The 144,179-nt window shown below is 45.6% G+C and overlaps 1 protein-coding gene across 1 annotated transcript; it reads right to left on the bottom strand.

Moving 5' to 3' along the window:
* Positions 1-62,790: 62,790 nt before the first annotated feature.
* LOC138676250 (protein kinase C delta type-like) lies at positions 62,791-122,978 on the bottom strand. The gene is made up of 8 exons (XM_069765359.1): positions 122,563-122,978; positions 89,854-89,968; positions 70,257-70,531; positions 70,027-70,118; positions 69,314-69,376; positions 68,489-68,627; positions 64,482-64,607; positions 62,791-63,724 (listed from the first exon to the last, which is right to left on the bottom strand). The coding sequence occupies exons 3-8, from the start codon at positions 70,422-70,424 to the stop codon at positions 63,602-63,604; spliced, it is 711 nt and encodes a 236-aa protein (XP_069621460.1). The 5' UTR covers positions 70,425-70,531; positions 89,854-89,968; positions 122,563-122,978; the 3' UTR covers positions 62,791-63,601.
* Positions 122,979-144,179: the final 21,201 nt, after the last annotated feature.

The raw sequence follows: 144,179 nt of genomic DNA, 5'->3' as shown, positions 1-144,179 counted from the left end.
AGCTGGACACGGGGGCAGAAGGCAGCTGGACACAGAGGGGGCAGAAGGCAGCTGGACACGGGGGCAGAAGGCAGCTGGACACAGAGGGGGCAGAAGGCAGCTGGACACAGGGGGGCAGAAGGCAGCTGGACACGGGGGCAGAAGGCAGCTGGACACAGAGGGGGCAGAAGGCAGCTGGACACAGAGGGGGCAGAAGGCAGCTGGACACAGAGGGGGCAGAAGGCAGCTGGACACAGAGGGGGCAGAAGGCAGCTGGACACAGAGGGGCAGAAGGCAGCTGGACACAGAGGGGCAGAAGGCAGCTGGACACAGGGGGGCAGAAGGCAGCTGGACACAGAGGGGGCAGAAGGCAGCTGGACACAGAGGGGCAGAAGGCAGCTGGACACAGAGGGGGCAGAAGGCAGCTGGACACAGAGGGGGCAGAAGGCAGCTGGACACAGATGGGGCAGAAGGCAGCTGGACACGGGGGCAGAAGGCAGCTGGACACAGAGGGGGCAGAAGGCAGCTGGACACGGGGCAGAAGGCAGCTGGACACAGGGGGGCAGAAGGCAGCTGGACACAGAGGGGGCAGAAGGCAGCTGGACACAGGGGGCAGAAGGCAGCTGGACACAGAGGGGGCAGAAGGCAGCTGGACACAGGGGGGCAGAAGGCAGCTGGACACAGAGGGGGCAGAAGGCAGCTGGACACGGGGGCAGAAGGCAGCTGGACACAGAGGGGGCAGAAGGCAGCTGGACACAGAGGGGGCAGAAGGCAGCTGGACACAGAGGGGGCAGAAGGCAGCTGGACACAGAGGGGCAGAAGGCAGCTGGACACAGAGGGGCAGAAGGCAGCTGGACACAGAGGGGGCAGAAGGCAGCTGGACACAGAGGGGGCAGAAGGCAGCTGGACACAGAGGGGCAGAAGGCAGCTGGACACAGAGGGGGCAGAAGGCAGCTGGACACAGAGGGGCAGAAGGCAGCTGGACACAGTGGGGCAGAAGGCAGCTGGACACAGAGGGGGCAGAAGGCAGCTGGACACGGGGGCAGAAGGCAGCTGGACACAGGGGGGCAGAAGGCAGCTGGACACAGAGGGGGCAGAAGGCAGCTGGACACGGGGGGCAGAAGGCTGGACACAGGGGGGCAGAAGGCTGGACACAGAGGGGGCAGTAAAGCTGGACACAGGGGGCAGTAAAGCTGGACACGGGGCAGTAAATCTGGACACAGAGGGGGCAGTAAATCTGGACACAGAGGGGGCAGTAAATCTGGACACAGAGGGGGCAGTAAATCTGGACACAGAGGGGGCAGTAAATCTGGACACAGAGGGGGCAGTAAATCTGGACACAGAGGGGGCAGTAAAGCTGGACACGGGGGGGGGGGGCAGTAAAGCTGGACACGGGGGGGGGGCAGAATGCTGGACACGGGGGGGGGGGGGCAGAAAGCTGGACAGGGGGGGGCGGGGCAGAAAGCTGGACACGGGGGGGGCAGAAAGCTGGACACATGGGGGGCAGAAAGCTGGACACGGGGCAGAGTGCTGGACAGAGATGGGGCAGAGTGCTGGACAGAGATGGGGCAGAGTGCTGGACAGAGATGGGGCAGAGTGCTGGACAGAGATGGGGCAGAGTGCTGGACAGAGATGGGGCAGAGTGCTGGGCAGAGTGCTGGACAGAGATGGGGCAGAGTGCTGGACAGAGATGGGGCAGAGTGCTGGACAGAGATGGGGCAGAGTGCTGGGCAGAGTGCTGGACAGAGATGGGGCAGAGTGCTGGACAGAGATGGGGCAGAGTGCTGGACAGAGATGGGGCAGAGTGCTGGACAGAGATGGGGCAGAGTGCTGGACAGAGATGGGGCAGAGTGCTGGACAGAGATGGTGCAGGATTGGAAACAGATGGGGCAGGATGGATACGATGGAGACAGATGGGGCAGGATGGGGAGATCATATGGGGTAGAATGGATACTCATGAGGGCAGGATGAGAGAACATATGGCTGGAGCCTGAAATGAGACACACGGTGGCCAGGATGGCGAATATTACCATAGGGGCTAATTAAGGGATATTATTATTGCAGTGATGTATTTATTTTATTTTTTGAGTATACTGTTTTAAATGGGGGGGCGGTCCTGTTACTGTGTAGAGTGATACTATGTTGCCTTCTTCATGTGGTGTAATGTAGAAGTTGGGAAAATTAAGTAATGTGTTCTACAAGCGGAACTCGAGATAACTGTTTTATTTCCTGCAGAGACGAGTCCTGGCTGGATAAAGTGATGGCGTTCTGTGCTGGATGAAAGATGAAGGACTTCACCTAGAGACGTCACTGGTGAGTCAGTGTTACTTATACACTTACACTATACACTGTATACTATATACAGAGGTCCTGTGTACAATGTCACCAGTGATCACTGTATTATCTATACATTATATACAGAGCTCCTGTGTGTAATGTCACCAGTGATCACTGTATTACCTGTACACAGACACTGCTTACTAATTACAGATCTCCTGTGCATAATGGCACTGATGGTGATAGTATTGTGGGTTTTTTTTGTATTACTGATCAGTATTGTAGTATTCAGTCATTGTTGGTAATATGTGGTCTGGTCATGATGTGGAGGTAATATGCGGTCTGGTCATGGTGTAGCGGTATTTGTTCCTTGTATTTTATATTATTCGATCACTGTGGTGGTAATATGTCATCTGGTCATAGTGCTGTGGTATTTGTTCCTTGTATGTAGTATTATAGGTCATTTTAAAAATTGAAAAATAAATAAAAATATACCTAAATTGTATTGCATATTTTAACAAATATTTAGTAGGTTACAGTAGAGTAGGGCCCGGCCAAAAGTGTCTACCTTGTTGTGGTGGCGGCTTAAAAAATCTTTTGGCCAAAACAAAAGCTGCCTGCTATATGTGTGATCTGGTGATGGGAACTGTTAATGTGTGATAGGTGAGAAGTGGAGATTTTCCAAGAGAGAGTGGTGGGACTGTGGACAGTTCGTGGGGTGGAGCCTGGAGGCGGGGCTGGGGTGGAGCCTGGGCGGAGTTTCAAGGGGGCCCCGAAAATTTTGCCAGTATGGGGCCCCGAAATTTCTAGTGGCAGCCCTGCGGCTGGTCATACATCACTGCATTATTCTGCCTGTATAATCTACAAACCTTGAATAGACCTACATAATAGCAATTGATTTTGCTGGGAAGGATTACATTGCATCACTTACCTATGTCCTGCAATGTCCATTAGGGATTCTTTAAATATTTGTTCTGAGTATATTTATTGTAGTATTGCAATACCATAATCATTGACACTTGATTCATATGTCCGGTTCCTAGGGGGTTCTACCTCTCTATGGGGTTGTTTGTTTATTGTTTTTAATGTTTTTAATGTATTGTTGTTGTGTATTTTTTTGGACTCTAATAAATTATTCTAATAAATAATACACTTTGTATTGAGGGTGTTCCTCAGTTTATGGTATGTCTCTTTTCCCCTTACCTTAACTCAGTATTGGCATACTTTGGGCAGATCCGCTATTGTTTTGTCGTATTGTTGATGGTGCCCTCCACCCCTGTTCTGTATTTTATTTGGTGATATACAGTACAGACCAAAAGTTTGGACACACCTTCTCATTCAAAGATTTTTCTGTATTTTCATGATTATGAAAATTGTACATTCACACTGAAGGCATCAAAACTATGAATTAACACATGTGGAATTATATACTTAACAAAAAAGTGTGAAACAACTGAAAATATGTATTATATTCTAGGTTCTTCAAAGTAGCCACCTTTTGCTTTGATGACTGCTTTGCACACTCTTGGCATTCTCTTGATGAGCTTCAAGAGGTAGTCACCAGGAATGGTCTTCCAACAATCTTGAAGGAGTTCCCAGAGATGCTTAGCACTTGTTGGCCCTTTTGCCTTCACTCTGCGGTCCAGCTCACCCCAAACCATCTCGATTGGGTTCAGGTCTGGTGACTGTGGAGGCCAGGTCATCTGGCGTAGCACCCCATCACTCTCCTTCTTGGTCAAATAGCCCTTACACAGCCTGGAGGTGTGTTTGGGGTCATTGTCCTGTTGAAAAATAAATGATGGTCCAACTAAGCGCAAACCGGATGCAGGGCCGCCATCAGGGCATTACAGCCGTGACTGGCGTATGGGGCCCGGTAAGCAGAGGGGGCCCGCATCGGGCCCCCTCTTACCTGCTCACCGGGCCCCTACCGGCAGCCGCAGGCTGAACCGGGCCCTTAGCGGCGGCCGGCGCTACAGCTGTACGCTATTGACGTGCGGGCCCGCACGTCAATAGTTAACAGCCGCCAGCCGCAGCGTGCAGGTCACCGGCGTCTGACGTCATTGTCAGTCGCCGGCGAGTGCACGGTGCAGCTGCGTGGAGAGAGGAGCGCGGCAGGTAAGTAGAACTTTTTTTTTTTTTTGAGAGCGGCGATGCGGGGTGGGGGGGGGGGGGGCCAGGGCAGTAAAGCTGGACACAGGGTGGGGGCCGGGGGGCAGTAAAGCTGGACACAGGGTGGGGGCCCGGGGGCAGTAAAGCTGGACACAGGGTGGGGGCCGGGGGGCAGTAAAGCTGGACACAGGGTGGGGGCCCGGGGGCAGTAAAGCTGGACACAGGGTGGGGGCCCGGGGGCAGTAAAGCTGGACACAGGGTGGGGGCCGGGGGACAGTAAAGCTGGACACAGGGTGGGGGCCGGGGGGCAGTAAAGCTGGACACAGGGTGGGGGCCCGGGGGCAGTAAAGCTGGACACAGGGTGGGGGCCGGGGGGCAGTAAAGCTGGACACAGGGTGGGGGCCGGGGGGCAGTAAAGCTGGACACAGGGTGGGGGCCGGGGGGCAGTAAAGCTGGACACAGGGTGGGGGCCGGGGGGCAGTAAAGCTGGACACAGGGTGGGGGCCCGGGGGCAGTAAAGCTGGACACAGGGTGGGGGCCGGGGGGCAGTAAAGCTGGACACAGGGTGGGGGCCGGGGGGCAGTAAAGCTGGACACAGGTTGGGGGCCGGGGGGCAGTAAAGCTGGACACAGGGTGGGGGCCCGGGGGCAGTAAAGCTGGACACAGGGTGGGGGCCGGGGGGCAGTAAAGCTGGACACAGGGTGGGGGCCGGGGCGCAGTAAAGCTGGACACAGGGTGGGGGCCGGGGCGCAGTAAAGCTGGACACAGGGTGGGGGCCCGGGGGCAGTAAAGCTGGACACAGGGTGGGGGCCGGGGGGCAGTAAAGCTGGACACAGGGTGGGGGCCCGGGGGCAGTAAAGCTGGACACAGGGTGGGGGCCCGGGGGCAGTAAAGCTGGACACAGGGTGGGGGCCCGGGGGCAGTAAAGCTGGACACAGGGTGGGGGCCGGGGGGCAGTAAAGCTGGACACAGGGTGGGGGGCGGGGGGCAGTAAAGCTGGACACAGGGTGGGGGCCGGGGGCAGTAAAGCTGGACACAGGGTGGGGGCCCGGGGGCAGTAAAGCTGGACACAGGGTGGGGGCCGGGGGGCAGTAAAGCTGGACACAGGGTGGGGGCCGGGGGGCAGTAAAGCTGGACACAGGGTGGGGGCCGGGGGGCAGTAAAGCTAAACACAGGGTGGGGGCCGGGGGGCAGTAAAGCTGGACACAGGGTGGGGGCCGGGGGGCAGTAAAGCTGGACACAGGGTGGGGGCCCGGGGGCAGTAAAGCTGGACACAGGGTGGGGGCCGGGGGGCAGTAAAGCTGGACACAGGGTGGGGGCCGGGGGGCAGTAAAGCTGGACACAGGGTGGGGGCCGGGGGGCAGTAAAGCTGGACACAGGGTGGGGGCCCGGGGGCAGTAAAGCTGGACACAGGGTGGGGGCCGGGGGGCAGTAAAGCTGGACACAGGGTGGGGGCCGGGGGGCAGTAAAGCTGGACACAGGGTGGGGGCAGTAAAGCTGGACACTGGGGGGGCAGAGTGCTGGACAGAGATGGGGCAGAGTGCTGGACAGAGATGGGGCAGAGTGCTGGACAGAGATGGGGCAGAGTGCTGGACAGAGATGGGGCAGAGTGCTGGACAGAGATGGGGCAGAGTGCTGGACAGAGATGGGGCAGAGTGCTGGACAGAGATGGGGCAGAGTGCTGGACACTGATGGGGCAGAGTGCTGGACAGAGATGGGGCAGAGTGCTGGACAGAGATGGGGCAGAGTGCTGGACAGAGATGGGGCAGAGTGCTGGACAGAGATGGGGCAGAGTGCTGGACAGAGATGGGGCAGAGTGCAGGACAGAGATGGGGCAAAGTGCAGGACAGAGATGGGGCAGAGTGCAGGACAGAGATGGGGCAGAGTGCAGGACAGAGATGGGGCAGAGTGCAGGACAGAGATGGGGCAGAGTGCAGGACAGAGATGGGGCAGAGTGCTGGACAGAGATGGGGCAGAGTGCTGGACAGAGATGGGGCAGAGTGCTGGACAGAGATGGGGCAGAGTGCTGGACAGAGATGGGGCAGAGTGCTGGGCAGAGATGGGGCAGAGTGCTGGGCAGAGATGGGGCAGAGTGCTGGGCAGAGATGGGGCAGAGTGCTGGGCAGAGATGGGGCAGAGTGCTGGACAGAGATGGGGCAGAGTGCTGGACAGAGATGGGGCAGAGTGCTGGACAGAGATGGGGCAGAGTGCTGGGCAGAGTGCTGGACAGAGATGGGGCAGAGTGCTGGACAGAGATGGGGCAGAGTGCTGGACAGAGATGGGGCAGAGTGCTGGACAGAGATGGGGCAGAGTGCTGGACACTGGTGGGGCAGAGTGCTGGACACTGATGGGGCAGAGTGCTGGACAGAGATGGGGCAGAGTGCTGGACAGAGATGGGGCAGAGTGCTGGACAGAGATGGGGCAGAGTGCTGGACAGAGATGGGGCAGGATTGGAAACAGATGGGGCAGAGTGCTGGACACAGATGGGGCAGGATTGCACACAGACTGGGCAGAGTGCTGGACACAGATGGGGCAGGATTGGACACAGATGGGGCAGAGTGCTGGACACAGATGGGGCAGGATTGGAAACAGATGGGGCAGAATGGAGACAGATGGGGCAAGATTGGAGACAGATGGGGCAGGATGGATACGATGGAGACAGATGGGGCAGGATGGGGAGATCATATGGGGCAGAATGGATACTCATGAAGGCAGGATGGGAGAACATATGGCTGGAGCCTGGAATGAGACACACGGGGGCTAGGATGGCGAATATTACCATAGGGGCTAATTAAAGGATATTATTATTGCAGTGATGTATTTATTTTATTGTTTGAGTATACTGTTTTAAATGGGGGGGAGGTCCTGTTACTGTGTAGAGTGATACTATGTTGCCTTCTTCATGTGGTGTAATGTAGAAGTTGGGAAAATTAAGTAATGTGTTCTACAAGCGGAACTCGAAATAACTGTTTTATTTCCTGCAGAGACGAGTCCTGGCAGGATGAAGTGATGGCGGTCTGTGCTGGATGAAAGATGAAGGACTTCACCTAGAGACGTCACTGGTGAGTCAGTGTTACCTATACACTGACACTATACACTGTATACTATATACAGAGGTCCTGTGTACAATGTCACCAGTGATCACTGTATTACCTATACATTATATACAGAGCTCCTGTGTATAATGTCACCGGTGATCACTGTATTACCTGTACACAGACACTGCTTACTAATTACAGATCTCCTGTGTATAATGGCACTGATGGTGATAGTATTGTGGTTTTTTTTTATTACTGATCAGTATTGTAGTATTCAGTCATTTGTGGTTATATGCGGTCTGGTCATGGTGTAGCGGTATTTGTTCCTTGTATTTTATATTATTCGATCACTGTGGTGGTAATATGTCATCTGGTCATAGTGCTGTGGTATTTGTTCCTTGTATGTGATATTATAGGTCATTTTAAAAATTGAAAAATAAATAAAAATATACCTAAATTGTATTGCATATTTTAACAAATATTTAGTAGGTTACAGTAGAGTAGGGCCCGGCCAAAAGTGTCTACCGTGTTATGGTGGCGGCTTAAAAAATCTTTTGGCCAAAACAAAAGCTGCCGGCTATATGTGTGATCTGGTGATGGGAACTGTCAATGTGTGATAGGTGAGAAGTGGAGGTTTTCCAAGAGAGAGCGGTGGGACTGTGGACAGTTCGTGGGGTGGAGCCTGGAGGCGGGGCTGGGGTGGAGCCTGGGTGGAGTTTCAAGGGGGCCCCGAAAATTTTGCCAGTATGGGGCCCCAAAATTTCTAGTGGCAGCCCTGGTCAGCCTTTTTGCCGTCCACTTTCGCACTCTAGCATCTGAGCTGGAGTGGACGGATAAAGCCCTTATCCCTATATTTTGGAGGGGGCTGGCTGGCACGTTAAGGACGCCCTGGCCACTAGGGAGATTCCCGCCACACTGGAGGAATTAATAACTGTATCTACTCGTATTGACCTCCGTTTTCACGAGCGGAGGTTAGAGCGAGCCCAGTGTAGGCAGAGGTTTCGGCTGGCTCCCAACTTCGCCAAACCTTTAGAATTTCCAGTCCAGGCTCCTGAGTCCCATGAAGCTAAGGTGGTGTCACGAGCGGGATCTAAGTCCCGGACCGCCCGTGCACTCCAGGTTTGCCATGTATGCCAACAGTCAGGACATCTTGCCACCAGATGTCATCAGCGGTCGAGGAAACGTCAGCGTCTAGTGGTAGTAGGTGGAGGTGCACTAGACACTGCGACGTTTGCCTCCAAATTGTCTTTCAAGGGGACAATTACTTTTGGCTCATCCTCCCACTCGGTAGAGCTCTGCGTGGATTCTGGGGCGGAGGGCAATTTTATGTCTTCTGCCTTCGCCCAACGTCACGCAATACCCCTGGTTATGCTATCTCAACCAGTAACGGTACGAGTGGTGAATGGGTCGACACTCCCCGCACAGATAACACATCAGACCATCCCTTTTACTCTGTCCATGTCACCATCCCATCAGGAGATTATATCTCTGCTCGTCATTCCTGAGGGGATTGATGAGGTCCTGTTGGGGATACCTTGGTTACGGTACCACTCTCCTCACATCGAGTGGTCCTCTGGCAGAATTCTGGGATGGGGTGAATCATGTGGGGGTAGGTGTCACCGAGAGTGCGTTCAGGTTGCTACTACAGAGGTACCCGCAGATCTATCCTCTCTCCCCAAGCAATATTGGTCTTATGCAGACGTGTTCTCAAAAAAGGCGGCGGAGACCCTTCCGCCCCATCGCCCCTATGACTGTCCTATCGATCTCTTGCCTGGTGCGGAGCCTCCCCGGGGTCGAGTTTATCCATTATCTCTCCCGGAGACGGAGGCCATGTCTCAGTACATTCAAGAGAATCTGGCGAGAGGGTTCATCAGGAAGTCAGTGTCACCTGCTGGGGCAGGGTTCTTCTTCGTGCAGAAGAATGGGGAACTACGTCCATGCATAGACTACAGGGGTCTTAACGCTATCACCGTTAAGAACAAGTATCCTTTGCCCTTAATATCCGAGCTCTTCGATAGGCTTCGGGGAGCTAGAGTGTTTACTAAATTAGATCTGCGGGGTGCTTATAACCTGATTCGCATCCGTGAGGGGGATGAATGGAAAACGGCATTTAACACCAGAGATGGGCACTATGAGTATCTGGTGATGCCCTTCGGGCTCTGTAATGCTCCAGCCGTTTTCCAAGACTTTGTCAACGACATCTTCCGGGATATGCTTTCCACCTCAGTTGTAGTCTATCTGGATGATATTCTCATCTTTTCTCCAGATATGGACTCCCACCGGAGAGATGTTGGCAGAGTCTTCGACCTCCTACGGGCAAACTCTCTCTATGCGAAATTGGAGAAGTGTATGTTTGAGCAGGAGTCCTTACCTTTCCTGGGCTACATCATCTCCGCCCAGGGATTGGCTATGGATCCTGCCAAACTACAGGCTGTGATGGACTGGCAAGAGCCCCATTCTCTTAAAGCGGTGCAGCGCTTTATGGGGTTCATTAACTATTACCGCCAGTTCATTCCCCACTTCTCAACTCTGGTAGCTCCCTTGGTAGCCCTCACCAAGAAGGGAGCGAATCCCAAATTGTGGTCGGAAGAGGTCTCCAAGGCCTTCACTTCTATTAAGTCCCACTTTGCTAGCGCTCCCATCTTACGTCGCCCCGATGTTGATAAGCCATTCCTAATGGAGGTGGATGCCTCATCCGTTGGTGCTGGAGCAGTCCTCTATCAAAAGGATGCTCAAGGTCGGAAGCATCCATGCTTCTTTTTCTCAAAGACCTTTACATCAGCGGAGAGAAATTACTCCATCGGGGATAGGGAGTTGCTAGCGATGAAGTTGGCCTTTTCGGAGTGGAGACATCTTCTGGAGGGTGCACGGTTTCCTTTCCAGGTCTTCACGGACCACAAAAATTTGGTGTATTTACACACAGCCCAGCGGCTGAATTCTCGTCAGGCCAGATGGTCCTTATTTTTCTCCCGGTTCCATTTTACTCTTCACTATCTCGCCGGGGAGAAGAATATTCGTGCCGACGCTCTCTCTCGCTCCCTTATGTCAACTGAGGAGGAGGAAGAGGAGCCTCGGCTTATTGTCCCTGCTGAGAGCCTGAGAACCGTAGCGCCGGTTTCACTGGAGTCTGTGCCTCCGGGCAAGACTTTTGTGCCCATTAATTTGCGACCGGAGGTTCTCTCTTGGGCTCATTCGTCCAGGGTGGGTGGACACTTTGGGACAAAAAGGACATCTGAGCTACTGGCGAGGACGTACTGGTGGCCGCATATGGTCCGGGATGTCAGGGATTATATTCTGGCATGTGTCTCCTGCGCCAAAAATAAATCTCCGCGTCAAAGGCCAGCTGGGTTGCTCTATCCCTTGCCGGTGGCAGATAGGCCCTGGGAGATGGTCGGGATGGACTTTGTCGTGGGTTTACCCAAATCTCGCGGCTGTACCATCATTTGGGTCATCACCGATCATTTCTCAAAAATGGTGCATTTGGTGCCGTTACCACGGTTACCTTCTGCACGAGCCTTGGCAGCATTGTTCATAAAACACATCTTCCGCCTACATGGTATGCCTGACAAAATTGTCAGTGACCGAGGTCCCCAGTTTGCGTCTCGGTTCTGGAGAGAGCTTTGTCGTCTACTCAGTATTGAGTTGAATCTCTCTTCCGCTTATCATCCCGAGACGAATGGGTTGGTAGAGAGGGCCAATCAGACCTTGGTCACATACCTGCGACATTTTGTTTCAGCCAGGCAGGATGACTGGGCATTCTTGCTATCATGGGCAGAGTTTGCGCTGAACAACGCCGTAGCTGACTCCACTGGACAAACCCCATTCCTCCTCAACTATGGTCAGCATCCACGGGTACCTGTGCCTATGCCCGTGTCCTCCGCAGACTCCAGGGTGGCAGACTGGGCTGTGGAGGCACGGGATATTTGGGACCGCACTCAGGATGCCATTCGGGCCTCTAAGGAGAGAATGAGGTCCTCCGCCGATGCTCATCGGCGCCCCGCTCCGACCTTTGCTCCTGGCGACTTGGTGTGGCTCTCCGCCCGTAACATCAGGCTGCGAGTTGAGTCCACTAAATTTGCTCCTCGCTACTTGGGTCCCTTCAAGGTCCTCGAACAGGTTAATCCTGTGGTCTACCGTCTGGCTCTTCCTCCACGCCTTGGTATCACCGACACCTTTCATGTGTCCCTCCTTATGCCCGTATACATGTCCTGGTTTTCTGAGTCATCTGCCGAGACATCGGGTTCGTCTACGGACGATTTCGAGGTGAACGCTATCTTGGGGTGCAAGGTGGTACGTGGCAAAAAATATTTTTTGGTGGACTGGAAGGGTTACGGCCCTGAGGACAGGTCCTGGGAGCCTGCTGAGCACATTCGGGCTCCGCAGCTTATTGCTGCCTTCGAACGTAGCGAGGCCCAAGGAGGAGGGGGGGGGGCCTTAGGAGGGGGGATAATGTTAGAGGTCGAGTTCCCGCTTCTGCACAGGGGGAATCTTGAGCCATCTCCACTGCGGTCTCCCATTCTGTTCCAGCCGCAGTGGAGTCTGCTCAGCAAAGACGTTTGTCCCAGCGTATTGCTCAATCTCACTCTGTTCTAAGAGTTACTGCTGCTTCTCCAGCTCCTGCCATTAAAGCCAGTACTGGTCAGCAGCAAGCGGACTTCTCTGGGACTAAGTCCTTGTCTGCACATACTGAGCATGCCCAGGGCAAGATCTCCCGTTGGAGATCGAGGGTCAGGTGCTCAGGCTCTGCGGCACATTCCATTGGTCCTCTTGGCAGGTCTTGGAAGGGCAAAAGTTCTGTAGCCACTTCCTGTGCTGCAACTATATAAACTGCGCATGACCGCACGGCCATGCGCTAGTATGGTCTCATAATGATATATGTGTGTGTGTAGATGGATGTATGTCGATGGATGAAAGCTCCTAAATATCCTTCCCTAGAGTTGTTGTCTGCTCGCGGATGTTGGTAGCTATCTAGCGCCCGACTAACCATCTGCACGATACACACATTACAGCGTCCTCTTGCTGTGTTCGCCTGTACGGCGCCGTGCGCTTGCCTTGCGCTTTCCATACACAAGCCTGTATGGTTGGTGGCGTCCGACAGTGCGGCATTGCACGCACTCCTGTGCATTTATATATCTCCAATTAGTTTCCTTACACACCCAGTTGTGGTGTAGTGCCAGCAAGGGTCTAATCGGACTTCAATCCCTGTTGGGGTTAAGTACGCTGACTGCTTGCTCGCACTTTAGGTGCGGTACCGCGGTCCTGTGACGCAACAGGATTGCTTCCTTCACGCTGGGTGAGGTTGAACCCACGTGTGTTTACTTTAGTGTACCGCCAGATAGTCTGCAATTTACTAGCAGCGGGTTTTCACCTGCACGGTGGACCTCGGACTGCGAATGCATCTAAATCATCTTTCTGGGTGCGTTCCGCCAGTCCTAACACCATGTGTCCGTTTGAAAAACACGGAGACATGTCAGTGTTCGTGGGAGCGCACGTATTACATGAACCCATTAAAGTCAATGGGTCCGTGTAAAACACGTACTGCACACGGATGCTGTCCGTGTGCAGTCCGTGTGCCGTGCAGGAGACAGCGCTACAGTAAGTGCTGTCCCCCCAGCGTGGTGCTGAAGCCGCCATTCATTTCTTCTCTCCAGCAGCGTTCGCTGGAGAGAAGATGTTTATAATGACGCTATATAATATGAGATTATCTTTTTGTATTGAAGAACTGAAATAAATTAAGTTTATGGTGATATTCTAATTTAGTGAGAAGCACTTTTATATAAAAAGAAAAGGTTACTACACTCTGATATGGTCACATCTCCCTGGAGTCCCTCAAAACCAGATAGAAGCAAACAGAAACCCAGAAGGATGCCTTATTATTTAGTCTCTGAAGGCAGTCAGGAATAATCTCTGAAAAATATTCTAGAATTCTGAGATGTAAACTTTCAGTATTTTCCTTGTGGTAAATTAAAAAATGCCTGGACAAGCTGTGGTCTGTTATTCCATTTTTTCTGTTATATCTATGTTTATTCATTGTGCTGTGAACCGGTGGGATAGTATGTTCCACATGTTGGATCTTTATATTAGCTACCTTGTGCCCTGAACATAGAGGTAAGAGCAAGTATAGAGGTGAATTACCTGATGATAGACCTTTGACGAGTAGTGAGATGATGATCCTCAGCAAAGGGTTATCATGGCCAGAGATTTAAAAAGACTCCTGTGCTGTAATTTGTGTAATTGAGTAACCGCCTCCTGATGTGCCCACCAAAGGACTGCAAGGCAGGTGCTGGTTAATAAAGAGTGATACAAACACCTGACCCAAGACCAACCCAGCACCAGAGGAAAAAGACCAGCAGCCAGAAGACCACAAGAAAATGGTGGATAGTCACAAACTAAACAGATTCTAACAGTACCTCTCCTTTAACGAGGATCCCCTGGATTCTCTAGGCCGGGCCTTAATCGGAAATCTCCTGTGAAAAGCCTTAATTAACCTTGAGGCTGAGACGTCCACAGCTTTCACTCAGGAATTGTCCTCGGGACCGAAACCCTTCCGGGACACAAGATACTGTAACCCTCCTCTGTGCCACCTGGAATCAAGAATGAGCGAAATCTCAAACTCGCAGTCAACTGGAGGAGCAGATTGCATAGCCACTTTATCTGGAGTGTCAACTTTCTTCAGCAAAGATACATGTATAACAGAATTAATTTTCCAGGATGAAGGAATGTCTAATCTCACTGCTGCCAAGTTGACAATCTGAACCACTTTGAAGGGTCCTACAAACTTAGGCCCCAACTTTTTAGAAGGGATCTTCAAACGCAGATTCCTAGAGGACAACCAAACCATGTCCCCAACAACAAACCTCGCCTCCCTTCTTCTTTTATCAAAAGATTTCTTAGACCTCCTATTAGCCTGCTTCAGATTATGGCGCACACTGGTCCAAACCCAAATTTCCAAATTTCAAGAAAAACTCTCCTCTTCAGGCACCGCCGCCCCAATCCTAGAAAAAGGACTGAAAGATGGATGCTTCCCAGTACAACTAAAGAAAGGAGAACACCCAGCCGGTGAAGATGTATGATTATTGAGAGCAAACTCAGCTAATGGCAGATATTCCGACCACATCTCCTGATTGTCCGCTACAAAACATCTCAAAAACTGCTCAGCGTCCTGGTTCTTCCTCTCAGTCTGTCCATTGGACCGTGGATGATAACCTGACGAAAATGACAAATGAACCTTAAGTCTGTCACAAAAGGCACGCCAAAAGCGAGCCACAAACTGTGGACCCCTATCGGAGACAATGTCGGTGGGAACACCATGGAGTCTGACAATCTCTTTCACAAATGCCCTGGCAAGTGGTAATTTATTGAATGGAACCAGATGACACATATTATTAAACCAGTCCACAACCACCCAGATGAAAGAAAAACCCTCAGAGACCGGCAGGTCGATGATAAAATCCATTGCAAGATGCATCCATGGAGAACTAGGAACCTCTAACGGGCAAAGCAACCCTGCCGAAGGAGCATAAGAAGCCTTCAACATAGCGCACATGGAACACTGATGCACCCACTTGACAATTTCTCTTAGCCACCCTGGCCACCAGAAACACCGACTGATCGACTTTCTTGTTTTGACAATCCCTGGATGACCCGCCAAACAAGACTCATGACATTCAGTAAACAAAGCTCTCCTCAGGGCTTTAGGCACAAATAATTTCCCATACGGAGTGTTAGTTGGTGCCACATCCTGGGCTTTATGAATGTTATTTTCCAACTCAGAACCTAATACTGCCACCACCACCCCTCTATGCAGAATAGATTCCTCCCTTTCAGTATTAACAGCTGGAGAAAAACTTCGAAACAAAGCATCAGCTTTAACATTCTTTGTCCCAGGGATATACAGTATGTCACAGAGAAATGGAACCGGGCAAACAAAAATGTTCACTTGGCTTGACGGGCATTCAAACGTTTAGCAGCATCCAGATAGAACAGATTCTTATGATTAGTAAAGACTTGTATAGGATGTCTAGCGCCTTCCAAAAATGTCGCCAATGCTCAAACGCAAGCTTAATAGCCAGCAATTCTCGGCTCCCAACATCGTAGTTGAGCTCCGCCTCTGAAAATTTCTTAGAAAAGAACGCACAGGGATGCACCCCATCCTCTCCTTCCTGAGACAGAACAGCCCCCACTCCTACTGATGAGGCATCCCTCTCTTCCAGTAATGGCTTAGTCTCATCCGTCTGGATCAAAACAGAAGCAGAGCCAAACCTCTCCTTGAGATGCTCAAAAGCCTTAACAGCCTCAGGGGACCATTGGACAGTATTGGAACCCTTCTTAGTAAGATCAGTAAGGGGTTTTGCGATAACAGAAAAATTATTTATGAATTTTCTTTAATAATTAGCAAACCCCAAGAATCTCTGAATCGACTTCAAGCATTCAGGTCTAGGCCACTCCAATACCACCTGAACCTTCACCGGGTCCATCTCAAAACCATCACTGGAAACAAAGTACCCCAAAAAACTAAATTTCTGTACCGCAAATTCGCATTTCTCCAGTATGGCAAAGAGTGTGTTTTCTCTCAGAATCTGCAGAACCTCGCGGACTCTCTGCCAATGTGACTCCAGATCGGGCGAATAAATCAAAATATCATCCAAATAAACAATAACACTCCTACCAATCAACGACCTCAGAATGTCATTAATGAAATTTTGAAAGAACGCCGGAGCATTTGTAAGGCCAAAAGGCATTACCAGACTCTCAAAATTACCTTCCGGGGTATTAAAGGCTGTCTTCCATTCATCGCCTTCTTTTACCAGCAGCAAATTATATGCCCCACGAAGATTGATCTTAGAGAATCACTTGGCTCCAACTAATTGATTAAACAAATCTGGAAGTAGCAGCAAGGGGTAAGGATTGTGCACAGTGATCTTATTCATCTCCCTGACATCCAGACACGGCCTAAGACCCCGATCTTTTTTTTACAAAAAAGAATCCCACAGTCACAGGAGACTTAGAGGGTCTTATATGACCTGCAGCAAGTCTAGGTTGCAGGTATTCCTTTAAGGCCTCCCTCTCGGGAATCGTCAGATTAAATAAACGACTCTTAGGGAGAGTGGCACCGGGGACAAACTCAACAGCGCAATCGTAATCTCTATGAGGTGATAGAACTTGTGACTCAACTTCTGAAAATACTTTCCAGAATTCTTGAATGGCTTCAGGTAACTCACATTTCACAACAACAGCAATGTGTACATCACAACATTTCCTGTTGTGAATTCTGTTATCGAACTCCCTCCTGTGGTCATGAATGGTACTTCGGCGAGTTCTGTCCATGGACTCCATCTGGTGGCTGTGAGTGGAGCTGCTGGTTCTGAGGTTCCTTCCACAGGTGACCTAGTTTAGTTTTAGGCTGGCTGCTCTATTTAACTCCACTCTGATCGTTACTCCATGCCAGCTGTCAATGTTCTTGTACTGGTTCAGTTCGCTCTTGGATCTTTCTGGTGACCTGTCTACTCCAGCAGAAGCTAAGTCCCTGCTAGTTATTATTTGTTCATTGTTTCCTTGTCCAGCTAGCTATTATGATTTTGCCTTGCTAGCTGGAAGCTCTGGGATGCAGAGTGGCACCTCCGCACCGTGAGTCGGTGCGGAGGTCTTTTTGCACACTCTGCGTGGTCTTTTTGTAGTTTTTTGTGCTGACTGCAAAGTTACCTTTCCTATCCTCAGTCTGTTTAGTAAGTCTGGCCTCCCTTTGCTGAAACCTGTTTCATTTCTGTGTTTGTGACTTTCATCTTTACTCACAGTCAATATATGTGGGGGGCTGCCTTTTCCTTTGGGGAATTTCTCTGAGGCAAGGTAGGCTTTATTTTCTATCTCTAGGGCTAGTTAGCTCTTAGGCTGTGAAGAGGCGTCTAGGTAGAGTTAGGTACGCTCCACGGCTATTTCTAGTTGTGTGATAGGATTAGGGGTTGCGGTCAGCAGAGTTCCCACTTCCCAGAGCTTGTCCTGTGTGAGTTTACCCATCAGGTCGTTCCCGGTGCTCCTAACCACCAGGTCCATAACAGTACAGCTGGCCCAAAGTATTAATGCATCTCAATAGAGGGATAAGAGAAGTTCTGAGACCATTTTTTTTTTCTCTGCAGTGTGTTTTGTCTTTCTTTTCCCCTTAACCTCTGGGTGGTTCAGGACACCGGTGTGGATATGGACATTCAAGGTCTGTCCTCTTGTGTGGATCATCTCACTGCAAGGGTACAAAACATTCAAGATTTTGTGGTTCAGAATCCGATGTTAGAGCCTAGAATTCCAATTCCTGATTTGTTTTCTGGAGATAGATCTAAGTTTCTGAATTTCAAAAATAATTGTAAACTGTTTCTAGCTTTGAAACCCCGCTCCTCTGGTGACCCCGTTCAACAAGTAAAAATCATTATTTCTTTATTGCGTGGTGACCCTCAAGAATGGGCATTTTCCCTTGCGCCAGGAGATCCTGCATTGCGTGATGTAGATGCGTTTTTTTCTGGCGCTTGGATTGCTTTATGATGAACCGAATTCAGTGGATCAGGCAGAGAAAATCTTGCTGGCTTTGTGTCAGGGTCAGGATGAGATAGAGATTTATTGTCAGAAGTTTAGAAAGTGGTCTGTGCTTACTCAGTGGAATGAGTGTGCCCTGGCGGCAATTTTCAGAAAAGGTCTTTCTGAAGCCCTTAAGGATGTCATGGTGGGATTTCCCACGCCTGCTGGTCTGAATGAGTCTATGTCCTTGGCCATTCAGATCGATCGGCGCTTGCGTGAGCGCAAAGCTGTGCACCATTTGGCGGTATTCTCTGAGCATAGGCCTGAGCCTATGCAATGTGATAGGACTTTGACCAGAGCTGAACGGCAAGAACACAGACGTCGGAATGGACTGTATTTTTACTGTGGTGATCCCACTCATGCTATCTCCGATTGTCCTAAGCGCACTAAGCGGTTCGCTAGGTCTGCCACCATTGGTACGGTACAGTCTAAATTTCTTTTGTCCATTACTCTGATTTGCTCTTTGTCATCCTATTCTGTTATGGCATTTGTGGATTCAGTCGCTGCCCTGAATTTGATGGACTTGGAGTTTGCCAGGCGCTGTGATTTTTTCTTGGAGCCCTTGCAGTATCCTATTCCATTGAGAGGAATTGATGCTACGCCTTTGGCCAAGAATAAGCCTCAGTACTGGACTCAATTGACCATGTGCATGGCTCCTGCACATCAGGAAGATATTAGCTTTTTGGTGTTGCATAATTTGCATGATGTGGTCGTTTTGGGGTTGCCATGGCTACAGGTCCATAATCCAGTATTGGATTGGAAATCTATGTCTGTGTCCGGCTGGGGTTGTCAGGGGGTACTGTTATGGACCTGGTGGTTAGGAGCACCCGGAAAGACCTTATGGTTAAACTCACAGGACAAGCTCTGGGAAGTGGGAACTCTGCTGACCGCAATCCCTAATCCTATCACACACACTAGAAATAGCCGTGGAGCGTACCTTACAGGCCTAGACGCCTCGACACAGCCTAAGGGCTAGATACCCCTAGAGATAGAAAGTAAAGCCTACCTTGCCTCAGAGAAATTCCCCAAAGGAAAAGGCAGCCCCCCACAAATAATGACTGAGTTAAGATGAAATACACAAACACAGGAATGAAAGAGGTTTCAGCAAAGGGAGGCCAGACTACCTAAACAGACAGAGGATAGAAAAGGTAACTTTGCGGTCAGCACAAAAAACTACAAAAGACCACGCAGAGTGTGCAAAAAGACCCCCGCACCGACTCACGGTGCGGAGGTTGCCACTCTGCCTTCCATAGCTTCCAGCTAGCCAGACAGAATCATATTAGCAAGATGGACAAGAACAACAAAATAAACTAGCAGGGACTTAGCTTCTGCTGGAGTAGACAGGTCACCAGAAAGATCCAAGAGCGAACTGAACCAGTACTGGAACATTGACAGGTGGCATGGAGAAACGATCAGGATGGAGTTAAATAGAACAGCCAGCCTAAGAATAACCCAGGTCTCCTGTGAAAGGAACCTCAGAACCAGCAGCTCCACTCACAGCCACCAGAGGGAGTCCATGGACAGAACTCGCCGAAGTACCATTCATGACCACAGGAGGGAGTTCCAAAACAGAATTCACAACAGTACCCCCCCCTTGAGGAGGGGTCACCGAACCCTCACCAGAACCCCCAGGCCGATCAGGACGAGCCAAATGAAAGGCACGAACCAGATCAGCAGCATGAACATCAGAGGCAACAACCCAGGAATTATCTTCCTGACCATAACCCTTCCACTTGACCAGGTACTGGAGATTCCGTCTCGAAATACGAGAATCTAAAATCTTCTCCACCACATACTCCAACTCCCCCTCGACCAACACCGGGGCAGGAGGGTCAACGGAGGGAACCATAGGCGCCACGTATCTCCGCAACAACGACCTATGGAACACATTATGGATGGCAAAAGAAGCTGGAAGGGCCAAACAAAATGACACAGGATTAAGAACTTCCGAAATCTTTTAAGGAACAATGAAACGAGGCTTAAACTTAGGAGAGGAAACCTTCATAGGAACATAACGAGACGACAACCAAACCAAATCCCCAACACGAAGTCGGGGACCAACACAGCGACGGCGGTTAGCGAAACGTTGAGCCTTCTCCTGGGACAATGTCAAATTGTCCACTACGTGAGTCCAAATTTGCTGCAACCTGTCCACCACAGAATCCACACCAGGACAGTCCGAAGGCTCAACCTGCCCTGAAGAAAAACGAGGATGGAAACCAGAATTACAGAAAAAAGGCGAAACCAAAGTAGCCGAGCTGGCCCGATTATTAAGGGCGAACTCAGCCAAAGGCAAGAAAGACACCCACTCATCCTGATCAGCAGAAACAAAGCATCTCAGATAAGCTTCCAAAGTCTGATTGGTTCGTTCGGTTTGGCCATTTGTCTGAGGATGGAAAGCCGAAGAAAAAGACAAATCAATGCCCATCTTAGCACAAAAGGACCGCCAAAACCTCGAAACAAACTGGGAACCTCTGTCCGAGACGATGTTCTCCGGAATGCCATGCAAACGAACCACATGCTGGAAAAACAATGGCACCAAATCAGAGGAGGAAGGCAATTTAGACAAGGGTACCAAATGGACCATCTTAGAGAAGCGATCACAAACCACCCATATGACCGACATCCTTTGAGAGCTAGGGAGGTCTGAAATAAAATCCATGGAAATATGCGTCCAGGGCCTCTTCGGGATCGGCAAGGGCAAAAGCAACCCACTGGCACGAGAACAGCAGTGCTTAGCCCGAGCACAAGTCCCACAGGACTGTACAAAAGAACGCACATCCCGTGACAAGGAAGGCCACCAAAAGGATCTAGCCACCAAATCTCTGGTACCAAAGATTCCGGGATGACCAGCTAACACCGAACAATGAACCTCAGAGATAACTCTACTAGTCCATCTATCAGGGACAAACAGCTTCTTCGCTGGACAACGGTCAGGTCTATCAGCCTGAAACTTCTGCAGCACCCGCCGCAAATCAGGGGAGATGGCAGACAAAATTACCCCCTCCTTGAGAATACCATCCTGCTCAGGAACATCCGGAGAGTCAGGCACCAAACTCCTTGAAAGGGCATCAGCCTTCACATTCTTAGAGCCCAGAAGGTAAGAAACCACAAAATCGAAACGGGAGAAAAACAGCGACCATCGAGCCTGTCTAGGATTCAACCGTTTGGCAGACTCGAGATAAGTCAAATTCTTGTGATCCGTCAAGACCACCACGCGATGCTTGGCTCCTTCAAGCCAATGTCGCCACTCCTCGAATGCCCACTTCATAGCCAACAACTCTCGGTTGCCAACATCATAATTACGCTCGGCAGGCGAAAACTTTCTAGAAAAGAAAGCACATGGTTTCATCACCGAGCCATCAGAACTTCTCTGAGACAAAACAGCCCCTGCTCCAATCTCAGAAGCATCAACCTCGACCTGAAAAGGGAGCGAAACATCTGGCTGGCACAGCACAGGGGCAGAACAAAAACGACGCTTCAATTCCTGAAAAGCCTCAACGGCCGCAGAAGACCAATTGACCACATCAGCACCTTTCTTGGTCAAATCAGTCAACGGTTTAACAACACTAGAAAAATTAGCTATGAAGCGACGGTAAAAATTAGCAAAACCCAGGAACTTCTGCAGACTCTTCACAGATGTAGGCTGAGTCCAATCATAAATGGCCTGAACTTTAACAGGGTCCATCTCGATAGTAGAAGGGGAAAAAATGAAACCCAAAAATGAAACCTTCTGAACTCCAAAGAGACATTTAGACCCCTTCACAAACAAGGAATTTGCACGAAGGACCTGGAACACCATTCTGACCTGCTTCACATGAGACTCCCAATCATCCGAAAAGACCAAAATATCATCCAAATATACAATCATGAATCTATCCAGATACTCTCGGAAGATGTCATGCATAAAGGACTGAAACACAGATGGAGCATTAGAAAGCCGGAATGGCATCACCAGGTACTCAAAATGGCCCTTGGGCGTATTAAATGCTGTTTTCCATTCATCGCCCCGTTTAATACGCACAAGATTATACGCCCCTCGAAGATCTATCTTGGTGAACCAACTAGCCCCCTTAATCCGAGCAAACAAATCAGACAGTAGCGGCAAAGGGTACTGAAATTTGACCGTGATCTTATTAAGAAGGCGGTAATCGATACAAGGTCTCAAAGAACCATCCTTCTTGGCCACAAAAAAGAAGCCTGCTCCAAACGGTGACGACGACGGGCGAATATGCCCTTTCTCCAAGGACTCCTTTATATAACTCCGCATAGCGGCGTGTTCTGGCACAGATAAATTGAACAGTCGGCCCTTAGGAAACTTACTACCAGGAATCAAATCAATAGCACAATCACAATCCCTATGAGGAGGTAGGGCACCGGACTTGGGCTCATCAAATACATCCTGGTAATCCGACAAAAACTCAGGAACTTCAGAAGGAGTGGAAGACGAAATTGACAGCAATGGAACATCACCATGTACCCCTTGACAACCCCAGCTGGACACACACATAGATTTCCAATCCAATACTGGATTATGGACCTGTAGCCATGGCAACCCCAAAACGACCACATCATGCAGATTATGTAACACCAAAAAGCGAATATCCTCCTGATGTGCAGGAGCCATGCACATGGTCAATTGAGTCCAGTACTGAGGTTTATTCTTGGCCAAAGACGTAGCATCAATTCCTCTCAATGGAATAGGACACTGCAAGGGCTCCAAGAAAAAACCACAGCGCCTGGCAAACTCCAAGTCCATCAAATTCAGGGCACCGCCCGAATCCACAAACGCCATAACAGAATAGGACGACAAAGAGCAAATCAGAGTAATGGACAAAATAAATTTAGGCTGTACAGTACCAATGGTGGCAGACCTAGCGAACCGCTTAGTGCGCTTAGGACAATCAGAGATAGCATGAGTGGAGTCACCACAGTAAAAACACAGCCCATTCTGACATCTGTGTTCTTGCCGTTTAGCTCTGGTCAAAGTCCTATCACACTGCATAGGCTCAGACCTATGCTCAGAGAATACCGCCAAATGGTGCACAGCTTTACGCTCACGCAAGCGCCGATCGATCTGAATGGCCAAGGAGATAGACTCATTCAGACCAGCAGGCGTGGGAAATCCCACCATAGCATCCTTAAGGGCTTCAGAAAGACCTTTTCTGAAAATTGCCGCCAGGGCACACTCGTTCCACTGAGTAAGCACAGACCACTTTCTAAACTTCTGACAATATACCTCCGCTTCATCCTGACCCTGACACAAAGCCAGCAAGTTTTTCTCGGCCTGATCCACTAATTTTGGTTCATCATAAAGCAATCCAAGCGCCAGAAAAAACGCATCTACATCACGCAATGCAGGATATCCTGGCGCAAGGGAAAATGCCCAGTCTTGAGGATCACCACGTAACAAAGAAATAACGATTTTTACTTGTTGAACTGGGTCACCAGAGGAGCGGGGTTTCAAAGCAAGAAACAGTTTACAATTATTTTTGAAATTCAGAAACTTAGATCTATCCCCAGAAAACAAATCAGGAATTGGAATTCTAGGCTCTAACATTGGATTCCGAACTACAAAATCTTGAATGCTTTGTACCTTTGTAGTGAGATGATCCACACAAGAGGACAGACCTTGAATGTCCATATCTACACCTGTGTCCTGAACCACCCAGAGGTAAAGGGGAAAAGAAAGACAAAACACACTGCAGAGAAAAAAAAATGGTCTCAGAACTTCTCTTATCCCTCTATTGAGATGCATTAACACTTTGGGCCACCTGTACTGTTATGGACCTGGTGGTTAGGAGCACCCGGAAAGACCTGATGGTTAAACTCACAGGACAAGCTCTGGGAAGTGGGAACTCTGCTGACCGCAATCCCTAATCCTATCACACACACTAGAAATAGCCGTGGAGCGTACCTAACAGGCCTAGATGCCTCGACACAGCCTAAGGGCTAGCTACCCCTAGAGATAGAAAGTAAAGCCTACCTTGCCTCAGAGAAATTCCCCAAAGGAAAAGGCAGCCCCCCACAAATAATGACTGTGAGTTAAGATGAAATACACAAACACAGGAATGAAAGAGGTTTCAGCAAAGGGAGGCCAGACTACCTAAACAGACAGAGGATAGAAAAGGTAACTTTGCGGTCAGCACAAAAAACTACAAAAGACCACGCAGAGTGTGCAAAAAGACCCCCGCACCGACTCACGGTGCGGAGGTTGCCACTCTGCCTCCCAGAGCTTCCAGCTAGCCAGACAGAATCATATTAGCAAGCTGGACAAGAACAACAAAATAAACTAGCAGGGACTTAGCTTCTGCTGGAGTAGACAGGTCACCAGAAAGATCCAAGAGCGAACTGAACCAGTACTGGAACATTGACAGGTGGCATGGAGAAACGATCAGGGTGGAGTTAAATAGAACAGCCAGCCTAAGAATAAACCAGGTCACCTGTGAAAGGAACCTCAGAACCAGCAGCTCCACTCACAGCCACCAGAGGGAGTCCATGGACAGAACTCGCCGAAGTACCATTCATGACCACAGGAGGGAGTTCCAAAACAGAATTCACAACAGGGTACATGGTGCTGTTCCATTGCTGTCAATTTCGCCTTCCACTCCTTCTGAAGTCCCTGAGTTTTTGTCAGATGACCAGGATGTATTTGATGAGCCCAAATCCAGTGCCCTACCTCCTCATAGGGACTGCGATTGTGCTATTAATTTGATTCCTGGTAGTAAGTTTCCTAAGGGCCGACTGTTTAATTTATCTGTACCAGAGCACGCCGCTATGCGGAGTTATATAAAGGAATCCTTGGACAAAGGTCATATTCGCCCGTCGTCATCACCGTTGGGAGCAGGGTTCTTTTTTGTGGCCAAGAAGGATGGTTCTTTGAGACCTTGTATTGATTACCGCCTTCTTAATAAGATCACAGTCAAATTTCAGTACCCTTTGCCGCTGCTGTCTGATTTATTTGCTCGGATTAAGGGGGCTAGTTGGTTCACCAAGATAGATCTTCGAGGGGCGTATAATCTTGTGCGAATTAAACAGGGCGACAAATGGAAAACAGCATTTAATATGCCCGAGGGCCATTTTGAGTACCTGGTTATGCCATTCGGGCTTTCTAATGCTCCATCTGTGTTTCAGTCCTTTATGCATGACATCTTCCGAGAGTACCTGGATAGATTCATAATTGTATATTTGGATGATATTTTGGTCTTTTCGGATGATTGGGAGTCTCATGTGAAGCAGGTCAGAATGGTGTTCCAGGTCCTTCGTGCAAATTCCTTGTTTGTGAAGGGGTCTAAATGTCTCTTTGGAGTTCAGAAGGTTTCATTTTTGGGTTTCATTTTTTCCCCTTCTACTATCGAGATGGACCCTGTTAAGGTTCAGGCCATTTATGATTGGACTCAGCCGACATCTGTGAAGAGCCTGCAGAAGTTCCTGGGCTTTGCTAATTTTTACAGTCGCTTCATTGCTAATTTTTCTAGTGTTGCTAAACCGTTGACTGATTTGACCAAGAAAGGTGCTGATGTGGTCAATTGGTCCTCTGCGGCTGTAGAGGCTTTTCAGGAGTTGAAGCGTTGTTTTTCTTCTGCCCCTGTGTTGTGCCAGCCAGATGTTTCGCTCCCGTTTCAGGTCGAGGTTGATGCTTCTGAGATTGGAGCAGGGGCTGTTTTGTCGCAAAGAAGTTCTGATGGCTCGGTGATGAAACCATGTGCCTTCTTTTCTAGTAAATTCTCGCCTGCTGAGCGCAATTATGATGTTGGCAATCGAGAATTGTTGGCTATGAAGTGGGCATTCGAGGAGTGGCGACATTGGCTTGAAGGAGCCAAGCATCGCGTGGTGGTCTTGACGGATCACAAGAATCTGACTTATCTCGAGTCTGCCAAACAGTTAAATCCTAGACAGGCTCGATGGTCGCTGTTTTTCTCCCGTTTTGATTTTGTGGTTTCATACCTTCCGGGCTCTAAGAATGTGAAGGCTGATGCCCTGTCAAGGAGTTTTGTGCCTGACTCTCCGGGTGTTCCTGAGCCGGCGGGTATTCTCAAAGAGGGGGTAATTTTGTCTGCTATCTCCCCTGATTTGCGGCGGGTGCTGCAGAAGTTTCAGGCTGATAGACCTGACCGTTGTCCAGCGGAGAAACTGTTTGTCCCTGATAGATGGACTAGTAGAGTTATCTCTGAGGTTCATTGTTCGGTGTTGGCTGGTCATCCTGGAATCTTTGGTACCAGAGATTTGGTGGCTAGATCCTTTTGGTGGCCTTCTTTGTCACGGGATGTGCGTTCTTTTGTGCAGTCCTGTGGGACTTGTGCTCGGGCTAAGCCCTGCTGTTCTCGTGCCAGTGGGTTGCTTTTGCCCTTGCCGATCCCGAAGAGGCCCTGGACGCATATTTCCATGGATTTTATTTCAGATCTCCCTGTCTCTCAAAGGATGTCGGTCATTTGGGTGGTTTGTGATCGCTTCTTTAAGATGGTCCATTTGGTACCCTTGTCTAAATTGCCTTCCTCCTCTGATTTGGTGCCATTGTTTTTCCAGCATGTGGTTCGTTTGCATGGCATTCCGGAGAACATCGTCTCGGACAGAGGTTCCCAGTTTGTTTTGAGGTTTTGGCGGTCCTTTTGTGCTAAGATGGGCATTGATTTGTCTTTTTCCTCGGCTTTCAATCCTCAGACAAATGGCCAAACCGAACGAACTAACCAGACTTTGGAAACATATCTGAGATGCTTTGTTTCTGCTGATCAGGATGATTGGGTGTCCTTCTTGCCTTTGGCTGAGTTCGCCCTTAATAATCGGGCCAGCTCGGCTACTTTGGTTTCGCCTTTTTTTCTGTAATTCCGATTTCCATCCTCGTTTTTCTTCAGGGCAGGTTGAGCCTTCGGACTGTCCTGGTGTGGATACTGTGGTGGACAGGTTGCAGCAGATTTGGACTCATGTGGTGGACAATTTGACATTGTCCCAGGAGAATGCTCAACGTTTCGCTAACCGCCGGCGCTGTGTTGGTCCCCGACTTCGTGTTGGGGATTTGGTTTGGTTGTCGTCTCGTTATGTTCCTATGAAGGTTTCCTCTCCTAAGTTTAAGCCTCGTTTTATTGGTCCATATAAGATTTCTGAAGTTCTCAATCCTGTGTCATTTTGTTTGTCCTTTCCAGCTTCTTTTGCCATCCATAATGTGTTCCATAAGTCGTTATTGCGGAGATACGTGGCGCCTATGGTTCCCTCCATTGACCCTCCTGCCCCGGTGTTGGTTGAGGGGGAGTTGGAGTATGTGGTGGAGAAGATTTTAGATTCTCGTATTTCGAGACGGAATCTCCAGTACCTGGTCAAGTGGAAGGGTTATGGTCAGGAAGATAATTCCTGGGTTGTTGCCTCTGATGTTCATGCTGCCGATCTGGTTCGTGTCTTTCATTTGGCTCGTCCTGATCGGCCTGGGGATTCTGGTGAGGGTTCAGTGACCCCTCCTCAAGGGGGGGTACTGTTGTGAATTCTGTTATCGAACTCCCTCCTGTGGTCATGAATGGGACTTCGGCGAGTTCTGTCCATGGACTCCCTCTGGTGGCTGTGAGTGGAGCTGCTGGTTCTGAGGTTCCTTCCACAGGTGACCTAGTTTAGTTTTAGGCTGGCTGCTCTATTTAACTCCACTCTGATCATTACTCCATGCCAGCTGTCAATGTACTTGTACTGGTTCAGTTCGCTCTTGGATCTTTCTGGTGACCTGTCTACTCCAGCAGAAGCTAAGTCCCTACTAGTTATTATTGGTTCATTGTTTCCTTGTCCAGCTGGCTATTATGATTTTGCCTTGCTAGCTGGAAGCTCTGGGATGCAGAGTGGCACCTGTTATGAAAGGCAATTCAGTGCTACAATGAACATAGCGGTCAGAGCACATACAGTGATCTGACAATAACCCAAAATCATAGAACGAGCTCTGAGACGTGGGAACTCTGCAGACCGCAATCCCTAATCCTCTCCAAACAACACTAGAGGCAGCCGTGGATTGCGCCTAACTCTGCCTATGCAACTCGGCACAGCCTGAGAAACTAACTAGCCTGAAGATAGAAAATAAGCCTACCTTGCCTCAGAGAAATACCCCAAAGGAAAAGGCAGCCCCCCACATATAATGACTGTGAGTTAAGATGAAAAGACAAACGTAGAGATGAAATAGATTCAGCAAAGTGAAGCCCGACTTTCTTAACAGATCGAGGATAGAAAAGGTAACTTTGCGGTCTACACAAAACCCTAAAGAAAACCACGCAAAGGGGGCAAAAAGACCCTCCGTACCGAACTAACGGCACGGAGGTACACCCTTTGCGTCCCAGAGCTTCCAGCAACAAATTAGACAAGCTGGACAGAAAAAATAGCAAACAAATAGCAAAGAAGAACTTAGCTATGCAGAGCAGCTGGCCACAGGAATGATCCAGGGAAAAGCAAGTCCAACACTGGAACATTGACAGGAAGCCAGGATCAAAGCATTAGGTGGAGTTAAGTAGAGAAGCACCTAACGACCTCACCAGATCACCTGAGGGAGGAAACTCAGAAGCCGCAGTACCACTTCCCTCCACCAACAGAAGCTCACAGAGAGAATCAGCCGAAGTACCACTTGTGACCACAGGAGGGAGCTCTGCCACAGAATTCACAACAGGCACCTCCGCACCATGAGTCGGTGCGGAGGTCTTTTTGCACACTCTGCGTGGTCTTTTTGTAGTATTTTGTGCTGACCGCAAAGTTACCTTTCCTATCCTCAGTCTGTTTAGTAAGTCTGGCCTCCCTTTGCTGAAACCTGTTTCATTTCTGTGTTTGTGACTTTCATCTTTACTCACAGTCAATATATGTGGGGGGCTGCCTTTTCCTTTGGGGAATTTCTCTGAGGCAAGGTAGGCTTTATTTTCTATCTCTAGGGCTAGTTAGCTCTTAGGCTGTGAAGAGGCGTCTAGGTAGAGTTAGGTACACTCCACGGCTATTTCTAGTTGTGTGATAGGATTAGGGGTTGCGGTCAGCAGAGTTCCCACTTCCCAGAGCTTGTCCTGTGTGAGTTTACCCATCAGGTCGTTCCCGGTGCTCCTAACCACCAGGTCCATAACAATTTCCCATAACACTCCTGACACAGGATCTTATCGTACTTGACGACCAGTCCAGTACAGGATTGTGCATTTTTAACCAGGATAACCCCAGGACAACTGGAAAAGGCAATTTATCAAGTACAAACAAATCTAAAGATTCCTTGTCTTCCATATTCACAGTGAGAGGAAAACCAGTAATCTTTCGAGAAATGCACCCATGCTCTAGAGGAGTATTATCAATCGCCACTACAGGAAAAGGGCATGTTAAAGGTACAGAATCTATCTTATACTTGTCTAGAAATTGTTAATCAATCAAATTAAGTGCAGAACCACAGTCCACCATCACTTGAAAATGCGGACCGTAAACATGCAATGCGAACTGGAGGGTTACTCAGATTGACCTTTTTTTTTCTCTTTTCCTTGCGTATGCGTCCTTCACATTGCTTAATAAAATGGTAAGCCTTACCACAATAAAGGCATAGCCCCTCAGAGAACCTTCTTTCCCTTTTCTGGGAACGAGAGGACATTGCCCCAAGTTGCATTGGTTCCCCATAGTCAACGGGACTCTCCTGAGAGACTGGATCCAGCAAAATTGAAAACGTCTCCTTATTCTGTCTATCGCTCAATCGCTCAATCTTCTATCCACCCAGATAGCTAACTGCATAGCAGCCTCAAGCGTAGCAGGTGCAGGATATGCAATGAGTAAATCTTTAACCCTGTCATTCAAACATGCTAAAACCTGACTCTTGAGTGCTGAATCATTCCAGCTGACTCCTGCAGACCATCATCTGAACTGGTACAATATCTCTCAGTGTCACTGGAACCCTGTTTCAGCCGACTGAGTTCTGCCTCAGCTGTAGTGACCCGATCAGGATCATCATATAATACCCCCATAGCAGAAAAAAATGCTTCTACTGACATTAAACAAGGGTCATCCGGACGCAATGAAAATGCCCAAACTTGCGATTCACCTCGCAATAATGACATAATAATCCCCACAATTCAGCCCCTGAAGACCTGGGTTCTAAACCAAAAATAAAGTAAACATGCAATTTTAAAAGAAAAAAATTCCTGTCCTTTACCAGAAAAACATTCAGGCAAACCAACCTTAGGTTCTTCAGAGCGGATTCCAGGGCAATTAAACACGTGCTGTTGTAAGCTGGCAACTTCCAAAGTTAACCCTTGCAGACGTTGAGCAAGATCTTGAATGCTGTTCATATTACAGAAATCCGGGAGGGATTTTTTTTTATACTTCTTTCTGGCTGGACAAATTGTTATGGAACTGCAACACAGGACTAGGGTAGAAGAGGGAAAACTGACCCTGCACTATGACTAGGCTGATACCCTACGATGGAGTGGGCGACCCATTCCTAGCGAATAGACCCACCGACGATCCTAGGTTAATCTCAAGCGAAGACCTATTCATAGGGGGAAGGGGATCCCGGAAAAATAGAAGGACTGGGTACAAAAACGGGTCACCTCCTAATAGAAAACACAGAGAAGGCTGCAGAAACTGAAAACAAAAACTAGACTAGCAGAACCAGAGGTCCCAGAACTGCACAAATTATACAGACGGAAGACAAAGCAAGGCACCAAGCTAGGACTTAAGCAGATTAACACTGTTGTCCAGCAAGGACTGGGAGGCAGGTGCTGGTTAATAAAGAGTGATACCAACACCTGACCCAAGACCAACCCAGCACCAGAGGAAAAAGACCAGCAGCCTGAACACCACAAGAAAATGGCGGATAGTCACAAACTAAACAGATTCTAACAGATAGTATGTATAGGTATCCCTAAATCACCTATGATACCCCGAAAGCAAAGGAGTGTTTAAATAGGGCAGTTTCCTAATAATCAATGCGTTATATGTATATTGATAGTTAGATTTCCAATGAGATCACTGGGTCCCTGGAATACCTTTTCAGTAATATTTTAAAAATAAAATACCGTAGGTACTGTAATAATTGTCAGTGCGATAGTGCAATATCCTGGTTGAATGCTGTCATGGTACATATTTATGCTTTGATTTATCATTCTGACAATTTATATATCTTTGATAATTTAATATTAGCTTTATAAGTGTTATTCATAAAACCAATAACACAGGGTATTGTCTCTGATATAGAGGTTAAGTTTTTTTTGTTACAGAAGGCATAGGAAACTGGACAGAAGTTCCAGGGACCTCTGTCTGGAGAATACATAATTTATGACCTTGTTATTCCCAATTAAAATACTTTCTTTCCTAGGTAATGTACATTGCCATTCCCCTTTCTTCTTGGGGTGTAATAAAATACTTGTTGCTTGGGATCTAAAGGCAGACAAGAATTGTACACTGACAGAAACTGTCTGTGTGTATTTTCTTGTCTCCTTATTTATTTTATTTCATTTTAATTTGGTCCAATAAAGGCAGAGATATTGAAGGTCGTCTGCATCTCAACCCAAATTAGCTCTCCTTGGACGGGGCTACCTCAACATTACATGGTGCTGAAAACTGGGAGGGTTAACTGGGCCTTTCAGTGACCAGACTACGTGGATCTTTCTATAAATCAGTGAAAAAAAAAACAAACCACTGGTAAGTAGCCATTTGTGTTACAAAGTTTCAGTTCTTTCTGGTGTTCCAAGACGGGTATGTATTGGTCCTACAAGACCATTCTTATCAAACCTCTGCCATTGTTTGGATTTTGTGTGTATGATTGAATTTATAGAGTTATAAAATAATTTGTTGTCTATTACACATGTGGTCAAAATTGTTGTTACCCCTCGTTTAATGAAGAAAAACCCGCAATGGTCACAGAAATAACTTGTATCTAACAAAAGTGATAATGAATAAAAAATCTATAAAAATGAACAAATGAAAGTCAGACATTGCTTTTCAACCATGCTTCTAATGAATTAAAAAAAAAATAAAATGAAACTCATGAAATAGGCCTGGACAGAAATGATGGTACCCTTAACTTAATATTTTGTTGTAACTGTCAATGAGACTTCTGCACCTCTCAACAGGTATTTTGGCCCACTCCTCAAGAGCAAACTGCTCCAGCTGTCTCGTGTTTGAAGGTTGCCTTTTCCAGATGGCATGTTACCGCTCTTTCCAAAGATGCTCAATAGGATTTAGGTCAGGGCTCATAGAAGGCCACTTCAGAATAGTCCAATGTTTTCCTCTTAGTCATTCTTGGGTGTTTTTAGCTGTGTGTGTTTTGGGTCATTATCCTGTTGCAAGACCCATGACCTGCGACTGAGACCAAGCATTCTGACACTGGGCAGCACATTTCTCTCTAGAATGCCTTGATAGTCTTGAGATTTCATTGTACCCTGCACAGATTCTAGACACCCTGTGTCAGATGCAGCAAAGCAGCCCCAGAATATAACAGAGCCTCCTCCATGTTTCACAGTAGGGACAGTGTTCTTTTGTTGATATGCTTCATTTTTCCATCTGTGAACATAGAGCTGATGTGCCTTGCCAAAAAGTTCAATTTGTGACTCATCTGTCCATAGGTCATTCTCCCAGAAGCTTTGTGACTTGTCAATATGTAGTTTGGCAAATTCCAGTCTGGCTTTTTATGATTTTTTTTCTACAATATTGTCCTCCTTGGTCATCTCCCATGAAGTCCACTTTGGCTCATACAACGATGGATGGTGCGATCTGACACTGATGTTCCTTGAACTTGAAATTCACCTTTAATCTGTTTAGAAGTTTTTCTGGGCTCTTTTGTTACCATTCATATTATCCATCTCTTTGATTTGTCATCAATTTTCCTCCTGCGGCCACGTCCAGGGAGGTTGGCTACAGTCCCATGGATCTTAAATTTCTGAATAATATGTGCAAATGTAGTCACAGGAACATTAAGCTGCTTGGTGATAGTCTTATAACTTTTACCTTTAACATGTTTGTCTATAATTTTCTTTCTAATCTCCTGAGACAACTCTTTTGTTCGCTTCCTCTGGTCCATGTTGAGTGTGATACACACCATGTCACCAAACAGCACAGTGAGTATCTGTAGCCCTATATACAGGCCCACTCACTGACTCCAAGATTGTAGACACTTGTGATGCTAGTTAGTGGACACACCTTGATTTAACATGTCCCTTTTGTCACATTATTTTCAGTGGTACCATCATTTCTGTCCAGGCCTATTTCATGAGTTTTATTTTGTTTTTAAATTCTGTGGAAGCATGGATGAAAAGCAATGTCTGACTTTCGTTTGTTCATTTTCATTTTCATAGATCTTTTATTTATTATTACTTTTGTCAGATTCAAGTTATTTCTGTGACCATTGCGGGTTTTTCTGTCATTAAACGAGGGGTAACAACAATTTTGACCATGTGTCTATATGCTTCAATGTGTCTTTAGATGTATAACTAACAATTGTTGAATGAAATTGGATGAATTGACAAGTATAATATTTCAGGAGTTGAATGAGTGTTATATGCTGTCTTCATTGTCTATATTACTGTCATGGCTGGAATGATATTGCTGTAAACTATGAGGATCCTTGGATGTTGGACTGAATGATTTTTGAGTGGTCAATAACGGCACTGTGCAGTGTGGATTGAGTGACTGACATGTTGTGAACTAGTTCTGATGATTCATCGTCTTTGGTGTCTGTGCTGTGTGAACTCAAGAGAGGAAATCTCATGATATGAGTAGTAGTGTCTATTGAGCCAGTATATCCAGAGTGCAAAACAATAGCCATAGAGGGGAGACATATGTAATTGCTAATCTATGCCCCCTGCAGGATTTTGAAGGGAACTAATTGTTGGAGTAGTTAAAACCTGCCATTATGCTCTGATCTAGGTAAACCCTCCTCTTTTGTGCTCTTTTGTAATCTTTTTGAATCTTTGAATCAGATTAGGTAGGTAAAGGTTTTGTAGGAAAAAGAACGTATTCTCCCATGACCTGTTATTTTGGCTAATGGAAGTAATTGCAATAACTATTGGTAATATAGTGTTTTGGATAAATATTTTGTTGGTTGTGTGTCAAAGTTGCACAAGTACAAAAGGTTGGTTACCTGATGTTGATATTTCCTAGAAATTCTTCTCTTGCGAGAACAGTGGTTCTGGGAGTTGAAGTACTTCTCTTGCGAGCAATTGAGAATGTTGGGAGAAGAGTAGAGTCTTCCGCGGTTAAGACACTATCAGCCCATTCAGTTCTTCGGATAATTGCGGGCATTAAAGTTGCAGTCATGAGGATTGGCCACTGCAAGGAAATAAGCAACCTCAGCGGTACCACCCTTGTCCCTGTGTCACACCCAGTCCGGTCTCTGTACCTTCGTAGGGTCCCCGTCGGGACTTCCGCTCTGTGCCGCCTCCACGCTTTCAGGATACAGCCTTTGCCTCCCCTTCCTCCTCTGCTTCCTGGTGCGCGGCCAGCAGGTTCTCGGGCAGAGTGCTTAGGTGGCGCGCGCGCTCGCTCCCGGTCTCTTAAAGAGACAGCGCGCATTTTTCAAAAAGTGCTTCTGGCTAATGGCGTGTTGATGATGACTATTTCTAGCTCCTCCACCATAGGGAGGGCACCGGAGCAATGAGTATCCACTGTTGCTTCTTCCGGTTCCTGCTAGCATGTGCTTTTGTTTCTGAAGTCCCCTGCCAGTGCAACGCTTATACTGTCTGTCTCCACAGATCATCAGCTACCTGTTGCCCGGCTATCCTGGACGACGTCCGCTCTGTCTATGCCAGTTCCGTCTCGTCCCGCCAATCTGCCATCCTCATCTCTGGACAACGCCAGTACCGCCGGTACCAACTCCTACCCGTACACCCGGTATCATCTGGTTAGCTCCACGTCTCCTGCTAACCCTGTTTGTTCGTTTGTCCCGCTGGGGCAGCTGCCACGAGTCCGGGGTCTAACTGGAGGTAGCACCCGTGTCCCCCAGGCATTCCATTCAGACCCTATTCGAGGGGACTTACCACGGGTGTCTGGGGCTCACGTAGTCACGCCCCCTTCAGAGCCCCCCGAATCGTGGTCACGAGGTTCCACGTTAAATCATAATAAATAGGAATGTGATCTTCAACATCTGTGCCTCCATTTCCATTCGTTACACTCTGCATGTGATATAATAGAAAGACTAAGAGGGAATGGAAGAAGTGTATTTTAAATTGGGAAGGATGGCTGAAAGATAAATGAGAACAGACTTGAGCTGGCTAGGATGTGGTTAGAAGTAGGCAAAGCATCTCTCAATGTGTGAAAGTAAATTAGAGGAAATAAACATAGAACTGTGTATGTAATCTATGGTAGTATGAAAACGCAGAGACCCCTGTAGTCTCAGTACTTGATGTAAAACTTGCATCCTTTTTGATATCCCTGCCTTATGCAGCAATGATAGGATGAGACTGCAGATATTGTGGCCAGCAGAATCTCCTTGGGGTTAATTTCTGTGTCCTGGGGGTCCCCATGCCATGGATGTGGATCGCCCCCCCCCCCTGTGTAGGGCAGTGGGGTACTCGGAGCCGGGCCCTTCGGTTCTCGTTGGGGATGTCATGTTGGCTGACCCGGTCCGTGGCTCTAGGGGACGTCCGTTGATAAAATGGGGGAAAGGTCTTTAAAGGGATAATGTTCGTGACGCCACCTGTGGTATTCGGTCTGGGTGACCGACGCTGCTTAGGGGTCCGCTGGGGTGATGTTATGGCAGCTAGATGGTATACCTTCCCACAGGTGAAGTGTATCCCCAGGGCTTCCCAGAGTGTAGATGGTGGATGGTGGATGATGTAAGGCGCGGTGAATAACGAGGACACAAGGTTGCAGTCAATTTACCTTTACTGAAGGCTTCAGTGTCCACAGTCCAGAGCACCAGACCACAGGGTAGGCAGAGTCCGGCCAGTCTGAAGGCAAATCCAGAGTCCCCCTTATCCAGGTGGAAATCAGTAGCCTTCCTCTAGCGCCTGAGTGTTGTAGTCCCTCCCTGCTGAGCTTCTCGGTGAGGTTCTCACAACTGTTGCTAATGTTCTAGATGTTATTTCTCTTTCTCTCTGTCCCCCTGATGGATAGGATAGGACAAACCCGTATGACTGATGGCCTGAGGCTTTTTACAGGGACTCTAGAGACGCCCCGGCCCCCACAAGTTGCCACCGTGCCTCCTGGGTATATGGTTGGGCAACCAACGTGGAATCAACTGTCCTGCCAGTCTCTGAAGTAATGCATAGAGATCCTTACTCCCTCAGTGTTCTGGCTACCGGATTCTGCGCCTTAGAAGGAGGCAGCCAATTGCAGGGCAGAACTCCTTCTGGATTCCTCTCCTTGTGCTATGACTACGTTTCTCACTCACTGCAGCACAATTCCTTTCAATATCTCTTTCTTTGGATGCTGCCACACGTGGGGCAGGTGCAGCTCCGTGACCCTCGTCCTCTGCAAAACTCAGTCTGCCGCTGGCTCTCTCCCTCTCCAGCCAGCTTCTCGCCTCTCCTTCTCTAACTGTTCTAACTTTCTGTCCAGACTACCAGTTTTACCTAATTGTGAGGAGTGCCCTAGTAGATAGAAGCATAGCTCCCCCTGGCGGGCTGGAGTGTGAAGTGTGGTATGTGATACCTGGTAAGGTGATCTCCTTTATTACCATCAGACGCAAAATCACTCCCCCTAGTGGAAGAACAACATTACTGCAACGACCAGGACTCTGGGGTGCTGCAGATGCCCAAGGTGCCTCTGCTCCCTATGATGACCACTAGTCATGTACACTTTCTATCTCCTGGGATAGAAAATAACCTGCTGGTACATGATTCACCACAGGTGTAGCCAATAGCATAACAATTGGCCCTGATCCCCCAGTGAGTTCATTGCTCTCCTTACCCAGCTCCCTGACCCCTACCATTTAAAATGCATCTCCAGAGTGTTGAGAAGACATTTCGGGCCACATGGGATGATCTAGTCTCAGTCATATTACACTGATCACTTACTATTGCTGCAGTGTTTCATCAATGACCTTAGGCCTATAGTCCGGACCACAGTATGTACTAGTCGCCCGGAGTGGCGCAATATGCAATGGGCTGATATGAAGGAAATAGCCCAGGGTGCTGAACTGGAAAGCATATAAAATAGAGTTCATTAGGACCCATGCAGCCAGAAAGGAAAGAGGGAGAAGTAATCATCAAAGAAAAAATAGAGACTTCAGCAAAGTAAATGTTGGTTTTGTGGGCAAAAAGGAATTTTTTTTCAAATGTTCTACAAAATCAATAGCTACTATCCTGAACCCCGCCTATAGAAAACTGACAATCCAGATGTCTCCCTGTGCCCTGTTGTCACCCCCCAGGCACCCACACTCACTATCCCCATTTTCCCAGGGGAAAATGTTTTGTTCATGATAGACACTGGAGCAGCCTGTACAGTATTAATGCAGGAATACATCGCAGAGGACATACTGTCCCCTCTATATGTAACTTGTGAAGGGGTAGAGGGGCAACCTAATAAATTACCATGATCTCCTCTGAAAGAATTTGCATGATTCAATTTAATTGTGACCCAGGTTTTAGTTTCCCGTGTTGCATTTTTTAATTTGTTAGCGACAGACGTTTTGCAGACGCCCGCGTCTCCTGCAACAAAAATAAAATAATAAACCACCATATACTCCCTCTCCGCCATAGTCCAGGTAATCCAGATTGTTCTACGAAGATCTCACGTGTAGAACAGTCACATCGGGAGATGTGACCGCTCTACCGGGCCTCCGGCGATACACTGACAGAACATGATCCTCCCGCAGTGTATCACTGCGCCGCCATGAGAGTTCACCGGAGTTCGTGCTGTCACTTGCGGCACCTCTGTGTGAGAAAATTCCCTTTATATATATAATATTCACTTATATTTGTTTTGTGTGTGTAAACATTATATTTGAACATGGTATGTAATGATATTATGGTCTTCGATGGAGAATGTAAAAGAAGAGGTTGGACAAGGAAATGACATCACATTTCTTTTTTTTGTTAAATAATATAGCTGTATTTAGCTTGCAAAACCACTTCAAATCTGCATCAAAACCGCATAAAAAAGGCACGGATTTTCAATTGCGTTTTCTGCCAAGAGAGGAAAAATCCACACAGAATTTTACAACAACAAATCCACAATTTATGCACATAGCCTAAGGCTTCGTTCACACTTCCATCTTCTGCTGTGCATCGTTGTGCAGTAAAATGACGTATCGACGGACGTCACGAAAATAGTGAAAAACGTGTGTGACGCATCCAGTGTAATTACGGATACGTCGTTTATGTTGTTGCCACAATGTCAATGGAGAAATTTCCGGGAATCATATGTCCAGGGACGAGAGAGAGAGAGATCTGAAAATCCTTCCAGGCATTCTCAGAGGGGAAAAACGTGATACGTCGCTGGATTTCTGTGTGCCACGGTCAGCGACGGATCCTGCGCCCATAGGCTTCCATTATAGCCGTCGACGGACAGCACAGGACCCGTTGCTGACCGATTTTCCGACGTGCAGAAAAAACGTTCCTCTGAATGTTTTCTCCGCACGGCGGACCACTATTTTTTGTCGGATCCAGTGCACGACGAATGAAACGGATGGCCATCTGTCAAAATCCGTCGCTAATACAAGTCTATGGGAAAATGCAGGATCCTGCACATTTTTTGCAGGATCCTGCATTCTCAAAAAACGACGGATTGTGACGGGAGCTGAAAGACGAAAGTGTGAAAAAGGCCTTATACAGTTGGGGTCTTGGATCGAGGAAAGAACACGATTATGAGAAACAATCAGATGTTTGTGCAACTCCAAGACATTATCAGCAAGGGAACTGTAGGAGGTCTGCAGCTGCTGTAAGCGGCACACACACACACTGGCACCAGGAGACTGGGTTGTGGTCAAGAGACACATGAGGAGACCACTGGAACCCAGATACAGTGAGCCATTTCAAATACTACTGACCACTGTCACTTTTGTCAAGTGTCATGTTACAGTCACAAACGTAAAGGGAATTTTTGTGCAGGTTTTTGCTATTTAACCTGAGAGTACCACAAAATAGGGCAAGTGGGCTTGATTCCAACAATGTATCACATCATTTACAGTGAATACAGCAGTTGTGACACAGAGTTTTAGATGCAGCATGAAGCATAGCTGAGAAAGCTATCCCCACCCACACCACAGCTTTCTACAGTGTATGTACATTATCTATTGACAGTGAGGTGCTTATCAGAGGAAGGGTGTGGTCAGTCTAGCAGTCAAAAGAGAGACCTAGTCCAACAGTGATAATCTCCTAGTTCTAAAACATCTATAATGGGTTTACTGCAACTGAGAGAAGTCAGAAGATCTCAGCTACTCCTGCACTGATTAGAAGCTCTTCACCTTCATATTGGAAAATGGAAAAATGCAAAAAAAATAAAAAATGCAAAGTACTTCATCTGGGCAATAAAAATGAGAAAAGCATATAAAGAATGGGAGGAATAGAGCTAAGTAACACCACATGTGAAAAAGACTTGGGTATACTAATAGATCATAAACTGAACATGAGTCAACAGTGTGATGCAGCAGCAAAAAAGGCAAATGCAATTCTTGGATGTATTAACAGAAGCATGCAGTCTAGATCATGTGAAGTCATTACTGCCCTCTACTCCTCTTTGCTCAGACCTCATCTGGAATGCTGTATCCAGTTTTGGGCACCACATTTTAAAAAAGACATCAACAAACTCGAGCAAGTTCAGAGAAGAGCGACCAGAATGGTGACCGGTCTTCAAAGCATGTCCTATGAGTTACAGGATTTGGGAATGTTTAGCATGCGAAAAAAGAAGCCTGAGAGGAGACTTAATAGCTGTCTACAAATATTTCAAGGGCTGTCACATTGTAGAAGGATCATCTTTATTCTTATATGCACAAGGAAAGACTAGAAGCAATGGGATGAAACTGAATGGGAGGAAACACAGATTAGATATTAGAAAATTTTTTTGTCAGTTAAGGTGATCAATGAGTGGAACAGGCTGCCAAGAGAGGTGGCGAGTTCTCCTTCCATGGAAGTCTTCAAACAGTGGCTGGACAGACATCTGTCTGGGATGATTTAGTGAATACTGCTTTGGGCAGGGGGTTGGACCAGATGACCTTGGAGGTCAATTCCAAATCTACCATTCTATGATTCTATGATATTAAACGGTCCAGGTTTCCTTTAGCAGTGCAGGAGTTATTCTGCTCAATTGAAAGCTCTTGGAAGCTTTCCTGCATTAAGACTCTCAGCTGTTCACAGTTAGCCACTGCAATCTCCTATTTAATCTAGACCCTGGCTAGCACTCATTGCGTGAGTAGCTTATGCTGCATGGTTGAAGATGGTGGTTTGTGGTGGTTGTTTCAGAAGTGTTTGGTGGATTTATCTGAGACTGATGCTAGGTTTTGGGTGTGTGCTAATCCCCTTCTTCTCCTACTTTGTTCCCCCCTCCTCCACTCCTCGGTGTTTACCTCTGTTGTTTGTGTAAGTTTAGTGCCTTGCGAAAATATTCGGCTCACTGGAACTTTTCAACCTTTTCCCACATATCATGCTTCAAACATAAGGATATCAAATGTAAATTTTTGGCAAAGAATCAACAACAAGTGGAACACAATTGTGAAGTTGAACGAAAGCATGATATGTGGGAAAAGGTTGAAAAGTTCCAGGGAGCCGAATACTTTCGCACTGTATATTTGTATGATTGGTATTTTCCTTTTTCCCTGTTTGTGCTACCTTGTTAGGCTGGTTGGTGTATTAAGGTAAACTACTACTCCCCTCTTGCCTGGCTGGGGGAAGGGTACATACTGAGGGCGAATTCAGCAGCTAAGGCAAGGTACGGGATACCCGACACCAGAGTCGTGACACCTTCATTGTAAGTAAACAACAGCACACGGACAAAAAACTGACAAATCATTGAATTCTGTGTCTCAGCTCCTATCTCATGCTTTCCTCAGATTATTTAGCTAAATCCTGCTGACAGATTCCCTTTACATGTATTTTATTGGAATTATATGCAATATACCAACATAAAATAGCAAGTATTTGTGAAGTGTAAAGGAAATGTTACATGGTTTTCTTAAGTTACAGTCTTATAAAGAAACGGCGTCTTGTTGTGGCTGGTGGGCTCGCATAAATTGGAAAAGTTGTGCATTAAATACCTAATTTTTATAAGTATTATTGCTGCTTAAAATTATTACATTTAGTGCTTGCATATATATTAGTGCACACAGTGTGCTGCTGTATTCTTTGGTTCATTGGTTTGTATATACTACAGTCATAGCAGCTTGCACCTGTTCATTTTTGCCACACTCTGTCAAGAGGTGCTGGGAAATCTTTGTTTTTTGTATTTGTATATATGGATTTCTGACTTGATTTTAGGTGATTTAGATGAGCCCAAACCAAGAAATACAGAATTCAAGAGTCTAGGATGGTATTTCATAACTTACCGTATATACTCGAGTATAAGCTGAGAATTTCAGCCCATTTTTTTAGGCTGAAATTGCCCCTCTCGGCTTAAACTCGAGTAATACCCAGGGGTCGGCAGGGTAGGGGGAGCAGCAGCTGTGTAATAATTCTCACCTGCTCCTGGCACGGTCCCTGGTTCCCCTGGCACTGCAGCTTATTCCTTATTCACATGGTACTGCTCATTACAGTAAAGAATATGGACTCCCATAGGTGGAGCTGCATATTCATTACTGTAATGAGCGGTACCATATGACCGCTCACTACAGGAAGAAGCTGCGGTGCCGGGGGTTATCAGGGACCATGCCAGGAGCAGGTGAGTATAACGCAGTGCGCGATATTCACCTGCTCCTCGTTCCACCGCTGCGGCCAGCCGCCGCGTCTTCCCCGTCCTCTGTACTGACGCTCAGGTCAGAGGGCGCGGTGACACGATTAGTGTGCGCCCTCTGCCTGATCGTCAGTGCAGCAGATGGAAAACAGAGCAGCAACAGCATATGGGGCAAATGACTGTATGGAACGTCTTATGGGGCCATAATCAACGTTTGTGGAGCATTATACGGGGCAAATGACTGTATAGAGCATCTTATGGGGCCATAAGCAACGTTTGTGGAGCATTATACGGTGCAAATGACTGTATATAGCATTTTTGGGGGCCATAAGCAACGTTTGTGGAGCATTATATGGGACAAATGACTGTATAGAGCATCTTATGGGGCCATAATCAACGATTGTGGAGCATTACATGGGGCAAATATCTTTATGGAGCATCTTATGGGGCCATAATCAGCATTTGTGCAGCATTATATGGGGCAAATGTCTGTATGGAGCATCTTATGGGGCCATAATCAACGTTTGTGGAGCTTTATATGGGGCTAATATCTTTATGGAGCATCTTATGGGGTCATAATCAGCATTTGTGCAGCATTATATGGGACATATTTTAATATGGAGCATCTTATGGAGCCCATCATAAACTGTATGGAGCATTATATGGGGCTCCTAATTCAATATGGATATTCAAAACCACTTAACCTACTGATATCTCAATTAATTTGACTTTTATTGGTATCTATTTGTATTTTTGACATTTACCGGTAGCTACTGCATTTTCCACCCTAGGCTTATACTCGAGTCATTAAGTTTTCCCATTTTTTTTGTTGCAAAATTAGGGGTCTCGGCTTATACTCGGGTTGGCTTATACTCAACTTTATACGGTAATTTCCTTAAACCCTGGTTAGAGTGGTTGAACAGGATTTAAAAAATGGCTGCTTTCTTCTTAAAACAGTGCCAAGACCTGTCATCACGTTGTGCATGTTAATACATATCAACTGTATTCACTTCAAGGAGCTGACCTGCAATACCTGGAGCAACTCATTGATTGCGGAGGCGCTGTTTGAAGAAGAAAGCAACCATTTTCTTCTATGTATGGACAACTCTTTCAACTCATACATTTTTAGAGTAGGGGTGGGATAATTTTCCACGATGGAAAGTTTGAGAATTACTAGCTAGGTTGAAATCACTTGATACATGGTGCATAGAAAATATTCAGAGAGATCATGATTCAGATTGTCACATGCCGTGACCATTTGATGTGTAACATCAGAACACTTACACCCAGTTACTTCAGATTATTCAAATTAGATCTAAAAGTTTACAACCACAGTTTGCGCCGCTGTCATCTGTGAAATCAATGTGCATTGCATATAAGTCACACAGGTTTTGGCAACTATACAACAAGCAACTTGGAGGTGCTCCTCGGAATGTTCGGGCATGACTTTACTGTTAAAGAGATTAACTCTGACAAGGAAAAAAATAAGACCGCCAGTTCTGACATCGAGATATGAATTGTGGCAATGGGATTTTGACAAGGAACCTCAGTGTCTCGATGAAGTACATGTTGACAGGCAGATGGAAAGATATCTGCTAGAAGTGGTTTCTTAACCTTCCAGGGATTCTTGCATGCAGGATTAAAGACTAAAAGGAAGCCAAATTTTCAATAGCGTTATTGAATAAAAAAAAAAAATTTCAACACTCAAGCGTTCAAGATAGAAAAAAAAGAGTAAATTTTCTAATATCGAAAGGAACAGTTTTTTGGTCCTTTGTTTCTCAGAATGATCAGACTACTGGAGAAAAGAAGCGTAATTTTTATGGAGGTTTGATGAGGGAAAGAAAGTGAGTAATACCATGCCTGTCTGCACTGGAATTGAAAGAGCAAACAGCCTCATGTTCTCAAGTTCAGGAACAGATGCCTGTCCACAATGAAATCTTCATACACCTGAATTTATTCTGTTCCCCTTGTCTCCAGCTGTCAGTCACTGCCACAGGCCAATCAGAACTTGTCAGCTCAATGGCAGGACGAGAAAAAGAATCTCGTCTTCACAGAAAGAAAACTGACGTGAAATACTAATACTTGGTCACAGAGAAATTTAATTTAAGCGTATACTTTTCACAAAGTGATTCTCAATTCTAAAGACATGAGTATTTTTAAAGGGCTACTATCTTTAAAGGGATATTGTCTTGTACATTTACAGCATATCCACAGGATACGCCATTAATGAATTATAGATGTAGTTCCCACCAATAAGATGCGCATATTTGGGCCCCGGATGCATGCTGCTGTCAATTAGTTTGTGTAGGAATTCCAACAAATTTTCCCCTGGCACCAGTATGACCGTGAAGCTACATGAGGATTTATTATTCATTTAATGGAACTTGTCACCTGATTCCGGCGGCATGAATTAGTGCGTGGCGTGCAGGTATGTATTAGGCTACTTTCACACTAGCGTTTTTTTCAATACGTCGCAATGCGTCGTTTAGGGGAAAAAACGCATCCTGCAAAGTTGTTTGCAGGATGCGTTTTTGCCCCATAGACTAACATTAGCGACGCATTGTGACGCATTGACACACGTCGCAACCGTCGTGCGATGGTTGTGCCGTGTTGTGGCGGACCGTCGGGAGCAAAAAAAGTTATATGTAACATTTTTTGCTTCCAACGGTCCACAATTTCCGACCGCGCATGCGCGGCCGGAACTCCTCCCCCACCTCCTGGATAAGTTGGAAACTTGGGCTGAAAGGTGGCAGATGAGGTTTAACAATGATAAATGTAAGGTTATACACATGGGAAGAAGGAATCAATATCACCATTACACACTGAATGGGAAACCACTGGGTAAATCTGACAGGGAGAAGGACTTGGGGATCCTAGTTAATGATAAACTTACCTGGAGCAGCCAGTGCCAGGCAGCAGCTGCCAAGGCAAACAGGATCATGGGGTGCATTAAAAGAGGTCTGGATACACATGATGAGAGCATTATACTGCCTCTGTACAAATCCCTAGTTAGACCGCACATGGAGTACTGTGTACAGTTTTGGGCACCGGTGCTCAGGAAGGATATAATGGAACTAGAGAGAGTACAAAGGAGGGCAACAAAATTAATAAAGGGGATGGGAGAACTACAATACCCAGATAGATTAGCGAAATTAGGATTATTTAGTCTAGAAAAAAGACGACTGAGGGGCGATCTAATAACCATGTATAAGTATATAAGGGGACAATACAAATATATCGCTGAGGATCTGTTTATACGAAGGAAGGTGACGGGCACAAGGGGGCATTCTTTGCGTCTGGAGGAGAGAAGGTTTTTCCACCAACATAGAAGAGGATTCTTTACTGTTAGGGCAGTGAGAATCTGGAATTGCTTGCCTGAGGAGGTGGTGATGGCGAACTCAGTCGAGGGGTTCAAGAGAGGCCTGGATGTCTTCCTGGAGCAGAACAATATTGTATCATACAATTATTAGGTTCTGTAGAAGGACGTAGATCTGGGGATTTATGATGGAATATAGGCTGAACTGGATGGACAAATGTCTTTTTTCGGCCTTACTAACTATGTTACTATGTATGTTACCTCCCCGCACCTCACAATGGGGCAGCGGATGCGCTGGAAAAATGCATCCGCTGCCCCCGTTGTGCGGCACATTCACTGCTAGCGTCGGTACGACGCTAGTGTGAAAGTAGCCTTACTCGGTAGCACTCTGGCATTTCAGAGACTGTGCATTTTAAAGGTACAGCTAACTATGACTGACAGGTATGTCGCTATTATGCTATAGGAGAGACCTGTTAGTTACTTGCAGCATTGCTGAGAACAGTCACCAAAGGTCCCCACCGAACTAGTCTAGTCTCTGGCTATGGTCCCAGATCTTTAACATATATTTTCTTTAAAGAAGAATGGGCAAAAATTTTAGCCTCTATACAGTTAGGTCCATATATATTTGGACAGAGACAACATTTTTCTAATTTTGGTTATAGACATCACCACAATGAATTTTAAACAAAACAATTCAGATGCAGTTGAAGTTCAGACTTTTAGCTTTCATTTGAGGGTATCCACATTAAAATTGAATGAAGGGTTTAGGAGTTTCAGCTCCTTAACATGTGCCACCCTGTTTTTAAAGGGACCAAAAGTAATTGGACAGATTCAATAATTTTAGATAAAATGTTCATTTCTAGTACTTGGTTGAAAACCCTTTGTTGGCAATGACTGCCTGAAGTCTTGAACACAAGGACATCACCAGACGCTGTGTTTCCTCCTTTTTGATGCTCTGCCAGGCCTTCACTGCGGTGGTTTTCAGTTGCTGCTTGTTTGTGGGCCTTTCTGTATGAAGTTTAGTCTTTAACAAGTGAAATGCATGCTCAATTTGGTTGAGATCAGGTGACTGACTTGGCCATTCAAGAATATTCCACTTCTTTGCTTTAATAAACTCCTGGGTTGCTTTGGCTTTATGTTTTGGGTCATTGTCCTTCTGTAATATGAAACGACGACCAATCAGTTTGGCTGCATTTGGCTGGATCTGAGCACACAGTATGTCTCTGAATACCTCAGAATTAATTTGGCTGCTTCTGTCCTGTGTCACATCATCAATAAATATTAGTGACCCAGTGCCACTGGCAGCCATGCATGCCCAAGCCATCACACTGCCTCCGCCGTGTTTTACAGATGATGTGGTATGCTTTGGATCATGAGCTGTACCACGCCTTCCCCATACTTTTCTCTTTCCATCATTCTGGTAGAGGTTGATCTTGGTTTCATCTGTCCAAAGAATGTTCTTCCAGAACTGTGCTGGCTTTTTTAGATGTTTTTTAGCAAAGTCCAGTCTAGCCTTTTTATTCTTGATGCTTATGAGTGGCTTGCACCGTGCAGTGAACCCTCTGTAGTTACTTTCATGCAGTCTTCTCTTCATAATTATTATTATTATGGTAGATTTGGATATTGATACACCTACCTCCTGGAGAGTGTTGTTCACTTGGTTGGCTGTTGTGAAGGGGTTTCTCTTCACCATGGAGATTATTCTGCGATCATCCACCATTGTTCTCTTCCGTGGGCGCCCAGGTCTTTTTGCATTGATGAGTTCACCAGTGTTTTCTTTCTTTCTCAGGATGTACCAAACTGTAGATTTTGCCACTCCTAATATTGTAGCAATTTCTCGGATGGGATTTTTCTGTTTTCGCAGCTTAAGGATGGCTTGTTTCACCTGCATGGAGAGCTCTTTTGACCTCATGTTTACTTCACAGCAAAACCTTCCAAATGCAAGCACCACACCTCAAATCAACTCCAGGCCTTTTATCTGCTTAATTGAGAATGACATAACGAAGGGATTGCCCACACGTGTCCATGAAATAGCCTTGGAATCAATTGTCCAATTACTTTTGGTCCCTTTAAAAAACAGGATGGCACATGTTAAGGAGCTGAAACTCCTAAACCCTTCATCTAATTTTAATGTGGATACCCTCAAATGAAAGCTGAAAGTCTGAACTTCAACTGCATCTGAATTGTTTTGTTTAAAATTCATTGTGGTAATGTCTATAACCAAAATTAGAAAAATGTTGTCTCTGTCCAAATATACAGTGGGGCAAAAAAGTATTTAGTCAGTCAGCAATAGTGCAAGTTCCACCACTTCAAAAGATGAGGCGTCTGTAATTTACATCATAGGTAGACCTCAACTATGGGAGACAAACTGAGAAAAAAAAATCCAGAAAATCACATTGTCTGTTTTTTTAACATTTTATTTGCACATTATGGTGGAAAATAAGTATTTGGTCAGAAACAAAATTTCATCTCAATACTTTGTAATATATCCTTTGTTGGCAATGACAGAGGTCAAACGTTTTCTGTAAGTCTTCACAAGGTTGCCACACACTGTTGTTGGTATGTTGGCCCATTCCTCCATGCAGATCTCCTCTAGAGCAGTGATGTTTTTGGCTTTTCGCTTGGCAACACGGACTTTCAACTCCCTCCAAAGGTTTTCTATAGGGTTGAGATCTGGAGACTGGCTAGGCCACTCCAGGACCTTGAAATGCTTCTTACAAAGCCACTCCTTCGTTGCCCTGGCGGTGTGCTTTGGATCATTGTCATGTTGAAAGACCCAGCCACGTTTCATCTTCAATGCCCTTGCTGATGGAAGGAGTTTGCACTCAAAATCTCACGATACATGGCCCCATTCATTCTTTCATGTAACCGGATCAGTCGTCCTGGCCCCTTTGCAGAGAAACAGCCCCAAAGCATGATGTTTCCACCATGTTTTACAGTAGGTATGGTGTTTGATGGATGCAACTCAGTATTCTTTTTCCTCCAAACACGACAAGTTGTGTTTCTACCAAACAGTTCCAGTTTGGTTTCATCAGACCATAGGACATTCTCCCAAAACTCCTCTGGATCATCCAAATGCTCTCTAGAAAACTTCAGACGGGCCCGGACATGTACTGGCTTAAGCAGTGGGACACGTCTGGCACTGCCGGATCTGAGTCCATGGTGGCGTATTGTGTTACTTATGGTAGGCCTTGTTACATTGGTCCCAGCTCTCTGCAGTTCATTCACTAGGTCCCCCCGCGTGGTTCTGGGATTTTTGCTCACCGTTCTTGTGATCATTCTGACCCCACGGGGTGGGATTTTGCGTGGAGCCCCAGATCGAGGGAGATTATCAGTGGTCTTGTATGTCTTCCATTTTCTAATTATTGCTCCCACTGTTGATTTCTTCACTCCAAGCTGGTTGGCTATTGCAGATTCAGTCTTCCCAGCCTGGTGCAGGGCTACAATTTTGTTTCTGGTGTCCTTTGACAGCTCTTTGGTCTTCACCATAGTGGAGTTTGGAGTCAGACTGTTTGAGGGTGTGCACAGGTGTCTTTTTATACTGATAACAAGTTTAAACAGGTGCCATTACTACAGGTAATGAGTGGAGGAAAGAGGAGACTCTTAAAGAAGAAGTTACAGGTCTGTGAGAGCCAGAAATCTTGATTGTTTGTTTCTGACCAAATACTTATTTTCCACCATAATATGCAAATAAAATGTTAAAAAAACAGACAATGTGATTTTCTGGATTTTTTTTTCTCAGTTTGTCTCCCATAGTTGAGGTCTACCTATGATGTAAATTACAGACGCCTCTCATCTTTTTAAGTGGTGGAACTTGCACTATTGCTGACTGACTAAATACTTTTTTGCCCCACTTTATATGGACCTAACTGTATGTGCGAAACTGGTAGAGACATACCCCAGAATACATACAACAGCAATTGCAGTGAACGGTGGTCCTAAAAAGTATTGGCTCTTGGGGTTGCTGACTACAAATATTTTTAACAAGAACAGTAGTGTCACATCATAGTAGCTGTATTTGTAAACCAAAACCAGGAGTGGGTGAGACATACAGAAGTGGTGACGTGCTTCTATTTTACTTTTCTCTGATTGTTTGCCTCCTCGTTTTGACTTACAAATACTGATGTGACTAAACACTGAATACATGTGAATGTGGCCTAATAAAGTTTGGTTAATTCACTAAAAACACTTTAAAAAAAATTCAAGGAAAACAGGCCATTGTGATATTTGCAGCTTTTTTTCACTTGTAAGATGCAGCTTTTGGCTGTGTTCATGTGCAGAATTTTTCCAGTTTTTTTTTTCTGCAAATAAGGAGTTGCAGTTTACAGCACAAGCAAAGACTATGAGATTTCAGAAATCTCCTGCACTGAATTTCAGAACTGCAGCGTTTTTTAAATCTTCAGCATGTCAATTCTTTCAGCATTTTCTTGAACCATAGAAAGCAATAAAATAGAGAAAAAAGCTGTAGATATCGCAACTGCGTTTTTCGCTGTGTTTTGTAGAATAACACTAATTTTATTAAACATGTGTTGTAGACAATGGGCACATGTAATCTGCACCCAAAAAATGCTGTAAAAAAATTACACAACAAAAACTCTGAAAAACGGGCATTTTGAAAGCAGAGTTTTTGCTGCCAAGAGTGTAGGTTTTAACTGCAAAAAAAAAAAAATGCAGCAAAAACGCTGATTTATATGCCAGTGGTTTAGGTAACACGAGTCTTGTGTGAGGTTCCATTTGGTAGCGTTTTATATATAAAATACATGTTTGCGTGCATACATCTATATATATATATATATATATATATATATATATATATATATATATATATATATATATATATATATAGATATAAAGAAACACAGCAGCACATGTATATGAATCTAGGCCATGTGAAAACACAGACAAATATTCGATATGAATCATACTACTCAAAAATATTTTTGAGTAGTATGATTCATATCGAATATTTGTCTGTGTTTTCACATGGCCTAGATTCATATACATGTGCTGCTGTGTTTCTTCATATCTATATGATACAGCTTGCAGCTTGCATGTGTTCACATTGGGAGTGCTGGTTGTTTTTTTTTCTATATATATATATATATATATATATATATATATATATATATATATATATATATATATATATATATATATATATATATATATATATATATATATATATAGATATATATAGATATATATCACAAGAGGTTGGAGAAACAAATGAATGCAGCACTCACCCCAACTCTTCAATTATGTAGTTGTCCTTTAATGAACATGGCACAGTGTTCCAAACGTGGGACAAGACAGGCTAAGGCATGAGATGGGAGCGGTGCGGGAGCGTGCAGAGACGAGACAGACGACGGCCGTTTCGCGCACAAGCACTTCAACGGGTCCAGTGAGTTGTGTTGGTGATGTCATATCCTTTTATAGGAGTGGACACACCACATATAACACATATGTGTCAAAAACAATTAAAAACAACATAACTCAAACTACAATCTCTGAATTTCGAACGGATTAGATGAAAACTGCCATGTCTAATTTGTCATTAAGACCCCAAGGCCCTTGCGCGTCAGTTCTGAGGATCCAACGGGCTTCACATTGTAACAATAATTTATTATGATTGCCTCCTTGCTGAGGAAATTTAACTACCTCTAAGCCGGCAAAACATAGGGAAGTGGGATCGCCGCCGTGCACATCATGTATGTGTTTAGCCAGGTGCACTCGCCCCTTCCCTGTGAGGACAGAATTATAGTGCTCGCGAAACCTGACAAATAAGGGTCTTATTGTTTTACCGATGTAAAACCGGTTACATGGGCAGTAAATGACATACACCAAAAATTTGCATTTACAAGTTATAAAGTCTCTCACGGTGTGATATACAGTGCCTACTTTTAGAGGGTTATCAATTTTGTGGAAGTGACACATACTGCACCCGCCGCACTTAAAATTACCTTGCGGCAGAGATTTTTTCATCCAACTGTTATTATTGGCTACCAGGCGATTTTTTACTACTAAGTCCCCTATATTCACTGAGCGTTTATAGGCAAAACGGGGGATGCAGGTAGTTAAACTACGGAAATCTGTGTAGTTTTTAAGCACATGCCAGTTTTTGCGAATAGCCGCATGGATATCATCGTCGAGGTGACTATGTTTAAACATAAAGGTAAATATACCGTTTTCATTGCGGTTGTCTATCCTATTACCTCTCCTCTTGTTTCTGCCTTTTCTCAACAGGTCCACTTGGGATAATTTGGCAGCTCGTAATTCTGCCTGACGCAGTATGTGATTAGGGTAACCCCTGTTTTTAAAACGCAGTTTGAGTTCCTCTAACTGATTTTTATAACTCTCCTCACAATTGTTGATTTTTCTTAACCTTACCATCTGGCTATACGGGATACTACTTTTCGTATGATACGGGTGAGCACTATGAAAATGTAAAACGTTATTACTTGCAGTTGTTTTTCTATGGACACTAGTTTTTATCGCATCCTCCTTAATCTCTATTTTTACGTCCAGAAACTCTAGCTGTTTATCTCCAAAAACTGACGTGAATTTCATGTTTTGGTCATTATTTTCATTTAGAAACCCCACAAAGTCGTTGAAAGTCCGTTCACCTCCATCCCACACAATAAAGACATCGTCAGCAAAACGCAGATAGAGGCCTATGTGCTTTAAATATGGATTACGGGATCCGGTGATGTGCATCTCCTCGAACGCTGACAGAAACAGGTTCGCGAAGACGAACTAGTGTCTAGTGTCCATAGAAAAACAACTGCAACTAATAACGTTTTACATTTTCATAGTGCTCACCCGTATCATACGAAAAGTAGTATCCCGTATAGCCAGATGGTAAGGTTAAGAAAAATCAACAATTGTGAGGAGAGTTATAAAAATCAGTTAGAGGAACTCAAACTGCGTTTTAAAAACAGGGGTTACCCTAATCACATACTGCGTCAGGCAGAATTACGAGCTGCCAAATTATCCCAAGTGGATAACAAGAGGAGAGGTAATAGGATAGACAACCGCAATGAAAACGGTATATTTACCTTTATGTTTAAACATAGTTCCCTCGACGGTGATATCCATGCGGCTATTCGCAAAAACTGGCATGTGCTTAAAAACTACACGGATTTCCGTAATTTAACTACCTGCATCCCCCGTTTTGCCTATAAACGCTCAGTGAATATAGGGGACTTGGTAGTAAAAAATCGCCTGGTAGCCAATAATAACAGTTGGATGAAAAAATCTCTGCCGCAAGGTAATTTTAAGTGCGGCGGGTGCAGTATGTGTCACTTCCACAAAATTGATAACCCTCTAAAAGTAGGCACTGTATATCACACCGTGAGAGACTTTATAACTTGTAAATGCAAATTTTTGGTGTATGTCATTTACTGCCCATGTAACCGGTTTTACATCGGTAAAACAATAAGACCCTTATTTGTCAGGTTTCACGAGCACTATAATTCTGTCCTCACAGGGAAGGGGCGAGTGCGCCTGGCTAAACACATACATGATGTGCACGGCGGCGATCCCAGTTCCCTATGTTTTGCCAGCTTAGAGGTAGTTAAATTTCCTCAGCAAGGAGGCAATCATAATAAATTATTGTTACAATGCGAAGCCCGTTGGATCCTCAGAACTGACGCGCAAGGGCCTTGGGGTCTTAATGACAAATTAGACATGGCAGTTTTCATCTAATCCGTTCCAAATTCAGAGATTGTAGTTTGAGTTGTTGTTTTTAATTGTTTTTGACACATGTGTTATATGTGGTGTGTCCACTCCTATAAAAGGATATGACATCACCAACACAACTCACTGGACCCGTTGAAGCGCTTGTGCGCAAAACGGCCGTCGTCTGTCTCGTCTCTGCACGCTCCCGCACCGCTCCCATTTCATGCCTTAGCCTGTCTTGTCCCACGTTTGGAACACTGTGCCATGTTCATTAAAGGACAACTACATAATTGAAGAGTTGGGGTGAGTGCTGCATTCATTTGTTTCTCTAACTTCTTGTGATTTATCTACGCTAGTTGCATGCACCTCCCTATCTTCAGAAGAAGCTTGGTCCGTCTAGCCCTCTGGGTGTGTACCGCAGCTGTATGTTTTAATGAGAGCTCTTTCAGTGTCGGTCGGCTGGTTTCTTTCCTGTGATATATATATATATATATATATATATATATATATAATATATAATTGTCTAACGGTCACTTCCGTCTGTCTGTCTGTCACTGAAATCCCAAGTCGCTGATTGGTCGTGGCAAAACGGCCACGACCAATCAGCGACGGGCAGTCCGGCGGCAAAATGGCAGCTCCCTACTCACCTGCAGTCAGTGCCCGCTCTATACTCCCCTTCAGTCAGCGCTCACACAGAGTTAATGGCTGCGTTAACGGACCGCGTTATGCCACAGTGTAACGCACTCTGTTAACGCTGCTATTCCACCGGGGTGGAGCCGCATATTCATCACTGTAATGGGCGGCACCACGTGACCGCTCATACAGGAGAAGCTGCGGTGAGAAGAAGCAGCGAGGGAGCCGGGTAAGTATTTTACATGTTACTTGGCTGGGCAGTATACTACATCGCTGTGCTCTATACTATGTGGCCTGTGTTATATACTGCATGGGCAGTGTTATATACTATGTCTCTGTGCTATATACTACGTGGCTGTGCTATATACTATGTGGCTGTACAATATACTATGTGGCTGGGCAATATATTACGTGGCTGGGCAATATGCTACGTGGCTGTGCAATATACTAAGTGTCTGTGCTATATACTATGTGGCTGGGCAATATACTACATGGCTGAGCAATATATTACGTGGATGGGCAATATACTATGTGGCTGGACAATATACTACGTGTCTGTGCTATATAATACGTGGCTGGGCAATATACTACATGGCTGGGCAATATACTACGTGGCTGGGCAATATACTGCGTTGCTGGGCAATATACTACGTGTCTATGCTATTTACTACATGGGTTGTGCTATATACTACGTGTCTGTGCTATATACTACGTGGCTGGGCAATATACTACGTGGCTGTGCTATCAGGGCCGGACTGGCCATCGGGCACTTCTGGCAAATGCCAGAAGGGCCGATGCCAGGTGTCGGCTGCTGCTGCTATCAGCGGCGCCAGGGCCGACTCCCCCCCCAGCGCCAACTCACCCCCCGATCGCCCGCCCCGGCCCGCATTCAACTATACCGGAGTCTATGACGCCAGTACAGTTGAATGCAATGATGGAGGAGAGCGTGTCCGCTGTCGCTCCCCCTCCCATCATTCCCCACTCTGCCTCGCGCTGACACTGCGGGTGCGCGACGACGTCATATCATCGCGCACCTGCTGTGTGGCCGGGCAGCAGGGCCGGCGTCAGCACCCGGCGCACCTGGTCAAATGCCGGGGCCCTAGAGAGAGAGGGGGGCCCACTCACGCTATCAGATACAGCTGGGAGAGCAGAGCAGGAGAACATGCTCTCTCCGCCCACAAAGTCACACTGGCTGAGTTCTCTTAACCCCTATGTGCCAGCTCTGACACAAGCATCTTCTCACTCAGTCAGTGCAGCCAGGCACACATAGGGGTTAAGAGAAGGCAGCCAGTGTGACATTGTTTGTGGGCGGAGAGAGCCCCTGGCTGGCTGCAGTGCTGAACTTATTATCAGGCAGATTCCAAGGAGCTCCATCCTACCAGTGCCTGAGTGAGTGCAAACTAAAGTATCCAGCAGTGGTTGAACTTGTGGCTCAGTCTGCTGCTGTCTGTCTCCGCTGCCTAAAAATATGGGTGATTTCTGGAGGAGGAGATGGTGGAGAGCAGCCTGCAACCTGCAGCCGCCCAGCTCACCCAGAATACATGCATTCCTCACCAACCTGCACCAGTAGGGTAGGAAGAAGCTTAACCCCTTCCCATCTGTATGCAGGTTATTGCTGAACCTTAAAGATAACAATCCGACCCGCATAAATGGGGTTAACCAGATGCCAGGAGGAAGGGGAGCTGCTGCCATGGATAAAACTGAGCTGTGGGCTGTATGTTGGGGCCCTGTGGCCCCAGGCTGGTGACTGGAGGGACTCTGCCCAGTGCTGGCATGTGGGTGATTTCTGCGTCTCAGCTTCTCTCCTCCAGGTCACAATGTGCAGTCACAGCAACATTGGTTGTGTCTGTCCAGGTCCCAGCAGCTGCCACTGCTCCCACCAAGGACATGGCATCACTTAACCCTTCCCCTGCGGCCACCGGCAACAAATCCACATTATTCCTTGATTAAATCAGGTTCCAACCCAATAGAGGAGCAGACATTTCCTGCTTCCATTAGGGTCCGGGAGGGGGTGACATTGGCTGCCCTGCTACTCTGTAGTGGGGGGTGACAAGTGTAACATGGGGTAACGATGACGGAGAAATGCACAGGATAATAGTGAGCGCGACAGAGGGCAGTGTATGGTATGGAGCAGTCAGGGGGTGGGCTGCAGGATCCCCCCATACTGTACATGACTGCTCGGGACAGGGAGGCGTTTAATGAGCTTCTAATGACGGGGCACTAATTGGGTCATTAGGGTTTGTGGATAGGATTCAGTATCAGGTCCCTCATTAATGCCCGAGCCGCCTGTTACTTTGTAGCACAGATCTGTTGGGGCCGCAAAACCAAACAACGTTGTTTATGTAGAAAAGTCTTTGTTTCATAGAAAAACTCAAAACAGAAAAGCACCTCTCCTGTATATATACACTGCACAGCACCTTTCCTCCTGTATATATACACTGCACAGCACCTCTCCTGTATATATACACTGCACAGCACCTTTCCTCCTGTATATATACACTGCACAGCACCTCTCCTGTATATATACACTGCACAGCACCTCTCCTGTATATATACACTGCACAGCACCTTTCCTCCTGTATATATACACTGCACAGCACCTCTCCTGTATATATACACTGCACAGCACCTTTCCTCCTGTATATATACACTGCACAGCACCTCTCCTGTATATATACACTGCAGAATTTACAATAGCTGTCACTCATGTAAGAAGTGAAATCTGGCATTGTACTATACATTTCTCTGCCGTATCTGGGCATCATAAATCGGGGTATGTGTTAAAAGGGGGGGGGGGGGGGGCACTGAGACTCTTTCGCCCGGGGCCCTCGAAAACCTGGAGCCGGCCCTGCCGGGCAGACTGCAGCTGCTGAGGCTGGAGCTAGGAGCAGCGTGGGGCACAAGGAGAGGTGAGGAGAGTGTTTTTTGTTTTTTTTATATATCAGTGAGTGATAACTGGATTGTGGGGCAATGGGGGGGGGGTGTATTAAAATTCTATGGGGTCTGTGCTGTATTAAATTGTATGGGGGCTGTGCTGCATTACATTCTATGGGGGCTGGCTGCATTACATTCTATGGGGGCTGGCTGCATTACATTCTATGGGGGCTGGCTGCATTACATTCTATAGGGGCTGGCTGCATTACATTCTATGGGGCTCGCTGTATTACATTCTATGGGGGCTGTGCTGAATTACATTCTATAGGGGTGCTTTATTACATTCTATGGGGGCTGTGCTGCATTACATTCTATGGGGGCTGTGCTGCATTACATTCTATGGGGGCTGTGCTGCATTACATTCTATGGGGGCTGGCTGCATTACATTCTATGGGTGCAGTGCTTTATTACATTCTATTGGGGGGGCTTTATTACATTCTGTGGGGGCTGGCTGCATTACATTCTATTGGGGGGGCTTTATTACATTATATGGGTGCTGTATTCTATGGGGGCTGTGCTGAATTACATTCTATGGGGGGCTTTATTACATTCTATGGGGGCTGTGCTGCATTACATTCTATGGGGGCTGTGCTGTATTACATTCTATGGGGGGCTTTATTACATTCTATGGGGGCTGGCTGCATTACATTCTATGGGTGCTGTGCTGTATTACATTCTATGGGGGCTGTGCTGAATTACATTCTATGGGGGGCTTTATTACATTCTATGGGGGCTGTGCTGCATTACATTCTATGGGGGCTGTGCTGCATTACATTCTATGGGAGCTGTGCTGTATTACATTCTATTGGGGGGGCTTTTTTACATTCTGTGGGGGCTGGCTGCATTACATTCATTGCATTACATCCTACAGCATAATGTAGGGCCCAGTGTGAGAAAGCTGGGTCTCCCTCAGAGGTCATGGGTCTTCCAGCAGGACAATGACCCAAAATACACTTCAAAAAGCACTAGAAAATGGTTTTAGAGAAAGCACTGGAGACTTCTAAGGTGGCCAGCAATGAGTCCAGACCTGAATCCCACACCTGTGGAGAGATCTAAAAATGGCAGTTTGGAGAAGGCACCCTTCAAATATCAGGGACCTGGAGCAGTTTGCCAAAGAAGAATGGTCTGAAATTCCAGCAGAGCATTGTAAGAAACTCATTGATGGTTACCGGAAGCGGTTGGTCGCAGTTATTTTGGCTGAAGGTTGTGCAACCAAGTATTAGGCTGAGGGTGTCAATACTTTTGTCTGACCCATTTTTGGAGTTTTGTGTGAAATGATCAATGTTTTGCTTCATTCTCTTTTGTGTTTTTTCATTTAAGACAAATTAAATGAAGATAATAATACCAAAGAATTTGTGATTGCAATCATTTTCAGGAAGAAAAGAAAAGAAAAGAGTATTATCTGACAGAATTGCAGGGGTGTTAATACTTTTGGCCATGACTGTAGGTAAAGTAGCGGCTTTTCTTGGTACAGCAACTAAAAGCAATAAATAGGACTGAGCTGTAATGCTGGATACAGCTGTAATTATATGTTATATAGTCATGTTACACTCCCCTCACTTCTTGTAACCTGCCCACTGAGACTCTTTCGCCCGAGGCCCTCAAAAACCTGGAGCCGGCCCTGGCTTTACTGATTGGTCACGTCCGGCGGTGAACAATCAGCAACAGGCGCAGTCAGCTCACGAATTGGCGCGGAATTTGAACCACGCTTCGCTAATTGGTCATGGCCGGGCGGCCGAATCCTGTGTGTAAATTGCATTATTCTGAAAACTTCATAAATAAACTACATACATATTCTAGCATACCTGATGCGTTAGAATCGGGCCACTATATATATATATATATATATATATATATATATATATAACTAAAATGGTATATACTGGTAATACGCACCTGTTCTATATATGTGTATAGTCTACCCTTATTATTTCACATGGGAATTAATTTATTTCTATATAATGTACACACGGGTTCAGCTGACAGTAGTGACAGGAGGTCATCCTGAGATTACAAGCAGTGACTGTGGTCGGAGCTCCAGTGCTGGTCGGTGCTGTATGCGGCTGTGTAACCTGATCCTGCAGTGATCAGCAAGGAGCTCTGACTTCACAGTGCATAAATCATTGCTCTCTTGTGAGATGTTGGTGAATAGACTAAAGGTACCTTCACACATAACGATATCGTTAACGATATCGTTGCTTTTTGTGACGTAGCAACGATATCGTTAAGGAAATCGTTCTGTGTGACAGTGACCAACGATCAGGCCCCTGCTGGGAGATCGTTGGTCGCTGAGGAAAGTCCAGAACTTTATTTCGTCGCTGGACTTCCCGCTGACATCGCTGGATCGGCGTGTGTGACACCGATCCAGCGATGTCTTCACTGGTAACCAGGGTAAACATCGGGTTACTAAGCGCAGGGCCGCGCTTAGTAACCCGATGTTTACCCTGGTTACCAGCGTAAAAGTAAAAAAAACAAACACTACATACTTACCTACCGCTGTCTGTCCCCGGCGCTCTGCTTCTCTGCACTCCTCCTGCACTGACTGTGAGCGTCGGTCAGCCGGAAAGCAGAGCGGTGACGTCACCGCTCTGCTTTCCGGCCGCTGTGCTCACAGCCAGTGCAGGAGGAGTGCAGAGAAGCAGAGCGCCGGGGACAGACAGCGGTAGGTAAGTATGTAGTGTTTGTTTTTTTTACTTTTACGCTGGTAACCAGGGTAAACATCGGGTTACTAAGCGCGGCCCTGCGCTTAGTAACCCGATGTTTACCCTGGTTACCCGGGGACCTCGGGATCGTTGGTCGCTGGAGAGCTGTCTGTGTGACAGCTCTCCAGCGACCAAACAGCGACGCTGCAGCGATCGACATCGTTGTCGGTATCGCTGCAGCGTCGCTGAGTGTGAAGGTACCTTAAGAGGTCACTGTTGCCTCTTAGATAGACTCTGTTGCAGACCTCATGGTGTTCTTCAGTAGAAAGAGAGAGCTGACTGAAGAAGAGAATCCTCTACCATCCTGGGAGCTCAGAGTTGGCCGGGGAGCGGAAACTGATCAGAGTACAGGGGAACAATGTACCTGTTCCTAGGACTCATGTTAGAGAGGAAGAATTCCCTTGGGGGGATGACTAACACGGATCCGGAATTGGATTCCCCCCCCCAAGGTCCCACCACAGCACTTCGTTTAAAAGGGGATGTATGTAACACCATGCAGCAGCATCAATTCATCTTACCTCCTGATGATTCTTAAATTGGTGAAACGCATTGAGGTCTAAGCTGTATAAATTTGATAAGTACCCTTTCATGTTTTCCAATTAATCTACTGGAATGTTTTCACAACCAAATCTATTCTCTGTTATTCTGTATTGACTCATTGTGAAATCAGGTCAATATTATCATTGATCAGCACCTGGAAATGCATTTATGTGTGAGGCTCTGGTTTATCCCTTAGGTGTCTTCCTGGTGTCTCTTTTTAATTTAATCATTTTGAATGCTACATCTCTATAACTATTTATGCATGCTGACCAAGTTCATTGTATTGGTTCCTTGGTGCAGCAGTATTGAGAGTAAATATTATTATTACCTATTGGGACAAGTATACAATCATCCCAGGGACAGCTGCCGAGGAGCAGGGGCGCCATATCCGCTGCAAAGTAGGATGCCAACCTCTGCTGTTTAGGCAGGTGTCCAGATTATAGGAGATAGTTTAGTATTATCATAGGGGTCTTTTGTGATTAATCTTTATATTTATCTTGGTATATCATTGTAGTGTGCCTAGATTGACTATTTCCAGCATTACTTTTGGGAAGATTGTATTGGTAGGGCAATTATTGCTGCTACATCCGGGTGTTCTGCCCTGCTATGTGGTGTCTAGCTCTATTGACTATGAAGCATTATTGTGTATCTGATATCACTTATATATAGGGCTTTCCAGGGCATAGAGGGACAGCCACCGAGGAGCAGAGGCGCCTAACAGAATTGTAATATTAGAGTATTGTTACGTTTGTGAACCATGGCAGGGGCCGCCTCTTGCACCCATCTTATTACACCCTTGTCCTTCTCAGTGGGAAGCTGCAGGAGCCTGACAGATGGCGGAGCTCAGGCCATAGTGTATGCAGACTAAAAACAGGAGCAGAGAGCGGGAGGATGTCCTAGCCGGCAGGAGGAGCTCAGCAGACAGGAAGTGTGCACGTATGGACACTGGAGAGAAGATACGGGCAGTGTTCTTTGGTCTGGGGTCACGGCCCCGAATTAAAGTGTCTAGCTATGCCCCTGGCAGTACGCCACTGAATGGGGGGCCCGTGATGGAATAGGTGTTTGACTAGTTTGCCTGCCCTTGGTATATCATTGGAGTGTGCCTAGAATGACTATTTCCAGCATTACTTTTGGGTAGACTGTATTGATAGCGCAATCATTGCTGCTACATCCGGGTGTTCTGCCCTGCTATGTGGTGTCTAGCTTTATTGACTATGAAGCATTATTGTGTGTCTGATAGTACTTATATATAGGGCTTTCCAGGGCATAGAGGGACAGCCGCCGAGGAGTGGGGGTGCCATTTGCATGGATATATCTATAGGGTGCCAACCTCCGCTGAGAGGCAGGATTAAAGGCTAGGAAATATGTTATAGGGTTGACCTAGAGCGCAGTTTTCTGTGTGGTGTATGTCTTTTTATGATTGTTGTTAGTCCTTTTTAATTATCTTTAATAAAAGTTAGATTTTATTATTCACTCTTTTCAGGTTCTTTCTATGTTAGCCGTCATAATACTGAACCTACTACCTTTCAGAGCTAGATCCTCAGCTCATTAGGAGGAACTTGTATGCAGATAGCCTAACAGAATTGTAATATTAGAGTATTGTTAAGTTTGTGAACCATGGCAGGGGCCGCCTCTTGCACCCATCTTATTACACCCTTGTCCTTGTCAAGGGTAAGCTGCAGCAGCCTGACAGATGGCGGAGCTCAGGCCATAGTGTATGCAGACTGAAAACAGGAGCAGAACGCAGGAAGATGTCCTGGCCGGCAGGAGGAGCTCAGCACACAGGAAGTGTGCACGTATGGACACTGGAGGGAAGATACGGGCTAGTGTTCTTTGCTCTGGGGCCACGGCCCCGAATTAAAGTGTCTAGCGATGCCTCTGGCAGTATGCCACTGAATGGGGGTCCTTGATGGAATACGGGTCCTAGGTGTTTTACTAGTTTGCCTGCCCCTAATGCTGGTCCTGTCCATGGAATATGCTATAAATGTCTGACAAATGCCGTTTTCACTTTTGTACTCAACACGTTTCTTCAGAATGGGTGTTCTCTATCCTGCTTTTAATTCTTTTTCCGTAATTCTCATGGAAATCAATGAAAACTACCACGAATATGCACGAAAATCTCTCTATTCATTGGAAATTGGAGTTTATCTATCAGACAGCGAAGACATATCCTGTGTGCAGGTAATAACTATTTATGGGGGAAATACCTTTTTATTAGACTGTTTAATGTTTAAAGGGGTTTTCTAGGAGTCGAAAAATTCTTAACCTGAAAAGTTTTTGTGTTATTTCAATGCATTTGGTCTTGCTTTGATGCTTGTTTTTTCTGGTCCCATTATCCTGGGTGCATGCCACTCGTTTGCTTTCAGGTTTATGGCCATGCTAGTGAGGCCATTGACATATTCCCATTTGGTTTGCACATTCCTACTCTTCCCTATAGACCTCTCTACCTTTGGTGTTTTGTATGTTACTTGCTTTTTGTTATCTCTGTATGTCTTACGCGTTTATACACTAGTATTTCTGTCCCAGGCCTTCTGGGGGAGGGAGAGGGGACAGCTAGTGATAACAAGAGAACAATAAGGTACTTGGCCAAATCGCCACACCAGTAGAGGTACCTTTGGGAGCAGGGATATTTAGGGCCCCAGCCTTAGGGATAGTGCAGGGCCCCTTTCCCTATCACGTACAGTCACAGCATGAGACGCATCCCGTTCCCACCATCTTTATCCTGCCACTACACCTCCTTGTTCTGTAAGGCCAATGAAACCTCTTTTTTCCATCTATATCCACTGAATGCATCTCTTGGTGCACTATTATGTTATATTCCCATTACATTCCCTTGCACTAGGTACAGCTTTTCATATGTGATTGGCTGGAGGTTACTGAAATGATGCATGGTGTGGAGGTACTGTGGGGTAAGTACAGTGACTATGAAATATGACCGTCCTCTACATAATCTGTGATATGCAGGGACTTTAGTGGAGGAGACTACACTTGGGTTACAGAGCAGTCGCTGATGATGTTGGCCCTGTCCCATGTACAACAGGTGATTGATGGTATGGCGCATATTGGGGCAGTGACATTAGTCTGGGAAAACCATATGACAGATGGCCATAACATCACTGTCATGATGGGAAACAATCGGCTGCGAGATCACGTGGCCCATTTTGCAAAAAAAATTGTATTATCTCTAGATTCTTTGCCATTTGTGACATTCACTACAGCACTTCAAAATTAAAATAATAGTCTCCGTAGAATGAATACAATATAAAGAAGACACAGAAGATACAATGAATAAAGTTTACTTATTTTTATTATTATCTATTATCAAATTTAGTTTAACTTAATCATCCAGTAGCATTTATAGGATTTACTGCATTCAAAGGATGTGAACCAGAGGAAGGCAAAACAACCCCATGTGTGGGGAAAAATTCCTTCCTGACCCCAAGTACTGGCGATCGGCTAATCCCTGGTTCACTGCAGTGTCAGCTCTGGATGGGGCCCTGTCACACCTGAACATGGGGTATTTTTACATATATAATACATATATTTATATCTTATCTTTATATCTAAACTATTTAAAGCTTATGTCTAACTAAGGGTGCACTTACATTGGGTGATTCTATTTTCTACATTCTATTCTTACCTATAATTATCTATTCTTACCTATACTTATCTATTGTTACCTATACTTACCTATAATTACCTATTCTTACATATAATTATCTATTCTGATCTATACTTACCTATTCTTAAATATACTTACCTAGAATTACCTATTCTTACCTATTATTATCCATTGCTATCTATACTTACCTATTGTTACCTATACTTACCTATTCTTATCTATACTTACCTATTCTTACATATACTTACCTATTCTTACCTATACTTGCATATAATTATCCATACTTACCTATAATTATCTCTTCTTATTTATACTTACCTATAATTGCCTATTCTTACATATACTTACCTATAATTACCTATTCTAACCTATACTTACCTAGTCTTACCTATAATTATCCATTCTTATCTATACTTACCTAGTCTGACCTATGCTTACCTATAATTATCTATTCTTATCTATATTTGTTGAGGGTTTTCTAGGTGATAAATGAAAACCCTCTGAACACGGCCTGGTCCTCTGGTGTTATGGATAATGCCGCCTCTGCCGCTTGGATCTTGTCAAGCTTGAAAGCTCGGAACCTGGGTTTAGGCTTAGTTGGCTATAGAAACAAATGCAGAAAAAAGTCATGGTGAACTTGGTGACTAATCAAAACAGTCTTGATTTCAGGCATTGAAAAATAAATTGCTCAATATTAAAGGAACATTTTCAAATGTGAGTATAATATCTTAGATACAAAATCTGCACCAGGAGCATTGTTGGCCAAGTCTAGTTACTACAATGAGCTGCAGTGCCGCCAATCATCTCTATGGCCAATCATACTTCTGTCTCATCATGCCCAGGATGCAGAATTATGTGCAGGTAACAGGCAATAGCTCATGAATGGTTAGGAGGAGAAGTTTTTCAATAAGTACAATCTGTACTTATCACTGCAGCTCTGAACACTTTCACCTGTTAACAGACTTTCGGTTTTTTGAGAAAATTAGTTCATATTTTGTTTTATTTTTCTTCTGGTCAAAATCAGCATTGGAGACTATAAAAAGGAGAATTATTATTGAAGAATGTAAACTGATTTTCTTTAGATTCACTTCCAGGTCTGCGTGAAAAATTCTGAAAAACTTATGAACTGGTCCTTATGGACGGCTCATTTCAGGGTTTTTTTATCCAAAATGTTGTCTTCTCTAGCTCCAGCTACAGACACCTATACAATGCTTTGTTCCTGACAGAACTTATAACTAGTTAATTATTCGCATATAGACATCAAAAGAGTCTGATAGAAGTACAATACTATAGACTAGGCATGCTCCGTTAATAAATTAAATTGTCCAACCAGCCCCACAATTCTGCCCATTACTTACTACAGGGATGTATGGTGGGGCCATCCTAAGAGCTTCCACAGAGACCCAGTCAATTTCCTGGAAGAAGGGGTGTTCTCGGATGTTATCATTAACTCCTAGTCGCTGGACAGGATCTTCCTGGAGGAGCTGAAAAGGAGAAATGTATTTAGAATTTAGTAAGTGAACCCTATGATCTGACCAGTAAAGATTATAACACAGTGATCACTTCTCTCTGATTGCTGCTCTCCATGACACGTTGTCTATGTGATGGTATATGTTAGCAATATTTAGTGATGAGGGGGTGCAAGCAATGGATTTCTACTTCTCTTAACCAAAACATGTTGCTTAGGAGGGTATAGATTGGGAGAAAATGTCTGTATAAAGTTGAGTTCAGTACAATTACAACCTCCGTGTCAGCAACTACTAACATTGTGTGACCCCAATACTAGACCCGTCTACCAGGAACATACTGACCTGTTCAATGAGGTCCTTGGCGCTGGAGGAAGAATCATCAAAGAGTGTGGGATGGTAGCTACACTCACTGGTCAGCATCTCGTTTAAGATGACTCCTAACGAGAACCAGTCTACTCCGGCGTTGTACTCCTCCTCGGCCATGATGTGCCATAGAGCAGCATTATTAGTAGTGCCACCTCTTGTCTGTCACCGCACTTATATGTCACTCATATTGTCATATGGGTATATAGTAATGGCAGTAAGTCTTACTACGTAATCAGGAGGCACAAAGGATCTTTCACAATTATGCTCCATAAGTGAAATTAATAACCGTATGAAGTTTGTTTTTTGTAGGACGAGTTGTACTTTTGAATGACACCATTCACTGGAAAGTGGTAAAAAAAATTCCAAACACATTGAAATTGCAAAAAAAAGGGCAATTTTATATATTTTTTATTTACCATGTTCACTATATGGTAAAACTGACCTGCCAATATGATTATCCAAGTCAGTACAATCACGCAGATACCAAACATGTATATGTACAGTGGGGCAAAAAAGTATTTAGTCAGTCAGCAATAGTGCAAGTTCCACCACTTAAAAAGATGAGAGGCGTCTGTAATTTACATCATAGGTAGACCTCAACTACGGGAGACAAACTGAGAAATAAAAATCCAGAAAATCACATTGTCTGTTTTTTTAACATTTTATTTGCATATTATGGTGGAAAATAAGTATTTGGTCAGAAACAAACAATCAAGATTTCTGGCTCTCACAGACCTGTAACTTCTTCTTTAAGAGTCTCCTCTTTCCTCCACTCATTACCTGTAGTAATGGCACCTGTTTAAACTTGTTATCAGTATAAAAAGACACCTGTGCACACCCTCAAACAGTCTGACTCCAAACTCCACTATGGTGAAGACCAAAGAGCTGTCAAAGGACACCAGAAACAAAATTGTAGCCCTGCACCAGGCTGGGAAGACTGAATCTGCAATAGCCAACCAGCTTGGAGTGAAGAAATCAACAGTGGGAGCAATAATTAGAAAATGGAAGACATACAAGACCACTGATAATCTCCCTCGATCTGGGGCTCCACGCAAAATCCCACCCCGTGGGGTCAGAATGATCACAAGAACGGTGAGCAAAAATCCCAGAACCACGCGGGGGGACCTAGTGAATGAACTGCAGAGAGCTGGGACCAATGTAACAAGGCCTACCATAAGTAACACACTACGCCACCATGGACTCAGATCCTGCAGTGCCAGACGTGTCCCACTGCTTAAGCCAGTACATGTCCGGGCCCGTCTGAAGTTTGCTAGAGAGCATTTGGATGATCCAGAGGAGTTTTGGGAGAATGTTCTATGGTCTGATGAAACCAAACTGGAACTGTTTGGTAGAAACACAACTTGTCGTGTTTGGAGGAAAAAGAATACTGAGTTGCATCCATCAAACACCATACCTACTGTAAAGCATGGTGGTGGAAACATCATGCTTTGGGGCTGTTTCTCTGCAAAGGGGCCAGGACGACTGATCCGGGTACATGAAAGAATGAATGGGGCCATGTATCGTGAGATTTTGAGTGCAAACCTCCTTCTATCAGCAAGGGCATTGAAGATGAAACGTGGCTGGGTCTTTCAACATGACAATGATCCAAAGCACACCGCCAGGGCAACGAGGAAGTGGCTTCGTAAAAAGCATTTCAAGGTCCTGGAGTGGCCTAGACAGTCTCCAGATCTCAACCCTATAGAAAACCTTTGGAGGGAGTTGAAAGTCCGTGTTGCCAAGCGAAAAGCCAAAAACATCACTGCTGTAGAGGAGATCTGCATGGAGGAATGGGCCAACATACCAACAACAGTGTGTGGCAACCTTGTGAAGACTTACAGAAAACGTTTGACCTCTGTCATTGCCAACAAAGGATATATTACAAAGTATTGAGATGAAATTTTGTTTCTGACCAAATACTTATTTTCCACCATAATATGCAAATAAAATGTTAAAAAAACAGACAATGTGATTTTCTGGATTTTTTTTTCTCAGTTTGTCTCCCATAGTTGAGGTCTACCTATGATGTAAATTACAGACGCCTCTCATCTTTTTAAGTGGTGGAACTTGCACTATTGCTGACTGACTAAATACTTTTTTGCCACACTGTATAGCTTTTTTTATTTAAATGGTAAAAAAATTCAGACATTTCTAAAAAAAAAGTCCCCTTTGCTTGTGTCACCATTTTCTGAGACATGTAACGCTCTCAATTTTCAGAATACTTTGCTGTGTGAGGGCTTCCTTTTTGCTACCTGAGATAATGTTTTTACTGATATAATGTTTTCATCACCTTTTATTGCATTTTATTACAATGTTGCCGGGGCAAAAAACAAAAATGTAATTCTGACATTTTTGATATTTTTTCTCATTATGCCATTTACTAATCAGATTTATTTATCTTAGCTTTTGATTGATCGATCTTTTAAGAACACAGCGACACCAAATATGTGTATTTTAATTTTCTTAATGGTTTTATTTTTAATGGGGCATAAGGGAGTGATTTGAACTTTTCTGCTTTATTTCTCATTTTTTTAAATAGTTTTTTTTTACTTTTTCCTGTATTTATTAGTCCCCTTAGGGTAATTAATCCTGCGACTGTCTGATGCACTGCTATGTGTACCTAAAGTCACGATCTCCTATGAATGGCAGCTAAATGCTGGCCTTCACAGGAGAACTGTCATGAAATGCACGGAGGTGTTCAGCAGACTCCTGACTGTCATGTTAACCCATTGGCACCCCGTTAATGTGTCGCAAGCGCGCGCCGATGGGCGTGTGGAAAAACGCGAGTGGTAAATGCCATGGTCAGAGATCGACATCGAGATTTAACAGGATAACAGTCACAATCCACCCACAGCTGTTACAGGCCCATGATGGCTGATTAAATCTTCCATCATCAGCTGGAAAAGATTTGACCTCGGCGTGAGAGCCCGTGTTAAAGGCAGGGACACGACATATGACCGACATGTACATCATATGTCATGAAGGGGTTAAGGAGCTGTCTTGTGACATTATGGCTGATAGTACTGAGGTGGCTGCTGGCCTTGTCTAATATCACAGAGTAGGTTAGTCTGATGTCTTTGAAAAGTCAGATACTACTTATCTAATAAATGTAATAAATGCACATAAAATTATACATTTCCTGTACCATTATGGCCCATTGTATTGCCACTTTAGGACACCTTTGGTCCAGATAACTCTGCATCACACCTGGTCGGTCATAGTTCACTATCCATGAAACATGCCGGCTAGGAGGAACAGGAGACTTTGGTCCTCCCATGTGGTGATTGTGGGGTACACATAGCAGTGAAGCACCCAGAGGGGGTTTCCAGTACGGTTATATTGATGACCAGATTAGGTAATCAATATGAGATTGGTGGGGGCCAACACCCGGCAGTCCCACTGATTAGCTGTTATCACCTCCACTGGTAGTTGAATATAACCAATAAACACGTTGCACAGCCTAGCCTAAATAAAGCTCATTTATGTGAAAATAACTGAAAAACCTTGTAAAAAAAAAAAAATTCTATTCTCACCTCGGGAGCCATGTAACCCATAGTCCCAGCGAAACCGGTGGCTGTTTGGTCTCCGTGCATGTTCTCCAGTGCAAGACCATAATCGGTGATCTTAATATGGCCCGTCTCAGCCACCAGGATGTTCTCCGGATTCAGGTCTCTGTAAGAAAAAGAAAAATAACTTGAGTATAAAGTAAGTGTTCTTCTTATATCTGTGGTGAAATGATGACATTCGTGAATAAAAATATTTTCTCTTCCTGCTGTACTTTCCTCATCTGAAATTTACTCTATGCCCTTCCTGTACCACTGTAAGGATCACTGTATGACATGTGATGTCCGACATCTGCAGCTTCCTGACAGTGGTACCAGATAGGACGACTTGACCCCAGTTACAGGGCGTCAGTCAGCAGGTCTTCAGGGTGTGGGGACTGAGCGCAGCTAAGCTTTAAGGGCTCGTGCACATGACTATATTTTCAGTAAGAGCGTGATCCAACAAAAATTATTCTATGGGGCCGTGTACTTGTCCGATATTTTCCTTAAACCGATTCCAGCATGCCCAAGTTGGATCTAATTATCGGATCACACTCGGCCATGCACATCATTGAGTCCTTGGAAAATATTGGACTGCACACGGCTGACATCTGAGTGCAGTCGGATTTCCATGGACTGACAGAATGGTGAAAATGGAGCCTTATTTTTTTCATCTGAAAATAGGATCACAGTATGATCACACTGTTCACATTCTGTACAGAGTTTAATCAAAGTGTGATTTACATACTCAGCTAGATTGTCTTAGATGAGAGAATATACGCTCATGTGACCCCGGCCTAACACCGACTAAATTACCTGTGGATGACGCCCCTGGAATGGAGGAACTGGATCCCACACACCAGTTTGGCGGCATAGAATCTGACAAAAGAGAAATGAATAAGTATCAGATCCATAGATGGTACACTTGGGAATTCATATCAGTCACTGGGGCATTATTCTATATTATTCCGCTTATAGAACCGTTTTCTATCATTACTATAAGCATTGTAATTGCAGTTACTGTACACAACAATCAGGATGAATCCGAGCTCCTGAAGAGACTGGTATGAAGGATTGCCACATTCAGAAATAGAGAGAATGTCAGGAGTGGAAGTAACACTGGGACCCACAATATCTTACTGCCCATTTATATACAACGCAGCTTAGAGGGTTATATAAAGGGGTTATCTGGTCTCAGCAGAAAAGTCTGCATCACTCTATGTGACTGCCGAATCGTGACAGTGTAAAAGTGCACACTGTCAATATTACAGTCTCCAGAATGAATGTATGAAAATGACATACTGGTGATTATATGCCGACTTTACTCCTGCACGTCTCTCAGTGCCGGGTGAGACTAGTCGGCACGCGACCACAAGTGTGAAAATTGTACATGTGATCACTGGATCGCCCACTGACCGGGGAATCCAGGGAAATCGTGACCATGTGCGCAGTTCACACTGTGGCGATTTGTCTGTCTGCAGTCTTGTAGAGACACTGCTGACTTTTCTTCTTCTCCTGTAACACATTACCTGGCGCTGGTGACGTCTAGCGGTCCCTTCCAGTGTAGAAGTTGGTAGAAGTCCCCGCAGCTCATGTACTCCATGCCGAGGAAAACATTCATCTGTAACAAAGAACATCTGCATTTATTATACAGTAAAGACAAATACAGATTTTACTACTTGAAGGGGTTTTCCATCCAAGAAAGTGAAACATCGAAGAAGTGGCCAAAGCTTTTAGCACCAAGTAGTCACAATTATACCTTGGTCTGGAATCCGAAGTCTGCGTAGACGAGGAAGGGGCTTCCCGATGCCAGCTGCAGAACGTGCCTCTCCACCATGACGTCCAGCATATCCCCTCCGGCCAGCAGGGCTCTTTTGCTGATGATCTTAACAGCAAATTCTTGGCGGGTTTCAGTATCTTCCGCCATCAGGACCTTTCCAAAGCTTCCAACTCCGAGCACATGGTGGAATAGTAATCTCTCCTTGATGGAATGAGAGACTGTGCTGGAGCTGGATGGCCGAACACCGATGCCTCCTATAGGGGAGATAAATGGCAGATATCACAATAAATCTAACATCTACAGGACATTATTCACACTGAGGAAGTCTTCTGTTCTAAGTAAAGCTTGTACTAGTTAGTGGATTTTATTAATAAGCAACTTAGCAATCCCGTAATCAATCTTACCTGGTTTATTCTGGTAAAAAGGAGAAGTCATAAAATGATTATATTTCCATTATACACTTGATTGTGATGAGGTTGAACAATATGAACATTTAAAGGGTTTTCCCATAATGACACTTATCACTAGAGACAACTCGCCTGGATTTTACCTGGACATTTGATCTGCAATGTATTTATTCAATTCAATTTCCTTTATTAAGCTCTGGGGTACTGGGGTATGGAAGACTCGCAAAGCATAACGCAAGATGTAGAAAAAAAAGACCCAAAACAAAAATAATACTCACCTCACTTCTCACCTTTTCTGTTCTCTGTGCTCTGCAAGTTCTTTGGCTCTGTTCCTTACCGCCAGCGTGTACTGATGGAACCCGGTCATCTTCAGACTAGGCTGGGACTAGGCCTAGGTTGTCTCTGTGCATGCAAAGGATTATCCCAGGCTTATTAGCAGCTGGAAATCCTGGTCTAGTGTCAAGAAGCAAGTCATTATGTTATGGCATGCGCCACAACGATTATTCTAGACTAGGACTAGGACATCCAGGGTGTTGAAGACCGTACATGGGACAACAAGCAGCAGAGACATTAGTTTTAACCTTTTGTCAGCCCTATATAGTTCCACAAGATGGTGTCTGCTATTTTGCAGAATTCTTTTAGAGCAAACTACAAAAAATATGGAAAAGAATACAGATTTTTTAAAATATTCAACTTCACTTGATTAATTTCTTCCAACTCTACTTATCACCTAACTTTTTCTGGGACCTTCATGATCACTAGAAAAGGACGCCTGCAGTCGATCACTGAGGAGGGTTTTGATAGGTTGGTGGTGAACCATGCATATTGCTATTTTCAACTCAATATTTATGGGACTGAAGGAAACAGTAAAATGCTACAGTATTCTGCTGGGAACTCTGAATGGAAGATCTTAACCCATGACTGCCATTGGACGGTATAGTACGTCCAATGGCAGTATCCCCGCATTGATGTGGGCTCTGGCAGTGAGCCCGAATCAAAGCCGGGACATGTCAGCTTGACATGTGCCCGCAAAAGGCGCGGGTGGAATTGCGATCCACCCACGCCTATTAACTAGTTAAATGTCGCTGTCAAACACTGACAGCGGCATTTAACAAGCTCTTCTAGCCATCCGGCCAGAAATGCGCACACTGATGACCCCGTCACATGATCGGGGCTCATCGCCATGACTGCATAACAACCAGAGGTCGGATTTCAAAAATATGAAAAAAATAAATAAATAAAAGTTTAAATCACCCCCTTTCAAAATATTAATAATAATAATAATCTTTATTTTTATATAGTGCTAACATATTCCGCAGCGCTTTACAGTTTTGCACACATTATCATCACTGTCTCCGATGGGGCTCACAATCTAGAATCCCTATCAGTATGTCTTTGAAATGTGGGAGGAAACCGGATTGCCCGGAGGAAACCCACACAAACACGGAGAGAACATACAAACTCTTTGCAGATGTTGTCCTGGGTGGGATTAGAACCCAGGACCCCAGCGCTGCAAGGCTACAGTGCTAGCCACTGCGCCACAATAAAAAAAAAAAAAAGTCAAACCCACACGTTTGGTATCAACGCATTCAGAATTGTCCGATCTATCAATCTAAAAAAGGATTAACCTGATCGCTAAACGGTGTTTTGATAAAAAAAAAGTCAAAACGTCAGAATTAGGTTTTTTTGGTAGCCACGACATTGCATTAAAATACAATAACGGGTGATTAAAAGAACGTATCTGCACCAAAATTATATCATTAAAAACATTACGCTATAGGTATCAGAAAATTGCACAAATTTTTTTTTTTTAATCAAAATTTGGAATTTTTTTTCACCACTTAGATAAAATAGACCCTAGAAACGTTTGGTGTCTATGAACTCGTAATGACCTGGAGAATCATAAAGTCAGGTCAGTTTTAGCATTTAGTGAAAATACCAAAAAAGCCAAACAAAAAACAAGTGTGGGACTACACTTGTTTTGCAATTTCACTGCACTAGGAATTTTTTTCCCGTTTTCTAGTACACGACATGGAAAAACCAATGGTGTTGTTCAAAAGTACAACTTTTCCCTCAAAAAATAAGCCCTCACATGGCCATATTGACAGAAAAATTAAAAAGTTATGGCTCTGGGTAGGAGGGGAGTGAAAAAACGAAAATGCAAAACCAAAAAAAGCTCCAAGGGTTAAAGGGTTAAAAGATCTTTACACTTTGTGACAGGTTGACTTACTCCACTGCACTCAGAGGACGGCCGGGGTCACACTGGCGACTAAAACAGACAAGGGCAATGCGATAAAAAGAAAAATAGCATTGCACTCGGACCAATGTAAAACTATGGGGCAGCTCCCAGCAGCCGATTTTGTCGGCCGTGTTTCTCGGTCCAAGACAATCGCAGCATGCTGTGATTGTCACGGACACTCGGCCGACTGTCGGCTCACTCGAACCCATATAAGCCTATGGGTGCGAGTGAGACAGCGCACATCACTTGGCTATCATAAGCGGACCCCAGCAATGGAGGAGATGGAGAAATTAGTTTCTCCGCCTCCTCCGTGCACCGATCCGCTCTCTGCGAGAGGCTCGGAGCACTGACGCATGACACTCGGCTCCCGTTCACAGCAGAGCAGGAGCCGAGCGTCATTAGCATATCGTATCCGATGCTCTCGCATCTGATGCAATATGCTAGTGTGACTCCAGCCGTAGACACAGGAACACTTCTTGGGTTAATATTCTACTGGTTTATTAACCCCTTCATGACCAGAGCTTTTTTCGGTTTTGCGCTTTCGTTTTCACTCTCCTTTATTCTAGAGCCATAACTTTTTTAATTTTCACATCAATATGGCCATGTTAGGGCTAATTTTTTGAGGGACGCGTTGTACTTTTGAACAAAACCATTGGTTTTATAATGTTGTGTACTCGAAAACGGGAAAAAAATTCCAAGTGCGGTGAAATTGCAAAAAAAGTGCAATCCCACACTTGTTTATTTGTTTGGCTTTTTTGCTAGGTTCACTAAATGCTAAAACTGACCTGCCATTTTGATTCTCCAGGTCATTACGAGTTTATAGACGCCAAGCATGTCTAGGTTCTTTTTTTATCTAAATGGTGAAAGAAAATGCCAAAGTTTGCTAAAAAAAAAAAAAAAAAAAAAAAATTGCGCTATTTTCCGTGACCCATATCTCCATTTTTCGTGATCTCGGGTTGGGTGAGGGCTTATTTTTTGCGTGCCAAGCTGACGTTTTTATTGATACCACGTTTGTGCAGATAAGTTCTTTTGATCCCCCTTTATTGCATTTTAATGCAATGTCACGGTGACCAAAAAAAATCAGGTTAATCCTTTTTATTGTTAATAGATCGGGCGATTCTGAACACGGTGATACAAAACGTGTATATTTGATTTTTTTTTAATTGTTTTATTTAGAATGGGGCAAAAGGGGGGGCAATTTGAACTTTTATGTTCTTTTTATTTTTTTATATTTTTAAAAAACATTTTTCTTTAACTTTTGGCATGCTTCAATAGCCTCCATGGGAGGCTAGAAGCTGTCATAGCCCAATCGGCTCTGCTACATGGAGGCGATGCTCAGATCGCCTCTATGTAGTAGAATTACAGACTTGCTATGAGCGCCAACCACAGGGAATCAACAGTCAGATAGGTCTCAAGATACATGGAGCTTCATTTTTATATTCCTTTTTTCTTGTTGATATCTAGGGAAAATGTAATTAAAGATAGACACACATATCCTATTTTTCACCCTTTTTCCCCACAAAGGACCAGTAACTTTTAAAATTGCATTCCACTTTTCATAGAAATGATTTTTAGATTTTGAACATTTTTTTTTAAATGGGCTCAGGGCTAGAAACAACGATTCACACTTACATGGTCTCTTCTTTAGTTTAGTTTTTTTAATTTATGCATGTTTTACTATTTTGGGGAACATTTTAACATATTAATATTCTTCTTATTAATAATTTACCCTGTAACTGAGGATGGTATATTAGCCCCAGTTACAGGAGAATCTCAGCCTCCTGCTGCATGGAAGAGCTGACTTGATCTCCTTCATCCAAGTAGCTCCTCATCTCTTGAGATCTTAATCTACACGTGCGCTGCCTCCGGCGGACATTTTCCTGGAGACCATCGCATTACAGCAATGGAAGTGCAGGGACTCCGGGCTTTCACAAAATGTCAGTGGAGCCCCCGCACCACCGAACATCTCCAAAACTGCAATGCATCAGCCTGGGATGGATGTGTGGGGGCTCTGGGATTTCACAAAATGTTGGCGGAGCCCTCGCACCACCAAGCATCTGCGAAACCGCCGCACACCAGCCTGGGATGAGACTCCTGGTAAGTACATCTGAACTATCAGGGTATGTGCGCAAGTTGCGGATTCTCTGCGGATCCGCAGCGTTTTTTGAGGTGCAGAAACACTGCAGATCCGCAATTGATTTACAGTACAATGTAAATCAATGAGAAAAAAAATGCTGTGCACACTTTGTGGAAAATCCACTGCGGAAACGCTGCAGTTTAAAAGAAGTAGCATGTCACTTTTTTTGTGAATCTGCAGCGTTTTTGTACCCATTCCATTATAGAAAACCGCAGGGGTAAAAAACGCAGCAAATCCGCAAGAAAACCGCAGCAAAAACGCACAAAAAACGGTGCGGAACTACACAAAAAACGCTGCGGAACCGTAGGTGCGTTTTCTGCCAGGAGAGGCAGAATCCGCACCAGAAATTCCTAAGCCTAATCCGCAACGTGTGCACATAGCCTTAGACGCACCCCCATTTTCCTCCAGAATTTTTTTTGGAAAAGGTGCATCTTATAGTCTGAAAAATACAGTAATTTACTGAGATAATGACTTTTGGGTTTTCATTGGCTGTAAGCCATAATCCTCAACATTAACAGAAATAAACACTTTAAATAGATCACTCTGTAAAGACTCTATATAATATATGAGTTTCACATTTTGTATTGAAGAACTGAAATAAAATAACTTTTTGATGATATTCTAATTTTGTGAGAGGCACCTGTAAGTGATCAGTGACATAATAGGGGAGACCGGCTGAAGCTGCGTCACATAAGGCATCATGAACCTGTCTAAAGGGTATGTGCACACGTATTCTTGGCCACTGCGGATTTTTCCGCAGCGGATTTGATAAATCTGCAGGGCAAAAACGCTGCGTTTTTGCTGCAGATTTATTGCGGATTTACCGCGGTTTTTCTGCGGTTTTCACTGCGGTTTTACAACTGTGGTTTTCTATTGGAGCAGTTGTAAAACCGCTGCGGAATCCGCAGAAAGAAGTGACATGCTGCGGAATATAAACCGCAGCGTTTCCGCGCGTTTTTTTCCGCAGCATGTGGACAGCGTTTTTGGTTTCCCATAGGTTTACATTGAACTGTAAACTCATGGGAAACTGCTGCGGATCCGCAGCAAAATCTGCATCATGTGCACATACCTAACGGGTCTTTGCACACGTTAAGTATTTGGTGCAGAGATTACAAAACTGTTTCTGCATCTCTTGGCAGGAAAAATACAGCTGCAAAAAACACACGTTTTTGGTACAGATTTTTCCCCACTCGTTAGTGTTTGTGAAGCCTTCAGGAAAAATGCTGAAAGAATTGACATGCTGCAGATTTAACCCCTTCATAACATTCACTGTACATGTATGGGGCAAATTGGAAGCGGGCACACAGCATGAGCCCACCCCATTCCTAACAGTTGATGGCTGTTATCGCAGGTCCCTGATGGGTTGTCATGACATTACCGAGCTCCTTTGGAACTCTGCCTGTGGACGGGCTTCAGAACAGATCATGGTTTTTGCTATATACAGCGATGCTGTGGCATCACTGTATATAAAACAAGCGATCAAACAAAAACATCTCCAAGTCCCTCAAGGCTAACAATTACAATGAAAAATAAAAAAAATATGTTTTAAAAAATATGAAAAAAAAACCCCAAAACTGAAAGTTCAAATTACTAATTTTTTTTCCAGTACGCTATGTGGTAAAATGAATGGTGTCATTCAAAAGTATAACCCGTCCCTTAAAAAGCAAGCCCTCATATGTCTATGTGGACAGAAGAATAAAAAAGAGTTATGGCTCTGGGAAGAAGAGGAGGAAAAAAAATCCAGCAAAAACACACCGTGTGCACACAGCCTTACGATAGCATTGTTTACTTTGCCCATAACAACCAATCAGAGATCAGCTTTCATTATACCAAGCAGTTTAAGAAATGAAAGCTGAGCTCTGGTTGGTTGCTATGGTCATCTAAAACAATGTAATGAATAGGTTTGATAAATGAGGCTGAGTCCTTGCACTACACATCAGGGGGCAGCAGCCCCAGGTCACTGATCTACCACTGCTGTCAGGAGAGGGGAACAAGGACAACTGAGGAGAATCCAGCAATTTGGGGAATGTGCATTACAGGAGCCATGTAAGAGAAAACGTCATGACATTACGCATCACATAATGAGGTCACATTTTCTTACCTTAATAATAAATATGAAAATGACCTAAATAACAAAATAATACACATCACACATCAAATTGGTGAATTAAACATACAAAGATCACCAAAACTCTAATAACCTTACTTTTAATTATTTCAAAACCTGAACTTTACAAGTATCACTGGGATTATTATTATTTATTATAACGCCATTTATTCCATGGCGCTTTACATGTGATAAGGGGTATACACAGTAATCACAGGTACAATAATCAGGAAGAATACAAGTCATAACTGGGAGAGGAGAGAGGACCCTGCCCGCGAGGGCTCACAATCTACAAGGGATAGGTGAGGCTACAATAGGCGAGGGTAGAGCTGGTCGTGCAGCTGTTTGCTCGATCGGTGGTTACTGCAGGTTGCAGGCTTGTCGGAAGAGGTGGGTCTTCAGGTTCCTTTTGAAGGTTTCCATGATAGGCGAGAGTCTGATATGTTGGGGTAGAGTTCCCCAATTAGGGGGGATGCCAGGGAGAAATCTTGTACACAATTGTGGGAAGAGGAGAGTAGAGAAGAGGTTACAACATTCTAACGTTCACACAAATTTGGCAACTTTTTGGGATTGTTTTCTGCAGAGAAAGTCATTTAAGGGGTTGTCCACTTCTGGTCAACTCCATCTGAAATAATACAGTTACCCAAATAAAGTAAAAACACCAAGGTTACTTACTGGTAGCCGGTTTTTCCGGAGCCCATGACAGCACACCTGAGAGAGGGATTCGCCCAGTCGGGACAGGAAGCCTACTGAAATAAAAGGGCGGTACCTCTCCCTCGCTTCAGTTGGTTTTCAGAGCATGAGAGGCCCCCTTGGTTAGTACACATGGCAATCTACCACCACATCATAATAACAAATAACACCCAACTAAAAAGTGCGCACCAAAAGGGTGAAAAAAAGAAGGGAGGGAATATACAGGTGCTGTCATGGGCTCTGGAAAAACCGGCTAACAGTAAGTAACCTTGTTGTTTTCCCGTCTCCCATGACAGCACACCTGAGAGATTTTTGGAGAAGAAACACCTTAGGGAGGGACCACCGCTTGCAGCACCCTTCTACCAAAGGTAAGGTCAGTTGAAGAGGATAGATCTAGTCGGTAGTGTTTAAAGAAAGTAGACAGTGAGGACCAGGTAGCGGCCTTACAAATCTGATCAATCGATACCTCTGCTTTTTCTGCCCAGGAAGTAGCCACAGCTCTGGTGGAGTGAGCCTTGATGCCTTCAGGGATCGGGGCACCACGAGAAGCATAGGACAAGGAAATGGCCTCCCTAATCCACCTAGCAATAGTACCCTTGGATACCCCATATCCCTTCCTGCTACCCTGGAAAGCTACAAATAAGGACTGTTCCTTCCTCCACTGACCAGTCAAAGATATATACTGCAAAATAGCTCTTCTTACATCCAGTGTGTTAGGACTGGCGGAACGCACCAAGACAGATGGTATAGATGCGTTCGCAGTCCGGGGTCCACCGTGCAGGTGAAAACCTGCTGCTAGCAATTAGCAGACTATATGGCGGTACACTAAAGTATACACGCGTGGGTTAACCTCACCCAGCGTGAAAGAAGCAATCCTGTTAAGGCACAGGACCGCGGTACCGCACCTAAAGCGCGAGCAAGTAGTCAGCGAACTCAACCTCAACAGGAATTGAAGTCCGATTAGACCCTTGCTGGCACAACACCGCAACTGGGTGTGTAAGGAAACTGAAGAGCAATATTAAGGCACAAGAGTGCATGCAGTGCCGCACTGACGAACGCCACTAACCACCCAGGCTTGGGTAAGGAAAGCACAGAGGAAGTGCACGGCGCCGTACTGGTGGTCACAGCAACTGGACGCTATAATGTGTGACTAGTGCTGTAGGATAAGTCGGGCGCTAGGTAGCAGCCATACACCTTCCGCGAACAGTCATTTAATAGGGTAGGGGTATCCAAGGACGACTTGCACTCACAACATACACACATTAGCAATTGTAAGACAATACTAGCGCATGGCCGTGCGGTCATGCGCAGTTTATATAGCTGCAGCACAGGAAGTGGCCACAGCACCTTTGCCCTTCCAAGACCTGCCAAGAGGACCAATGGAATGTGCTGCAGAGCCTGAGCACATGACCCTCGATCTCCAACGGGAGATCTTACCCTGGGCATGCTCAGTACGTGCAGACAAGGACTTAGTCCCAGAGAAGTCCGCTCGCTGCTGACCAGCACTGACTTTAATGGCAGAGACTGGAGAAGCAGCAGTAACTCTCAGAACAGAGTGAGAATGAGCAAGACGCTGGGACCGACGTCCTTGCTGAGCAGACTCCACTGCGGCTGGACAAGAATGGGAGACCGCAGCGGAGGTGGCTCGAGATTTCCCCTGTGCAGAAGCGGGAACTCGACCCCCTAACACAGTGTATGAAATTTCTCTTCCCCTGGGTTCTTGGGATTATCACAAAAAGAGGGTAACACAATTTCTTGACTCCTATGGAACTTAAGTACTACTTTCAGCAGATATGCCGGATCTGGTCTGAGCACTATGTCATCAAATATCTGCATGTAAGGAGGGGAGATAGACAGGGCCTGCAAATCACTCACCCTACGGGCTGATGTCAACGCTACCAGAAGTACTGTCTTAAGAGTGAGTATTTTTATTGATGATTCCTGCAAAGGTTCAAATGGATCACTAGTCAGAGCCTCTAACACCTGATTCAAATCCCATGGAGGAACCCTCTGAATTACCACTGGTCTAGATCTACTACAGGATTTTATAAAGCGGGACACCCATCTATTGGAGGCCAGATTACAATTATACAAGGCTCCTAATGCCGACACTTGTACTTGAGCGTATTAGTTGCCAACCCTAGTTGTAAACCCGCCTGTAAAAACTCTAAAATAGTACCTACAGGAGCCTTGTCCCCCAAAGGTTGCCCTGAAAAATCCAGAAACTTTTTCCATGTTCTGCCATATATCCTCGATGTAACTGGCTTTCTACTTTTCAACAGGGTGGAGACTAACCCTGGTGAAAAACCCTGCCTACTCAATAACGCCCTCTCAAATTCCAGGCTGCAAGATGGAAGCCCTTCACTTGAGAGTGGCATACTGGACCCTGAGTAAGCAGGTCTGGAATTTCTGGCAGAATCCATGGATCGGTCACTGACATTTGTCTCAGGAGGGAGAACCAAGGTCTTTTTGGCCAAAATGGAGCAATCAAAATTACTCTCGCCTGCTCCATTCTGATCTTCCTTACCACTGTCGGAATCATCGCTATCGGTGGAAACACATACGCGAGACTGAAATTCCATCGTATTTGGAGAGCATCTACCGCGAAGGGTTTCTCTCTCGGGTCTAATGAACAGAAACTCTCTACTTTCCTGTTGTTTAGGGTGGCAAATAAATCTATTCCAGATAAGCCCCAAGCCTGCACTATCTGTTGAAACACCTGGGGATTCAAAGACCACTCTCCTTGTTTCAGTGTCTTGCGACTTAGGTAGTCTGCTTTCGTATTCTCGACTCCCTTTATGTGGAGAGCCGAGAGGGATAATAGGTGGCGCTCCGCTAGTTGTCAGAGGACAGACTTCATCAGGGAAGGGGATCTCGTCCCCCCTTGGTGGTTGATATACGCAACCATTGCGTGATTGTCTTATATGACCCTGGTATGGTGACCTTGAAGGATGGGAAGGAAATGTTTTACAGCTCTCTCTACAGCCCATAACTCTCTTAGGTTTGATGCCTGTTGTGATTCTAATTGGGACCAAGATCCCTGAACTGAGAGAGTCTCTAAATGAGCCCCCCATCCTGAACCGCTTGCATCTGTGGTGATGATCTGATCTATTGGAGTTATCCACTGGACCCCCGACGCCAAATGATCTCTCACGGCCCACCATTTTAGGGAATTCGTTACCTCTAATGAAAGGCGTAGCTTCCCCTCTAAATGCCCTTTTAACCACCTCTGCGCTGACAGGAACTCCCACTGTAACTGTCTTAGATGGAACTGTGCCCATCTTACTGCGGGTATACAGGACGTCAGAGAACCCAACAGGGACATTGCCTTTCTCAACGTCATTACGGGGTGATGAATTGCTGACTCTACAAGATTTTGAATTTTGACCAGCTTGTTTTCTGGTAGAAGACAAAGCTGACGCCTGGAGTCCAGAACTAAACCCAGAAAAGACTGAACTAGCTCCGGCGTCAACCTCGACTTGGCAAGATTTATTTTCCACCCCAACCGCTCTAGCGTTGTTATGACTTGCTTTATTTGTGCCCGGCAATGTGCTGCTGAGTTCCCTATTATAAGGAAATCGTCCAGATATGGAACTATAACCACGTTGTGAGAGCGGAGGAAGGACATGACCTCTGACATTAGCTTGGTAAAAATTCTCGGTGCTATTGATAGGCCGAATGGTAGGGCAGCATATTGATAGTGCCTGAGACAACCTTGGACATAAACCGCTACTCTTAGGAATTTTTGGTAGTCTTGATGAATTGGGACGTGGTAGTAGGCGTCCTTTAGGTCTATGGCTGCCATGAAGCAACCTGGGAACAAGAGTTTTATCGCCGAATTCACCGACTCCATTTTGAAGGAGCAGTTTACTACTGACCGATTTAGATTTTTTAAATTGACAATGGTTCTCAGAGACCCGTCCGGTTTTCGTATAAAAAAAAGAGGGGAGTAAAAACCTTTTCCCTGCTCTTCCCCCGGGACTTCCACCAGAACCCGTTTTGATACCAGCTCCAGTACCTCTGTCTCCAAAGCTAGCTGCTCCTCCGGGGTTTTTCTTTGGGGTGTTAAAACAAAAGTTTGTTGCGGTGGAAAAACAAAATTTATTTTTAGGCCGTGTTTGATGACCTTTAGAGTCCAATGACTGGGGGAGATGTTTACTCAGGCTGGGAGAAAAGATGAAAACCTTCCCCCCACCACCGGCCTGGCGTCATTGGGAGGGCTTTTTCGCTGATGTTGAGGGACCTTTAAACATATATCCAGATCCCTTCCTGTCTCTGGAGTCCCAATTCCTTCTATCTCCCGGGGGGCGGCCCCTACTAAATTTGCCCCTCCGAAAATAAGGCCTTCTAAAGTCCACAGGAAAACGAGGAAATCCCTTTTTTCTATCTCCTGCTTTCTCTAAAATGTCTTCTAACTTTTGACCGAAGAGGAAATGGCCGTCACACGGTATAGAACAGAGTCTATTTTTTTAAAGGTAAATCACCCGGGTACCCCTTCAACCAGAGAGCACGTCTAGCCGCGTTGGATAAACTTGCGGCCGCTACAAAGGCAGCTGCTCCTTTAGCCAAAGTTACATTCATTAAAATTTCATCCCTCGGGGCTTTAGACTTCAGTTGCTCCTCTATCTGCTGTAGCCAGATAATAAGGGAGCGAGAGACACAGGTCCCTGCGATTGCTGGTTTTAAGCCCCCTGCGGTCGCTTCCCAGGTGTGCCTTAGGAACCCATCCACTTTTTTATCTAAGGGATCCCTTAACACACCAGAGTCTTCTAAGGGAAGGGATAACTTTTTAGACGATCTAGCAACCGCACCATCAATTTTCGGAACTTTATCCCATGTCTCTGAATCTTTGTCCTCAAAGGGGTAATGTCTTTTAGAAGCCGAGGGCAGATTACCCGATTTTTCTGGCTTCCTAAATTCCTTTTCTAAAAGGACCTATATTCTGGAATTAACTGGAAAGGTGCGCTTTCTCTTTTCCTCTAGACCCCCAAACATTATGTCCTCCAGGGACTTGGCCGCTTTCTCATCTTTTAGGCCCATTGAAGCTCTAACGGCTTTTACTAGCTTGTCCGTGTTCTCGGTAAGAAAGCACGGACGGCCCCCAACATCACTATCAGAAGAGGAGCCAGAGGACTTAGGGGAAGAGGAGCAGGGAGATAACGGTTCCTCCTGACATTCCTCGTCAGAAAGAGACACCTCAGAAACCGAAACTGGTTCTGGGTGTTTACTACCCTTTTTCTTAAGGGCTGCTTTTACAGAGTCTTGTACTTCGGCTCTGATTATTGCTCCAAGGCTAGAGGCAAAGTCAGGGGTCTCTTCCTGGATAGTCTTTTGGATGCAATCAACACAAAGACTTTTCTGCCACTGGACTGCCAACGGAACTCTACAGAGGGCACATTCCTTATTCTTTGTCTTGGAGCTAGCATTCCTCGACGCCTGCCAAGTAAACAGAAAATGTAGCCCATTACCACCAGGGTGACATTCACGTAGATCACTCACCACCCGCTGACCATAAAGGGTACCGGATTCCGAGGTGGACTAGGAGCACGGGGAACATTCCTCCTGGAGGCTGAAGAGTCCTGAGACGTCCGACTAGGACGATTGCCGCTCCTTCCACTTGAGCGGCCATCTTTCTTAGCGCGCTGGTGAGCTGGTGTATCACCTGATAAGGGCTCTGCTTGCTGCTGCTGCTGTAATGACCGCTGCTGCTGCTGATCCATACAATCCTCCATCTCTGGAATCTGTATGGAGGTGAGCGACGTTCTGTGCAGCCCTCCCCTTAATAAAGGGTCTTCCATAGTGCTCCCCGCCTCTTCCGGTAATTATATCGCTCCTCTCCCCCTCCTGCACACCGCCGGGAAGCATATGCTGTTACCGGCGTTCATTCCATGGGCGCCGCCATCTTGGATCCGGCGCACCGCTCTGACGTCACACAAGCATGCCCATTCCCAGCGAGCCTTGCGCTGGACGCCAGTCGCGCGCCGGAAGTCGCCCAGAGAGGGGGAGAGAGCAGCGTGGCAGCCGCAGAATGGCCCCCAGAGTCCGGACTGCGCTGGACCGACGCCCGCATGTACGCAAGAGCCCGGAGGATCTGCGGACGGTGCTACCATCAGCCTGAAGGCCGGCATACAGGCGTCATGCCTGCGCTTCCAGTTCCGGGACAGGAGTGGGTAAGTGGATCTTCAATCAAGAAAAAAATAAAAAATACCGCCGTGATTTCAGCACAAGGGGTTCCCATCAGGACAGGAAACCCAACTGAAGCGAGGGAGAGGTACCGCCCTTTTATTTCAGTAGGTTTCCTGTCCCGACTGGGCGGATCCCTCTCTCAGGTGTGCTGTCATGGGAGACGGGAAAACACTTCATATTTACCAAGAAACTCAGTGCCAACATTGTTGGAATGGCGCCATTACAGGAGATATGTGTTTTTATTTTATTTCAGGCACTGCAGCATTTCGGGACGATGTCTCCAAGGTTTTGACAATCTGAGATATAACATACATAGCAATATATAGTATATAGTAATAAATGTGTCACTTATTGGGCTGCTTGCTCTAGTTTTGATGTTTTGATACAATCACTGTTTTTTTCTGCAGGAGATTATCACTAGAGGACTGCTGCCTGGTAGTCATCCATATTTGTGCGCAGGGTTATTCAGAGCTCAGCATGCAGAGAACTGACAAATCTGAGGCAGATAAAACTGTGATTTTATCAAAATCTCACCATGTAGCCCAATAAGTAGTACATCATTGATATAAGGATCTCTGCCCCTAAATCATGCTGCTCCCAGATAAGGTAACAACAAACTGCTGACAGATTCCCTTTGAAAAGGGGTCAGCATTTTCCATATCTTGTGGTAAATTTCTGCAGAACTGAACCTGAACATTACACAATGATAAGAACATTTCATCATGATTTGGGAACAGATCGCTCTGACCATTTACATTGGTAAACTGCCTACAACCCCTATAATAAACAGCTCCAATATAAAATTGTTTTTGGTAATTTTTCATTATAAAGGTAGATTTGGAATAATTTCACTGACTTTTTATCCCTGGATTACATGTGGAGGTATAAAGCATTTACGATAACTTTCAATATAATTGATAGCTCTTTTTCTCAGCTTGCCTGAACCTTTCGGGTCCTCCTGCAGGTGTTCTTTCTTCTGGATATTGGTCTTGATTGATGGTGTCTTTCTTTCCTCTGAACAGTCCAGGTTGATTCTTCTGTTCTTCGTTCCTTTACTCTGGGCAATGACGTCTTCATCCACTCGGTCCATTTCTGGGGTGGGAGACATCTTCGGCCCTGAATCTGGCTTCTTCCTCTTTCTTCCCCTCTTTTTGGGTTTTTTGATTGAAGACTTCTCATCAGGCGATGAGTCCAAGTGTCTTCTTTTCCTCATTCCCTTCCTCCCTACAACCTCCTCTTTCTCCATATTATCGCTTTGCTCACGGTCTGCAGACAGCTTCTTCACAGTCACTAGTCAACTCCAACTGTCACTTTTCTCAACTGAGCGCACAGGCATCTGGATGGAACTGGTCATGTGATCAGTAACTGACCAATAAGATTTAAAGGTGTATGCTACAGTATAAGTATTGGAATGTATCAGTTTGATATAAGGGCTGTAATAAAATTAAATCTGTTTCTGTTTTACTGGTTTTAATTAGTTCATTTAAATTTCAGTGACTTTATCTTTTTCATCACTTCAGAATTATCTCACAGATTATTTTAGGATTGTATGTCCCATGTAAAGAATATGCTGTATTATTTATCCACACGAAAATCAATGCACTATATACCTGACCATTGTACTTATTGATGAACTGTGGAGAGCTCTACAATATTTGGATTGAGTGGCTGCGAACATAGCAAATGGGATGAGTTTCTCATCTGTTGTGATTTCTGTGGCCAAGCTCCCTCCTGTGGTCGTGAGTGGTACTTCGGCTGGTTCTGTCTATGAGCTTCCTTTGGTGGATGAGAGTGGTACTGCGGCTTCTGAGTTTCCTTCCTCAGGTGATGAGGTTAAGTCGTTAGGTGCTGCTCTATTTAACTCCACCTAGTGCTTTGATCCTGGCCTCCAGTCAATGTTCTAGTGTTGGTCTTGCTTTCTCCTGGATCGTTCCTGTGGCCTGTCTATCCTGCATAAGCTAAGTTTTGCTTGTGTTATTTTTGTTTGCCATTTTTTCTGTCCAGCTTGCTATATTGGTTTTTCTTGCTTGCTGGAAGCTCTGAGACGCAGAGGGAGCACCTCCATACCGTTAGTCGGTGCGGAGGGTCTTTTTGCCCCCTCTGCGTGGTTGTTTGTGGGGTTTTGTGTTGACCGCAAAGCAATCTTTCCTCACTTTGCTAAATCTAGTTAATCTCTGCGTTTGTATTTTCATCTCAACTCACAGTCATTATATGTGGGGGGCTGCCTTTTCCTTTGGGGTATTTCTCTGAGGCAAGGTAGGCTTATTTTTCTTTCTTAGGGCTAGCTAGTTTCTCAGGCTGTGCTCGAGGCGCATAGGACTGGTCAGGAGCGCTCCACGGCTACCTTTAGTGTGGTTGGATAGGATTAGGGATTGCGGTCAGCAGAGTTCCCACGTCTCAGAGCTCGTCCTATGTTTTTGGTAATTGTCAGGTCACTTTGTGTGCTCTGAACTTCAATGTCCATTGTGGTTCTGAATTACCTGATCATAACACTCATCCACTGCTGTACTCATCATAAGCAGCGGCTGTAATGACAACGCTAAAGTATAATAATGTTTGTTTTCATTGCTGTCTATGCAGAGTGCAGAAGTCTATGATAAATTCATTCTTACTCAAGTGTTATGTATTAGATGTGACCAAGATGACAGAAGATAAGCAGGTAATAATTGAAGACAGCTTGAATCATGTGCAGTGCATATACCAAGTGTTCATTCATTAGCTATTCATTTTCTGTTGTCTCAGTCTCTGACTACATAGAGAGAACTGTTGTGAATTCTGTTGTCGGGCTCCCTCCTGTGGTCATGAATGGTACTTCGGCTGGTTCTGTCCATGGACTTCCTCTGGTGGGTGTTTCTGAGTTTCACAGGTGACGAGGTTAATTCGTTAGCTGCTGCTCTATTTAACTCCACTTAGATCTTTGCTCCATGCCACCTGTCAATGTTCCAGTATTGGTCTGTTCACTCCTGGATCGTTCTTGTGACCTGTCTTCCCATCAGAAGCTAAGTTCCAGCTTATATTTCTTTGGTTTGCTATTTTTCTGTCCAGCTTGCTATTTATTTGTTGTCTTGCTTGCTGGAACCTCTGGGACGCAGAGGGAGCGCCTCCGCACCGTGAGTCGGTGCGGAGGGTCTTTTTGCGCCCTCTGCGTGGTCTTTTTGTAGGTTTTTGTGCTGACCGCAAAGTAACCTTTCCTATCCTCGGTCTATTCAGTAAGTCGGGCCTCACTTTGCTAAATCTATTTCATCTCTGTGTTTGTATTTTCATCTTTACTCACAGTCATTATATGTGGGGGGCTGCCTTTTCCTTTGGGGAATTTCTCTGAGGCAAGGTAGGCTTTATTTTTCTATCTTCAGGGCTAGCTAGTTTCTTAGGCTGTGCCGAGTTGCATAGGGAGCGTTAGGCGCAATCCACGGCTATTTCTAGTGTGTTTGATAGGTTTAGGGATTGCGGTCAGCAGAGTTCCCACGTCCCAGAGCTCGTCCTTATTATCAGTATCTATCAGGTCATTCCGTCTGCTCTTAACCACCAGGTCCATTATTGTCCTGACCACCAGGTCATAACAGGGAACCACTCAAGATGAGTTTGCCCTAGGCTTTTGACCTTTTGTGGCTTACCCTCCTTGTGGAGTGTGTCAATGACTACCTTCTGGACATTTGTCAAGTCTCCAGTCTTCCCCATGATTGTGGAGCCTATTGAAACAGACTAAGGGACCTTTTTAAACACTTAGGAAGCCTTTCCAGGTGTTTTTGGTAATTATTCTAATTTACTGAGATAATGACTTTTGAGTTTTCATTGGCTGTAAGCCATAATCATCAACATTAACAGAAATACACACTTGAAATAGATCACTCTGTTTGTAATAAGTCTATATCAGACCTGGGCAAAGTGCGGCCCGCTGGCCACATCCAGCCCTCTGGGTGTCTCAGTCTGGTCCGCAGACCGAGACAGCCATAGGGCTGGAAACCAGAGGTTCATGGGCTGCACTGTGCCCACCCACTCGCTGTCTCCATTTGCCCTGACTGCATTGGTGGAGGAGGGGCCACCAATGTATGGGAAGTTTGGGTGGCCATGGGGAGGTTATGGGGGTGTCATGCTGCACATGGGGATGCTATGGGGGTGACATTCAGCACATGGGGATACTATGGAGGTGTCATGCTGCGCATGGGGATGCTATGGGGTTGACATGCAGCACATGGGGAGGCTATGGGGGTGACATGCAACACATGGGGATTCTATGGGGGGTGTCATGCAGTTTATGGGGAGGCTGTGGAGGCGTCATGCTGCACATGGGGAAGCTATGGGCGTGACATGCAGCACATGGGGAGGTTATGAGGGTGTCATGCAGTTTATGAGGAGTGTTGTGAATTCTGTGGCAGAGCTCCCTCCTGTGGTCACAAGTGGTACTTCGGCTGATTCTCTCTGTGAGCTTCCGTTGGTGGAGGAAAGTGGTACTGCTGCTTCTGAGTTTCCTTCCTCAGGTGATGTGGTGAAGTCGTTAGGTGCTGCTCTATTTAACTCCACCTAGTGCTTTGATCCTGGCCTCCAGTCAATGTTCTAGTATTGGACCTGTTTCCTCCTGGATCGTTCCTGTGGCCTGCTGCTCTGCATAGCTAAGTTCCGCTTTGCTATTTTGTTTGCTGTTTTTTCTGTCCAGCTTGTGTATTTGTTTTTTCCTGCTTGCTGGAAGCTCTGGGACGCAGAGGGTGTACCTCCGTGCCGTTAGTTCGGTACGGAGGGTCTTTTTGCCCCCTTTGCGTGGTTTTTGTAGGGTTTTGTGTTGACCGCAAAGTTACCTTTCCTATCCTCGCTCTGTTCAGAAAGTCGGGCCTCACTTTGCTAAATCTATTTCATCTCTACGTTTGTCTTTTCATCTTACTCACAGTCATTATATGTGGGGGCTGCCTTTTCCTTTGGGGTATTTCTCTGAGGCAAGGTAGGCTTATTTTCTATCTTCAGGTTAGCTAGTTTCTCAGGCTGTGCCGAGTTGCATAGGGAGCGTTAGGCGCAATCCACGGCTGCCTCTAGTGTGGTTGGAGAGGATTAGGGATTGCGGTCAGCAGAGTTCCCACGTCTCAGAGCTCGTTCTATGTTTTTGGGTTATTGTCAGGTCACTGTATGTGTTCTGACCTCTATGTCCATTGTGGTCCTGAATTACCTTTCACAACAGAGGAGGCTGTGGGGGCCTCATGCAGTATATAGGGAGGCTGTGGGGCTCATGCAGTATATGGGGAGGCTGTGTGGACCTCATGCAGTATATGGGGAAGCTGTGGGGGCCTCCTGCAGCATATAGGGAGGCTGTGGAGACTCATGCTACATATGGGGGAGGCTGTGGGGGCTCATGCCTCATATGGGGCAGGCTGTGTAGGCCTCATGCAGTATATGGGGAGGCTGTGTGGACCTCATGCAGTATATGGGGAAGCTGTGGGGGCCTCATGCAGCATATAGGCGAGGCTGTGTGGGGCTCTTACAGTATATAAGAGGCTGTGGGGGCTCATACGATATACAGAAGGGGCTGTGCTTAGGTTCAAACGATATATAGGGGTGTCAGCATACTTAATTCTGCTCAATATTAAGTGATACAGTATAATTATCAAGAATATAATAACTATAATATATCGATATTAATATTGAGTAGAATTAATTTCAGCTTATTGGTTGAGCCTTCCACAACAGTCACGGTCTCTCATGTGGACCCTTGGGAACATGAATTGCCCACCCCTGCGCTATATAATATGAGTTTCACTTTTTGTGTTGAAGAACTGAAATAAATTAACTTTTTGATAATATTCTAATTTAGTGAGAAGCACCTGTACTTGTCTTGTCCTGGGTGCTTGCAACCCACACTGTGTGCCATCAGCATAGTGCACAGCAACCAGCAAGTTTTTTTTATTTGTTATTTTTCTGCATTTTTTCATCTGTCACCTAAAAGACAAAAGGTAAATATATTAAATGCACTACAAACCTCAGACTTTTTATTGTGTGATAACTAACTTTAAGTGTGTTTTTGACAAGCCCTAAGGCTGGTTTCACATTTGCGTTTTTTTTTTTTTTGCGTTTTTGCGGTAAAAAACGCAAAAAAAAGCATGCGTTTTCCCCCCCTATATTTAACATGAAAAACGCATGCGTTTTTTTGCATGCGTTTTGACGCGTTTTTGCAACGCATGCGTTTTTTCTCTGCATGCGTGGTGTTGCAGAAATGCAACATGTAGTAATTTTTGCGGCGTTTTTTTTGCCGCAAAAAAACACATGCGTTTTTTCGCAGCAAAAAAACGTATTCATGTCTATGTAAACGCATGCGTTTTTAAGCACATGCGTTTGCATGCGTTTTTATAGAAAAACACAAGAAAACACCCTAACCGTAAGGATTTGTGTTAGGGTTTGTGTTAGGGTTACTAGGGATCCTAACCCTAACCCTAGGTATTTCTGTTTATAGTGGGTTTTCTTGTTGATTTGATGATTGGCAGCTGTCGCACACTTCTCATCATGCGTTTCAAAAACGCAAACACAGGAATAAACACTTGTAAACGCGTCAAAACGCTGCGTTTGCGTTAAAACATGCAAAAACGCATTGCGCCTAAAAAACGCAGCGTTTAAACGCGTTTAAACGCATTTTTGCACCAAATGCGTTTAAATGCGTTTGCGTTTAAAACGCTGCAGATCAAAACGCAAGTGTGAAACCAGCCTAAGTGTGACGTTCCTTTCATGTATTTTTTTTGTAGGACTTAAAAAATATAAAAAAATATGCAAACATATTTGAATTAAATAAAATGGCATTTGGAAAAAGCTGGTAATATGCATGAAAGCAATGGAGTTAACTTGTAGGATTGCTACCTTCCAATAGGTGGCACTAGAGTTCTAGCTCTGTTCCTCTCTGAAGAGACAATTTGCATAACTACAATCCAAAAGATCCACAAAAATAACTATGTGAAAAGAGTGTATTGGTGATCTTTATAAAGGAGGTCAAGGTGTTCTTAAAGAGGTTGTCTCATATTGTCTTCTGAAGGACACTGCTCTCCGGCCTCCTGGCTTCCTGCTAACTGGGGATATTGCACTATTGCTTAAAGGGGTTGTTCATTACTAGACCAACACCTTCTCAATCTGAATATTTGCCCCTGTTAGAATAAAAACATCTATGGTCTCCTCCCATGCCTGTGCCGACCAGTAGTGAGTAGTCTGACTCACAGACATCAGCTTCCATTTTTAAAATTGCTCTGATAAATTGAAAGCTGCATGTGAATGGCTGTTGGGGGTAATTGTTGGATTAGTTAGGTTTTGCAGACTCTGGGGGCAGAGCAAAGTACTGCAGTGCGCAGGCGCTGGGAAAGGTCAGAGAGGCCCGGCGCCTGCACACTGCAGTACTTTGCTCTGCCCTCATCAGGGCAGACAAAGTATGCCTGCACCGGAGCCGCAGCGTGAAGACAAGAAGAGGACATCACCGTAAGAACATGGAAGGCCCCGAACCGGACCGCGACATCCATCGGATCGCACCGCCCCCCCCAGGTGAGTATAATCTAACCTCTTTTTTTTTCCATCTTTCAGGTTACATCGGGGGCTTATCTACAGCATTCCAGAATGTTATAGATAAGCCCCTGATGCCGGCTGCCTTAGCTCACCTTCGATTTTGGGTGTGCCAGGTTCCCTTTAAAGGCATAACTACAATGGCCTAAACATTGTGCACATTTGTTTTTCTTTTTATGGTAGATTATTTCTAAGTTTTTTCAGATTTCCAAACTAGGACCACAAATTAATTAAGTTTAAAATAAAAAATAGATTGTGAGCTCTCGCGGGCAGGGTTCTCTCTCCCCCTGTACCAGTCGTGACTTGTATTGCTTAAGATTATTGTACTTGTTTTTTATTATGTATACCCCTCCTCACATGTAAAGTGCCATGGAATAAATGGCGCTATAATAATATTAAATAATAATAATAATAATAATAATAATAATGTGCTCAGTTAGATTACACGCTCCTAGGTTGGAGTGGGGATGGGGGGATTTAATGTGTGTGAAGATTTGGAGTGGGGATGGGGGATTTAATGTGTGGGGAAATTTGGAGTGTGGATGGGGGATATAATATGTGGGAGAGATTTGGAGTGGGGATGGGGGGATGTAATGTGTGGAGGGAGATTTGGAGTGGGGATGGAGGATTTAATGTTTGGGGGTAGATTTGAGGACACAAAATGAAGAGCAAAGGGGAGATGACGGCATGTATGAGGAAACAGTGGAGGAATGGGGGCATGTATGAGGAAACAGTATGTGGGGCATGTATCAGGAAACAGGATGGGGGATGGGGGTATGTATGAGGAATCTTTGAGGCTATTTTCCACCACAAAATTTGGGGTGCGTCTTATAGTCCCAAAAATATGGTAAATTGTATTTAGTCTGTAGTCTACAGCATATTACTGTTCAGTTTTAAAACTGAACAAGCATTGTGTAGGCTCTCAGAACTAACATTATGGTACACAATAAAAAAAAACAAGACCACTTGTACTCCTACCGTTTAACCTAAATTAAATTATGTGAAACTGATTAAAACTGCAGCTGAGGTGGGACAGTCTGGCCATAGGACAACAATCAGTCGTACACTGCACAAATCTGGCCTTTAGAGTGGCAAGAAGAAATCCATTTCTCAAAGATATCCATAAAAAGTGTTGTTTAAAGTTTTTGCAACAAGCCACCTGGGAGACACACCAAACATGTGGAAGAAGGTGCTCTGGTCAGATGAAACCAAAAATCGAAATTTTTGGCAACAATGCCAAACAATATGTTTGGCGTAAAGGCAACATGGCTCATCACCCTGAACACACAATCCCCACTGTCAAACATGGTGGTGGCAGCAGCATCATGGTTTGGGTCTGCTTTTCTTCAGTAGGGACAGGGAAGATGGTTAAAACTGATGGGAAGATGGATGGAGCCAAATACAGGACCATTCTTGAAGAAAACCTGTTGGTGTCTGCAAAAGACTCGAGACCGGGACGGAGATTTGTCTTCCAACAAGACAATGATCCCAAACATAAAGCAAAATCTACAATGGAATGGTTCACAAATAAACGTATCCAGGTGTTAGAATGGCCAAGTCAAAGTCCAGGCCTCAATCCAATCAAGAATCTGTGGAAAGAGCTGAAAACTGCTGTTCACAAATGATCTCCATCAAACCTCACTGAGCTCAAGCTGTTTGCCAAGGAATGGGCAAGAATTTCAGTCTCTCGATGTACAAAAAAGATAGACATACCACAAGTGACTTGCAGCTGTAATCGCAGCAAAAGGTGGCACAACAAAGTATTAAGTTCAAGGTGGCCGAATACTTTCGCAAGCACTGTATCTTCCCAGGGAGCAGAATAAAGTACCGCAATTCTCCTCCTCCCATGCAGCCTCATAAAAAACAAGACATTGCTCCCATAACATCATCAGAGAGTAGAGGGAATAAGTGGTTTTACTCCACATGCCCAAATGAGCCTTTGGCCTTGGACTTGTCCACCAGGCCTTTGACATTGACCCCCCTTCATTGTCCCCAAATCTCTCTATTGACTCCTCATTTTGGCAATAAGTCTTCATCTACTGTAACATCCTGGCTGTTTAATAAGTATAGAGGTTGTCAGGTTTCGACTTCATATTTACCGAAAATAAAAGTGACGCTGCATGCAATGCGATGGACAGCTTGGCATTACCCAGCACACCCCGATAAGAGTCATCAGTAACTTAGCGCGGTGCAAAAAATGTTGATATTCAACATGCCGGATCCTTCTCTCCCCTGACATCATCTGATGAGAGAAAGTCGGGAGTCCCCCAGACACATGAGGTGGTCAGATGTTCCTTCTAAAATTAGTAGGTTCAATCGACCTATCTAATATGTATGTACGAGGTGTTTAGCTTGCAGGGCATATATTGTGCATTAGTCTGTAAGAGCAGGGTATCCATTGTACTAGATTGTGAGCTCCTATGAGCAGGTTGCATGTCTTTCTTTTCAGGGTCGGCTCTCCAGAGCTTATAATTACGTACAGCCGGGGGAACATACCATGGCTGCAACCTGTGCAGTCGCACAGTGACCAAGATGTAAAGGGGCCACTCAGAGGCGTAGCTAGGGTTTCAACTTAGGGGGGGCGAAACATCTGAGTGGGCCCCTAACCAGCTAACCCTGATTACAGTTACGGTTGCGCACTCTAATTGTCAATATAGTGGAACCTCAGAATATGACCATGCTGTTATTGAAAATAAATCTCTATACAAAAATGAAAATTGATTTTACCGCCATATTGTGACGATATGCCACTTTGATGGTCGCAATATTCTGAGTGTCCTTATAACAATACAGTAATGCTTAAGTGCCCACTAGGGTTGAGCGACTTTTAGTTTTTTAGGGTCGAGTCGGGTTTCGCGAAACCCGACTATCTCAAAAGTCGAGTCGAGTGAAATCGGCCGATTATCGCGAAAAGTCGGGGATCGACAGAAACACGAAACCCAATGCAAGTCAATGGGGAAGCATAGTCGGCAGTGAGTGGAGGCCAGGAAAACACGTACAGTGCCCATTTTAAATGGCAAAAACATCCATTCTTGTTACTGAAGCTTGTCAATCTTAATTTACCGTATATACTCGAGTATAAGCCGAGATTTTCAGCCCAAATTTTTGGGCTGAAAGTGCCCCTCTCGGCTTATACTCGAGTCAAGGTGGGTGGCAGGGTCGGCGGGTGAGGGCGCTGAGGCATACTTACCTGCTTCCAGCGATCCTGGCGCTCCCCCTGCTGACCCACGGTCTTCTGTGCTGCAGCTCTTCCCCTCTTCAGCGGTCACGTGGGACCGCTCATTAGAGAAATGAATAAGCGGCTCCACCTCCCATAGGGGTGGAGCCGCCTATTCATTTCTCTAATCAGCGGTGCTGGTGATCGCTGACAGGAAGAGCTGCGGCACCGAAGACAGCTGTCCGGGAGAAGGAGCCGGACGCCGGGAGCAGGTTAAGTATGTCACATTTACCTGTCCCCGTTCCAGCTGCCGGGCGCCGCTCCATCTTCCCGGCATCGCTCCGCTCTGACTGTTCAGGTTAGAGGGCGCGATGACGCATATCAGTCACTGCGCAGAGACGCCGGGACCGGACGCTGGGGAGCTGCAAGCAAGAGAGGGGAGTATGGCTTTTTTTTTTATTGCAGCGGCACAGATTTATGTGGAGCATCTATGGGGCAATATGAACGGTGCAGAGCACTATATGGGGCACAGCTATGGGGAAATATGAACGGTGCAGAGCATATAGGGCACAGCTATGGGGTAGTATGAACGGTGCAGAGCACTATATGGCACAGCTATGGGGCAGTATGAACGGTGCAGGGCACTATATGGCAGAGCTATGGGGAAATATGAACGGTGCAGAGCACTATATGGCTGTTGTGAATTCTGTGGCTGAATTCACTCCTGTGGTCACAAGTGGTATTGCAGCCTCTGGGCTTCCTCCCTCAGGTGTTTTGGTGAGCTCGTTGGCTGCCTTGCTATTTAACTCCACCTGAGTGTCTTCCTTGCTCCTTGTCAATGTTCCAGTGTTGGATCTGAGCTACTGCATCTTTCCTGTGGCCTGCTGCTCTGCTAGATAAGTGTTACTTTGTTTTTGTTTCCGTTTTTTCTGTCCAGCTGTGCTATTCTCTTTTGCTGGAAGCTCTGAGACGCAAAGGGTGCACCGCCGTGCCGTTAGTTCGGCACGGTGGGTCTTTTTGCCCCCCTTTGCGTGGTTCTGCTTTAGGGTTTTTTGTAGACTGCATAGTTCTCTTTGCTATCCTCGCTCTGTCTAGAATATCGGGCCTCACTTTGCTGAATCCATTTCATTCCTACGTTTTGTCTTTTCATCTTGCTAACAGTCATTATATGTGGGGGGCTGCCTATTCCTTTGGGGTATTTCTCTGAGGCAAGTCAGGCTTGTATTTCTATCTTCAGGCTAGTCAGCTCCTCAGGCAGTGCCGAGTTGCATAGGTAGTGTTAGGCGCAATCCACTGCTGCTTTTAGTTGTGTGAGGATAGGTTCAGGTATTGCAGTCTGCAGAGATTCCACGTCTCAGAGCTTGTTCTATTGTTTTTGGGTTATTGCAATATCACTGTATGTGCGCTGATTACTGCACACTGTGTTGCCTGATAGCACAGCATAACAGTACAAGGAGCCCTACCAATGATTCTCAATAGAGGGAAAAAAGAAGTCCTGACATCATTTTTTTTTTTTCCTCAGCTCTGTCTTCAGTTTTTTTTTTTTTTCCCCTAGACATTAGAGTGCTTCAGGACACAGCTGTGGACATGGATATTCAGGCTCTGTGCTCCTCAATGGATAATCTCGTTATAAATGTACAAAAGATTCAAGATACAATTGATCAGAAATCTATGCTAGAACCAAGAATTCCTATTCCTGATTTGTTTTTTGGTGACAGAACTAAGTTCCTGAGCTTCAAAAATAATTGTAAGCTATTTCTGGCCTTGAAACCTCATTCTTCTGGTAATCCTATTCAACAGGTTTTGATTATTATTTCTTTTTTGCGCGGCGACCCACAGGACTGGGCGTTTTCTCTTGCGCCAGGAGACCCTGCATTGAGTAATGTTGATGCGTTTTTCCAGGCGCTTGGATTGCTTTACGATGAGCCTAATTCAGTGGATCAGGCTGAGAAAAATTTGCTGGCTTTATGCCAGGGTCAGGATGATGTAGAAGTATATTGTCAGAAATTTAGGAAGTGGTCAGTACTCACTCTGTGGAATGAATCTGCACTGGCGGCTTGGTTCAGAAAGGGTCTCTCTGAAGCTCTTAAGGATGTCATGGTGGGATTTCCTATGCCTGCTGGTTTGAATGAGTCTATGTCCTTGGCCATTCAGATCGGTCGTCGCTTGCGCGAGCGTAAATCTGTGCACCATCTGGCGGTATTGTCTGAGAGTAAACCTGAGCCTATGCAGTGCGACAGGACTATGACTAAAGTTGAACGGCAAGAACACAGACGTCTGAACAGGCTGTGTTTCTACTGTGGTGATTCCACTCATGCTATTTCTAATTGTCCTAAGCGCACTAGGCGGTTCGATAGCTCTGCCGTCATTGGTACTGTACAGTCCAAATTCCTTCTGTCCATTACCTTGATATGCTCTTTGTCATCGTATTCTGTCATGGCGTTTGTGGATTCAGGCGCTGCCCTGAATCTGATGGATTTGGATTATGCTAAACGTTGTGGATTTTTCTTGGAGCCTTTGCGGTGTCCTATTCCGTTGAGAGGAATTGATGCTACACATTTGGCCAAGAATAAGCCTCAGTACTGGGCCCAGCTGACCATGTGCATGGCTCCTGCACATCAGGAAGTTATTCGCTTTCTGGTACTGCATAATCTGCATGATGTGGTCGTGTTGGGGTTGCCATGGCTACAAACCCATAATCCAGTATTAGATTGGAACTCTATGTCGGTAACCAGCTGGGGTTGTCAGGGAGTACATGGTGATGTTCCATTTTTGTCTATTTCGTCATCCACCCCTTCTGAGGTCCCAGAGTTCTTGTCTGATTATCAGGATGTATTTGAAGAGCCCAAGTCTGATGCCCTACCTCCGCATAGGAATTGTGATTGTGCTATCAATTTGATTCCTGGTAGTAAATTCCCTAAGGGTCGTTTATTTAATTTGTCCGTGCCTGAACACACCGCTATGCGCAGTTATGTGAAAGAATCCCTGGAGAAGGGACATATTCGCCCATCGTCATCACCATTGGGAGCAGGGTTCTTTTTTGTAGCCAAAAAGGATGGTTCGCTAAGACCGTGTATTGATTACCGCCTTCTTAATAAGATCTCTGTTAAGTTTCAGTATCCCTTGCCATTGATATCTGACTTGTTTGCTCGGATTAAGGGGGCTAGTTGGTTTACTAAGATTGATCTTCGTGGTGCGTATAATCTGGTGAGAATCAGGCAGGGAGATGAATGGAAAACGGCATTTAATACGCCCGAGGGTCATTTTGAGTATCTGGTGATGCCGTTCGGACTTGCCAATGCTCCATCTGTTTTTCAGTCTTTTATGCATGACATTTTCCGTGAGTATCTGGATAAATTCCTGATTGTTTACTTGGATGACATTTTGATCTTCTCTGATGATTGGGAGTCTCATGTGAAGCAAGTCAGAATGGTTTTCCAGGTACTGCGTGCTAATTCCTTGTTCGTGAAGGGATCAAAGTGTCTCTTCGGTGTGCAGAAAGTTTCATTTTTGGGGTTCATCTTTTCCCCTTCTACTATCGAGATGGATCCGGTTAAGGTCCAGGCCATCCAGGATTGGACTCAGCCTACATCTCTGAAAAGTCTGCAGAAATTCCTGGGCTTTGCTAATTTTTATCGTCGCTTCATCTGTAATTTTTCTAGCATTGCCAGACCATTGACCGATTTGACCAAGAAGGGTGCTGATTTGGTTAATTGGTCTTCTGCTGCCGTGGAAGCTTTTCAGGAGTTGAAGCGTCGTTTTTGCTGTGCCCCTGTGTTGTGTCAACCAGATGTTTCTCTTCCGTTCCAGGTCGAGGTTGATGCTTCTGAGATTGGAGCAGGGGCGGTTTTGTCACAGAGAGGTTCTGGTTGCTCAGTGTTGAAACCATGTGCTTTCTTTTCCAGGAAATTTTCTGCTGCTGAGCGTAATTATGATGTGGGCAACCGAGAGTTGGTGGCCATGAAGTGGGCATTCGAGGAGTGGCGTCATTGGCTTGAGGGAGCTAAGCATCGCGTGGTGGTATTGACTGATCATAAGAATCTTACTTATCTCGAGTCTGCCAAGCGCTTGAATCCTAGACAGGCCCGTTGGTCGTTATTTTTTGCTCGTTTTGATTTTGTGATTTCGTACCTTCCGGGCTCTAAAAATGTGAAGGCGGATGCTCTGTCTAGGAGTTTTGTGCCCGACTCTCCGGGGTTATCTGAGCCGGCGAGTATCCTCAAGGAAGGAGTCATTGTGTCTGCCATTTCTCCTGATTTGCGGAGAGTGTTGCAGAAATTTCAGGCTAATAAACCTGATCGTTGTCCGGCCGAGAAACTGTTCGTCCCTGATAGGTGGACTAGTAAAGTTATCTCTGAACTTCATTGTTCGGTGCTGGCTGGTCATCCAGGAATCTTTGGTACCAGAGAGTTAGTGGCTAGATCCTTCTGGTGGCCATCTCTGTCACGGGATGTGCGTGCTTTTGTGCAGTCCTGTGGGATTTGTGCTAGGGCTAAGCCCTGCTGTTCACGTGTTAGTGGGTTGCTTTTGCCCTTGCCGGTCCCGAAGAGGCCTTGGACACATATTTCGATGGATTTCATTTCTGACCTTCCCGTTTCTCAAAAGATGTCGGTCATTTGGGTGGTCTGTGATCGCTTTTCTAAAATGGTCCATCTGGTGCCCTTGGTTAAATTGCCTTCCTCCTCTGATTTGGTGCCTTTGTTCTTCCAGCATGTGGTTCGTTTGCATGGCATTCCTGAGAATATTGTTTCTGACAGAGGTTCCCAGTTTGTCTCGAGGTTCTGGCGAGCCTTTTGTGGTAGGATGGGCATTGACCTATCTTTTTCCTCGGCCTTCCATCCTCAGACTAATGGCCAGACCGAACGAACCAATCAGACCTTGGAAACATATCTGAGATGTTTTGTTTCTGCTGACCAGGATGATTGGGTGTCATTTTTGCCGTTGGCTGAGTTCGCCCTTAATAATCGGGCCAGCTCGGCTACCTTGGTCTCTCCATTTTTCTGCAATTCTGGGTTCCATCCTTGTTTCTCTTCAGGACAGGTTGAGTCTTCGGACTGTCCTGGTGTGGATTCTGTGGTGGACAGGTTGCAGCAGATCTGGACTCAGGTAGTGGACAATTTGACCTTGTCCCAGGAGAAGGCTCAGCTTTTCGCTAATCGTAGACGCCGTGTGGGTCCCCGACTTCGTGTTGGGGATCTGGTTTGGTTATCTTCTCGTCATATTCCTATGAAGGTTTCCTCTCCTAAATTTAAACCTCGTTTTATTGGTCCGTATAGGATTTCTGAGATTCTCAATCCGGTGTCTTTTCGTCTGACCCTCCCAGACTCCTTTTCCATACATAATGTATTCCATAGGTCGTTGTTGAGAAGATACGTGGCACCTATGGTTCCATCTGTGGAGCCTCCTGCCCCTGTTTTGGTGGAGGGGGAATTGGAGTATATTGTGGAGAAAATTTTGGATTCTCGTGTCTCTAGACGGAAAGTATCTGGTCAAATGGAAGGGTTATGCTCAGGAGGATAATTCCTGGGTTTTTGCCTCTGATGTCCATGCCCCAGATCTTGTTCGTGCCTTTCATGTGGCTCATCCTGGTCGGCCTGGGGGTTCTGGTGAGGGTTCAGTGACCCCTCCTCAAGGGGGGGTACTGTTGTGAATTCTGTGGCTGAATTCACTCCTGTGGTCACAAGTGGTATTGCAGCCTCTGGGCTTCCTCCCTCAGGTGTTTTGGTGAGCTCGTTGGCTGCCTTGCTATTTAACTCCACCTGAGTCTGTCTTCCTTGCTCCTTGTCAATGTTCCAGTGTTGGATCTGAGCTACTGCATCTTTCCTGTGGCCTGCTGCTCTGCTAGATAAGTGTTACTTTGTTTTTGTTTCCGTTTTTTCTGTCCAGCTGTGCTATTCTCTTTTGCTGGAAGCTCTGAGACGCAAAGGGTGCACCGCCGTGCCGTTAGTTCGGCACGGTGGGTCTTTTTGCCCCCCTTTGCGTGGTTCTGCTTTAGGGTTTTTTGTAGACTGCATAGTTCTCTTTGCTATCCTCGCTCTGTCTAGAATATCGGGCCTCACTTTGCTGAATCTATTTCATTCCTACGTTTTGTCTTTTCATCTTGCTAACAGTCATTATATGTGGGGGGCTGCCTATTCCTTTGGGGTATTTCTCTGAGGCAAGTCAGGCTTGTATTTCTATCTTCAGGCTAGTCAGCTCCTCAGGCAGTGCCGAGTTGCATAGGTAGTGTTAGGCGCAATCCACTGCTGCTTTTAGTTGTGTGAGGATAGGTTCAGGTATTGCAGTCTGCAGAGATTCCACGTCTCAGAGCTTGTTCTATTGTTTTTGGGTTATTGCCATATCACTGTATGTGCGCTGATTACTGCACACTGTGTTGCCTGATAGCACAGCATAACAGTGGCACAGCTATGGGGAAATATGAACGGTGCAGAGCACTATATGGCACAGCTATGGGGAAATAATGAACGGTGCAGAGCACTATATGGCACAGCTATGGGGAAATAATGATCTATTTTTATTTTTGAAATTCACCGGTAGCTGCTGCATTTCCACCCTAGGCTTATACTCGAGTCAATACGTTTTCCCAGTTTTTTGTGGCAAAATTAGGGGGGGTCGGCTTATACTCGAGTATATACGGTACCTTATAATAATAGTAAGACATTGGAAATTGGGGATCAGTTGGCTAAAGTTGTGGGGGGTAGGGCTGGTTCAAGTATTTAGTGGGCCCAGGAAATCTGGACCACGTCACGGCAGTGGAGCAGGGAGAGGTAAGTATTTCATCTTTGCAAGTGCTGTGATCCTGAGCAAGCAGGGGGGGCCCAGTCATTGGCATTGTCACTTTTCAAAAACCTGACAGGCACATCCAAACATAGACTAAGTGTGAACAGGTGCTGAACCTAGAGTCGCCAACTCGTATATAGTTAAGTAAATAAGGCAGCACACTGCAGCGCTAGAACATGCAAACTTGAAATACTGCACTATAAATATGAATAATGAGAGCTTTTAGCGCATAAAAATGGCCAATTTTATGTGTACCTGGTAGCCCCTTTACGGCATCTCTCTTATACCAGGTCCTAAACTTGCCTTACCTCGCTGAGAATAAACGTCTCCATCTGAATGGGTACATGTGAAACCTCTTCCTAGACTAAAATTCTCTCTCTCTGTGGAGGGGTATTGGACCTGCTGTAATCAAAACACCTGTGGCTAGGAGGCGGAGTGCATGATCAGAAGGCTAAAGAATACATTTCAAGTTTAGGACCTGGTATAAGAGAGATGCCGTAAAGGGGCTACCAGGTACACATAAAATTGGCCATTTTTATGCGCTAAAAGCTTTCATTATTCATATTTCTAGTGCAGTAATGCAGTTCAAATTTCGTATTTCAAGTTTGCATGTTCTAGCGCTGCAGTGTGCTGCCTTATTTACTTAACTATTGGCATTGTCACTGGCACAGGGCCCCACAAAGTACGGCGGTGTGTTTGCACGGCGGGGGCGCCTCCCACCAGCAGCGACACTTTTGCGTACTGTGAGGGGCCCTGTGCCAGTGACGTCGCCAACGAGTTTCCCCCCCCACCTGATGAAGGAACCTGCACCTTCATCTGCACCTTCCTCTTTGTCCCCGTGTAAGGTGGTATGGTATGCGGGAAGAGGAACCTGACTTTCAGCAGGGTCACATTCTTGCTGTGTAGCGTGCACGGGGAATGTAGCGTTATGGGTCAATGTACCAGCAGACTCATCTATAACTGGCTGGGCAATGGGCAGGATGAGGAGGAAACACAGATATAGGCCCAAAGAATAAAGTGGGCTAAATGCAGTTCAAAATTGGTAACAGGACTAACCAGGGGGCATTGCTTTGTTCAGTGGAGTACAATTGTAATGAGAGGCTGACACAGTGAGTAGGCCCAAATCAGTAAGTAGGCTAAATGCAGTTCAAAATTGTAACAGAAGTAAACAGGCGGCACTGGTTTGTTCAGTGTAGGAGAACATCAAGGAGCGGCAGACACCGTTAGTAGGGCCAACAAAACAAGTAGGCCAAATGCAGTGTTATATTAAAAACAATTTAACGAGAGCCTGAAGATAGAAGCTAGGGAGAGGCAACCTGGAGAACACCTTGGAGCGGCAGACACCGTCTCTACAACCCAGACCCAACTTGTAGGCCTAATGCAGTGTTGTTTCAACAACTACTTAAAGGGACACTGTCACCTGAATTTGGAGGGAACAATCTTCAGCCATGGAGGCGGGATTTTTGGGTTTTTGATTCACCCTTTCCTTACCTGCTGGCTGCATTATTGGATTGAAGTTCATTCTCTGTCCTCCGTAGTACATGCCTGCACAAGGCAATTTTGCCTTGCGCAGGCGTGTACTATGGAGGACAGAGAATGAACTTCAATCCAATATTGCAGCCAGCAGGTAAGGAAAGGATGAATCAAACACCCAAAAACCCCGCCTCCATGGCTGAAGATTGTTCCCTCCAAATTCAGGTGACAGTGTCCCTTTAACGAGAGCTTGAAGATAGAAGCTAGGGAGAGGCAACCTGGAGAACACCTTGGAGCGGCAGACACCGTCTCTACAACCAAGAACCAACTTGTAGGCCTAAGGAAGTTTTGTTTCAACAACTACTTAACGAGAGCCTGAAAATGGAATTTCAGGACAGGAAACCAGGAGAACAGCAAGGAGCAGCATACACCGTTAGTAGGCCCCAACCCAACTAGTAGGCCAAATGCAGTTGTTCCATTTAACAACTATTTAACAAGAGCCTCAAGATAGAAGCTCAGGAAAGGCAACCAGGAGAACACCTTGGAGCGGCAGACACTGTTAGTAGGCCCCAACCAAACTAGTAGCCCCACTGCAGTTGTAAAATTCCGATAGGCTGAACACCTGATAATTGCAGGTAATTTTTTTAAAGAGGACAGCTGTATTGAGTGGCGCTGCCAGACACTGTTAGTAGGCCTTACACCACAAAGTTGGCTCGACGCAGGTTTAAAAAAGGTTACATAGGTACACGGTCGGCATTGGTGTGCTCAGCGGAGGACAATTTGAAGGAGGGACCGCAGACACATTTAGTAGGCCTAAAATTTAAAAAAATAGGCTCAAAGCAGTTTGAATTATCTTGCAGGGGTACACAGGCAGCATTGGTGTGGTCAGCGGAGGACAATTTGAAGGAGGGACCGCAGACACACTTAGTAGGCCTAAAATAAAAAAAAATAGGCTCAAAGCACCTTCGATTATGTGGCAGGGGTACACAGGCAGCATTGGTGTGGTCAGTGGAGGAAGATTGGAAGGAGTGTCTGACACAGTTAGTACTCCCAAAAAATAAATACCGTATATACTCGAGTATAAGCTGAGATTTTCAGCCCAAATTTTTGGGCTGAAAGTGCCCCTCTCGGCTTATACTCGAGTCACGGTAGCGGTGGGGTCGGCGGGTGAGGGCGCTGAGGCATACTTACCTAGTCCCGGCGCTCCTCCTGCCGTCCCACGGTCTCCGGGTGCTGCAGCTCTTCCCCTCTTCAGCGGTCACGTGTGACCGCTCATTAGAAAAATGAATATGGACTCCACTCCCATAGGGGTGGAGCCGCATATTCATTTCTCTAATTAGCGGTAACGGTGACCGCTGATAGAGGAAGAGGCTGCGGCACCGAAGACAAGCTGTCCGGGAGAAAGAGTGGGACGCCGGGAGCAGGTAAGTATCGCATATTCACCTGTCCGCGTTCCACCAGCCGGGCGTCACTCCATCTTCCCAGCGCCGCGCCATCTTCCCGGCGTCTCTGCGCACTGACTGTGCAGGTCAGAGGGCGCGATGACGCATATAGTGTGCATGCCGCCCTCTGCCTGATCAGTCAGTGCGGAGAGACGCCGGGATCGGACGCCGGGAGCTGCAAGCAAGAAAGGTGAGTATGTGTTTTTTTTATTGCAGCAGCAGCAGCAGCAATGGCACAGCTTTCTATGGTACAACAATGGGGCAATAATGAAAGGTGCAGAGCACTATATGGCAGAGCTATGGGACAAAAATGAACGGTGCAGAGCACTATATGGCACAGCTATGGGGCAAAAATGAACGGTGCAGAGCACTATATGGCACAGCTGTGGGGCAAGAATGAACGGTGCAGTACACTATATGGCACAGCTGTGGGGCAATAATGAACTGTGCAGAGCACTATATGGCACAGCTATGGGGCAATAATGAACGGTGCAGAGCACTATATGGCACAGTTATGGGGCAATAATGAACGGTGCAGAGCACTATATGGCACAGCTATGGGGCAATAATGAACGGTGCAGAGCACTATATGGCACAGCTATGGGGCAAAAATGAACGATGCAGAGCACTATATGGCACAGCTATGGGGCAAGAATGAACGGTGCAGAGCACTATATGGCACAGCTATGGGGCAAGAATGAACAGTGCAGAGCACTATATGGCACAGCTATGGGGCAAAAATGAACGGTGCAGAGCACTATATGGCACAGCTATGGGACAAAAATGAACGGTGCAGAGCACTATATGGCACAGCTATGGGGCAAAAATGAACGGTGCAGAGCACTATATGGCACAGCTATGGGGCAATAATGAATGGGGCAATAATGAACGGTGCAGAGCACTATATGGCACCGCTATGGGGCAATAATGAACGGTGCAGAGCATTGTATATGGGGCACAGCTTTATATGGAGCATCTATGGGGCAATAATGAACTGTATGGAGCATTATATGTGGTACATTTTTATATAGAGCATCTTATGGGCCCATCATGAACTGTATGGAGCATTATATGGGGCTCCTGATTCAATATGGATATTGAAAAACACTTAACCTACTGATGTCTCAATTAATTTTACTTTTATTGGTATCTATTTTTATTTTTGACAGTAACCGGTAGCTGCTGCATTTTCCACCCTAGGCTTATACTCGAGTCAATAAGTTTTCCCAGTTTTTTGTGGCAAAATTAGGGGGGGGGTCGGCTTATACTCGAGTATATACGGTAGATGTTAATGTCTCGCAAAACAACAAGACCAAAAAACAAAAGGGTGGCATACTTAGGTACAGGGGTGGGCTCCTCTGTTGAGTTTCAGACATAGTAATTTGGCGCTAAGTATTTACTGGTGTCAATATAGGACACTGACCCTGACTATTTTAACTAGCATCATACATGTCAACAAATTGGTATTGTCAGTGCCAGGCATTGAAGGATGTCAGCGCATAGACTAAACATTGGTGGAGCTGTGAGAGATAATTTTGCAAGTGGTAGAGCACTCTTCAGACAAACGGCACTCTCACGGGTGCTTGCATCAAGTGGCGAAACCACGGCCCCGTGGGGGGAGTTAGCCCATTTAGGGAGGTGTAAACATGTCGTATGCTGGACAAACAGCTGCTGCAAATTAAGAGATTGGAACAGTCAGTAAGACCAGTCCACAAGCAAGACCTTTTTATAGGAAAGCTAGGTGTCAGCCGGGAAAGGTGGGGCAAAATAATTAGAAATCCATGAGTGGTTCATTTTAATGAAGGTTAGATCATCAACATTTTGGGTAGCCAGACGAGTCCTTTTTTCGGTCAATATTGAACCAGCAGCACTGAATACTCTTTCTGATAGCACACTAGCTGCTGGGCAAGCAAGCTCCTGCAATGCATATTCTTCCAATTCAGGCCAAGTGTCTATTTTGGATGCCCAGTAATCAAATGGGAATGACGGTTGAGGGAGAACATCGATAAGGGATGAAAAATAGTTAGTAACCATACTGGACAAATGTTGTCTCCTGTAACTTTGAATTGATGCTGCAGTACCTGTCCTGTCTGCGGTCAATGCGAAATCACTCCACAACCTGGTCAGAAAACCCCTCTGTCCAACGCCACTTCTGATTTGTGCACCTCTAACACCATCACCGGCACTGTGTGCTGGGAATGCCTGAATCAAACGGTCTACAAGAGTTGCTTGTTTGGTTGCTAATATTTGTTCGAGGTTCTCATGTGGCATGATATTTTGCAATTTGCCTTTATAGCGAGGATCAAGGAGGCAGGCCAACCAGTAATCGTCATCGGTCATCATTTTAATAATGCGTGGGTCCCTTTTGAGGATACGTAAGGCATAATTCGCCATGTGGGCCAAAGTTCCAGTTGTCAAATCTGCGGTTGTGCTGGGTTGAGGGGCAGTTTCAGGCAAATCTACGTCATTTGTCTCCCTCAAAAAACCTGAACCCGGCCTTGCAGCGCCACCAGTTTCTATTGGCCCCGGAGAAGCTTCCTCATTCAAAAAATACTCAACCCCATCATCCTCCACGTCCTCCTCCTCTTTGCCCACTACCTCGTCCTGTAGACTGCCCTGACCAGACAATGGCTGACTGTCATCAAGGCTTCCCTCTTCCTCGGCTGCAGACGCCTGCTCCTTTATGTGCGTCAAACTTTGCATAAGCAGACGCATTAGGGGGATGCTCATGCTTATTATGGCGTTGTCTGCACTAACCAGCCATGTGCATTCCTCAAAACACTGAAGGACTTGACACAGGTCTTGTACCTTCGACCACTGCACACCTGACAACTCCATGTCTGCCATCCAACTGCCTGCCCGTGTATGTGTATCCTCCCACAAATACATAACAGCACGCCTCTGTTCGCAGTCTCTGAAGCATGTGCAGTGTGGAGTTCCACCTTGTTGCAACGTCTGTTGTGAATTCCGCTCTTGGGCTCCCTCCGGTGGTTGTAAGTGGCACTTTTGTGAGTTCTGCTCTTGGGCTCCCTCTTGTGGTTTCTAGTGGTATGGCTGCTCCTTGGAGTTAGCTGTCATCAGCTGCCTCCACTTATCGTCCGCTATTTAAGTCTGGCTCTTTCTTCAGCCTGTGCCACTTGTCAATGTTTCCTGGCTGGATTCACATCTCTGCTTGGATTCTCCTGGTTTCCTGACCAGATCTGCAAAGATAAGTTCTGGCTTTGCTCATTTCGGTCCACATGTTGTGGACTTGTTGTTCTGTGCATGCTATGTTTGTCCAGCTTGTCAGTATGGATTTTTTCTGTTAGCCGGAAGCTCTGGGAAGCAGATTTACCCTCCACACCTTTAGTCAGGTGTGGAGATTTTGTAAACTCTGTGTGGATTGTTTTGTAGTTTTTATACTGACCACACAGTATCCTTTCCTGTCCTATCTATCAAGCTAGACTGGCCTCCTATGCTAAAATCTGATTTCATTTCTGCGTATGTTATTTTCCCCTCCTCTCACCGTCAATATTTGTGGGGGGCTATCTTTCCTTTGGGGATTTTCTCTGAGGCAAGATAGGTTTCCTGTTTCCATCTTTAGGGGAAGTTAGATCTTAGGCTGTGCCGAGGGGTCTAGGGAGCGTCAGGTACCCCCCACGGCTATTTTTAGTTGCGCCGCTAGGTTCAGGGTTTGCGGTCAGTACAGATACCACCTCCTTCAGAGCTTGTCTCATGTTGTTCCTAAACCACCAGATCATAACAAACGTCGAAGATTAGGCGATGCTGGGGAAGGTTCAAAAACCGCTGATGGTTCTGCATACGGCTGGAGTGTACGGGCGAATGGCGGATATGCGAGCAAAGTCTGCGCACTTTGAGGAGCAGGTCGGGTAACCCCCGATAACTTTTCAGGAAACACTGCACCACCAGGTTTAAGGTGTGAACCAGGCAAGGAATGTTTTTCAGTTGTGAAAGGGCTATGGCAGCCATAAAATTCCTTCCATTATCACTCACTACCTTGCCTGCCTCAAGATGTACACTGCCCAGCCATGACTGAGTTTCTTGCTGCAAGAACTCGGACAGAACTTCTGCGGTGTGTCTGTTGTCGCCCAAACACTTCATAGCCAATACAGCCTGCTGACGCTTGCCACTAGCTGTCCCATAATGGGACACTGTTGTGAATTCTGCTTTTGGGCTCCCTCCTGTGGTTGTAGATGGTAATGCAGTTGTGCCTGGACTGCAGGATTGGACAGGTGTATCTGCTAATTGCAAGGCTGACTGGGGTATTTAGCTTTGCTAGACTCTTTAGTCCCTGCCAGTTGTCAATGTTTCTTGTGAAGTGTTGGATCACTTTCTGGCTTCTCCTGCTCGCTGCCAATTTCAGCAAAGATAAGTGTTTGGTTTTTGTTTCTGTGGCACACTGCCGGTGTGCTTGTTTCAGTTTTATTCCTGCTCTGATTGTAGGATTCACTGGAGTTGCAGATATACGCTCCTGCATCTTTTAGTAGATGTAGGAAGTTTTGGTATATTCTGCTGTGGATGTTTTGAAGGGTTTTTTACTGACCGCACAGAACTCTGTCCTATCCTGTCCTATCTAGCTAGAGTGGCCTCCTGTGCTAATCCTGTTTTTCTGCCCGTGTATGATTTTTCCTCTCCGACTCACCGCCAATATTTGTGGGGGGCTGTCTATCCTTTGGGGATTTTCTCTGAGGCAAGATAGTATTCCTATTTCCATCTTTAGGGGTATTTAGTTCTCCGGCTGTGACGAGGTGTCTAGGTGTGTTAGGTACACTCCACGGCCACTTCTAGTTGCGGTGTTAAGTTCAGGATTGCGGTCAGTACAGTGGCCACTTTCTCCAGTGAAAGTTCTCATGCAGTTCCTAGGTCACCGGATCATAACAGGACACCTCGTGTGCAACAGTGGCAGCTGCGGATGGAGTGCTCGTGCGACTGCGGTCTGTGGACGAGCTCTCGCTTCTGCAGGAGGACGAGGGGGAGGGGGGGCAAACACCTACAGCCAACTGTTTGCTAGACTGTGGGCTAGGCAGAACTGTCCCAATATTGCTGTCCCCTGTGGACCCTGCATCCACCACATTAACCCAGTGTGCCGTGATGGACACGTAACGTCCCTGGCCATGCCTACTGCTCCATGCATCTGTTGTCAGGTGCACCTTTGTACTCACAGATTGCCTGAGTGCATGGACGATGCGGTCTTCTACATGCTGGTGGAGGGCTGGGATGGCTTTTCTCGAAAAGAAGTGTTGACTGGGTAGCTCGTAGCTTGGTACAGCGTAGTCCATCAGGGCTTTGAAAGCTTCGCTTTCAACTAACCGGTGGGGCATCATCTCTAACGAGATTAATAATAATAATAATAATAATCTTTATTTATATAGCGCCAACATATTCCGCAGCGCTTTACAGTTTAACAGTTTCAAACACAACAGTCATAGGTAACAATGTTAACAATACAGTAATAAAGCAAAATAAGACGACCCTGCTCGTGAGAGCTTACAATCTACAATGAGGTGGGGGAGATACAAAGTACAGGTGTGTATTTACAATGATGTATTTACAATGATGGTCCAGCCATCTTCAGGGGGTGGGGGGTAGATGGAGATAGTGAATGGGCTACACACACACAAACATAAAATTACTGATTAGGGAACGTGATAGGCCGCTCTGAACAAACGAGTTTTGGGCGAGCGCCTAAAACTAGTCTAGCAATGTGGGCGTTCAAACCCTGTGTACGCGGATGCGAGGATGAGTACTTCCTTTTCCTAACGAGAGTCTCATGTAGGGTGAGCTGGACTGAAGAGCTGCAGATCGTGGAACTAGCGGGCGTGCCGGTGGACATGGCAGACAGAGAGGGTTGGAGATGGTATTCTTGCTGGTGCCCTACATGCAGTGTTTCCTACCACGATCCTGGTGATTCCCTGATTGCTTTGGACTGGCGACGACACCTGCACATTTACTGCAGGTGGTGCGGGAAATGGTGGGCTTACAGTGAGGGAAGGGATGTAGCGTTGCTGACTAGCTTCATTGGCCGAGGGTGCTAAAACCTTAAGGGACGTTTGGTAGTTAGTCCAGGCTTGCAAATGCATGGTGGTTAAATGTCTACGCATGCAACTTGTATTTAGACTTTTAAGATTCTGACCTCTGCTTAAGGTAGTTGAACATTTTTGACAGATGACTTTGCGCTGATCATTTGGATGTTGTTTAAAAAAATGCCAGACTGCACTCTTTCTACTATCGGATACCTTTTCAGGCATTGCAGACTGAGCTTCTTTAACCGGATGGCCACGCTGTCCTACAACTGGTTTTGGTTTTGCCACGCGTTTTTGGCCAGATACGGGCCTGGCAGATGGAACCTGTTGCGATGTTGATGCCTGCTGCAGCTCCTCCTCCTCCGCTTCAGAGCTACTGCCGCCTGCACCCTGTTCCCCCAATGGCTGCCAATCGGGGTCAACAACTGGGTCATCTATGACCTCCTCTTCTATCTTGTGTGCAACTTCGTCTGTGTCACCGTGTAAGCCGGTGGTATAGCGTTCGTGACGGGGCATCATAGTCTCATCAGGGTCTGATTCTGGATCAGTACACTGCGAGGGCAATGTTCTGGTCTGAGTCAAAGGAACAGCATAGTAATCTGGCTGTGGCTGTGCATCTGTGCACTCCATGTCCGATTCAACTTGTAATGGGCATGGCCTGTTACCGTTCCTGGGTTAGAAAGTGAAACAGTTATGTGTAAAGAGTTCCATGGAGTAACCCGTTGTGTCGCCTGACGCATCCTCCTCTGTAGCTCTTGGTGAAGAAGACAAGGAAGCGACTTGTCCTTGACCGTGAACATCCACTAACGACGCGCTGCTTTTACATTTAGCAGTTTCAGAAGAGGAGGCGAAAGAGCTAGGGAATGAGTCAGCAAGGAAAGCCAAAACTTGTTCTTGCTGCTCCGGCTTTAAAAGTGGTTTTCCTACTCCCAGAAAAGGGAGCGTTCGAGGCCTTGTGTAGCCAGACGACGAACCTGGCTCAACAACTCGAGACTTCGGTGCTATATTGCTTTTCCCACGACCACCTGATGCTCCACCACCACTACCATCATTACCAGCTGGCAATGACCGCCCACGGCCACGACCTCTTCCACCAGACTTCCTCATTGTTTGAAAAACGTAACCAAACTAACGGTATTTGTTACTGTAAAACCAGTTACAAGGTGAACTCAAACTTCTGTTGGATTTATATATCCCTTTATAGGTGGGTGAGTGTTATGAAAGGTAATTCAGTACCACAATGGACATAGAGGTCAGCGCACATTAAGTGACCTGGCAATAACCCAAAAAACAAGAACGACCTCTGAGACGTGGGAACTCTGTTGACCGCAATCCCTAATCCTCTCCAACCACACTAAAGGCAGCCGTGGATTGCGCCTAACGCTCCCTATGCAACTCGGCACGGCCTGAGAAACTAGCTAGCCTGAAGATAGAAAATAAGCCTACCTTGCCTCAGAGAAATACCCCAAAGGAAAAGGCAGCCCCCACATATAATGACTGTGAGTTAAGATGAAAAGACAAACGTAGAGATGAAATAGATTTAGCAAAGTGAGGCCCAACTTTCTGAACAGAGCGAGGATAGGAAAGGTAACTTTGCGGTCAACACAAAACCCTACAAAAACCACGGAAAGGGGGCAAAAAGATCCTCCCTACCGAACTAACGGCACGGAGGTACACCCTCTGCGTCCCAGAGCTTCCAGCAAGCAGAAAAAAACAAATTGACAAGCTGGACAGAAAAAAAACAGCAAACAAATAGCAAAGCGGAACTTAGCTATGCAGAGCAGCAGGCCACAGGAACGATCCAGGAGGAAACAGGTCCAATACTAGAACATTGACTGGAGGCCAGGATCAAAGCACTAGGTGGAGTTAAATAGAGCAGCACCTAACGACTTCACCACATCACCTGAGGAAGGAAACTCAGAAGCCGCAGTACCACTTTCCTCCACTAACGGAAGCTCACAGAGAGAACCAGCCAAAGTACCACTTGTGACCACAGGAGGGAGCTCTGCCACAGAATTCACAACAGGTGAGACTGCAGGGAAAATCAGGCCCAATGTATAACAGTACACAGCTTCAGTGGCAGACAGATATGCCACTAACAGGACTGACGCAGATGCAGACACTACCAATAAAAATCTCCCCCTTTTTATTTTTTCTGGGAGAATATTGAAGAAATGTGTCCCACTCTTATACAGTATATGTTCTGTGGTATAAAATGAAAGACAGATGCCCCACACACGACTGGCACAGAGGCAGAATTGCCAATCTTAATCTCCCACTTTTTTTTTTTTTATTGGAGAATTGGCAAGAAATCAGGCCCACTGTTAAGCTGCCATCACACTAGCAGTATTTGGTCAGTATTTTACATCAGTATTTGTAAGCCAAAACCAGGAGAGGAACAATTAGAGGAAAAGTATAATAGAAACATATGCACCACTTCTGCATTTATCACCCACTCCTGGTTTTGGCTGAGAAATACTGATGTAAAATACTGACCAAATACTGCTAGTGTGATGGCAGCCTTAGACTGTATGTTTTCTGTGGCACAAAATGAGAGACAGAGACTGGCACTGAGGCAGAAATGCCAATCTTAATCTCCCACTTTTTTTTGTAACTTTATTGTGGGAGAACTGTCAAGAAATCAGGCCCAGTGTTACACACTAGGTTTTCTGTGGCACAAAATAAAAGACAGATGCCACACACACGACTGGCACTGAGGCAGAATTGCCAATCTTAATCTCCCACTATTTTTTTTTCCTGGGAGAATTATAAAAAAATCAGGCCCAGTATTACACACTAGGTTTAATGTGGCACAAAATGAGAGACAGATGCCACACACAGGACTGGCACAGAGGCAGAATTGCCAATCTTAATCTCCCATTATTTTTTTTTTATTTATGGGAGAATTGGCAAGAAATCAGGCCCACTGTTAGACTGTATGTTTTCTGTGCCAGAAAATGAGACACAGATGCCACACACAGGACTGCCACTGATGCAGATCTGCCAATTTTAATCTGCACCCCTTTTTTTTTTTTCCTTCAGGGAGACTAGTGAATAAATCTAGGCCACTGTATTAGAGTATATTTTCTGTGGCAGAAAGTGGCTTGAAGAGATATAACGAAAAAAAAAAAAAAAAAAAAAAGGGACTGTCCTACAATTACTATCTCCCTTCAGTAATCTCAGCAAAGTATGGCAGGCAGCAATAACAAGGAGTGGACTGCTGCACAAAAAAGTCATAAGTGTGGACAAACAAACAAGATAGCTGTGCAGAAAGGAAGGAGCAACAGGATTTGTGCTTTGAAAAAAAGCAGTTGGTTTGCACAGCGGCGTACAAACAGCAATGCAGCTATCAGGGAGCCTTCTAGGGCATCCCAATGAGCTACAGCGCTGAGGAAAAGAAAATGTAGCCTCCACTGTCCCTGCAAACAAAAGGTGGTGTTGGACAGTGGAAATCGCTACAGCACAAGCGGTTTGGGGGTTAATGTAAACTGCCTGACGCTATCCCTGCTTCTGTCGAAGCGGCAGCAACCTCTCCCTATGCTCAGATCAGCAGCAGTAAGATGGCGGTCGGCGTGCATGCCCCTTTATAGCCCCTGTGACGCCGCAGAAAGCAAGCCAATCACTGTAATGCCCTTCTCTAAGATGGTGGGGACTGAGACCTATGTCATCACGCTGCCCACACTCTGCGTCCACCTTCATTGGCTGATAAATGGCGCTTTTCGCGTCACTGAAACGCGACTGGCGCGAAAGTTGCGTACCGCGTGGCCGACCCCACACAGGGATCGGGTCGGGTTTCATGAAACCCGACTTTGCTAAAAGTCGGCAACTTATGAAAATGACTGATCCGTTTCGCTCTACCCTAGTGCCCACTTTACATTTAATAATGTCCCCTAAGTTCCCTCATGTACTGCTCCATTATACACAGTATGGTGAGCTCAAAGCTTCCATATACACAGTATAAGGCCCCCACAGCTCCCCTATACACAGTATGATGATTCTATAACTCCCCGATACACCGTATGATGTTCTCACTGCTCCCCTTTACACAGTATGCTGACAGAGCTCCACTATACAAAATATAATGCCCCCCCCAGAGCTCCCCTATATACAGTGTAATGGGCCATATGCACAATATGCCTTCACAGTTCCCTATACACAGTATGGTGGGTCCACAGCTCCCTTATAAACAGTATAATGGGCCCGCAGCTTCTGTCAAACAGTATGCTGTCCCTCACAGTTTTCCTGTACACAGTATGATGGGGCCACAGCTTCCTTATACACAGTATGATGGGGCCACAGCTTCCTTATACACAGTATGATGGGGCCACAGCTTCCTTATACACAGTATGATGGGGTCACAGCTTCCTTATACATAGTATGATGGGGCCACAGCTTCCTCATACACAGTATAATGTGTGCACAGCTTCCTTATACACAGTATGATGGGGCCGCAGCTCCCTTATACACAGTATGATGGGCCCATAGCTTCCTTATACACAGTATGATGGGCCTGCAGCTCCCTTATACACAGTATGATGGGGCCACAGCTTCCTTATACATAGTATGATGGGGCCGCAGCTCCCTGCCATGATTTGGCAGTCTGCAGTCACATAAAGTGACTGCAGACATTTATTCCAAGCCTTTATCAACTTTATAGTAATAAACTGTTTATTATTAAATTATTAAAGCACCACTCTAGCAGGTTTTTTTTTCCACCGTTGGAGTGGTGTTTTAAGTGCAAGTCCCTGGTCATTTACTCATCCTTCGGCGTATTCACGAGGCTGAAGTTGGTTTCTTATTCGTTCAGTTTCTTATTCAGAGCTGAAGTTGGTTTCTTATTCGTCGGTTTCTTATTCGGCATTTTTTCTTTTCTGTTTTTTATAGGTTTAACAACAAAAAATGATCATCACAATAATAACATACAATGCAGTGAGGTGCCCTGATGTGAATACACTTAAAAACGGCTACAAAAACAATAAAACTGCCACAAAAATGGGCATCAAAGTGGGCACCAAAGAGCGCTGAAGAAAGGGTTAAATGCCTTAGGGCCACTGATCTCACACTGCAGACATATAGAACAGGGCGCCCCACATCACAACCAGTTATTTCCAGCCTGGCCCAAATGGGTTCTGGGCATCAGAACTGGCATCAAAGTGGGCAGACAGTCAATTTTGGCCATTTGAATAAGTAACTGATGTTTTTAAGGGGTTAAATGCCTTTGGGCCACTGATATGAAACGTAAAATTCACAGACAGTGATGCCCTGCATCAAACCCAGGTCTCTTCAGCTTGGCCCAAATGGGTTCTGGGCACCAGAATTGGCATCAAAGTGGGCAAACAGCCCATTTTCACAGATTTGAATAAGTAACTGATGTTTTTAAGGGGTTAAATGCCTTTGGGCCACTTATTTGACACTTACAATACACAGAAAGTGATGCCCTGCATCAAACCCAGGTCCCTTCAGCCTGGCCCAAATGGGTTCTGGGCACCAGAATTGGCATCAAAGTGGGCAAACAGCCCATTTTCACAGATTTGAATAAGTAACTGATGTTTTTAAGGGGTTAAATGCCTTTGGGCCACTGATATGACACTTAAAATACACAGAAAGTGATGCCCTGCATCAAACCCAGGTACCTTCAGCCTGGCCCAAACGGGTTCTGGGCACCAGAACTGGCATCAAAGTGGGCAAACAGCCCATTTTCACAGATTTGAATAAGTAACTGATGTTTTTAAGGGGTTAAATGCCTTTGGGCCACTGATATGACACTTAAAATACACAGACAGTGATGCCCTGCATCAAACCCATGTCCCTTCAGCCTGGCCCAAATGGGTTCTGGGCACCAGAACTGGCATCAAAGTGGGCAAACAGCCCATTTTCACAGATTTGAATAAGTAACTGATGTTTTTAAGGGGTTAAATGCATTTGGGCCACTGATATGACACTTAAAATACACAGTGATGCCCTGCATCAAACCCAGGTCCCTCCAGCCTGACCCAAATGGGTTCTGGGCACCACATCTGGCATCAAAGTGGGCAAACGTCCCTTTTTTACAGATATTAATAAGTAACTGATGTTTTTAAGGGGTTGAATGCCTTTGAGCCACTGATACCACAGTGCATATGTCAGGAAATAGGAAGAAGTCCTGATTACTTCAATTACACATACAGCGCTCTGAGCTGCAATTTCCTCTGCCTGCCCGCACAAGGCTGGAATTCTAAGCCACTCTTTCTCCCTCCCCCCGCTATACGACCGTAATGTACGACGAGCCTGCCAGCGTCATTGAAGAATTTATATGGCCCTGTGCTGCTGTCACGATAATGCCAAAAAATGTCTTATTGTGAATGTAGTTTCAGAAGGACATGGCTAACCACACACACACACACTCACAATTCAGCTGCGACCCCTTTCTCTTCCCCCCCACCCCTCAGCTTCACTCCTACCCGAAACAAAGCCTATGATAGAGACTGAGCAACCTGATACTAATGGTGGGCAGGGTGTGGCTTTAAACTGCAGGTGACCAATCCGGCAAAGCCACCCGTTGTCCCTCCCCTCTCACTCAGGAATGCCTTTGTCTGAGACCTTGGAATAAGGTAAAGAACTGTCCAATCAGTGCATATCATTAACCAGCCCTTTAGTGATGTCACAAGCTCAGAAGTATAAGTCACTAAACTCTTAGACCAGCCTTCAGTCTTGGCGAGGAAGCGATCTAACACAGCTTGGCAAAGCTGTTCCATGCATCTGGATGTATTTATCCTCCTAAGGCTCCTTTCACACTAGCGTCATTTTGGAGAAAAAACGCATCCTGCAAAGTTGTCTGCAGGATGCGTTTTTTCCCCATAGACTAACATTACCGACGTATTTCCACACGTCGCAACCGTCGTGCGACGGTTGTGCCGTGTTGTGGCGGACCACCGGCACAAAAAACGTTCAATGTAACTTTTTTGTGCGTTGTGTCCGCCGCGCAGTCGTGGCCGAAGCTCCGCCCCCTCCTCCTCGCAACTCACAATGAGGCAGCGGATGCGTTGAAACAATGCTTCCGCTGCCCCCATTGTGCGGCGCTTCCTCAGCATGCGTCGGTACCTGGGCTTGTTTGCTGTATTTGTTATCACGCTGCCTGTGCCTTGTTGTACATCCCCTGTTTATCACCATATTTCAAGGCCTGTACATAGGGGTCTGCTCATTGCCCATATCATGTGTACATTCAGGAGCATTACCCCAGAGCACTTTCCCTTATGGATTTGCTTGCAGTCAGAGTAGGGTGCTCCATTTTCTCTTGCTATCTTTAGCACTGTGTGTTTCCATCTCTCACATGCCATTTTAGCTGCTCCTTTCGAATACCTGTTTTTTGTCTCTACTGTTATATTCTTTATTAGTATTTGTTTGTATATTTAATACTTTAATAAAATTATATTAGTATACTTTTGGAGTACCTCTATCTTGTATACACTGACCCGGGCTTACTACCTCTCCCTTTATGATCCTGTGGATCAGGGTTTTATCCGTTGGTTTGGTGTTTTGTTTTTCTAGGTTCATATGTTCAGGCCTAGAGGTACGCCCCCTGTTGGCCGAGAGGGCATTTATGTTTAGGGTTTTTTCTGGAGGAGAGGAGACTCTCCTTCAGGCCCTGGGATCTATATTCATGTAAAAAAAATAATAAAAATAAAAAATATGGGATATACTTACCCTCCGACGGCCCGCGGCTCTCAGCGGCGCAAGAGGCGGCCTCTGTTCCTAAGGATGTATTGAACGAAGGACCTTTGATGACGTCGCGGTCGCGTGACCGGTCGGGTGACCGTGACGTCACCGAAGGTCATTCGATCAATGCATCCTTAGGATCGGAGGCTGGCCCTTGCACCGATGAGAGCCGCTGTCGAAGGGTAAGTGTATCCCATATTTTTTACTTTTATTCTTTTTTTTTACATGAATATGGATCCCAGGGCCTGAAGGAGAGTCTCCTCTCCTTTAGATCCTGGGAACCATACAGGACCGCTCCCTGCACATGCCGTACCTGGCATAGAAGACAACCCCCGACTTTTGAGATGCTTTGCAGGGGTTAAAAAGTCGTCTTATACGCCGGAAAATACGGTACATTACAGATTACAAAATAAAAAAGGATTAACGTTGAAAAGAGAACTTACAGGTTATGTCATGGTATCATCTTGGCTGGCACTGTGGCTTAGGCTACTTTCACATTAGCGTCGGTCTCGGCCCGTCGCAGATCGTCGGGCCCAGGTACCGACGCATGCTGTGGAAGTGCCACACAACGGGGGCAGCGGATGCATTTTTTCCACGCATCCGCTGCCCCATTGTGAGTTGTGGGGAGGAGGGGGCGGAGCTTCAACCGCGAATGTGAGGCCGAAATTGGCGGACATAATGCACAAAAAAAGTTACATTGAACGTTTTTTTTTGCTGGCGGTCCGCCACAACACGGCACAACCGTCGCATGACGGTTGCGACGTGTGGCAATGCGTCTGTAATGTTAGTCTATGGGGAAAAAATGCATCCCGCAGACAACTTTATTATCTTGGCTGGCCTGTGGCTTAGGAGGATAAATACATCCAGATGCATGGAACAGCTTTGCCAAGCTGTGTTAGATCGCTTCCCGGCCAAGACTGAAGGCTGGTCTAAGACTATAGTGATTTATACTTCTGAGCTTGTGACATCACTAAAGGGCTGGTTAATGATATGCACTGATCGGACAGTTCTTTACCTTATTCTAAGGTCTCAGACAAAGGCATTCCTGAGTGAGAGGGGAGGGACAACGGGTGACTTTGCTGGATTGGTCACCTGCAGTTTAAAGCCACACCCTTCCCACCATTAGTATCAGGTTGCCCAGTCTCTATCATAGGCTTTGTTTCGGGTAGGAGTGAAGCTGAGTGGGGGGAAGAGCAAGGGGTCGCAGCTGTATTGTGAGTGTGTGGTTAGCCATGTCCTTCTGAAACTACACTCACAATATGACAATTTTTGGCATTATCGTGACAGCAGCACAGGGCCATATAAATTCTTCAATGAAGCTGGCAGGCTCGTCGTACATTACGGCTGTATAGAGGGGGGAGGGAGAAAGAGTGGCTTAGAATTCCAGCTTTGTGTGGGCAGGCAGAGGAAATTGCAGCTCAGAGTGCTGTATGTGTAATTGAAGTAATCAGGACTTCTTCCTATTTCCTGACATATGCACTGTGGTATCAGTGGCTCAAAGACATTTAACCCCCTTAAAAACATCAGTTACTTATTCAAATCTGCGAAAATGGGCTGTTTGCCCACTTTGATGCCAGTTCTGATGCCGAGAACCCATTTGGGCCAGGCTGGAGGGAGCTCGGTTTGATGCAGGGCATCACTGTTTGTGTATTTTAAGTGTCAGATCTGCGGCTCAAAGGCATTTAACCCTTTAAAAACATCAGTAACTTCTTCAAATCTGTGAAAATGGGCTGTTTGCCCAATTTGATGCCAGTTCTGGTGCCCAGAACCCATTTGGGCCAGGCTGAAGGGACCTGGGTTTGATGCAGGGCATCACTGTCTGTGAATTTTATGTGTCATATCAGTGGCCCAAAGGAATTTAACCCCTTAAAAACATCAGTAACTTCTTCAAATCTGTGAAAATGGGCTGTTTGCCCACTTTGATGCCAGTTCTGGTGCCCAGAACCCATTTGGGCCAGGCTGAAGGGACCTGGGTTTGATGCAGGGCATCACTGTCTGTGAATTTTATGTGTCATATCAGTGGCCCAAAGGCATTTAACCCCTTAAAAACATCAGTTACTTATTCAAATCTGTGAAAATGGGCTGTTTGCTGACTTTGATGCCAGTTCTGGTGCCCAGAACCCATTTGGGCCAGGCTGATGAGACCTGGGTTTGATGCAGGGCATCACTGTCTGTGAATTTTATGTGTCATATCAGTGGCCCAAAGGCATTTAACCCCTTAAAAACATCAGTTACTTATTCAAATCTGTGAAATGGGCTGTTTGCCCACTTTGATGCCAGTTCTGGTGCCCAGAACCCATTTGGGCCAGGCTGAAGAGACCTGGGTTTGATGCAGGGCATCACTTTCTGTGTATTGTAAGTGTCATATCAGTGGCCCAAAGGCATTTAACCCCTTAAAAACATCAGCTACTTATTGAGATGGCCAAAATTGACTGTCTGCCCACTTTGATGCCAGTTCTGATGCCAAGAACCCATTTGGGCCAGGCTGGAAATAACTGGTTGTGATGTGGGGCGCCCTGTTCTATATGTCTGCAGTGTGAGATCAGTGGCCCAAAGGCATTTAACCCTTTCTTCAGCGCTCTTTGATGCCCATTTTTGTGCCAGTTTTATTATTTTTGTAGCCGTTTTTAAGCGTATTCACATCAGGGCTCCTCGCTGCATTGTCTTTTATTATTGTGATGATCATTTTTTGTTGTTAAACCTATAAAAAACAGAAAAGAAAAAATTGCCGAATAAGAAACCGACTTCAGCTCCGAATAAGAAACTGAACGAATAAGAAACCAACTTCAGCCTCGTGGCGTATTCACTATTTTGTGCACTGCTGCAGTGCCACGGCTCAAACTTGTGAGCGCAGCTTCTGACTGGCCAGAAGTTAGAAGCTATGTCACAAGCGCTCAATGTAAGACTATGAGGCTATGTACACACGTTCCGAATATTTCCGCACCGTTTTTGCAAAATTCACAGGTAAAACGTGCTGCGGTTTACCTGTGGATTTACCACAGATTTCCTGCGTTTTTTGTGAAGATTTCGCCCGCGTTTTTACACCTGTGGATTCCTATACAGGAGCAGGTGTAAAACGCTGCAGAATCCGCACAAAGAATTGACATGCTACGGAAAATACAACTCAGCGTTTCCGCGCGGTATTTTCTACACCATGTGCACTGCGGATTTGGTTTTCCATAGGTTTACATGGTACTGTACAACGCATAGAAAACTGCTGCGAATCCGCAGTGGCCAATCCACAGCAGATCCGCAGCCAAATCCGCACCCTGTGCACATAGCCTGAGAGTGAGAAAGAGGCCAGAACGAGGCTCCCATAGACTCACATTGATAAGTGACCTCTGCACTGCTCCATGAAACACTGGGGTAACGGACAGGTCACAAACTGCAGGTGACGGAGCCGAGCAGAGACAAAACAGATGAAAACGCCAGAAGATGAGTATCAGACAGGGGGCAGCGGACTTGGATTTTCAGCACCGCTCCAGCAATGAAATTAAAAAAAATGCTGGAGTGGTGCGGTAAATGTGATGCAGCTCTTGGTTACTATATGGGGGCTTCGTATACTAATACTCATAAAAGACCCAGGTGGTACGTATCAAAAGTCCCCTGCCCTCCCCCCCATCTCCAGCCTCCCCAGACAGCAAATATTACATGTGATGGATCACATATAATATCATAACATTATAATATTCAGCCCCCAGTGCCTTGTCCCCCCACCCCCACTTCAGCCCCAATGCCCAACTCACATCCACCCCCTCAGTGCCCTGTCCCACTTCACCCACCTTCAGCCTCCACAACACTCCCACGGTCTCACATTTACCCCCCAGTGCCCTGTCCCACTTCACCCACCTTCAGCCTCCACAACACTCCCACGGTCTCACATTTACCCCCCAGTGCCCTGTCTCCCCTCCCCCACTTCAGTACCCAATACCCCCATCATCTCACATCCATTCCCTCAGTGCCCTGTCCCCTCTCACCCACTTTCAGCGCCCACAATACCCCCATAGTCTCACATTTACCCCCCAGTGCCCTGTCTCCCCTCCCCCACTTCAGTACCCAATACCCCCATCATCTCACATCCACTCCCTCAGTGCCCTGTCCCCTCTCACCCACTTTCAGCGCCCACAATACCCCCATAGTCTCACATTTACCCCCCAGTGCCCTGTCTCCCCTCCCCCACTTCAGCCCCAATACCCCCATCATCTCACATCCACTCCCTCAGTGCCCTGTCCCACCTCACCCACTTTCAGCGCCCACAACACCCCCATTGTCTCACATTTACCCCTTAGTGCGTTGTCTCCCCTCCCCCACTTCAGTACCCAATACCCCCATCATCTCTCATCCACCCCCTCAGTACCCTGCCCCCCTCACCCACTTTCAGCGCCCACAATACCCCAATAGTCTCACATTCACATCACAGTGACATACCTGAATTTAATAAGCCTAAAACGTTCCATCCCCAGCACTTAATGATGAAGTTTGCAGGCAGGACCAGGAAGTGTCTAGGTGAAATGCAACATGTGGGCACTAGGACCCACGACCCAGCGTGCCTGAGCCAATCCCAGGGTGCACAGAGTGAACAAACTGCAGCTGGGAAAAGCTTCTTCATCAGATCAGACAGGCGAAACCATTCACTGCAGGGGGGAGACTGCAGCCGGCCACTGTGCTAGCAGCGTGCAGAGTCTCCATCAGATGGGAGCAGACATTATACTGCTCTCCTCCTGTGCTGTGTTCTGCCTTGTCACAGCAGTGGTCCTGGCTCCCGGTGGGCCCCTTTATGTGACAGGGCCCGGGGCGATGGCCCCCTCTGCCCCCCCAGTAGCGGCCACTACCTCCTCCTAATCAGGTGAACTGTGCATTATGATGAGCTATTGGACTGTAAGGGTATGTGCACATGATGCAGATTTAGTGCAGAACTGCAGCAGAAACGCTGCAGAACTGCACTGTGATTACAGTACAATGTAAATCAATGTGAAAAAAAGAGCTGTGCACATGGTGCAGAAAAATCCACGCAGAAACGCTGCAGATTTCAAAGAAGTGCATGTCACTTCTTTTGTGCAGTTCTGCAGCGTTTCTGCGCAGATTTTTCTGCACCATGTGCACAGCTCTTTTTTTCACATTGATTTACATTGTACTGCACAGTAACCACAGAAACTGCACAGAAAGGCTACGTTCACATTTGCATTGCGTCGGGCGCAGGTTCGGCGATGCATGCGTCATGCGCCCCTATATTTAACATGAGGGCGCATGGACATGCGTTGTCTTGCGTTTTGTGACGCATACGTCATTTTTGGTGCAAGTGTCAGGGCGTAGAGGACGCAGCAAGTTGCATTTTTTTGCGTCCAAAATCATGCCAAAAAAGGACGCATGCGTCACAAAACAATGCGTTTTGCATGCGTTCTTGTTTGCGTTGTGCATTGTGTCGCCGACGCAGCACCGCACAACGCAAATGTGAACGTAGCCAAACTGCATCAACTCTGCAGATGCAGATTTAGTGCAGAAAATTCGGCACCACATTTCTTACGTGAGCAGAGGGCCCATATACTGTTCTGGCCCAGGGGTCTCATCTGTCTGTGTCCGCCACTGATGTACAGATGTACAGCAGTACGCAGCAGGACAGACGAGAGCCAGGGAGATATCCGATTGCCAGAACTGGGGTCAGGAAGGAATTTTTTCCCCCGTGAGGGGGTTTCTTCACCTTCCTCTGGATCTTTGGGTCCAGTGGCTCTCATCAGGTCCACAATCTCTGCAGCACGTTCTGTGGTCTCCATCGGACCAGACCTGAGAGTCACTGTGACCTTTAAGTTATTAAAGGGCCCATAATATTTTCATTACAATGTTGCTTATTACTGTCCCAATTAAAAAAACAAATAATATATTGTGTCTCATTCACCAAGACCGGCAACAGTAAGGCTTCTTTCACACTAGCGTCGGAATCTCCCCGTTGCAATGCGTCGGGGAGAGATTCCGACGCTAGCGTTTGCTGCATTGCACAATGGAGGCAGCGGATGCATTTTTCCGGCGCATCCGCTGCCCCATTGTAAGGTGCGGGGAGGCGGGGGCGGAGTTCCGGCCGTGCATGCGCGGTCGGAAAAAGCGGTCCGTCGGGAGAAAAAAACGTTACATGTAGGGTTTTTTTCTCCCGACGGTCCGCCAAAGCACGACGCATCCGTCGCAAATGCGTCGTCAATAGAAGTCTATGGGGAAAAAACGCATCCTGCTAGCACTTTTGCAGGATGCGTTTTTTCTGCAAAACGACGCATTGTGACAGATTTAAAAAAACGCTAGTGTGAAAGTAGCCTAAGTAAAGCATATACTTGGAGGGATTTGTGCCAAATTTTGCACCTATTTATTAGAATAAGATAGATACATTTGAATAGGATAGATACACAATTGCTGTTAAAGGGAACCTGTCAGCAGATTTTTACTATGTAATCTGAGAACAGCATGATGTAGGGGCAGAGAACCTGATTCCGGTGATGTATCACTTACTGGACTGCTTGGTGCAGTTTTGATAGAATCCCTGCTTTCTCTATGGTGAATGCAGTAGTGTTCAGAATGGTAAGCCCTGTGTAAACCCACCTACAATCCTGTTTTGCAGCTTTCTGTGTACAAACTGGAAATCAAAGTTGAGTGTGGGATTACACAGATTAGTGTGACTGGCTTGCACCTGAGGCCTAGCTCGGAAGAGATAATCTCCTGCTGATAAAACACTGATTGTATTGAAACTATAACACACAGCCTAATAAGTGACATATCCCTGGAATCAGGATCTCTTGCTCTACATCTTGCTGCTCTCCGATTAAATAGCAAAAACCTGCTGACAGATTCTCTTTGATCATGTACATGTTCTGTTTGGTATATCCCAGAGCAATGTCAACCATGCGTCTCACCAACTCTGCAGACGTGAGCGGTGTTGGACAACCACTTTACTGTATATATAATCAACATATTCAGACTTAGATAAAAATTGCTGAACAAACAGATCCAGAATACAATTAAAACATCAAATACTTTATTAATAGAATATTATAAAAGCCATAAATGTTTAGAACAATACAAAAAAGTGTAAAAGAGCCCTATCTAGGGGGGACTCTGGGTTATAATATGTAATACATACTATTAAAGACCCGTGTCAGAGACAAGTATACCCCAATATTCAATGATAAGACATGAGAAAGTGGGCAAGCAAACATATCTGCTCAATAGAAGCTGCCTAAGTGTGCAGTAGTATAGGGAATACAGTGGGGCAAAAAAGTATTTAGTCAGTCAGCAATAGTGCAAGTTCCACCACTTAAAAAGATGAGAGGCGTCTGTAATTTACATCATAGGTAGACCTCAACTATGGGAGACAAACTGAGAAAAAAAAATCCAGAAAATCACATTGTCTGTTTTTTTATCATTTTTTTTTGCATATTATGGTGGAAAATAAGTATTTGGTCAGAAACAAACAATCAAGATTTCTGGCTCTCACAGACCTGTAACTTCTTCTTTAAGATTCTCCTCTTTCCTCCACTCATTACCTGTAGTAATGGCACCTGTTTAAACTTGTTATCAGTATAAAAAGACACCTGTGCACACCCTCAAACAGTCTGACTCCAAACTCCACTATGGTGAAGACCAAAGAGCTGTCAAAGGACACCAGAAACAAAATTGTAGCCCTGCACCAGGCTGGGAAGACTGAATCTGCAATAGCCAACCAGCTTGGAGTGAAGAAATCAACAGTGGGAGCAATAATTAGAAAATGGAAGACATACAAGACCACTGATAATCTCCCTCGATCTGGGGCTCCACGCAAAATCCCACCCCGTGGGGTCAGAATGATCACAAGAACGGTGAGCAAAAATCCCAGAACCACGCGGGGGGACCTAGTGAATGAACTGCAGAGAGCTGGGACCAATGTAACAAGGCCTACGATAAGAAACACACTACGCCACCATGGACTCAGATCCTGCAGTGCCAGATGTGTCCCACTGCTTAAGCCAGTACATGTCCGGGCCCGTCTGAAGTTTGCTAGAGAGCATTTGGATGATCCAGAGGAGTTTTGGGAGAATGTCCTATGGTCTGATGAAACCAAACTGGAACTGTTTGGTAGAAACACAACTTGTCGTGTTTGGAGGAAAAAGAATACTGAGTTGCATCCATCAAACACCATACCTACTGTAAAGCATGGTGGTGGAAACATAATGCTTTGGGGCTGTTTCTCTGCAAAGGGGCCAGGACGACTGATCCGGGTACAGGAAAGAATGAATGGGGCCATGTATCGTGAGATTTTGAGTGCAAACCTCCTTCCATCAGCAAGGGCATTGAAGATGAAACGTGGCTGGGTCTTTCAACATGACAATGATCCAAAGCACACCAGCAGGGCAACAAAGGAGTGGCTTCGTAAGAAGCATTTCAAGATCCTGGAGTGGCCTAGCCAGTCTCCAGATCTCAACCCTATAGAAAACCTTTGGAGGGAGTTGAAAGTCCGTGTTGCCAAGCGAAAAGCCAAAAACATCACTGCTCTAGAGGAGATCTGCATGGAGGAATGGGCCAACATACCAACAACAGTGTGTGGCAACCTTGTGAAGACTTACAGAAAACGTTTGACCTCTGTCATTGCCAACAAAGGATATATTACAAAGTATTGAGATGAAATTTTGTTTCTGACCAAATACTTATTTTCCACCATAATATGCAAATAAAATGTTAAAAAAACAGACAATGTGATTTTCTGGATTTTCTTTTCTCAGTTTGTCTCCCATAGTTGAGGTCTACCTATGATGTAAATTACAGACGCCTCTCATCTTTTTAAGTGGTGGAACTTGCACTATTGCTGACTGACTAAATACTTTTTTGCCCCACTGTAAATAATACATATTACCAGAAGCAGAGACGATGGTTGCCACACACCAACCACAGCGCCCCTTAGGGGTGATGAGGCTTGAGGAAGGCAGAGAAATCTGCCGAAACGTTGCTGCTAATGGATCAGTAAGGCCACGGTTATTCACTTTGATTTTTGGAGTGCTGCCGGTTTTTTTTTCAGATTGTGTGTATGTATATATATATATATATATATATACAGTGGGGCAAAAAAGTATTTAGTCAGTCAGCAATAGTGCAAGTTCCACCACTTAAAAAGATGAGAGCTGTCTGTAATTTACATCATAGGTAGACCTCAACTATGGGAGACAAACTGAGAAAAAAAAATCCAGAAAATCACATTGTCTGTTTTCTTAACATTTTATTTGCATATTATGGTGGAAAATAAGTATTTGGTCAGAAACAAAATTTCATCTCAATACTTTGTAATATATCCTTTGTTGGCAATGACAGAGGTCAAACGTTTTCTGTAAGTCTTCACAAGGTTGCCACACACTGTTGTTGGTATGTTGGCCCATTCCTCCCTGCAGATCTCCTCTAGAGCAGTGATGTTTTTGGCTTTTCGCTTGGCAACACGGACTTTCAACTCCCTCCAAAGGTTTTCTATAGGGTTGAGATCTGGAGACTGGCTAGGCCACTCCAGGACCTTGAAATGCTTCTTACGAAGCCACTCCTTCGTTGCCCTGGCGTTGTGCTTTGGATCATTGTCATGTTGAAAGACCCAGCCACGTTTCATCTTCAATGCCCTTGCTGATGGAAGGAGGTTTGCACTCAAAATCTCACGATACATGGCCCCATTCATTCTTTCATGTACCCGGATCAGTCGTCCTGGCCCCTTTGCAGAGAAACAGCCCCAAAGCATGATGTTTCCACCACCATGCTTTACAGTAGGTATGGTGTTTGATGGATGCAACTCAGTATTCTTTTTCCTCCAAACACGACAAGTTGTGTTTCTACCAAACAGTTCCAGTTTGGTTTCATCAGACCATAGGACATTCTCCCAAAACTCCTCTGGATCATCCAAATGCTCTCTAGCAAACTTCAGACGGGCCCGGACATGTACTGGCTTAAGCAGTGGGACATGTCTGGAACTGCAGGATCTGAGTCCATGGTGGCGTAGTGTATTACTTATGGTAGGCCTTGTTACATTGGTCCCAGCTCTCTGCAGTTCATTCACTAGGTCCCCCCGCGTGGTTCTGGGATTTTTGCTCACCGTTCTTGTGATCATTCTGACCCCACGGGGTGGGATTTTGCGTGGAGCCCCAGATCGAGGGAGATTATCAGTGGTCTTGTATGTCTTCCATTTTCTAATTATTGCTCCCACTGTTGATTTCTTCACTCCAAGCTGGTTGGATATTGCAGATTCAGTCTTCCCAGCCTGGTGCAGGGCTACAATTTTGTTTCTGGTGTCCTTTGACAGCTCTTTGGTCTTCACCATAGTGGAGTTTGGAGTCAGACTGTTTGAGGGTGTGCACAGGTGTCTTTTTATACTGATAACAAGTTTAAACAGGTGCCATTACTACAGGTAATGAGTGGAGGAAAGAGGAGACTCTTAAAGAAGAAGTTACAGGTCTGTGAGAGCCAGAAATCTTGATTGTTTGTTTCTGACCAAATACTTATTTTCCACCATAATATGCAAAAAAAAATGATAAAAAACAGACAATGTGATTTTCTGGATTTTTTTTTCTCAGTTTGTCTCCCATAGTTGAGGTCTACCTATGATGTAAATTACAGACGCCTCTCATCTTTTTAAGTGGTGGAACTTGCACTATTGCTGACTGACTAAATACTTTTTTGCCCCACTGTATATATATATATATATATATATATATATATTTATTTAACCCCTTTAACCCCTTCATGACCTTGGAATTTTTCTTTTTTCCGTGTTCGTTTTTCACTCCCCTCCTTCCCAGAGCCATAACTTTTTTATTTTTCCATCAATTTGGCCATGTGAGGGCTTATTTCTTGCGGGTTGAGTTGTACTTTTGAACGACATCATTGGTTTTAGCATGTCGCTAGAAAATGGGAAAAAAATTCCAAGTGCGGTGAAATTGCAAAAAAAGTGCAATCCCACACTTGTTTTTTGTTTGGCTTTTTTGCTAGGTTCACTAAATGCTAAAACTCACCTGCCATTATGATTCTCCAGGTCAGTACGAGTTCATAGACTCCTAACATGACTAGGTTATTTTTTATCTAAGTGGTGAAAAAAAATTCCAAACTTTGCTAAAAAAAAAAAAAAAAATTGCGCCATTTTCCGATACTCGTAGCGTCTCCACTTTTCGTGATCTGGGGTCGGTTGAGGGCTTATTTTTTGCGTGCCGAGATGACGTTTTTAATGATAGCATTTTGGTCCAGATACGTTCTTTTGATCGCCCGTTATTATTTTAATGCAATGTCGCGGCAACCTAAAAAACGTAATTTTGGCGTCTTTTTTATTGATTTATTTTGATTGGGGTGAAAGGGGGGTGATTTAAACTTTTATATTTTTATTTTTTTCACATTTTTTTTAACTTTTTTTTTTTTACTTTTGCCATGCTTCAATAGCCTCCATGGGAAGCTAGAAGCAGGCACAGCATGATCACCTCTGCTAGATAGCAGCGATCTGCTAATCGCTGCTATGTAGCAGAAATGGAGGTGTGCTGTGAGCGCCGACCACAGGGTGGCGCTCACAGCCACCGGTGATCAGTAACCATAGAGGTCACTAGGACCTCTATGGTTACCATCCTGACGCATCGCCGACCCCCGATCATGTGACGGGGGTCGGCGATGACGTCATTTCCGGCCGCCCGGCCGGAAGCGGTAGTTAAATGCCGCTGTCTGCGTTTGACAGCAGCATTTAACTAGTTAATAGGTGCGGGCAGATCGCGATTCTGCCCGCGCCTATTACGGGCACATGCCAGCTGTTCAAAACAGCTGACATGTCCCGGCTTTGATGCGGGCTCACCGCCGGAGCCCACATCAAAGCAGGGGATCTGACCTCCGACGTACTATCCCGTCCAAGGTCAGAAAGGGGTTAATTTAATAGCTAGAACGGCCAAATTTTGCCCATACACACTACTAACATTAATAGTGTGGAATATGCAAAAAAAAATGGGTATATGAGATGGTTTACTGTATGTAACCATGTCTCATATCATGTCGGGTTTAGGAAGGAGAAAGCAAAAGCCGGTAATTGAATTACCGGCTTTCTGCTATATCGCGCTGGATGAAATATTAATATATATACATATACAGTTAGGGCCAGAAATATTTGGACAGTGACACAATTTTCGCGAGTTGGGCTCTGCATGCCACCACATTGGATTTGAAATGAAACCTCTACAACAGAATTCAAGTGCAGATTGTAACGTTTAATTTGAAGGGTTGAACAAAAATATCTGATAGAAAATGTAGGAATTGTACACATTTCTTTACAAACACTCCACATTTTAGGAGGTCAAAAGTAATTGGACAAATAAACATAACCCAAACAAAATATTTTTATTTTCAATATTTTGTTGCAAATCCTTTGGAGGCAATCACTGCCTTAAGTCTGGAACCCATGGACATCACCAAACGCTGGGTTTCCTCCTTCTTAATGCTTTGCCAGGCCTTTACAGCCGCAGCCTTCAGGTCTTGCTTGTTTGTGGGTCTTTCCGTCTTAAGTCTGGATTTGAGCAAGTGAAATGCATGCTCAATTGGGTTTAGATCTGGAGATTGACTTGGCCATTGCAGAATGTTCCACTTTTTGGCACTCATGAACTCTTGGGTAGCTTTGGCTGTATGCTTGGGGTCATTGTCCATCTGTACTATGAAGCGCCGTCCAATCAACTTTGCAGCATTTGGCTGAATCTGGGCTGAAAGTATATCCCGGTACACTTCAGAATTCATCCGGCTACTCTTGTCTGCTCTTATGTCATCAATAAACACAAGTGACCCAGTGCCATTGAAAGCCATGCATGCCCATGCCATCACGTTCCACCATGTTTTACAGAGGATGTGGTGTGCCTTGGATCATGTGCCGTTCCCTTTCTTCTCCAAACTTTTTTCTTCCCATCATTCTGGTACAGGTTGATCTTTGTCTCATCTGTCCATAGAATACTTTTCCCGAACTGAGCTGGCTTCTTGAGGTGTTTTTCTGCAAATTTAACTCTGGCCTGTCTATTTTTGGTATTGATGAATGGTTTGCATCTAGATGTGAACCCTTTGTATTTACTGTCATGGAGTCTTCTCTTTACTGTTGACTTAGAGACAGATACACCTACTTCACTGAGAGTGTTCTGGACTTGAGTTGATGTTGTGAACGGGTTCTTCTTCACCAAATTAAGTATGCGGCGATCATCCACCACTGTTGTCATCCGTGGACGCCCAGGCCTTTTTGAGTTCCCAAGCTCACCAGTCAATTCCTTTTTTCTCAGAATGTACCCAACTGTTGATTTTGCTACTCCAAGCATGTCTGCTATCTCTCTGATGGATTTTTTCTTTTTTTTCAGCCTCAGGATGTTCTGCTTCACCTCAATTGAGAGTTCCTTTGACCGCATGTTGTCTGCTCACAGCAACAGCTTCCAAATGCAAAACCACACACCTGGAATCCACCCCTGACCTTTTAACTACTTCATTGATTACAGGTTAACGAGGGAGACGCCTTCAGAGTTAATTGCAGCCCTTAGAGTCCATTGTCCAATTACTTTTGGTCCCTTGAAAAAGAGGACGCTATGCATTACAGAGCTATGATTCCTAAACCCTTTCTCCGATTTGGATGTGGAAACTATCATATTGCAGCTGGGAGTGTGCACTTTCAGCCCATATTATATATATAATTGTATTTCTGAACATGTTTTTGTAAACAGCTAAAATAACAAAACTTGTGTCACTGTCCAAATATTTCTGGCCCTAACTGTATGTGTCTACTGACATATATACATATATATATATATAACAGTATATATGTAGGTTTTTTTTTTGACACATGGATCCCTTGTATAGCCGTATGTCGGTTTTGCAAGCCTGCGATAAAAACACGCAGTACGGATGACATACGGAGGATGCCATGCGCAAAAAACGCTGAAACACCCTGCCTACGGAGGAGCTACGGACCACTATTTTCGGGACTTTTCAGTGTATTACGGCCGTAATATACGGACCGTATTTTCATACGCTGAGTGTGAAGCCGGCCTTAGCCAAAATAACTGCGACCAACCGCTTCTGGTAACCATGAATGAGTTTCTTAGAAATCTCTGCTGGAATTTTAGACCATTCTTCTTTGGCAAACTGCTCCAGGTCCCTAATATTTGAAGGGCGCCTTCTCCAAACTGCCATTTTTAGATCTCTCCACAGGTGTTCTATGGGATTCAAGTCTGGACTCATTGCTGGCCACCTTAGAAGTCTCCAGTGCTTTCTCTCAAACCATTTTCTAGTGCTTTTTGAAGTGTGTTTTGGGTCATTGTCCTGCTGGAAGACCCATGACCTCTGAGGGAGACCCAGTTTTCTCACACTGGGCCCTACATTATGCTGCAAAATTTGTTGGTAGTCTTCAGACTTCATAATGCCATGCACACGGTCAAGCAGTCCAGTGCCAGAGGCAGCAAAGCAACCCCAAAACATCAGGGAACCTCCACCATGTTTGACTGTAGGGACCGTGTTCTTTTCTTTGAATGCCTCTTTTTTTCTCCTGTAAACTCTATGTTGATGCCTTTGCCCAAAAAACTCTACTTTTGTCTCAGAGAACATTCTTCCAAAACGTTTTAGGCTTTTTCAGGTAAGTTTTGTCAAACTCCAGCCTGGCTTTTTTATGTCTCGGGGTAAGAAGTGGGGTCTTCCTGGGTCTCCTACCATACAGTCCCTTTTCATTCAGACGCCGACGGATAGTACGGGTTTACACTGTTGTATCCTCGGACTGCAGTGCTGCTTGAACTTGTTTGGATGTTAGTCGAGGTTTTTTATCCAACATCCGCACAATCTTGCGTTGAAATCTCTTGCCAATTTTTCTTTTCCGTCCACATCTAGGGAGGTTAGCCACAGTGCCATGGGCTTTAAACTTCTTGATGACACTGCGCAACGGTAGACACAGGAACATTCAGGTCTTTGGAGATGGACTTGTAGCCTTGAGATTGCTCATGCTTCCTCACAATTTGGTTTCTCAAGTCCTCAGACAGTTCTTTGGTCTTCTTTCTTTTCTCCATGCTCAATGTGGTACACACAAGGACACAGGACAGAGGTTAAGTCAACTTTAACCCCTTTACCCACAAGGGTGGTTTGCACGTTAATGACCGGGCCAATTTTTACAATTCTGACCACTGTCCCTTTATGAGGTAATAACTCTGGAACGCTTCAACGGATCCTGGTGATTCTGACATTGTTTTCACGTGACATATTGTACTTCATGATAGTGGTAAAATTTATTTGATATTACCTGGGTTTATTTGTGAAAAAAATTGAAATTTTGCGAAAATGTTGAAAATTTCACAATTTTCCAACTTTGAATTTTTATGTAATTAAATCACAGAGATATGTCACACAAAATACTTAATAAGTAACATTTCCCACATGTCTACTTTACATCAGCACAATTTTGGAACCAAATATTTTTTTGTTAGGGAGTTATAAGGGTTAAAAGTTGACAAGTAATTTCTCATTTTTACAACACCATTCTTTATATGATAGAAAATAACCAAGTGTGACACCATTCTAAAAACTGCATCCCTCAAAATGCTCAAAGCCACATTCAAGAAGTTTATTAACCCTTCAGGTGTTTCATAGGAATTTTTGGAATGTTTAAAAGAGAAATTGCACCCCAAAAGTTGTTGAACAATTTGTCCTGAGTACGGCGATCCCCCATATGTGGGGGTAAACCACTGTTTGGGCGCATGGCAGAGCTCGGAAGCGAAGGAGCACCATTTGACTTTTCAATGCAAAATTGACTGGAATTGAGATGGGACGCCATATTGCGTTTGGAGAGCCTCTGATGTGCCTAAACATTGAAACCCCCCACAAGTGACACCATTTTGGAAAGTAGACCCCCTAAGGAACTTATCTAGATGTGTGGTGAGAACTTAGACCCACCAAGTGCCTCACAGAAGTTTATAATGCAGAGCCGTAAAAATAAAAAATCATATTTTTTCACAAAAATTATCTTTTCTCAGTCGCCCATGACAGCACTACCAGAGAGAGGGGATCCGCCCTTCAGGAACAGGAAACCTACAGGATAAAAGGGCGGTACCTCTCACCTGCATCAGTTTGGTTTCCTGTCCCTGATGGGGAACCTTCTAGGATGGTACCTGTTAAAGAAGACTGGAACCTGAAGATCACCGAGGAATCCGGAGCTGGCCAGTCCGAGTTCTGGCAGCGGGGAGGCCCCTGCCATGGCTGGTGCGGTGTCCGAGGCCGCCACAGTTATGACCGATGGGTCCAGAGCATGAGTGGGGAAAAGTGCATCCGCCACTCCGGATAGGAGTTAGGGGCTTCCGGCATTCTGCGGCGCGCAAAACACCTGCACTCCAAGATGGTGCCGCACCGGAGGTGGTAAGGGAACTTCCGGTTCGGGGGCAGCGCAGTGAGTGAGGTGCACCAAGATGGCGCTGCCCCGGAACCGGAATTCTTCATTTCCGGGTCCCTGACTGTACAGTTAAAAATAAAAAAAAAAGATGAACACTTCCTCAATAATGCAGCCACAGGGGGAGGGGCTGATAATAAGTGCCAAACTTTAAAAAGGTGTACATGAAAGCTCCTTGCTGCATGCCGTCCCAAGGTAGTACCATGGAAGACAGCGATCAGCAGCTACAGCCGCCGCCACAGCAGCAGCGCCACCACCAGCGACCGAAGTCGGACGCACAGAAGAAACGAACTTCTGACAACCGGAGTTCTCGGTCTGGTAGCCATTCCATGCAGCATAGCAAGAACTCCAGCGTGGTGAACCAGCTACCGCCTACGGATCTCACACTTCAGGATCCTACCCCTCCTCCAGAACCGGTACCTGTGGCTGCGTCAGATTGGTGAGTGATCTTCGTGAAAGCTGACTTTTTGTAATTAGGGCTCCCTCTTCTCTGTTTATCCTAGGCAAGGAAGAGAACGGGGAAAACAAAACACAGAACCTGCCCATTATGCGAAAAAGCTTTACTGCAATCTTGGGATAAGAAGCTATGTGACTCTTGTATAGGACGACTCCTCTGTGAGGAAACCCCAAACTTCGCCTCTGAGTTACGATCCGTAATTAAATCAGAGGTCGAAACTGTGTTTAACTCCGTTAAAGGTGAAAAGAAAGTCAGTAGGAAATAACCTATTCCTTATGGGAATTCTGATTCTTCCAGCTCTGAGAGTAAAAACTCAGATACACAGGACTCCTCCTTCTCTTCTTCGGATAATGAGAGTGGAGGTCGTCATTGCTTCCCCCTAGATGAGGTTGATGGCCTCGTAAAAGCAGTAAGATCGACGATGGGGGTATTGGACCCTCCTCCTGACAAAACAGTACAGGATATCATGTTTGGAGGTCTATGCCAAAAAAAGCGTAAAGTTTTTCCCCTTAATGAAAACATACAAGCGTTAATTAAAAAGGAGTGGGAAAAACCTGAGAGGAAAAACGTATCGGTTCCCTCTATAAAAAGGAAATATCCCTTTGAAGAGGAGGCTTCTATCTCGTGGGATAAAGCCCCCAAACTCAACGTGGCGGTAGCGAAGGCCTCAAAAAAGTTCGCATTACCATTTGAGGATATGGGAACCCTTAAAGATCCTCTTGATAAAAGAGCAGATACCTTTCTTAAAGGGACCTGGGAGTCGGCAGGGGGATGTTTAGGAACAGCCATAGCAGCTGCTTGCACGTCACGATCCTTAATGATCTGGATTGATAACTTAGAGAAACAGCTTAGGGATGGGGTGCCCAGAAATAAAATTTTAGAGTCTATCCCTATGATTAGAGGAGCCGCGGCATTTTTGGCAGATTCATTGGCCGACTCAATTAAACTAGCGTCTAAATCTGCAGCTCTTTCGAATGCAGCGCGTAGAACCTTATGGCTAAAGAGCTGGCCAGGTGATTTACAAACTAAGCAAAAACTTTGTTCAATCCCATGTGAGGGCAAGTTTCTTTTGGAGAGACTCTGGACGATATCCTGCAAAAAGCAGGTGACAAAAAGAAAGGGTTCCCCAACCTGGCCCCAACATTTACTAAGTGGCCCTTTCGGAATAGGAAGTTTTTTAGAAAAAGACCACCAAGGGAACAGAACCGATGGGATGATGGGAAAAGAAAATACAGGGGGTTCCTTTTCAGTAATTCCTCACGGGATAGAAACCCCCCCAAGTGACATCTCCCCCAGGGTGGGAGGGAGATTGTCTCAATTCCTCCCAGCCTGGGAGAAAATTTCTACCAGCTCTTGGATATTAAATTTAATAGGAGCAGGGCTTCGAATAGAATTTTTATCCCTACCCCCCGAAACTATGTGGTAACACCGCTGAGGTCCTCTCCTCAACAACAAGAAGCTCTACAACTAGAAATCTTAAAACTGATAGACAAAGCTGTCATTCAGGAAGTCCCCCCTTTGGAGAGAGGGAAGGGATTTTACTCCCCATTATTCCTGGTTCCAAAGCCAGACGGAACCTTCCGCACTATAATAAACTTACGGAAGTTAAATACTTATGTAAAGAATCAGAGATTCAAAATGGAGTCAATAAAGTCAACAATAAAAAAACTTTTTTCCAAACTGTTTTATGATCGTTCTAGATCTCAGTGACTCGTATTATCATGTCCCCATCCACAAGAACTCTCAAAAATTCCTCAGACTGGCAATACTCATAAAAGGACAGATAAGGGAATACCAATACAGAGCTTTTCCCTTTGGCATATCAATTGCACCCTGCATTTTCACCAAACTGATAGCGGAGATGATGACACATCTGAGACAGGAAGACATCTTGATTGTTCCATATTTGGACAACTTTCTGATTGTGATCAACTCGGCCCAACTCTGCCGTCAGCAATGAGACAGTGTGATAGACACTCTAAAAAAATTAGGCTGGCTGGTGAACCTTCAAAAGTCAAAACTAGAACCAACCAGGGTTCAGGAATTTTTGGGTCTCACCTTGGACTCAAGTTCTCAAGTATGTCATCTTCCAGTCCAGAAAAGACAAAAGATAATACATCTAGTGTCAGAAGCTCGCTCAAACCCTACCATGACTCTGAGAAAGGCGATGTCATTACTGGGGTCCCTCTCTGCTTACCTTCCAGCAGTTCAGTGGGCTCAACTCCACAAAGAGCTTTCCAGTGGGACATTTTAAGAAACCAGAATTTGCTAAGGGGACGGTTAGAGGGTCGCATGACTCTAAGTTTGCCTACTATTCATTCCCTAGCTTGGTGGTTAAATCCCAACAACCTATCAAAAGGGATTCCCTGGGTGATAGAGATGTCTCAGATAGTTACCACAGACGCAAGTCCCACAGGGTGGGGGGGGGCTCATCTGGACAACAGAGTCGCTCAGGGGGTATGGACAAGTCAGGAAATCGGGTCTTCCTCAAACCAAAAAGAACTTAGGGCAGTAAATCATGCATTGCTATTCTTCCTAGACAAATTACAAGGGCATCATGTCCGAGTATTTTCGGACAACAGAGTAGTAGTAGCCTACTTAAACCACCAGGGGGGACCAGGTCTCAAACAAAAATGAAAACCACCTCCGAAATTTTCAGCTTGGTACAAAACAACTGTCTATCCTTATCGGCCCTACATATAAAAGGTGTAGAGAACCAGAAAGCGGACTTCCTGAGTCGTACCCAACTAAAGCAATGGGAATGGTCTCTAAATCAGGACATCTTCAACAAAATTACAGATCTGTGGGGAATCCCTGTAATAGACCTCTTCACAAACATACACAACAGAAAAGTGGAAACCTTCTGCTCCCTAGATCCCAGGGGGAACCCTCAGGCTGTAGATGCATTCACAATTCCCTGGACACAGACTCTTGCATATGCATTTCCTTCCACTATCCTCATTCCAGCAGTCCTGTGGAAAATCAGACAGGACAGATCCAGACTCATCCTAATAGCCCCCTTCTGGCTCAAAAGGGCCTGGTTCTCCTGGCTGAGGATGCTATCGATCACCGATCCCTGGGTTCTTCCGGATCTTCCGGACCTCCTATCACAGGGACCGGTGTTCCACCCTCAGTCAGAGAATCTCCAACTGACAACGTGGAATTTGAGAGGTCACTATTGAGGGAAAGGGGGTTATCTGACAAGCTAGTTTCTACACTAATGAATAGTACAAAAACTTGTGACCACAAAAATATATGGCAAAACCTGGAAGAAATGTTTGTCCTCCTCCGGGGTAAGGTTGCAAGATGGGGTCCCAGTTGCTGAAATATTAGAATTTCTACAAAAGGGGTTAGCCCTAGGCCTTTCAGTAAGTACCTTAAAAGTACAGATAGCAGCTCTAGGAGCATTGTACTGTGAAAACATAGCGGCCAACCCTTGGTTAATACGGTTTGTCAGAGCAGCCGCAAGGTCTAAACCTGTAACTATACGTACATTACCAACTTGGGATTTGAACTTAGTCTTGTCGGCTTTAACAGAATCCCCGTTTGAGCCTATAGAATCAGTACCCCTTAGGATTCTTTCACTTAAAACGGCCCTCCTGATAGCCCTGACATCGACCCCCAGAATAAGTGATCTCCAAGCCCTGTCTGCAAACCCTCCCTTTACACAAATCCTGGATGATAAGGTTATACTAAAAACAGACCCTGCCTATCTACCAAAAGTAGCGTCCACATTCCATAGGTCTCAGGAAATAATCCTTCCTTCCCTCTGTCCAGACCCTAGAAATAAAAAAGAAAAAAAATTCCACACACTAGATGTGAGAAGGTGTCTAGTTCAATATATTAAAACCACCCAGCAGCATAGGAAGGAAGGGTCTCTTTTTATCTGCTTCCAGGGACCCAGGAAAGGACTCAGAGCCTCTAAAGGCACTATAGCACGTTGGATAACAGATGCGATAGCCTTGGCGTACTCGTCCACCGGGAACGCAGTTCCAGAGGGTCTGAAGGCCCACTCTACAAGGGCTATGGCGACCTCCTGGGCCGAAAGGTCGGAGGTACCATTAGATCAAATTTGTAAGGCGGCCACCTGGTCATCACCTTCAACCTTTTTTAGACACTACCGCTTAGACCTAGCCTCTTCATGTGACTTAACCTTCGGAAGAAGGGTTCTGCAGGCTGTGGTCCCTCCCTAAGCAACAATCTCTGCAATTCTCTTTTAGTGCTGTCATGGGCGACTGAGAAAAGCGTAGTTACTCACCGATAACGGTGTTTCTCAGAGCCCATGACAGCACCTGCTTATTTCCCCCCTCATCAAGTGTGCGGTGAGCACATTCTTTGTATAAAATGTGTTTTTTTTATATAGACACGGTGTTCACTTGTTAAGCAATATGAAAAAGTTGTATATTTTTTTGTTGTTGTGACTAACCTGGAGGACCTCCGATGCTCTGTAAACAAAACTGATGAAGGGGAGAGGTACCACACTTTTATCCTGTAGGTTTCCTATCCCTGAAGGGCGGATCCCCTCTCTCTGGTAGTGCTGTCATGGGCTCTGAGAAACACCGTTATAGGTGAGTAACTACGCTTTTTGCCCCCAATTTTTTATTTTCCAAGGGTAAGAGAAGAAATTGGACCCCAAAAGTTGTTGTACAATTTGTCCTGAGTACGCTGATACCCCATATGTGGGGGTAAACCACTGTTTGGGCGCTTGGCAGAGCTCGGAAGGGAAGGAGCACCATTTGACTTTTCAATGCAAAATTGACTGGAATTGAGATGGCACACCATGTTGTGTTTGGAGAGCCACTGATGTGCGTAAACATTGAAACCCCCCACAAGTGACACCATTTTGGAAAATAGACCCCCTAAGGAACTTATCTAGATGTGTGGTGAGCACATTGACCCACCTGAGTACGCTGATACCCCATATGTGGGGGTAAACCACTGTTTGGGCGCTTGGCAGAGCTCGGAAGGGAAGGAGCGCCATTTGACTTTTCAATGCAAAATTGACTGGAATTGAGATGGGACACCATGTTGCGTTTGGAGAGCCACTGATGTGCCTAAACATTGAAACCCCCCACAAGAGACACCATTTTGGAAAGTAGACCCCCTAAGGAACTCATCTATGTTGTGAGAGCTTTGAACCCCCAAGTGTTTCACTACAGTTTATAACGCTGAGCCATGAAAATAAAAAATCCTTTTTTTCCCACAAAAATTACTTTTTAGCCCCCAGTTTTGTATTTTTCCAAGGGTAACAGTTGAAATTGAACCCCAAAAGTTGTTGTCCAATTTGTCCTGAGTATGCTGATACCCAATATGTGGGGGGGAACCACCGTTTGGGCGCATGGCAGAGCTCGGAAGGGAAGGAGCGCCATTTGGAATGCAGACTTTGATAGAATGGTATGCGGGCGTTATGTTGCATTTGCAGAGCCCCTGACAGGGCCATATTTGCCACTAGGCACTTGAGGGTATGTGCCTAGGGCGGCAGAATGCGGTGGGGCGCACTTGAGCAAGGTTTTTTTTTTCAATTAAAGTCTGGGGTCAAGCGCCCGCCCCCCCTCCCTCTCTCCCTCCCGCCCCCTCCCTGAAGTCTTCATACTCACCCTCCTCCAGTGGTGCCTGCTTCAACTCTGTCTCAGCGCCGGCAGCTCGTCCTTTCCTCAGCAGTCACGTGGTACCGCTCATTAAGGTGATGAATAAGGACGCATACTCATGACCTTAATGAGCGGTACCACATGACCACTCACGCAGGAAGAAGGTACTGTGCCGGGAGTCGGGACAGAGCTAGAGGGATGTTCGGCGCGGCCACGCGGTGTGGGAAAGGTGAGTATGAGGGACGGGGGATGAAGGAGGACGGTAAGCCGAGCCATGCAAGATGGGTGCGGGAGCAGGGGGCTTGAGAGATGAGCCATGCATACAGGGGGAATATGAACCATGCATACAGGGGGGATAGGAGCCATGCATACAGGAGGGGGGGAATATGAGCCATGCATACAGGAGGGGGGAATATGAGCAATGCATACAGGTGGGGGGGAATATGAGCCATGCAAATGGGATGGGAAGGAGATGAGCAAATGCATACAGGAGGGGGGATATGAGCCATGCATACAGGAGGGGGGGAAATATGAGCCGTGCATATGGGATGGGAGGGAGATGAGTCATGCATACAGGAGGGGGGATATGAGCCATGCATACAGGATGAGGGGAGATGAGCCATGCATACAAGATGGGAGGGGGGCATTATACAGTATTGAGCATCATGTGGGGTCATTATACAGTATGGAGCATCATGTGTGGCCATTATACAGTATGGAGCATCATGTGTAGCCATTATACAGTATTGAGCATCATGTGTGGCCATTACACAGTATTGAGCATCATGTGGGATCATTATACAGTATGGAGAACTGTGTGTGGCCATTATACAGTATTGAGCATCATGTGTGGTCGTTATACAGTATGGAGCATCATGTGTGGCCATTATACAGTATGGAGCACTGTGTGGCCATATTTGTTTTTGGTTGTAATTATTGCATATGAAACAGTGTGATCAGCAGTGCTAAATGTGTGTGGTTGGGACGTGGATATGAGTGTGACTAGTTGTGAAATGGGTGTGGTCAGAGGCGTGGCCTAAAATTTGCCTCGGCGCACTACGCGCTCCGCAAACTTTAGACCTCGTTCCCTTCTTCAAGAGTTGGGAGGTATGATACCACATTTGCCAGATCACAGCAAGTGCCGCAAGTCCCATAGGGAATGAATGAGGCCAAACGCAGTGTTGCCGTAAGTGATCCGTTACGCGACCGATGCAGAAAAACTGCCGGATCTGCTGCAAAAGGCTACTTTCACATCAGCGATTCTTGCCAAAGTCACTGCCGATAGTGTCATACTCACCAAAGGGGGAGGCAGCGCTAAAAGTGCCTAGGGCAGCAGAAACTCCAAATACGGCCCTCGCCCCTGATGTACATAAACAGTAAAAAAAAAACACAAGTGACCCCATTTTGGAAACTAAACCCCCCATGGAACTTATCTAGATGTGTGGTGAGAACTGTGAATGCCCAAGTGCTTCACAGAAGTTTATAATGCAGAGTCGTGAAAATAAAAAATATTTTTTTTTCCACAAAAAAGATTTTTTAGCCTCCAAGTTTTTATTTTCACAAGGGTAACAGGAGAAATTGGACCCCAAAAGTTGTTCAATTTGTCCTGAGTACGCTGATACCCCATATGTTGGGGTAAACCCCTGTTTGGGCGCACGGGAGAGCTCGGAAGGGAAGGAGCACTGTTTTGCTTTCTCAATGCAGAGTTGGCTGGAATTGAGATCAGACGCCATGTGCGTTTGGAGAGCCCCTGATGTGCCTAAACAGTGGAACCCCCCAATTATAACTGAAACCCTAATCCAAACACACCCCTAACCCTAATCTCAATGGTAACCCTAACCACACCCCTCAGCCTGACACACCCCTAACCCTAATCCCAACCCTATTCCCAACCGTAAATGTAATCCAAACCCTTACCCTAACTTTAGCCCCAACCCTAACTGTATCCCTAAACCTAACCCTAGCCCAAACCCCAGCCCTAACCCTAATGGGAAAATGGAAATAAATACATTTTTTAAATTTTTTAATTTTTCCCTAACTAAGGCAGTGATAATGGGGGGTTTCATTTACTATTTATAGTGGGTTTTTATAGCGGGTTTTTATGTCGGGTTTTTATGATTGGCAGCTGTCACACACTAAAAGATGCTTTTTATTGCAAAAAAAAATTTTTGTGTTACCACATATTGAGAGCTATAATTTTTCCATATTTTGGTCCACAGAGTCATGTGAGGTCTTGTGGGCCGAGTTGACGTTTTTATTGGTAACATTTTCGGGCACATGACGTTTTTTGATCGCTTTTTATTCTGACTTTTGTGAGGCAGAATGACCAAAAGCCAGCTGTTCATGCATTTCTATTGGGTGGGGGGGCGTTATACCGTTCCGCGTTTGGTAAAATGGATTAAGCTGTTTTATTCTTTGGGTCAGTACGATTACAGCGATACCTCATTTGTATTTTTTTTATGTTTTGGCGCTTTTATACGATAAAAACTATTTTATAGAAAAAATAATTATTTTTGCGTCGCTTTATTCTGAGGACTATAACTTTTTTATTTTTTTGCTGATGATGCTGTATGGTGGCTCGTTTTTTGCGAGACAAGCTGACGTTTTCAGCGGTACCATGGTTATTGATATCCGTCTTTTTGATCACGTGTTATTCCACTTTTTGTTCGGCGGTATGATAATAAAGCATTGTTTTTTGCCTCTTTTTTTATGGTGTTCACTGAAGGGGTTAACTAGTGGGACAGTTTTATAGGTCGGGTCGTTACGGACGCGGCGATACTAAATATGTGTACTTTGATTGTTTTCTTTTTATTTAGATAAAAGAATCTATTTATTGGAACAATATATACAGGTCCTTCTCAAAAAATTAGCATATAGTGTTAAATTTCATTATTTACCATAATGTAATGATTACAATTAAACTTTCATATATTATAGATTCATTATCCACCAACTGAAATTTGTCAGGTCTTTTATTGTTTTAATACTGATGAATTTGGCATACAACTCCTGATAACCCAAAAAACCTGTCTCAATAAATTAGCATATCAAGAAAAGGTTCTCTAAACGACCTATTACCCTAATCTTCTGAATCAACTAATTAACTCTAAACACATGCAAAAGATACCTGAGGCTTTTATAAACTCCCTGCCTGGTTCATTACTCAAAACCCCCATCATGGGTAAGACTAGCGACCTGACAGATGTCAAGAAGGCCATCATTGACACCCTCAAGCAAGAGGGTAAGACCCAGAAAGAAATTTCTCAACAAATAGGCTGTTCCCAGAGTGCTGTATCAAGGCACCTCAATGGTAAGTCTGTTGGAAGGAAACAATGTGGCAGAAAACGCTGTACAACGAGAAGAGGAGACCAGACCCTGAAGAAGATTGTGGAGAAGGACCGATTCCAGACCTTGGGGAACCTGAGGAAGCAGTGGACTGAGTCTGGTGTGGAAACATCCAGAGCCACCGTGCACAGGCGTGTGCAGGAAATGGGCTACAGGTGCCGCATTCCCCAGGTAAAGCCACTTTTGAACCATAAACAGCGGCAGAGGCGCCTGACCTGGGCTACAGAGAAGCAGCACTGGACTGTTGCTAAGTGGT

The sequence above is a fragment of the Ranitomeya imitator genome, chromosome 4 (genome assembly GCF_032444005.1).
Source record: "Ranitomeya imitator isolate aRanImi1 chromosome 4, aRanImi1.pri, whole genome shotgun sequence".
NCBI lineage: Eukaryota > Metazoa > Chordata > Amphibia > Anura > Dendrobatidae > Ranitomeya > Ranitomeya imitator.
Note: the sequence above shows the minus strand (reverse complement) of the source record. Positions and strands in the feature narration are given on the sequence as shown.

Excerpts from the sequence above, each read along its gene's own strand:
- LOC138676250 (XM_069765359.1), bottom strand. The coding sequence starts at position 70,424 with ATGGCGGAAGATACTGAAACCCGCCAAGAATTTGCTGTTAAGATCATC. Across the intron at positions 68,628-69,313 it reads TCCAGGGGCGTCATCCACAG|AGACCTGAATCCGGAGAACA; the intron begins GTAATTTAGTCG and ends TTTTTCTTACAG. Across the intron at positions 63,725-64,481 it reads CCCCACCATACATCCCTGTA|CCAACTAAGCCTAAACCCAG; the intron begins GTAAGTAATGGG and ends TTGTTTCTATAG.